This window comes from Lepus europaeus, chromosome 2, assembly GCF_033115175.1.
Source record: "Lepus europaeus isolate LE1 chromosome 2, mLepTim1.pri, whole genome shotgun sequence".
NCBI classification, from domain to species: Eukaryota; Metazoa; Chordata; class Mammalia; order Lagomorpha; family Leporidae; genus Lepus; species Lepus europaeus.
Genome location: NC_084828.1, coordinates 132,328,030 through 132,472,208, shown reverse-complemented (window position 1 = coordinate 132,472,208; position 144,179 = coordinate 132,328,030). Strand labels below are relative to the sequence as shown.

The following is a 144,179-nucleotide window of genomic DNA, read 5'->3' as shown; positions in this document are numbered from 1 at the left end:
AAACTTTTTTTTAAAGTTATTTCTTCTAGGATGATCAATTTTCAAAGATAACTCACCATCTTCCATCTCCTCCTCTTCCTAAATTAGCCTGCTTTTTGAACTCACTGTTTTATTCATTTAATTCATATATTTATTGGGAACTTAAAAGTGCCATGCACTATAATAGGTGCTGAGAATACAGCCATTAAAAAGAGAGGCAAAGTCATGTGTAGACACCATTACATTTTACTAAAAAAATAGAAAATAACAAAACAGATGATTATATAATAAACTGTCAGCTGAGGAAGCATTCTATGAAGAAGAATCAAGCAGGTTAAAGGAAAGTAGAAGCCGGAGTATCCCAAGGCATCTGCTCTGATGAGGGCACATCTGAGCAATCTCTACAGCTTAGGCTCTCTACCCTGTAAATTTGCAAGAACACTGGGAAGAGTCATATTTTAATTTGTAGTGCATTATTTGAGCACTCCAATTTTTTTTTTTTTTTTTTGACAGGCAGAGTGGACAGTGAGAGAGAGAGACAGAGAGAAAGGGCTTCCTTTGCCGTTGGTTCACCCTCCAATGGCCGCTTTGCTGATCCAAAGCCAGGAGCCAGGTGCTTCTCCTGGTCTCCCATGGGGTGCAGGGCCCAAGTACTTGGGCCATCCTCCTCTGCACTCCCTGGCCACAGCAGAGAGCTGTCCTGGAAGAAGGGCAACCGGGACAGAATCCGGAGCCCTGACCGGGACTAGAACCCGGTGTGCCAGCGCCACAAGGCGGAGGATTAGCCTAGTGAGCCGTGGCGCCGGCCTGAGCACTCCAATGTTTAAAAAGGTGACATTGGTTTGGATCAACACAGTTCCAACCATTGTGGCCAATTGGGGAGTGAACCATCAGATGGAAGACCTCTCTCTGCCTCTTCTCTCTCTGTGTAACTTTCAATAAATAAACTTTCAAATAAATAACTTTCAAATAAATAAATAAATCTTTAAAAAAAAAAAAGGTGACATAAATTAATGGAGAGAGCCAGGTGGGACTGCAAGTGAAGGCACAAGACAGGGGGAGAGTGTTCTGAGCAGACTGGCAAGTGCAGAGAACTCGAGGGGCCAGACTTACCTTGCCCAAGGAACAGCAAGGAGACCTGCAAGGCTGGAGAAAAGTGAGCACGTGCAATGAAAGGCAAGGCACAACTCTCAGTTCCTGTTCTCCTCCAGGCTAGAAGCTGCAGGTAAACTACAGTGCCATCTACTCCTCCACTCTTTCCTCATCCAACCACATTCAACTATCTTTCCTAAAGGGCGATTCTCTAAAATCATCCCTTCCCTGCTTTTCTTTCCTCTCCCACCTTAAATTAGGCTCCATTCACTGTCTGCCTGCATTATTCAAGAACCTCCAAGGGCCTGTGTTGTGCCATAGCGTGTTAAGCCACTGCCTACAATGCTGGCATCCCTTATGAGCACAGGTTCACGTCCACTTCCGATCCAGCTACCTGCTAATGCGCCTAGGAAAGCAGTGAAAGATGACCCAAGTACTCGGGACCCCTGCACCCATGTGGGAGACCCAGATGAAGCTCCTGGCTTTGGCCTGACCCAGCCCTGGTCACCGTGGTCATTTGGGGAATGAACCAGAGGATGGAAGATTTCTCTGTTTCTCCCTCTGTAACTCTGCCTTTCAAACAAATAAATAAATTGTTTAAAGAAAGAACCTCCCAATTAGCCTTCCTCCATCTTGTATCTCCCATTGCTCTAATCAGTAAGCTTCCAGATTAATCTTCCTAGAACATTGCTTTCATCACATCCTTCCCACCATTGCATTGAAATATTTCAGCACTAGCTATAGAAAAGAGATGTTCTTTAGTCTTCCCCTGCCTCAGTCTGACCCAAACATCTTTGCCCTGTAACTCCATTTTCACCTTAAAACTCAAATGCCCACAGTCTGCCTAATCCCTCTCAACCCTTGCAGCCCAGCTTAAGACCATATTCACCTAGTCTGAACAGCCCAGCCCAAAACAGAATACCTCCTTTCTTGAACAACTGGAGCACTAAGTCATGCATATAGATAGATCTCCCACTGATTGCTTAATATACAGCACTGAATAAGACCCACTGCATCTGCTGTAGTCCTGCCTCACCAGTTAAATCTGCTGAGAGCAGGAGCCAGGTCTTACTCATCCTGTGTATCATTCAAGTGTCACATACGTTCATGCCATAATATATATGATAGGGAGACGATAAATATTTTCAACAAGGGACTTCCAGGTTGCCAGGCATCGAACTGGCTAAGAAAACAATGAAATAAGAGGATCAATGTATCTGCAGGCAAAGGGGACTGTCCAGTGTGAAGTCCTCTTCCTCATAATAGGAAAGATGGCTAGGTCAGCAGCATGCTCACAAAAATCTTTATTTTGCTCATCCCCTATTTCAGCAAATAGCTAAGAAACCAGCTCTGAGCACTTATGCTAAGCACTGAGCACGTGTACCTGCAAACTCTCCAGGAAAACACCATCAACATGGGAGAATCAAATGTGTGAAACCCAGAGATATGTTTTTTCAGTCTCCCAAACCACTGGCCAAATGTTGGGCAATAGCAACATTTTGCCCACACAGAAAGCTTCCCAAGAGTGCCAATAAAAACTTAGGCAAAGCTTATAAAGCCTGCATTGTCACAGAGAAAATATAGTCTCATTCTCAAATCGAAGTTTCCAAACAAGAGGCTAAAGCAAAAAAAAAAAAAAAATTAGCACTGGATGCCTGATGGCCTTGCACAGAGTTGCCCAATAGAACTGAACTGTCTGGGCAGTTTTATGTGGATTCTTTGAAGTCAGCACCTGCCAGCTTCTTTGTAGTCCTATCTTTCAAAATAATAATCATAATAAAGTTAAAAATAACAGATGCAGGAATTCTGCATTCAATTTCTATTTCACCTACCTCCAGCAGGAAGAAGCCCTTAAAGGGAAGGGGGTGGGTAGAGCTGGGCAGTAATTCACCCTCTTCCAGTTGGCACCCCTGTGTTTCTGTCCCCCAACCCTTACCCTTGGAAGTCCAGGCTGCCCTGTCTGCTATTCTGGTGAGGGCTCAGGACAAGCCTTGCTCCTGGCAAAAGTAGGCACAGGCTTTACTGGACGTGAGGAGCACCTGCTCTGCTCTCCTCCAGGTCCTCTCCCTCGCCGAAGCCTAGAATTCCACTACTGGAGTGTAATCTCTGCACGTGCCTTCCTTCTCTGTGAACCTGTAAGAATTTAAAGGAAGGATAATAACACATACTGTCATTTGTAGCATAGTGCACAAGTCACAACTCCAGTATTTCCAGTGCCAATTTAGGAGGAAAATGGAGCCCAAACCAGATCTAACCAAATTGAGCCACACAATATGGACCTGATGCTACTAAGCCTTTTGACTACTGAATCCAGAAATCCAGAAAACATGTTTGCAACCTTGATAAGTACAGTGCAGAAGGAAGAGCTGAAACCCCCTGGTGGTAAAGGACACTTTACCACCAAGGAGGACATTCAGGGAGAAGGAACACTTCAGAGGGGAGGACACCAGGAGAAGCCAGTGGTCGGAGAGTGAGTTGAGGAGCTTTGTCAAAGATGAGCTCTGATGCAGCCTGCCCCAACTTTAAATCTCATATCAACCAAGAGCAAACGCATTTTTCAAGACATACATTTACCCAGCTTTAATAGTTCCCTTTCCAAAAACTAATCAGCAAAATCTCTTGTGCATTTGCAAAATAATACAAAATTACTAATTCCTCCCAATAGCATTGTTAGCCCGTTTAATAGCCAAGGTGCTAGAGAAAGAGTCATAGTACAGAATTTTATATCCAGCTCTGTTTATTGTGGCATCCAGTGAGCCATGCCACATTCCTAATGTTCAGATAGATGTCCGAATCTTACTTTGGGCCAAAACAAACCGATTGATTGCATCTGAAATAGCTGTTCTGTTAAAAAAGTGGAGTAATTCATAAACATAATGGTTATTTCCTTATAGAAAAAGAACGAAACCCATCCCTAACCTATGCTCACATATGGTGCTCAGCTCTGTAGACCCAAATGCAATTCCTGACCATCAGCCATGTCAGCACTGAGTGCTTAATTCAGGCTAATATATTGGCTCTTTTTAACTGGACTATTAAGTCCATTATCATTTAATGAAACAATTTTAACTTTATCCCCAAAAACACTCCTTATGCCTTCCCCTCTACTCCCTAAAGGCACAGAAACGAAAATTTAAAAGAAAAATAACTATGAAGCTTTTGCTAAGTGCAAATGATAGCCACAGACCAGGTTAAGTCCTGAATTTCTGTCTCAATGCAGGCCACATTTGATTTTTTACTACAAAGATAAACCCAAGCTGGCAATTACCCTTTACTAACCCTACCAAATAATCTCAGCATGAAAACACTGGTATTCTCCTTACAACAACATAACGTATATGGAAATAACGAACATAATTTCAGAGTCTTAATAATCCATTTCACAATTAGGGTGTGAAACGTTATCTTTAAAAATACCATGATAGTTCTTTTTCCTTTTCAGCAGTCTCAAAGTGAAATTATAAAAACCAAAGTCCTTTACAGAGTCTCAGCTGCCCCGTGTCACAGATATGCATATGGAACACCAATGGGCCCAAATGCTCTTCAGGTGTACTTTTCTCTGCTACCTTCAGTGCACACACACACTAGTTTAAGCCTTCACTTGTTCTGAACATAAAGTCTGAATCTTTTATAAATATGTTTTACCCAAGGCCTATTTTGATACTTCCAAGGTAGAGAGAAGTGAAATTGGCCTCTTTATTAAGCTTTGCAAAAATAAGTTAACATATTCTTATTAATGTTTCTTAGAATAATGCCACTTTCTGAACAATTCTTAGGTCTAACCATCCTATATACACCTCTCCCAAAAACAACACCTTTGAAAACAGTGCCCCTCAACAACAACAACAACAAAGGTACAAACATCTGTAACTTACAGTCATGGTTTTGGCAAACTTAGTTAATAATCTAATGATTAAAAAAAGAAGTCCCAGTTTTTTAACACCTGTCTTAAAAGACCTCAAATGGCAGCTTTAGGGATTTGAATACCTTTGAGAAGCCTGCACATCTAAAGGAGTCAGCGGGACTGATGTGGTTGAGGCACTAAGCGTTTGACGTGGCGGTTGTAGGGGCTGCAAAGGCACCACAGTAGGAAGCAGCTTTCCACGGACTTCAAAGCACCCGGCAGTTAATTATCCAGCTTTCAGGAGCAGCATGGACTCACCGTGACAGCTGTTAGGCGAGGACACATGGGCACCTCCACCACTGAACATCAGCCTTCACGTTGTGTCATTGTTCGGCTTGGATCAACCTGGAAAGAAATGCTTACGGTCTCAGCTTGGTTCAATTCAAATGAGCCTAAGAGTTTTCCCAGATGGTTTCTCAGCACAGGCTTCTTTCTCACCCTGGAGCTTGCACTTCGCCATCCCCTGCTAGAGCTGCAGGGCGTGCTGCTTGCATATGCTCCTGCTCCATTTTTTTAATGCCACACAGGGGGCGCATCCACATAGCGGCTCCTCCCTGTCATTACTGAACCCAACCTGGAGGCTTGTGACTTTGGTGAGCAAAGAAAAGCCTCTTCTTTAGGAGCTCTTCCAATCTCTCACCCTCCCTCGTGCCCTCCCTTTTCCCATCCCTCCATTCTTTTAACCGACAGAGAAGATTGACTGTTTGTGCTTAACAGGTGGGCTGTCTTCGGGTGTTCTCCATGGCTGATCAAATATAGTGGGCCCAACAATTACTTGACCAGCATGAATCCAGGCAGGCCCTGCTTGTGCACCGTCTCCCAGAGCATCAGCTACTATCTACAAATCTGGGCAGGAGTAGCGGTGTTCACTCCTGGGCTCCTGACGCCACCTCCGAATCAGACTGTGGTCAGAACTGTGCACTTGGCTGGCACCTTTGTCGCACCAGAACTCATCTTTCTGGTACAACATCAGGTGGTCCAAGTGCATGTGTCCTCAAGGAAAGAAGACACACATAAAAAGCAAAGTATACATTCCTTTGATGGGACTTGCTGAAGACAGGAAAGAATAGACTTTGAAAGGGGCAAAGAAGCGAGGGCTAGGACTGCAGGGATCAGAAAGCTCATTAGGAAAGAGCTAAAAGAAGAAAAACTTTAAAAAGAAAGGAAAAAAATTGACATAATAAACATTTTCCTATGACATAATCATAATAACTTATATGCTCTCACCTAACATCATCCCTTTTAGAAAATTTCTACTTTTAGTACTCTAGGTTTGTAAAGTCTTGCTGCTTAAATTGAAAAAAAAAAAAAAAAACCACTTAAACAAAAATCCCCAGCAATCTCTGACCTCTTACTGACCTGCATTTCTAAGCCCATTCACTTTAATCAGCCACATACTGTTCCTTGACATGTCCAGAGGCCCAGATGAGGCCTTGCTGATTTTGAGCAGTTGGTAACTATGTGCAATAAATGCAGAACCAGATTCTGGGGATTTTAAGAATCCAGAGCTCTCCTTGTCCCTCCACCTCTGGGACACAAATATCAAATGCTTTCATCTTTCTGGCGTGCAAAATGTTTTCAAGCTGCTTGCAAGATGGGTGACGTGAGCAACTGGACAAAAATACCACACATTTATTAATTGTCTTTAAACATGTTTCTCTGTAGTTTTCAGTTCATCTTATATTAGCTGCTGAGCAGAAGTTGGCTTTGTTTCTTGCAGTCAAATTACAAAACAGCATAAATCTCTAATATTCTCGGTTCCCTGTAATGACTTTGCTTTGCTCTGGGAGGGTCTGAATATCTCAAAAAAGCATGCTAGATAAATTCCCAACATGCCAGGCTGCTGGCCAAAATACTCAAAGGTGATAGGCCACAGCTGCTTCTTTCTTCTTGGGAAAAAGGTGCGGGTCACTGGATACTCAGCAAATGTGTGATTCCTAAGTGTTGAGTCTCTGTTTTCTAAGGAGCGCTAAGTTGACTATAGAAAATCAGGCTTCTTTTTTTTTTTAAAAGAAAAAAAAGATTTAATTATTTATTCAAAAGGCAGTTACAGAGAGGCAGAGGCAGAGAGAGGTCTTCCATCCATTGGATCACTCCCCAGATGGCCACAACCTCAGGAGCTGGGCCAATCCCAAACCAGGAGCCAGGAGCTTCCTCTGGGTCTCCTACATGGGTGCAGGGGCCCAAGCACTTGAGCCATCTTCTACCACTTTCCAAGGCCATAGCAGAGAGCTGGATCAGAAGTGGAGCAGCAGGGTCTCAAACTGGTGCCCATATGGGATGCTGGCACTATGCTGTAGCAGGTAAAGCCATTACCTGCTACACCACAGCTCCAGCAGTTTGCATAGTTGACCAGATCTAGATTTTCTGGTATTCAACCAATGAATAAAGCAGTATTCAACCAATGAATCATAAAATCTCAGAATGGTAACTTACTTCAAAAATCATATGGACCAAGGCTAATGTAGTGCAGTGGGCTAAGCCACTGCTTATGACACCAGCATCTCATATCAGAGTGCCAATTCAAGTGTTGGCTGTTCTGTTTCCCATCCAGCTAAGGCATCTGGGAAGGCAATGAAGAATGGCCTCAGTACTTGGGCCCCTGCCACACATGTGGGAGACCCAGGTGGAGTTCTTGACTCCTTAGCCTTCAGCCTGGCCCAGCCCAGGATATTATGGCCATGGGAGTGAACCAGCAGATAGAAGAACTCCCTCTGTGTCTCTACACTTGTCCCTTTCTCTATCATCACTCTGCCTTTCAAATAAATAAAAGAAATATTTAAAAACCAAGTGAAAAAACTATTTTGTCCAAAGATATCCATAAATGACCCCCATAATATCCCTAGCATATAATTTTATGCTTGAACATCACTGGAGAGAAGATTCTACTCTGTGTTAAAATACTCTACATAAATGATAGTAATAATTAATATAAGATAAATAATCTCCATAATATGTAAATAGCTACTATATCTCACTAACAAAAGAATAGTCTAATGGAAAAAATAAAGATAGATTATGAAAAGAAAAATGGATCCCAAACAAATTTATAATGCAAAACAGTAAAACTCCTAGTAGAAAACATAGGAGAAATCTTGATGGCTTTGGGCTTGACAATGATTTTTTAGATGCAACACAAAAGGCCATAATCCATGAAAGGAAGAATTGATAAACTGGACTTCATAAAATTTAAAAATTTCTGCCCTGCAAAAGATATTGTCAAAATAATTAAAACACAAACCACAGACTAGGAATTATTTGTAAAAGACATATCCAGAGGCTGGCACTGTAGCATAGCAGGTTAAGCCACCACTTGTGGAGCCAGCATCCCATATGGGCACCAGTTTGAGTCCCAGCTGCTCCACTTCTTGCTTTTTTTAAAGATTTATTTATTTATTAAAAGGCAGAGTTACAGAGAGGCAGAGGGAGAGAGAGAGAGAGAGAGAGAGAGAGAGAGAGAGAGAGAGAGATTTTCCATCCACTGATTCACTCCCCAAATGACCACAATGGCCAGGGCTGGGCCAATCCAATGCCAAGAGCCAGGAGCTTCTTCCAGGTCTCCCATATGGGCGCAGGGGCTCAAGGACTTAGGCCATCTTCCGTTGCCTTCCCAGGTGCATTAGCAGAGAGTTGGATCAGAAGTGGAGCAGCCTGGACTTGAACTGGTGCCAATGGGATACCAACACTTCAAGTGGCGTCTTTACCTGCTATGCCACAGCACCAGCCCCTCGGCTGCTCCACTTCTAATCCAGCTCCCTGCTAATGCACCTGGGAAAGCAGTGGAAGATGGCCCAAGTGGTTGGGCCCCAGCACCCATATGGGAGACTTGGAAGAATCTCCTGGTTCCTAGTTTCTGGTTCCTGGCTTCTGGCTTCAGATTAGCTCAACTCTGGCTGTTGTGGCCATCTGGGGAGTAAACCAGTGGATGGAAGATATCTCTCTCTCTCCCTCTCAAATAAATTTTTAATAAAAATAAATTTTAATAAAATTATTTCTTTCAAATAAATAAATCTCACAAAAAAAGGAAAATGAAAGACATCTAATAAAGGACTATCTCCAAAATATACAAAGAATTCTAAAAATTCAACAAAAACCAAATAATCCAATTTATTTGTTTAAAGATTTATTTATTTGAAAGGCAGAGTTACACAGTGAAAGGGAGAAACACACACACACAGAGAGAGAGAAAGAGAGGGAGGGGAGAGAGAGAAAGAGAGATCTTCTATCTACTGGCTCACTCCCCAAATGGCCACAATGGCCAGAGCAAGGTCAGATGGAAGCCAGGAGCCAGGAGCTTCATCGGGTCTCCCACATGAGTGCAGGGGCTCAAGGAGTTCTGATTTCCCAGGTGCATTAGCAGGGAGCTGGATTGGAAATGGAACAACTGGGACATGAACCAGCAACCATATGGGATGCTAGCATTACAGGCTGCAGCTTAACCCACTATGCCACAATCCCTGCCCCCAAGCAACCAATTTAAGTATTGGGCCAAAGATCTTAATACATACTTCACCAAAGAAGATATAGACATGGAAACTGATCACAAGAAAAAAATCCACATAATGTGTCATCATAGAAATGCAAATTTAAAGAATGACTAAAATCCAGAACATTGACACCAAATGCTGGTGAGGCTATAGACTAATCAGAACACTCATTCATTGCTGGTGGAAATACAAAATGAAACTGCTACTTTGGAAGACACTTTGGTAGTTTCATAAAAAATTAAACATATTTTTAACATAAGATGCAGCAATTATGCTCCTTGTTTTACCCAAAAAGTTCAAAATTTATGCCCACACAAGCCCCACAAAATGGGTGTTTTTGCTCCCTTTTTCCATTATTGCTAAAACTTGGAAGTAACCAAAGTGTCCTTCAGAAAGTGAATGGCTAACCAAACTGTGGTGCATCCAGTCTATGGAATATTATTTAGTGCCTAAAAGAAATGCACTATTGAGACTGGTGTTGTGGCATAATGGATTAAGCTACTGACTGTGACACGAGCATCCCATATGAGTGCCCATTTGAGTCCTGGCTGCTCCACTTCCCATCCAGCTTCCTGCTAATGTGCCTGGGAAGGCAGAAGAAGTAAGCCCAGGTCCTTGGGCTCCTGCCACAGAAATGGGAGACCCGGAAGAGTCTCCTGGCTCCTGGCTCCTGGCTTCAGTCTGGCCCAGCCCCAGCCATTGTGGCCATTTGGGGAGTGAACCAGTGTATGGAAGATCTATCTTCCCCTTCCCCCTCTGTAACTGCATTTCAAATAAATGAAATAAATTTTAAAAAATAAATAGGTATCAAGCTATGAAAAGACATGAAAGATACTTAAATGCACATTACTAAGTGAAGGAAGCCAGAAAGATAACTTTCTGATCCCAACTAGGCAACATCCTGGAAAAATCAAAACTATGGAGACAGTAGAAAGATCAATGAGGCCAATTTTCCACCTTCCTGAAACCAATAAAAGTTTTTAAAACTTTTAGAGTCTCCAAGAGGAAAACACAAACCCTAAAGTGGTTGTTAAGGATTGAGGAGAGGGCAGGGTGGACAAGAGCATCAAGGTTCTTTGGGCAATGAAATCACTCTGATTCGATAACGGTGGCTGCAGTCATCACACATTTGTCCAAACCCATAAAATGTATAACACTGATGCGAACTACGGTCGCTGGATGACAAGGATGTGTTACTGTCAGTTCATCAATACAAATGTACCACTGTGGTAGGGATATTGAAAATGGGGACACTATGCATGTATGGGGCAGAGGTATACACAAAATCTCTGTACCTCCTGCTCAATTCAGCTGTGAACCTAAAACCACTCTAAAGAAAAACAAAGTCAAAGGAAAGAAGGAAGGGGCTGTGGAGATAGGAGAAATATGAGGGAAACGGAAATGCATATGACTAAGTGAAAGAAGCCAACCTAAAAAGATTATAGACTATAGAACATTCTGGAAAATGTAAAACCATGAGATATCAAAAAGATCCACAGTTACAAGTTACCAGGGGTTGGGGAGAGGAGAAGATGAATAGAGCAGAGAGGACAATTCAGAAAGTGAATCGTCACACTACAGTGGTGAGCACCCCATTATACACTGTCCAAACCCACATCAAAAGGAAACCCTAATGTCAGCTACGGACTTCGGGTGATAATGGCGAGTCAGCATAGGTCCATCCACTGGAACAAACATAGCACTCTGATGCAGGGATGTTGACAGTGGAGAAGGCTGTGTGCTGGGGCTGGGGAGGTGTGTTTGTGTGTTGGGGGGTGGCAGAAGTATAGGATCTCTCTGTACCTTCCATTTAGTTTTTCTGTGAACCTAAAACTACTCTAAAAAAGTTTATTAATTAAATACATTAAAAACCAAGGTACCAAATAACAAGATGTATAGGATGTTACAATTTGCACAAAATTGGGGGAGGAAGAATTACATCTATTTCCAATTTTCATATATGTGCATGAGATGGTTACTTGTGGAGAGTAATACAGGAGTTGGAGAGAGACTTTTCACCATGGACTTATTTATACTTATTCTCTTTTCTTTTAAAATTTATTTCTTTATTTGAAAGTCAGGGCTACAGAGAGAGAGAGAGAGAGAGAGTGAGAGAATCTTCCACCTGCTGGTTCACTCCCCAGATGGCTGCAACAGCCAGCGCTGGGCCAGGCCGAAGCCAGGAGCCAGGAGCTTCTTCCAAGTCTCCCACATGGATGGTAGAGGCCCAAGCTCTTGGGTCATCTTCTTCTGCTTTCCCAGGCCATTACCAAGGAGCTGGATCAGAAGTGCAGCAGCCAGGACTCAAACCAGTGCCCATATGGGATGCTGGCATCACAGGTAGAGGCTTTACCCACTACACCAAAATGCCAGCCCCTATACTTAAACTACTAAAAATTGTTATATATTCCAGAATTAGATAAAAGTGTCTAGGAAGTTGCCTGTTCTATCCCTTTTGCTGTGGTTTGGACATATTTTGTACCCCAGAGATTACGTGCTGATGGCTTGGACCTCAATGTGGCAGCGTGGGGGCCAGGTGCGTTCCTCTAAGAGGTGAGGCCTTATGGACAGGAATTAGGCCATGGAGACCCCACCCTCATGAGTGGATTAATGCTGTCCCCTGAGAGTGGGTCAGGTGTGCTGGGTTGGGATTGGTTCTCCAGAGCATGGGTTGTTGAAATCAAAGCCCAGCTCCCTCTCCACCTCCCTGCCATGTTGTGAGGCGGTAGGTTGGCGGGGAGGGTTGCCAGGATGCCAGCACCCCACTGGTTTGGACCCCCACTCCCACCCCAGACAGCAGAATCATAAGTCAAATAAACTTTTTTACTTATAAGTTACCCAGGGGGCCACAGCTGTGGCTCACTTGGTTAATCCTCCACCTGCAGTGCCGGCATCCCATATGGGTACCGGGTTCTAGTTCCAGTTTCTCCTCTTCCAGTCCAGCTCTCTGCTGTGGCCCAGGAAGGCAGTGGAGGATGGCCCAAGTCCTTGGGCTCTGCACCTGCATGGGAGACCAGAAGGAAGCACCCGGCTCCCGGCTTCGGATCGGCACAACATGCCAGCCATAGCAGCCATTAGGGGAGTGAACCAACGGAAGGAAGACCTTTCTCTCTCTCTCTCTCATTGTCTAACTCTGTCAAAAAAAAAAAAGAAAAAAGAAAGTTAGGATCCACATTTCCATCCTGTTGAAACTCATAAAAGGATGTAGAAAATCTTATAAAATCTCGAAAGAAGAAAAAGTAAATGCTAAAGGGATTTGGATCCCGGTATTAAACTCTGTCTTCGATTTATTTTTTTCCTTATGTAAAACTTCACCCTTACGTAAAACTTCACCTTGTACGCCAGCCATCAGTCTTGAATACACAGCTGCTGTTTAACTGTGAAGACTCCATGCCACAAGAGTCCATAGGCCGGGAACACATCATGCTGTGTGTGTCACAGGCGGCTTGGAGACCACCAGCGCACACCCAGCCGTCCTTACCAGCTGAGCAGCGTGCCTGGGAGTTGCGCGTTGCAGGGGCGCCGGCCTTTGACAGCATTTCTCCCTTACCTCAGAAAGCAGCCAAACATCTTTCTAGATTTCTTTCTAAACCAATTTGCCCACGACACCTGTCGGGCAAACTGTTGGAAGTGATATCTTTGATAAAAGCTGTGTTTTTGTTTTTTCTGGTGTAGTACCTTTCTTAGAGATATCCCCTTGTGAGTTTCATATCTTGGTGAATTCCATTCTAGCCCAACACACAGAATTACTTCAGCGTTGGTGGCTGGGCAGTTCAGGTCTTCATGCTTCCAGAAAGGGCCACCCTTGGCTGACAACAGCAGAACCTGCCAGAGAGTTCACATGCTGATTTTCTGATAGGCCCAGAAAGGTTAGATACTATCACTCCTAAGCTTTCCTCCAAGCCAGAAGCTAGCTTCCTCCTGATGATCACCCACAGCCAAACTGCTTTGGCTACAGCCCCCTGCTTGGCAACAGAATGGTGTGGGATCAAGTTCTGGTGACAGCTTTCAGCTCTGTAGTATTCAAGGGAGATCCTGGGCTGCAGGAGGGGTTTTCCGGACACAAACTGGCAAAGCTCAAGGTCAGTCAATGCTGCATGGAGGCAGTCTATCCAGATCTCTTTAAATTATTGATTGCAAATCTCTTCCAGCAGACAGACCATTAGCAGCGTATGATTCCAAAGATTTGCTGATGGAGGTTAATACAGTAGACACTTTGGTAAGTTTTTTAAGCTGTTCACATCTAAGTTAAAAAATTTTAATTGTTCCATAGAGCAAAGCCCACAATATTTGGGGGAACTGAATATCTTATCTTCACCATAAATTCCAAAAAACAAAGAACCTGAAAGTTCATCAGAAGGAAAAGTTTAAGCCAACAGAAACTACTTGAAGGGACTTCAGTCAGTTCATGGAAGAAGAGAATTAAAGCATAATACAAATTTTCATAAAGTTTTTGAAGTCTCTTCATATTTAAGAGCCTTGTACTATAAAATAGATGTGAGCAAGTACTTTATAACTCAAGGAACATACTGATTTGTGTGGAACAATAAAGTGTAACTTGTTCGCACTTTTAAAAAATTGCCAAAACACATATTTGGAAAAAAAAAAAAACAAACTTAACTACCCTTTAAACAGTTTAAGTATCAGTACTGAGCAAATTTCTACTTCTACATAAACATTTCTTCTGTTCGTGATGACCACCACAGCACTGGGGGTATTCACAGTTCACAGAATTATGTGTTACTCAACAGTCCTCTGTTTCTCAATCCGTAGAGCTTCTGAAAACCGTTGCTTTATTAAGAAGCTTGTTTTCAAAAATCTCCAGTAATAATTTCAGGCAAAAACTATACATTAGAGTATTTACATAGGACAGAAATACCTCTGGACACAAAGTCTATTTACTGGCTCATAAAGGCATATTCACATGGAAAGTAAACAGTTTCTTAGTCTCTTGGTTTCATCATCTTTGTGTACAAAAAATGGAGCTAATAATATCTCCTGCATATGACTGTTGGAAAGATTAAATGAGATCATACATTCAGTGCCTGTTCCTTGCTGTCCCTCATACTAATTAGCTCTCAAAATAAGTGCCTCTTCTTCTCCAACCAGAATTTATTTTTCTCTTTAATTATAGGTGAAGCAGTACTTTGTCTTCTGAGAAAGGAACTCCAGACAGATGGAGATATTTCAAGGGTTCAGACCTTCCAAAACATCACTACGCCTTTGTTCAAATGACCTCTCCCCAGTACCAGGAGTAAGTGGTAGGATCTATTCTAGGAGCTGTTTGGGAATGACTGGGAATGAAGCAACATGTTTCCTTGGAGACCAGCTTTGTCACGACCTGGGAGCCTTTGCTCTGTCTCCCTCCCACCCTCACTCCTTCTCTGCCCTCCCACGATCTACAGCCTCTCTCAGGCTCCCTCTGGCATTGATCCGTCTTCTACTTTCTCTACTTGCCCCCTTTTCTCTTTTTAATTGGGGTTCTGCTTCATATATCCAGTGTCCATTCATTCCCACATTTCCTCTATATCCGAAAAAGCAGACGGTAAAGCTTACTTAAGACTGCTTACATTAGCAATGACTATCTCAGGGCTCCTACAGTTTACGGAATTTCCTGCATCCTACTCAAATTTCACCGAAACAGCAGCATTCAGGAAGACCTCACGCCCCACTCTTCGTAGTAAAATGACCTTGAGCAAATTCCTAACTTCTTGGAGTCTCAGTTACACCATCTGCAATAGAAGGGCAAGAATCTCACATACACTGAGGCTAACATTGTGGCAAAGTAGGCTAGGCCTCCGCCTGCAGCACCAGCATCCCATATGAACCCAGTTCGTGTCCCAGCTGCTCCACTTTTTTTTTTTTTAAAGATTTTATTTATTTATTTGAGAGGTAGAGCTAAAGACAGAGAGAGGAAGAGACAGAGAGAAAGGTCTTCCATCCACTGGTTCACTCCCCAAATGGCCACAATGGCCAGAGCTGAGCCTAGCCAAAGCCAGGAGCCAAGAGCCTCTTCAAGGTCTCCTATGTAAGTGCAGGGGCCCAAGGACTTGGACCATCTTCTACTGCTTCCCAAGCCATAGGTGAGAGCTGGATTGAAAGTGGAGTAGCCAGAACTCAAACTGGCACCCATATGGGATACCAGCGCAATGAGTAGAGGATTAACCTACTGTGCCACAGTGCTGGCCCTGATGCTCCACTTCTTTTTTTTTTTTTTTTTTTTCGACAGGCAGAGTGGACAGTGAGAGAGAGAGAGACAGAGAGAAAGGTCTTCCTTTTGCCGTTGGTTCACCCTCCAATGGCCGCCGCAGTAGCGCACTGCGGCCGGCGCACCGCACTGATCCGATGGCAGGAGCCAGGTGCTTCTCCTGGTCTCCCATGGGGTGCAGGGCCCAAGCACTTGGGCCATCCTCCACTGCACTCCCTGGCCACAGCAGAGAGCTGGCCTGGAAGAGGGGCGACCGGGACAGGATCGGTGCCCCGACCGGGACTAGAACCCGGTGTGCCGGCGCCGCAAGGCAGAGGGTTAGCCTAGTGAGCCGCGGCGCCGGCCCTGATGCTCCACTTCTAATCCAGCTCTCTGCTTATGGCCTGGCAAAGCAGTAGAAGACAACCCAAGCTCTTGGGCCCTTGCACCCACGTATAGGCCCCATAGGAAGCTCCTGGCTCCTGGCTTCAGACTGACCCAGCTCCAGCTGTTGTAGCCATTTGGGGAGAGATCCAGTGGATGAAGACCATTCTCTCTGTCTCTCCTTTCCTCTGTCTATAACTTTTCCTGATAGAACTGATAGAATTCCTAAGACTCTATCCTGTAATGAACCTGAGGTCATCTTTTCCAATCCCTTTCTTTTTAAAAAAAAATATTTATTTATTTATTTGAAAGTCAGAGTCATACAGAGAGAGAAGGAGAGGCAGAGAGAGGGCTTCCATCCACTGGTTCACTCCCCAAATGGCCGCAATAGGCAGAGCTGCACCAATCCGAAGCCAGGAGCCAGGAGCTTCTTCTGGGTCTCCCACACAGGTGCAGGGGTCCAAGGACTTGGGCCTTCTTCTACTGCTTTACCAGGCCATAGCAGAAAGCTGGAACAGAAGTGGAGCAGCCAGGACTCGAACTGGCACCCATATGGGATGCTGGCACTGCAGACGGCAGCCTTACCCACTACGCCACAGCACCAGCCCCTCTAATCCCTTTCAAGGGAGGCCCTGAGAGTACCTGAGCTGTACACAAGCTCAATCGGACAGCACTGGGACACTAACGGAAAATAATTCTCCAGTCACACACTTGTGCTTATGTCCCCTTCTTTCTCAATATACTGTGACTAGATAGGAAACTATCCCAGGCCATAGCCAATTCTACATGAAAACAGTAACTCCCATTCTTAATGATCTCACCCAAATATGGCAATAAATTTTGGAAATTAACTGCCAATCTTACGAAGTTAAATGTACCATACTATGTGACCCAGCAATCTTTGTACTTGAATATTCATGGCAGTATTATATATGAGACTCAAAAGCAGAAGTAACTCAAATGTCCCTCTACTGGCAAATAGATAAATACACTGTGATATGCATGCAAAAAACTTGTTGTTCAGCAGTAAAAAGGAATGAGCCATTGATACACTCAGTGGAATAAATCTCAAAAACATTATGTTAAGTAAGAGAAGCCAGACAGGAAAGACTACATATTCTATGATTGCATTTGTATGACATTATAGGAAAGGCAATCTATATTGGAAAGAAATCAGACTCTGTTTGCCAGAGGCCAGGGGAGGGAGATGGGATTCACCATCAAGACACAAAAGGGAATTTTGGAGGATAATTGTGGTGATGTGATATGACTGTACTAATCTATTCATAGATCACTGAATTGTATGCTTTTTTATTTTAAGGTTCATTTTATTTATTTATTTATTTGAAAGGCAGAGTTAGAGAGAGAGAGAGACAGATGAGAGAAAGAGCTTCCATCCTCTGGTTTACTCCCTAGATGGCCCCAATGGCCAGGGTTGGGCCAGGCCGAAGCCAGGAGCCAGGAGCTTCTTCTAGGTCTCCCACATGGGTGCAGGGGCCCAAGGACTTGGGCCATCCTCCACTGCTTTCCCAGGCTATTAGCAGAGAGCTGAATGGGAAGTGGAGCAGCTAGGACTCACACTGATGCCTGTATGGGACACCAGCACTGCAGGCCACAGCTTTACCAGCTACACCACAACACTGGCCCTGAATTGTATGCTTTTAAAAAGTGAACATTTGCAGGTTCCTGGCACATTGGGTTTAGGCTCTCCTTTGTACACCTGCATCCCATATTGTAGTGCTTGAGTTCGAGTACCACCTCTGTTTCCAAATCAACTTCCTGCTAATGCACACCCCATACATCTTGCAGACCCACACAGAGTTCCTGGCTCCTGATGGTCTGGTCTAGTCCCAGCTTTACAGGCATTTGGGGAGTGAACCATGGATAGAAATCTCTCTCTCTCTCTCTCTCTCTCTCTCTCTCTCTCTCTCTTTTTTCTCTCTCACTGTGGTGGAATGAGAAGGCCATACCAAGATGGCCACTGGCAAGCAAGCATCAGTTACTCAGGAATGGCTTCAAACTCACCTGGCAACAGAGCCTGCCTAGCAACAGGCTGTGCTTGGATGCTTTGGAAACCACATGGCAAACAGAGCCTGCCTGGCAATAGGCTGTGATTGGGTGACTTCGAATACTGCCTGGCAACAGGCTGTGATTGGTTAAGGCATAAACTGCCCCTTGACCAGATTGGCTGCCTTGGCTGTTTAAGCTGCGGTACCAACTGAAATAAATGAGTCTGCGGGCTGCTCGCCTCTGGCCTGCTTTCACCCGACTCCCGGGGTCTGTGTGGTGACTCCGTGCCTCCTGCCCCCACCATGCTCCTCCTCTCAGAACAAATCCACAGCAACATCTGGCACCCAACGTGACTGAGAGAGAGACAGTGTGTCGGACTCAGTGAGGTCCCCCCTTGATTTCGGCAAGTACGCCCCTCCGTGTTTTGTATGCTGTTAGGTTCTGTGAGGGTGAGCACAGAACCTCCTCCTACGTCCCTTTCCTTGTCCTTGTCCTTGGTCTAAGTGACCCCAGGTTAGGCACACACTACCCAGAAGCATAACGCTGCTTCTCGGCTCCTCCTTTTACTTTCGGTTCGCCGGGTGAACCGATCATCCCAGAATTCGGAACCAAGTCATTTTCCCTCACTCAAGAGAGGTGACGCTCTGGAGACACCATGTGGGCATACGGCCTTGACCTAACAAATCAAGGAAGTCCCCCACTAAGCACAGGACATACATATGATCTGATACACCACTGTTCGTCTAACATAGGGAACCCCCTGCATAATGCCATCAGCTGCTGAGGTGCTAGGAATTTGTTTTGTTATGGCAGCAGTGCTGTGCGTGTCTTTCCTTTGGCTAGAGTTGGCATGGCACACGGCTCTTAAACACTCAAACATGGGAAAATACCCCCCCTCTCAGAATCCCACGCAGATTACCAAACATGGTGAATCTGTGAGCGATAAGAGCCTGACACTCCAGGCGTCTGCCTCACAGACAACAGTTGATGACTTATGCAGAGAGAGCTCCAACAGTGAAAATGACATGACAGCAAACAATGTAGCAAACAATGTAGCAATGCCTAGTCAGCCACCCCCCAAATATTCCTGGGATAAACACAGGCGACCTTGAGGCAATAACTCACACAAGGTCATCCCATCCACACCCAGTGAGGATCCCCACATTTGTGGCAGTCCTCAGGCACCCCAGGCTCTCAGGGCAGCTGCTAGACCCCATCCCACCGCATGTTTGCTGTTAATGTAGGAGCGGACGCAGAATTCAGGCCCTGGATTCCAATGCCTGCAGAAAGGCTTCCGCTAACCAAGGGCCGAGGATATGCTTGTGTCTTTCCAGAGAATGTGGAACAGCCCATTTGGGTACCAGCCAGAAGCATCAAGCCTGCAACTGACAGTCAACCAGAGCCAGCTGAACAAGACTGAGAGAGACTGCCTTGTTAGCAGACGCACCTGCCCTATCATCCTACCCTGAGAAACTGCCCATAGCCACATCTGTTACTGTTTTATACCCCACTAGCTCTGGTCAGCCACTCAAACAGCCCATAGCCTGTGTGCAGTCTTGCCATTCCTGATCACCATTGTTCCTCATTCCTACCCCCATCTGAGCAAGCACACCTGTGGGCTCCCATTTTGAGTGCTGGATAATCAAAGATGGGTAAGATCCCCTGGGGTACAACCTAAGACAGGCATAGCCGCATACAGACACTACCTGGAAACGGGGTCAACAATGGTATGGCCAAGAATCATGCCTCCTGTTGCTCAAAAATAAATGAAAAGGGGGAAATGTGGTGGAATGAGAAGGCTATGCCAAGATGGCTGCTGGCAAGCGAGCGTCAGTTACTCAGGAATGGCTTTGAACTCACTGGGCAACAGAGCCTGCCTGGCAACAGGCTGTGATTGGTTAGGGCATAAAACCATCCCTTGACTGGATTGGTTGCCTTGGCTATTTAAGCTGCTGTACCAACTGAAATAAATGAGTCTGCGGGCTGCTCGCCTCTGGCCTGCTTTCACCCGACTCCCGGGGTCTGTGTGGTGACTCCGTGCCTCTTGCCCCCACCATGCTCCTCCTCTCAGAATGAATCAACCGCAACATCTCACCCTGCCTTTCAAATAATTAAAATAATAAATGGTTAAAACTAAGTAATTAATTAAAAGCAAAATTTTAAAAAGTGAATTTCATTGTATGTAAATTTTACTTCAGTAATCTGACTTTAAAAAATAAGCCACTGCTGGGGCTGGCACTGTGGTGCAATGGCTTAAATCCCCAGCCTGCAGCGCTGGCATCCCATGTGGGTGCCAGTTCTAGTCCCAGCTTTTCCACTTCAGATCCAGCTCCCTGCTAATGCACCTGGGAAGCAGTGGAAGATGGCCCAAGTGCTTGGGCCCCTGCACCCAACTGGGAGACCCAGAAGAAACTCCTGGCTCCTTGCTTCAGATCGGCTCAGCTCTGGCCATTGCAGCCATTTGGCAAGTGAACCAGAGGATGGACGACCTCTCACTGTGTGTCTCTACCTCTCTCTGTAATTCTATCAAATAAATAAAAATAAATCTTTAAAAAAAAAAGCATAAGTAACTGCTAAAGACAGTCTCTTAATTCTTACTCTTGTAACTAGCTAATTTAAGTGATTTAACTTACCAACTAAAACATCACAAATATGGTAACTGAAGTTCAAAAGGTGAAATACAGTTAGGCGTTCAGAGTTAGAGACCCTGGACAACTTTATCCTTTTTTGACCACTTTGTTATTACGTTACAGGTAGAATACATAATAAAGATTGAATAGTCAACATAAAGATAGGATTAAGTGTCAAAGGGATCACATAAATAAGACCAGTGTCTGCTAATAATAATTGATAGAATTAAAAGGGAGAGAAGGATCCAACATGGGAAGCGGGATACACAGTAGACTCATAGGATGGCAAATGCCCTAAACAGCACTCTGGCCTCAGAATCAGCCCTTTAGGCATTCAAATCTGGCTTAAAAGCCCATGAGAGTTTCTCAGGCATGAAAAACCAAGGCACTGTGGCAAAAAAAATGACCTGAATGAAAGATCTCTGTGAGTGAGATCCCAGTGAAAAGAATGGGCCATCAAAGAAGGAGGTACCTTTCTATGAAGGGAGGTACCTTTCTCTGATTATGGCCTTGTCTAAATAAGGTTGGAATTTGTGAACGCAAAAGGCTTCCCTAGTCTTGGCAGCTCATGACAAGAGCCTCGGGTGATTACTGACGTCATAAATAAGTGTGTCAATTGTTAAATCAACAATGGTAGTCACTGTGCACTTACTCCCCATGTAAGATCTCTGTCCTTAATGTGTTGTACTATAAGAATTAATGGTAAAACTAGTATTCAAACAGTACTTCATACTATGTGTATCTGTGTGGGTGCAAACTGTTGAAATCTTTACTTAGTATATACTAAGTTGATCTTCTGTATATAAAGACAATTAAAAATGAATCTTAATGAAGAATGGGATGGGAGAGGGAGTAGGAGATGGGATGGTTTTGTGGGTGAGAGAGTGGTTATGGGTGGAAAAATCCACTATAATCCAAAAGTTGTACTTTGGAAATTTATATTTATTAAATAAAAAGTTTTCAAAAAAAAAGATTGAACGATCAAGCAATTACTTTGTTTTTAGGATTTTTTAACTAATTATAGAGGGGTATTCCCATGTCTAAATAAATAATCATGCCACTCTAATTTATGAAATCTTCATTATACTGACAAATCATTACAAAACCTCCAGAGTCACCCAAATTGAGCTGAAATTTCATCTTTGTTCTATGCCCACTTGAAACCCTTTTATCATTTAATTATTTGCTAATTAATTTCCTATTTCTCTTCCACTTCCAGAGGGTCTCAAGCAACCAAGCAACATATAAATAAGTCAGGCAAGGGTAACATGGGGGAAAAGTTAAGGCAGATAAATGCAGGGTGGACAGCCTACATGATAACTACTAGAAATGACTGAACATTTTGCTAAGTTTCTAAATGGCCCAAAAAATGGAGAAACAGATATTGCTATAAGACTCAAATATCTATAAAATGAAAAAAGTAAATATTGAATAAATGCAACATTTATTCTGATACCAGAACAGTGTGAAGATTTTCCCAAGGAGCCTCCAAAAGGGAAAATTGCCTGGCATAGACATTCTTGAAACCACAGAGAAAGCCATGAGCTTAGTGCCTCTCTGGGGAGGAGAACATGGTGACTAGGGAAGCACAGGGTTACTTTTCACTTTGCACATACTCTTTTGTAGCATTTGAGCAGTGCATAACCTACAGTTTACTAAAGGTGCCGGGTTCAAATCTCCACTCTAAAAATTACTAGTTTTAGAATGTTGGGTGAGCCCTGTGTCTCACCCTTGAAGTGGGGATCAGAGAATATCTGCCTCATTAGATTGTTGGGAAGGTTAGATAAAATAGTACATAAAGGAAGTTTGGCATCAGGTAAGTTTAGCTGTTGCCAACGACAATGCCAAAGTGCATTTTGTAAAAGCTGCCTTGGGCAGGGTAAAGACAATGTGGTTTCATGTACAAAGCTCAGTGATAATCAGATTTTAGTCAAGAGTACAAATTCAGAGTAGCTCTCAGAAATTTAAAAAAAAAAAAAAAAGCTGCTATGCCTGAGGGGTTTACGCATGCAGCTAACAGATCCAATGTGTTTGGGTTTTGATATGTGTTTTATAAGGCAATACGTGACAAAGCATTGTTGAAAGAAATTAAAGAATACCCCAGTAAATGAAAAGGCATCCCTTGTTCACAGATTAGAAGACTTAAATTGCTATGCTGGCACTACTCCCCAAACTGACCTACAAATTCAATGCAATCTTTATTAAAAGCCAGGCTTGCTTTATAGCAGAAACTAAACTAACCCTAAAATTCAGATGGAAATGAAAGGTGCCAGAATAGCCTAGCCAGTGTTGAGAACAAGATCACAACTGGAAGACTCCTCCTTTCCAATTTCAAACTTAGCATAGGTTGAGCATCCTAAACAAATCCCACCCCCCTCCAAAAGTCCAAAAATTTTTGAGCACCAACTTGATACCACAAGTTGAAAACATACCTGACCTCATGCGACAGCTAACAGTCAAAACATAGGTGCACAATACACAGTTTTATCCAGCATTTCTAAGGGGGAAAAAAAAATTCCCAGCCCTCTCACACAATGCATCTTTTCTGAATATTCCCAGATTCTCCTCATGCAAGCATACCCACAAACCCAAGTACTCTGATGTGAGATGTGGGCATCTGAACTGCTAGCCTAAATGCCTGCCCCTAAAGATATTGTTGTAAATGTAAAAGAAAAAAAAAAGTCTGCAGAGAGCCTATGGGTTGAGAGGGTTAAGAAAAAGAGAGAGTGTGTATTTGGCCAAGTAGCTAAGATGCTAAGATGCCCCCAAGTCCCATATTAGAGTGCTTAGGTTTGACACTGGGCTCTGGCTCCTAACTCCACCTTCCTGCTAATTAAGACCCTGGGAGGCAGCAGTAGTGGCTCAAGTAATTGGGTTACAGCCACTCAGGTGGGAGAAAATAGGAGAAAGCATTTATGTTTATCTACAGCACAGAAAGTAAAGCTGTTAGAGAAACTAGACAGTGGTGTAGTGCAAAATGTCTTATAGAAGAGCCTGGCATTGGAATGACCACCACATGTGACTTACAGAAACCAAAAGATAAATTGTTGCAGCTCTTTGTTGAAAGTGATGAACAGGAGCTAATGAAAAGCAGAAAAACAATGCCTAGAACTAAAAATGAAGGTCTGAGTTGTGTTTTCAAGAAGCTGATTTGTCAGCTTTGCAGTGAACACCATGCCACTTAATGCTATTCTGGGCATGAAACAACGCAAAGATCTATCATCATGAACCGAAAATCGAAGGGACTTTAATATTCAATAGGCTGGTTGATGGCTCAAGTAGTGGGGTCCCTGTCACTCACGTAGGAGGCAGGGATTGAATTCTCAGCTCCTGGCTCACCCTGGCACTGTTCCAGCTGCTGCAGGCAGTTGGGAGTAAAGTAGTGGGCTGGAAATCTATCTCTTTCTCTCTTCATTTCAGATAAAATTAACTGATTTTTTAAAACACACACCATCATAGGTGAACCCTGAAAGCTTGCTGTTGTTTGTTTGTTGCTGTTTAACAGCTGACAACCGAGGGACTGGTGATGCCACCCTGCTGCTGAGTCATCTTGAACACCTTATTTTTTTCACTGTATGAATGCTATGACATATTTTTTACTATGAAGTACTTATGTATGAATGAGTACAAGAAAATCATTGCTTATCCTTAGCAGATAAATTCAGTCAGGAATGACAGTAATGCCAAACCACCACAGGAGTGGCTGAGATGGCAGTGTCTTTACTTTCTGATGGTTTAGTATATACATACTTTGTTTCATGCGCAAAGATGGCAAAAATAGTGTAGAAATCCTTCAGCCTATCTATGCAAGCGGCATATGAAACATAAACGAATGCTGGGTTTACAATTGGATCTTATCCCCAGCGTATCTCATTATTCCAAAATATTCCAAAATCTGAAAAAAATCCAAAATCCCAAACCCAAAACACTTCTAGCCCCAAGCATTTCAGATAAGAGATACTCAACCAGTACAAAGCTACAGAAATCAGTGTAAAACTAGCATTAGGACAGACATATGGATTAATTAACAGAATTGAGTCCAGAAGTGGAATGTAGTCACATTTATGGCCAATTGATTTTTTTTTTTACAAAGGTGCTAAAACAATTCAATAGGGAAAGAGCATTCATTTTCAAAAATGGGGCTGGACAACTGAAATTCACATGCAAAAGAAGGAAGTTGGATGCCTTCATATCTTACAAAACTTAATAAAAATTAACTCAAAATAGGCAATAAACTTAAACTTAAGAGCTAAAAGTATACAACTCTTAGAAAATATAGTGGTAAATTGATGACTTTTGGTTAGGCAATGATTTCTTAGATTAACATCAAAACTATAAAGAGCAAAAGAAAAATACCAAGACACTTTGAAGTTTGTGAAAAATCCACATTACAAAAAACTATGAAAAATAAAAAATAAGGGAAAAAAACTATGCCCAGATTTCAAGATTGTTTTATACCAAAGTAAACTTATCTTTTAATTCCAGTTTTTGATAAGCTTTTGAAGTGCTCTCACAAACTGGACTATCTCAAAGTTTAAAACTTGTATACTGCAAATGATACCATCAAGAAGGTAAAAAGTCAACACAGAATTGGAAAATATTTTGCAAATCATATATATGATAATGGATTTGTATGTAGATTATATAAAGAACTTTCTCGACTCAGTTATAAAAAGACAATTCAATTTAAAAGATGAGCAAAACATTTGAATAGACATTTCTCCTAAGAAGATACACAAGTAATTATGAAAAGAAGCTCAAAATCACAAGTTATTTACAAAATGCAAATCAAAATTACAGTATCACTTCAAACCCATTAGGATTGCTACAGTCTAACAGACCATAGTAAAGGTTGGCTAAGAAATGAAGAAATTGGAACTCCATACATTGCTGGTGGGAATGAAAGATGATGCAGACATTTGGAAAACAGTCTGGCATTTCCTGAAATGTTAAACAGAGTTACCATATGATATAGCAATTCTACTCTTAGTTTATATCTAGGAGAAAGAAAAACATATGTCCACATAAAAAGTTGTAAACAAATGTTCATAGCAGCATCACTTATCACAGCCTAAAATAAGAAACTACCCAAATGCCCATCAATATGCTTATCTGTGATAGATAAATAAAATATGCCATATCCATAATGAAATATTATTTGGCGACAGAATATCAACAGATGTCAAACATAGGAGAACCCTGAAAATATTATGCCAGGTGAAAGAAGCCAGTCACAAAAGACCATATTTAGGCAAATCTCAGGAAAGAAATGGATACAAACAAAGTAGAGTAGTAGCTGCCTGGGACTAGAATTAAAACTAATTACTCATGGATGTTAAGCTTCTTTTGAGGGTAATGAAAATTTTATAAAATTAGACAGTGGCAATGGTTGTACAACTTTGTGAATATACTAAAAAAACACTTAGTTGTATACTTTGATTCAACAAAAACAGTTGAATTTTACCATACGTGGATTATCTCAATAAGGAGTTTTTTTTTTTAAGGAAGTACAACTAGTCACCAGGCTGCTGCAATTTATGGAATCTGGATTCCAGTTCCTGAGTGAAGAATGCACTACTTTCAGGCTCCAAGGATATTATTTCTGGAAGCTAAAGTTGTGATTGGAATTGGACAGAGTTGTGATCATTACCAACAATCTGAATACAGATTTTATATATCATTAATTAAGGACAACATTTTAAGCAGTTGGTGAACTAGTTAGTCCCTGTGTCTGCCCAGATGTGGCACATCTATTTCCAGGGCTGTCCGTGGGAACTGCTGGGACCTCAGGTCAGCAGGGTATCCCCTGCCCTGGAATGTAGTTCCAGGTCAGTTGTCCCACCATCAATTAGTGCAAGTGCTCAAGGGGAGGCCAACCGATTTCAACATTATCTTAAACAAAACCATAATTAGGAAGGTAAGCATCCTGCCAAAACATTACATAACACATTCCAAAGGCAATTCAAAATGAATTTTGGACCAACCATGCAAATTATACATGTGTAGCACAGCTTTTAAAGGTTAATTGTTATGCATATTGCTGCGTGTACTACTTATGGAGGGTACGACTTTTTTTCTTCACTTCAATTTTCCCATTAAGATTCAGTAATTCTGCAAGTTCAAGCTTCACAAGAAAAAAGGTTCACAAGCCAATCACAAACATTTGTCTATCTGTCCATTGCCTTCAATGCCTTATAATCCAAAACATCCAAATAACACCACTTATAGCTTGGTTACCACCTGGGAGATCCACCCCCTGAAAACTGAGTCAGGATCTGCATTTTAATAAGATTCTCAAGCAACTTGTGTGCACATTAAAGTTTGAGAGGCTTTGCTCTCACATCCAACTGAAACTCCACACACAACAACCTCAGGAGAATTAGGCGGTGGGTCATTATGAGTAACCTTGATTAAGAACATTTAAGAGCAGCTTGTAGTAACCTCAAAATGTCCCTATCTGATTCAGAGTGATAAAAGCTGAAAACTTCCTTTTAAAAAAATTTTTTTTTTTTTTTGACAGGCAGAGTGGATAGTGAGAGAGAGAGAGACAGAGAGAAAGGTCTTCCTTTTTGCTGTTGGTTAACCCTCCAATGGCCGCTGCGGCCAGCGCATCTCGCTGATCCGAAGCCAGGAGCCAGGTGCTTCTCCTGGTCTCCCATGCGGGTGCAGGGCCCAAGGACTTGGGCCATCCTCCACTAACCTCCCCGGACCATAGCAGAGAGCAGACCTGGAAGAGGGGCAACCGGGACAGAATCGGCGCCCCAACCGGGACTAGAGCCCGGTGTGCCAGCGCCGCAAGGCGGAGGATTAGCCTGTTAAGCCACGGCGCCGGCCACCTTTTTAAAATTTTTTAAAATTTTATTTATTTGAAATGCAGAGAGACACAGAGAGGGAAATATATTTTCCATCTACTGGTTCACTCCCCAAATGCTTGCAACAGCCAAGGCTAGGCCAGGCCAAACCAGGAGCCAAGAATTCAGTCTGGTTCTTCCATAAGGGCAAATACTTTAACCATCACCTGTTGCCTCCACAGGTGCACATTAGGTAGAAGCTGGAATTAGAAGTGGAGACAGGACTCAAATCCAGGCACTCTGATACGCAATGTGTGTGTCACAAGCAGTGTCTTAACTACTGCAACTTCAGCCTGCCCCTGTAAAGTTTCTCTTTACATAAATATACATCCATCCCAGGAAAGAAGGCCAAGGGGACCCCTTTTATTTAAATATTGGGGGTGGTAGAGCAGAGAGAGCTTGTTCCCAAGGGAAGTATTCCTATTTTTTTTCCAGTTGTCCCTGGTTCTTCCTTCTCACTTTGCTCTTTTGCCCCCGAGGGAAGCCCAGCCTGACACACTTCAGGTGGAAGTCATTAATGACAGGAGGGTTCCTGAGTGGAATACAGAAGCCTCACTCTGGTGTACCTATTGTAATTGGGAGTTCAGTAGTCTCCAGGCCATGGAGGAGAGAGGGGGTCTGGGAAGGACTCAGAAGAAGCCTCTGCAGGGTGATACCTAACATGATGATTCTGGGTTCTACCCTGAGGTTCTAACTCAGGAGGTCTGGGTTGAGGCCCCGAAAGCTACATTTCAACCAGTGACCCCAAATGATTGTCCTGGAAGAATCCCAGTCCCACACATAAGGAAACAGTGATATGCATCAATTTACCATGGGGTTTCCTGTCTTGATAAAACCATCATAAGTTGAAAATACTGTAAGTCAAACATGCATTTAACACACACCCAACCTACTAACATCCTAGCTTAGCAACACTACCACTGTCAAGTATCAGTTGTTCACTCTCATGAGTGTGTGGCTGACCCGGAGCTGCACTGGCTCCTGCTGTTGTGCATGGTAAGAGAGTTGTAGCCCGGGGCGGGGGGTGGGGTGGGGTTGGTGGATCAAAATTTCAAAAAGTATGGTCTGTACTGAATGCATACCCCTCTTTTACAGTATTGTAAACTCAAATGGGTCTATGAGCAGGACAGAGGGCAGCACCACCTTTGCAAATAAATCACTTGTTCTCAAGCACCTATTTCATTTCTTGAACTGATGTTGTCAACTTCGTGACTGGCTTCCAGGAGCCTGGTAGAATCACCTCGCATTTACTGAGTATCCTTTGCAGGTTTTCTGCTGTGTTTGGTCTGGGAAGTAGCGAAGGGTGTGATCACATTAAGAGAAGTGTTTCTCAACTTCCTAGAAGCATGACAAATGGACCACTTCAAGATTTGTGAAACAGTTTGACCAAATGAACTATATTACCTAACCACAGTTACCATATTTACTAACCTTTTGGAAGCACCAGTGTGCCAAGAACAAGCAAGGCTTTCTCAGTGGGAAGGCTAATTCTGCAGCCCAGCTGCCAGGATTCAGATTCCACCTTCTCCACTCACATCCGGGCTTAGAAAAGCAATTTAACTTTCCTGTGCCTCAGTTTCCTCATCTGTGAAGCGAACGTAGAACAGTTACCTGAGTTATTACAAGGGTTACATGAAGCACTTAAATATCTAACTGATACAGACAGTTCTAAGAATCTAAATAATGCCTACCGAGTGAGTATTTGTCGTATCTTTCCATCAAGGCCACAAAACTATTCTGAGTATACCAAGGGATGATTCCACAGGAGGATTTGCAATTCGAGGTGAAAAGGGGGGGAATTAAAATTCATGTTTAATGACTTAAGCGGAGCGGACGAGCTATGGTAACTGGATAACAGTTGGTTGGAGAGTTAGAGCTCCCTAACCCTTGACTTCTCTGGAAGCCTGAGGCCTCTCAGGCTCAGCGAGGACAGCGAGGCCAGTCAGGAGTGCGGGGAGGCGCGAACCGCCGCCCAGCCCCAAGGCAGGTGCGGGCTGAGGCGCGGGCCCGGGCCGCGGAAGCGCCGGCCGCCGCCCCCCGCCGGCAGCGCCAGCCAGGAGGATGCAGGCAGCAGCGGGGAGCGTGCGCGGCCACGTGACGGCCGCTATAAGAGCGCTCGGGGCGGACGCTGGGCTCCCGCCGCGCCTCCTCCCGGGCCGCGCTCCCCTCCCCGCACCCGGCTTCTCCGAGCCACTAACCCGCGGCTGCAGCGGCCGCCCGCGCCCCGGCAGCACCATGACAGGTACGCGCCGTGCCGCCCCGCGCGCGGCGGGCTCGGCCCCGCCGCCGTCCCCGGCTCCTCGCCCCGCCGCCGCCCCGGGCGAGTTCCCACAGGATCCCGAGTGCCGCAAAGTTGCCGCGGACCGCAGCGGCGCGGCGCGCAGGACTCGGAGCAGTGCGGCGGAGCCGGGGGCCCTGGGCCGAAGCCCTGCTCCGGCTTCCGTCTCCTCGCCCTTCCTCCTGCTCTCGCCGTGAAGGGCGGGCGGCCCAGCAGCTGCAGCGGGGCTGAGTGGGGGTGGGGAGCCGGGGGCGGCAGCCCCGGGGCGCAGAGGGGGCGCGGGGTGCGTCCGCTGCCTCGCCGGCAGGAGCCCCCGGGCAAGGGGCCGCCGAGAGCCGGGACCCCTGCGGCCTCGGCCCGGCTTCTCGGCCGCCCGCCCCGGCCCTGGCCGCCACGCCGAGCCTATTTTTAGGCCTTTGGGGCCGAGCTGCGGGGAGCCGGCAGCCGGGCGAGTGTCCCCGGGGGCGGGCCCCGCGGGTGGGAGGGCGCCGGCCTCAGCTTCACTTGTTGCAGGGCGGCGCGGCCGCTGGCGAATCTGCCCCCGCGAGGACCGGGAAGCTGGGAAGAAACTGGCCCTTCCGTGTGGTTGCGGCTGATTGCCGGGATGGTACGGCAGTTGAACTGCCTGCCAATCTTTGCAGGTGTGACGGAGCTCAGTCGCCTTTGCGGACGTGGAGCTCCTACCCAGCTGTTGTGGGTCTGTCGTTTGCTAGGTGTGGTGTTGTAGCCTGGGTGCTTCAGCGTTTGAGCACTTGTCCCGCCCCTTATTTAATCCAGGAATTCACCCATATCTTTGCTTCCTTGAATCCTGCTGTTAAACTTTCTTCAAGACCTGCGGGACGCTGGACCACCTTTAAGTTACAGCAGGACTCCTAATGCCCAGATTAAGTATTTTGGATGGAGACTGACTGACACGGTACTGCCTTAGGGCAGGTGGAAGATTAGAGCAGCAGGCACAGGCCGAGGTGGGTGGGCCTGACAAGGGGCAGGTGGCACTGCTCCAAGGGGTCCTCAGTGTGATGGGCTTGGAAGCCCGGGACCCACCAGGGTGGGCCATGCCAGTCTTTCTGTAACTTAGAAGTCGGCCTGTCCTGAAAGAGGGCTCAGCGATAAGAGGATGCGGCAGTCCTACGCGAGAAGATGGCTCTCAGGCCCCCGCACCTGCAGGACACACTGGCCCACTCGGCAGCACACGACCTCCTCCCGCTCCTCCACGGAACTGCCCCTGCCGCCAGCCTCCACGTTGGAAAATGGGCAAGGGAGAATGACGAAACCCAAGACGGAGCATCCATGGCAACATGTCCCAACTCCCTGGTTGGGCAACAGTGCCCCCAAGTGACCCCTGCCAGAGCCTGCTCCTCAGTCATCCTATACATTTGGATGCCCACCAGCTTGCTGTTAAAAAAAAAAAAAAAAAATCTCCACCATGGAGCATGCCCAGAATGGTCCCGGAAGAAAGACCAGAGAGAGTTAAAGGTTGGGCTGGTGGTGGGGATTGTTCAGGGAGAGGAATGATCCACGTGTTTGCCTTGGGTTCCAGCAGCAAAGTGATTGCTGAAGACTGCGGGAGCAGGGTGCCCTGGGTGCGGGTAGTAGCTACTCCTTCTCTAAAGTGGAGGCAGACTTGTTAGCGCTTGTGGGTGGTCTCTAAATCCATATGACAGTGATGGGTCACGATTTAGATAGCAGCCTCAAGGAGAGGTGTCTTCTGTGGGCAGTGTATCGGGACAGAGACCCCCGGGGACTCCTCAGAGGTCATGGGCGGGGCACATTTGCTCCAGGTTGAAGAATCGGTATGAAAAGCCGTGGAGCTGGTGTGTTGGGGTGCAGCAGGTTGAGCTGCCTGCCTATGACCACAGCATCCCATATCAGAGTGCCAGTTCGAGTCCCAGCTGCTCCACTGCTGACCCAGCTCCCTGCTCATGTGCCAGGCAAGCTGCAGCAGATGCCCTAAGTGTGCCGCTGTTACCTGTGCAGGAGCTCAGAACTGAAATCCAGGCTCCTGGCTCTGGCCTGGCCCTACCCTGGCTGTTGCAGCCACCTGGGGAGTGAACCAGTGGATGGAAGGTCTGTCTCTCCCTCTCTCCATGTCACTCTTTCAAATAAGTAAATCTTTTTTTTTATTATTTTTTTTGACAGGCAGAGTGGACAGTGAGAGAGACAGAGAGAAAGGTCTTCCTTTTGCCATTGGTTCACCCTCCAATGGCCGCCGCGGTTGGCGCGCTGCGGCCGGCGCACCGCGCTGTTCCGATGGCAGGAGCCAGGTGCTTCTCCTGGTCTCCCATGGGGTGCAGGGCCCAAGGACTTGGGCCATCCTCCACTGCACTCCCTGGCCACAGCAGAGAGCTGGCCTGGAAGAGGGGCAACCGGGACAGGATCGGTGCCCCATAAGTAAATAAATCTTTAAAAGAAAGAAAAAAACGCCTGCAGTGTGGCATGATCCTAAGACCCAGAATGAAGAATGTGGCCTCTACTCTCAGACTCAACTGAGGTTGACAGTTGGGTTTGTGCCTGCCTGAAGACAGACCCTTGCAGAAGAAAAGGGAAATTCGCTCTTGTTCTCTTCTCACCACCGCTGATTGACTGAAGTTCACCCTCTGGGTGATGAGCTGTTTAGTCTGCCAGTTTAGCAGTGTTCATGGCTCCGTAAGCCTCTCAAAGGTTGCCAGACAGTCCTGGGAAGCAAGGGTCTTTAAGCATTCTTGAAGCAGCTGCTGGGGTTTCCCCACCAAAAAAAGCAGTTGCTTCCTTAATAGAGCAAGTGGTCTGAGAGTTGCTGATTTTGCCGAATTGTTGTTTGAACAGGGTCCTGGGGAAAATGCTTTTTCCAAGTTAGATACTGTAATGAGTGTGGTTTTTCTTTTTCTTTGTATTAAGATCAGGCCTTTGTGACACTGACCACAAACGATGCCTACGCCAAGGGTGCCCTGGTCCTGGGCTCATCCCTGAAACAGCACAGGACCTCCCGAAGGCTGGCCGTGCTCACCACCCCACAGGTCTCAGATACCATGAGGTGAGAACCTCGTGGCCCGTGTGTCTATCCACCCACCCCAGGGCTCTGTCATCCTCCTTCCCCATCTCTGGCCTTGGTGGGCATTGAGTCACACCCTGTGCAGGAGTTGAGCAGTGGGTAGAGAAGGACAAGAGCTGCTGAGTGCAGGATTCCTGGGACCGAAACCTCCTCCTAGCTTTTGGGAGGTATCCCAGCCTAGCTCCCTGTGGGAGGCGGTGTTCTAACCCACACCCATCCTGAGTCCAAGGAATAGCAGAAGGAAGACTGCGTTCAACTTGGCCAAGTGCTGTCTAGGCGATGAACACGCACCTTTATGTAGTCACTGCTCACTTGTAGTCCTCTCCCAAAATGCAGCAGGGGTGCCCAGTCCTGTTTGAAGCCAGGAAAACGCTCTAGTGACTTTGAAAGAGAAGCAGTCCTTTCCTTCATTGCCAGTTGACGTTGGAGCCTAAAGATCTTTATTTCAACATAATACAACTAAAATCTTGCCAGAGGCTTTCTGACTTCCTGTTTTGTTAGAGAAGGCATCCTGGGGGGCACAGGCAGCTTGTTGATTGTGTAGTTCACTAACTTTAAAAAAAAATCTGGGCACACTAGCAGCTTTGTGTCATGTTTATTTCTGTGGGCTGCTAGCCCTCTTAGAAATTGAAAACGCCCTTTTTGTGACTTTTTTTTAAAATTTAAGCACAAGCCAAGGGCTTCTGAAAAGTAGGCAGTATGTATCCATATATATATATAGATATATATACATATATATGATATATATATATATATTTATATCTCACACTAACAACCTTGTTCCTAAAACGGTAATTTAGGAAGATGCCAAAAAGGCCATCTTCTAATGCATGTGTCCTGATCTGTAGCCTCTCAGTGAGGATGTGTATGAGAAATCAGAGTGAGTCTTGAATTTCCCCCTCCAGCATGAATTTATTATTTGCCTCTGGCCATTTCTTTCCAAACAGACGAGTTTACAGTTTAACTAGAACCCGCTCTGGGACAGCTCTGGAAGCAGAATATAAAAGATCTGTTCTGCATATCTGACATCGTTATAAACTTCCAGGGATGATGTTTTTAGCGTATGTTTTTCCTTGTGCTCAGTTTAGTGTCTTACCTGAGTCTACCCCTCTGAAGCACCTCAAGAGCTTTCCAAAATAATGCTGCTTAAGTTGTGGCCATGGAGAATTATACCTCACATAGCAAAGTGAGACGCCCATTGTGCCCCAGTAGAGTGCTAAGCACATTATAAATGCACACTAGATTGGAATCTAAAAAAATAGTGCCCTGGTAACCCAGCCCTTTGCCTTTTTTTGGGACACTGAGCGATGGGCAGTTCCCCGTCAATTGTGTTAGCAAACATGTTTGGTTAAAGGCTGCATTGCAAGTACCCTGTGCATACGTTACTCAGCATCATTTGTAAAGAAATGAAGCAGTCTGCAAGAATCAATAAAATGTCATCAAATATATAGGCTGTTCCAAAGATGAAACTCTTTGACCAAATGTCAGTCACATTTTTACAAGCCATCTTTACAACCTGCCCAGTATTCAGTGCCGGGATTTAAAAAAAATAGAAAATGTCTATAATAATTTTTAAGACTAGCACTTCATCCTCACCATAAACATTTATTGGGAAAGTTAGCTGCACATGCAGATGAACAGAATTTGCCCTCGAGTAAATGAAGACAGATTTCAGGGAGTATGCCCAACCAAGGAAACAGGTTGTTCTAAGTGACAGAAAGGGTGGGTCACTTGTTCTGAAAAGACACTGAGTGCCGTTTTCTGGGTTTTGTCTTGACAGAAAGGCTTTAGAGATAGTCTTTGATGAAGTCATCACCGTGGACATCTTGGACAGTGGCGACTCTGCGCATCTCACCTTAATGAAGAGGCCTGAGTTGGGTGTCACACTGACCAAACTGCACTGCTGGTCCCTTACCCAGTATTCAAAATGCGTGTTCATGGATGCAGATACTCTGGTGAGTGGAGCTCGCAGGGCTGCAAGGATGTCCTGGATATACAGGCGGAGACTTGCTAGGCATCTGAGGAATGCTGGCAAGACTTGAGAGTCAAGTTCAGATAAAACCACTACCGTTGTGAAAGGTGTTGGGGGATGACGGACAGTGGGGCCCTGGCTGCCTTAGCTGTCATCATCCTCTGTGCTGGATCACACTGGGAGCACTTCAGAAGGATAGGCCACCCCAAAACATTTCTGTAATGTTTCTCCTCCCGCTTTGAATCAGGTCCTGGCAAATATTGATGATCTTTTTGAGAGAGAAGAGCTGTCGGCTGCACCAGACCCAGGCTGGCCTGATTGCTTCAACTCCGGGGTCTTTGTTTATCAGCCTTCAGTGGAAACCTATAATCAGCTGTTGCACGTTGCTTCCGAGCAAGGCAGTTTTGATGGTATGTATCTGCAGCCTTCACGTCTGATAAGCTGCTCCTCCCTTGTAGGGGCGTCTCTTCCCAGAGCCGTGATTGCTGTGATGTCTTGTGCCTAGAAGACACATGAGATGTAGCACGTTTTAAGTTGTGCTCCTTTTGGAAATCCTTGGTGTGTCTTGGTGTGTCTGCGTGTACCACTTTTCCCCATAGATGCATGAGGTTAAGCAGTTTTATCAGCTTGCCTTTAAATGGGCTTTCTTATTCGAGTATTAGAAATGTACCACAGTTATTCAAAAAGTAAGACAACACTGACAGGTCAACGGCTTTAACATCTGTCCGTAAACCTGAGTGAACTTGAGCTCCAGAGGGCTTGAGAGCCACTGCCCACAGGAGGGTAAAAGTTGTCTCCATGGAAACTTGAAAAGTAAGCCTGATTATTTGGTTTCCATTCATTCTCTAAGGAGACATTAAAAAAAGAAGACGGAAAGTTTCTGTGAATAATCTTTGCTTCTAAACTCTCATTTTCTCTAAAGCTTATGTCTGATAGAATGATATCTACAAATCCAAATATAACATTAACAAAATCATCATCCATTTTCTATTGTGTTTGATGTATCTGTAGCTAAATGTATGTAAAGGTGATATGGACTGTCTATGATATAGGGACTTAGATCCTTTGGAGAATTACATTGTTTTTCATTTATTTTACTTGAAAGACAGAGGGACACAGAGAAACAAGAGAGTTTCCATTCAGTGGTACACTCCCTAAATGCCTGCAATACTCAGCCCAGGCCAGGCTGAAGCCAGGAGCCAGGAACTTAATCCAGGTCTCCCACATGGATGGCAGGAACCCAAGTACGTGAGCCATCACTGCTGTCTCCCAGAGTGCATGTTATCAGGAAGCTGGGAGGAAGCTAAGCCAGGACTTGAACTCCGACACTGTAATCTGGGATTTGGGCATCTTAACCACTGTGCCAAATGCCTATCCTCCTTTGGAGAATTTTGATTGAATGAATTAATAGCTATGTTTCTCTTTTAGGCCAATCTCTGAAATAAGTAATAAACCATTTTTTAAAAGTAACATCAGAAACAAAACACAAGATAAAATCAGTAATGTAAAGGCAGTTCTTTTAAAATATGGTTGATGGGTCTTTTGAATAAAGAAAAGACCCAGGCAGACAGGAAGAGGACCTAGAAGGACTCTAGGGATGACTCACATCAGATACCTGACACTGAGGCAAAGAACAGGCAGGCGAAGTCCAGGGGCTTTCTCCCCCTCCTCCCTCCCCCACCCCTTGTCCAAGAGGAGATGTACACGGAGTAGATCTATTGGAATTAGCAGAAGTATCTTAGTGACCTGAGATTCAGCCCTGGATTCAGATAGGAGGAGTCATTTTCTTACCTAGTTATAAAGTTAAAAATCAGAATATTAAAGTTTTTAAATTAAAAGATTGAAAGTTTGTCAGTAAATTAAGATTGAAATTTAAAACATTTCACATGATACTTAAAACTGAAATTGGGTTTTTGTCGCTGTTTATAGAATTGAATTCTATTTTGTCATTTTGGATTAGCCACTGTTGGAAATGTCACTGAAAGAATAAGGATGCTTAAGTCTGTCTGTCTGTGCTGTTTGGTTAATTTACACTCTAAGCCAAAATCTCAAGGGGGAGTTTTTCCCCTGCAAGGGATATTTGACAACTTCTGAAGACATTTGTCTTAGTTGAGGGGGTGGTGTGCTCCTGGCTTCTGGGGAGTAGCCAGGGATGCTGCTACACCCTGCAATGCACAAAACCAGGAGTTATCCAGCCCCAAATGTCAGTCATGCTGAGGTTGAGAAGCTGCTCCATGGAAAGACATTACTCACTTTAAAACAGCAGGACTACCTGAACCATACTGAATGGCAGTATCTGATTATTTCAGGCAACGTTAAGTGAGAAAATAACATGTTGAATGTTCACTGTGGTCAAGGCCGAATGGAGCTTCTTTGCTCTTCTGACATGTTTTTATATCCTGCTATTTCCTTTCATGTAAGGAATGGAGGCTGCACGGTTTCTCAGTTCTAGTGCTGTACACTCAAACCGCTGGCTTTTCTAAGAGGAAGAGGGGACTGTTCAAGCAGAACTCCACTGTTTGTCGTAACTTTCCCATCGCAGCAGGATCACTGCCTTACTCCTCCTCCTCCTCCTCTCATGTGAAGGAAGGGAGTGTAATCCTGCCAGAAAGTCAGTGTAACTGTTCTCAACTTCAGTAAGCGAATCACATTCTGAAATAGATCTTGTGGGCTTGCCAAGTGCCTGAAATCCAAATGATTTTAATCGTGTAAGGAGAGTCCAGTTTCTAACCGAGAAGCGTATTAGATGCTGTTGCTGTGAGATAAGAGTTTAGTTACCAAACAGTAGTGTGCCATTGTAAATTACCCAAGTTATGGTTTTAGAATATGAAACTTCATTAACTGGTAGGAGTCTGGTCTAGCTACTGCGCTTTAGAATCTAGAGGCAGGAAAGGAGTCGATGGATTTGTGGTGTAGAAGCCTGAACGTGGGCAGAGTGTTCAACTAGAAAGCACGTCCCGCCTTTTCAGTCCGAACCTGAAACCACTGTGAGATTCTCCCTGTGCCTGCTAGCACTTTTCATTATTCAGCACGCTTTCCAGCGCTGCCTTCCGCTGACGGACCAACTCGGGGACTGGCTCGTGGCCGGCAAGGGGTTGAATTTTCTCTGTTAGTAGAAATGCTTAATGAAAAGAGTTTTAAAACGTCGACCATGCAGATGAGCTCACTATGCGAAGATTCAGCGGAATATACTAGCAACTCTTAAGTGAGAGGTTGTTTTCACTTGAAGTAGCTGTCGCCCAGCTTTACCCAGCAAAGGCTCACTCGGTGCCTTGGGGAGCCTGCTCCCCTCTGGAGGGAGTCATACCTGTGCGAATGAGGACATGGGGGACTTACACTAGATATCACTGATTATATTCTGAACATCAAACTCATGGCAGTATCCTTGCTTTTCCTCGTTTTCAATATATTCTATACAAGTTATAAGAATTTTTAAGTGAAAATTATATCAAAAATTGTGTTTAGGTGTCACGCCATAGGCACTGAGGTGCACATTTTCGGGTATTTCTTTCACCATCGCGTCCGCTGACAGCCCCGGGTTTCCCCTCCCCCAGCCCCCCAAATTTAGCATGCAGAGGCGTACTTGTGAGCATTATTACTTTGGTTTTACAGAAGACCAGTTTGGCAGGTGTCTGTATCTCAGTCTGAGTATCTGGAAAACCCTGCTTAATCTCTCGCCTGTCTGTAGTCACGGATGGGGCCTGCTGCTCACTGACAAGCCACACAGGCCGCTGATGGCCGAGCTTTCGCAGCTGCTCCCGCAGCCCTTGTAACAGGAAAGAATGTGGCTGTCATTCTCATCACCAGCCCTGTAATCACCTCCCCCCAGCACCCTGTGCCTCTGGTCAAGAAAGTACCCCTAATAAGGCAAACCATTTTAGGCACCTTGACATCTCTTTCCCTCGCAAATACCTAGAGTATTAGACACTTAGACACGTCCCCAGTTCAATGCTGGAACCTAACTCTCCATCGGGGAGAATTTGAGTTCTGTGCACATCTTCCAGCTTTCTTGTCACTTCATCACAGAAGTGGCAGTTCCTGAAAAGCTGAACAATAGCTGTTGTGAAATAGATATACATTAGCATTTTATAGGCTGTGACAAGATGAGGTTAAATTTAGGGCGTGTTATCAGTAAGAGGGGGAAAAAGAGGCCATGGTATTATTTTAAGTACTAATGAGCAGTTCTTTCTCCTCGCACACTCATGTGAAATGAACTAATGCACTTGGCTCTTGAGTTGAAGAAATCAATCTGGATACACACAGAGGTTTCTTTTTCCCCGTGACTCTAAAGTATCCTAAATTAAGAGTGCTTGTACAGATGAAGAATGTAGTGCTTAACAGTTGCTGTCTTTTAAATTTCATCTGTATGTGTTTCGAAACCCAAGTCAGAGGAACTCAAAGTTTCTAATATTTTAAGGAAAAAAAAAATCTTAGTGCTTGTTTTAGTTACTGTGACTTAAATACCCTAAATGTTTTATTGGTGTACTGGAATTTTGGACAGTGGTTGAATTTTCAGAAAGAAGGAACAAATCGAGAATAAATTGACAGAATATAAAGTGTGGTTTTACTTTAAGCAGAATCCAGGATCTGCTGTGAGATCGGTCTACCCACACGTTTCATGTTCTGTGGTCTCCAAGGCCCTTAAATGGAGTATAGGAGTGCTTTTTAAATGTTTACGAGATAATTGAGTACTAAGTTCTATTGAAGTTTAAGATTGACCCCAGTGCTATCCTCTCTCATATCTGTCTTTAATTAGGCTTCACAAAAGGAGCTGCCCAAAAAAGGAATGAAGGACTGAGGTGTTTCAAGATAGTACTTGTTCAAACCGAATGAGCTCAGAAATCAGGCACTTCCCTTGGCTCCCTGAGTGGAGAGGGTCGGCTTTCACGTTGTCTCCCCGTGATGGGCTTTCCCCAGCTGCCCAACAACTAGGCTGTGTGCTGCCCTAAGAGTATTTGATCAGTTGCTTTCCATATAATTGTTCTCCTGCGTGCTACAATTAATGATTTAGATAGTGAGTATCTTAAATAAGTGCAGAGGAAAAGCAAATGCCATGACGTGTAATGGCAAAATAAATGAGCACATGTAAAGGTTTTTTTCCTTAAGAGCTATTTTGATTTCATTGTGCTCATGAGTATTTTCTTTTTTAATGTAGCCATCTGTTTGTCTCCAGCTATACAACCAGCAGAGACCACAGACCCTGTGAGACGTAGGGAAGGAGGAAGGGACTTTATAAGTGTGCAGGCTCGTATGCTGGTCATTTCACTCCTTGGCATTCCTGTGCGGTTCTCATCATTCATTCATTGGACAGATTTGTGTTGAGGCCCTGCTACCTAACTTGTGCTGGGAACCTGCCATTATTCCAGCTCTCTGAGCTGGTGGCAAAGTCAAGTCTGAGCTACATAGTTTTTCTCACCACTGTGGGTTGGTTATGTGTGTGTGGTTTTCTCTCTGCCAACTCTTGAACATTGCGGCATTATTTAAAATGTATCATGAGAGTGATAGAGGAGGAGCCCTGTTAACCTGGCCTTCTTACAGATGAATGACTGAAAATTCATTGCCCTCAGTGCACAGAGCAACTGGTACTCATTTTACAGAGGACCACACAGAGGCTCAAGTCTTCTATCTCTGCAGCTCGTGTTCTCCCCTCTGTTCCACAAATACTTCTCTCCATTGTCTTTTTTAGACTGATAGCACAATGAATAGTCTCATATTGTTCAGGGTCTGGAAGTATTCTTGGAAGTCTTACTCTCACCTGCATTTCTATAGTAGGCCCTTCATTTGGTATTGCAGAAATCATTTTAGCATCTAATCTGGGCAAGATACTAAGTTTAAAAGTGTCTGGAATAAAATGGTAGATGATACAGATTTTATCTCTGTTCCCATAAAGCTTATATTCTATGACAACTTACAGGCTTTTTTAAAAAGATTTATTTATTTATTTATGTGAAAGGCAGAGTTGCAGAGGGAGAGAGAGGCCTTCCATCTGCTGGTTCACTCCCCAGATGGCCTTGGTTCCAGCTTCCTGTTTTTATTTTCCTTAGTCTAATTTTAAATTTTAATCTTTTTTAGATTACTATTTTATCTATATCCTTATAAGCCTTTTTTGGAATAAGATTGGCATCTAAATAAATAGAATATATCTTAAAAAAAAAAAAAAAAAAAAAGGCCGGAGCTGCGCTGATCCAAAGCCAGGAGCTTCCTCCAGTTCTCCCACACAGTGCAGGGGCTCAAGGACATGGACCATCTTCTGATGCTTTCTCAGGCCACCAGCAGAGAGCTGGATCAGAAGTGGAGCAGCCAGGACTTGAACCTGTGCCCATATGGGATGCTGGCACCGTAGGCAGCGGCATTACCCACTACACCACAGTGCTGGCCTCACCTTATAGACATTTAACAACTACTTGTGTAATTATATAATTTAATCTGGGAAGCTCAGAGTGGTAGGGGAATCTTGACCAGGAGGACCTGCCTTAGATGGAGAAAGTGAAATTTAAGTCAAGAATGAGTATATCCTTGCATTTGTGTAATAATTTCATGGCTTGGTTGTTAAGAATCCTTTTTAAAGAAACAGTGGAAAAAACAAAAGCTATAACATGAAGTGGTAAAACGAATCAGCTGTTATTGCCTTTAAATGGACTGAGGCCAGTGAGATGCAGGATGCTGAGACCAAGTGCCTGGATTTCCATAAGCCACCTGGGGTTGATCCCCTGATCCTCAGTAAACCTCATAGAAAGATCCGCCAAGCTGGGCAGTTCATAAACATGATTTTAGTAATCCTTGGCATTCTCACTATAGACAGCACTAAGGATATCCACCAAGTTTATTATAGGAAGTCTGTTTTAAGGAGTGAGTACATGTTCATTTCAGCACCATCTATAGCTCAATTATTTTATAAGCATATTTTACTATAAATGATAGGCTTGATATCTGGTGTTGTGCTCCATTTTATGTGTTGAGAGCCATTTGAGAGCTGAAGCATGTCTTTCTTATTTTCATGGCTGTTAAGTCTGGACCAAACTCATAGAATTTACGACATTTCCAATAGAAACAACATCTTTAAGAGTAGTATCCTCTGATGTGATAAAATGAAAAAGGAGTTGTTCTTCAAAAAACTAGACCAGTGTAAACAAATCACCCAGTGATTAAAGTTTGGGCTTTGAGTCCGGTAGGCCTAGGATGTGTCTCAACATTGTGTGTTTCTGTCAAGCTCCCAGGTGATATCCACGCTCCCAGAACTTGGGCCACACTTTGAGCAGCACAGCTATAGCAGGAGCATTGCTATGGCTGAGATACTAGGGTGCGCATTTAAAACTGGAATTGACTGGCCCACCCTGCCGTCCGCCTTAGACTGGCCTGTTGCCCACAGACTGGGAGAGCACACAAACCACACACGCATTGAGCAAACAGATTTAAAAGGTCACACTCAAAAACCCCATTTCTATAAAACTAATTAGTTATGCAACTAATAGTCCCAGCTTCTGCTGAGTGCTATGGTGTGTCATGCTTAACAGCTTTATGACCCCACTCAAAAGAACTAGAACATACCACATAGCTATAAGGCTCTCAGTGGAAGGCTGATACAGAATCAGGTATTTGCTTTTGTTTGTGGAACAGATGTCCTGTGCCCATTGTGCCCTGTCTCCATGTCTCTCACCTGTGCTGCCACGCCCAGGCCTGCTGGATTACAGCTGCCCGTGATGCCTCATAATCCTGTTTGTCGGTTCTGAGATGATTCAGATTAAAAGTGTCTTAACCTGTCAGATTAAATAAAGCTGCCCTTGGAAGTCTGACCAGATTATACTGCATGGAAGGTCTAGGGTTTTGTGGTGAGAACTGAGCCATCTTCAGGGCATCTTTCTGCGTCTTATAACTCGGACGTGCTCAGATTTGCATTCTACCTTGAATTATGCTCTCATTTAGAGACCTCTAAGCAGAGGACACGCCCCACATAGATTTCTCTGTAGAAGTTGAAACATTTACCTCACCTTGGAAGTTTGTACTGTGTGCTTTTGAAAAAAAAAATGGCTAGGATCTTGAGACTTGCTGCATTTTAAAATTATTGAAGAGCCCACAAACTACTAGGTGGTATTTAAATTCTGTCTTTAATCCACGATTTTGAGCTCAAAGGTGATCCTTCGTAGTCGTATATTGATGGTCTGTGGTCATGGAAGGTTTGTGATCTGGGTTGTCCCATCTGGAGGCCAGGATCTAGTTCATTGTTTAAGGACTTGCCAGTTTAGTGGGCACCACTGACTCCCCAAGTCTGCCTTGCTGCCTTTTCTTGATGGTTTCCTGCTTGTTCGCTGCCTCCTCTCCCTCCTCTCCCTCCCGCAGCACACAGCTGATGGGCAGCGATGTTTGTAGGGTACCTGAGGGTAAACAGAAACGGCCTTGTGTGGCCAGAGGCAGCCAGCCAGGGGCTCTGAGGGATCAGCAGCTCTGCTGCCTGTTTCCTAGGCTTACATGGGTCGGATTTGGATGTTTTGCTTTGTAACTGTTATTTGGCCTCCCGGGAATTCGATTTCTTCACAGCATTGCATGAGCCAATCATTGTTCTAAGTGGAGTTGCTTTATTTTTTTTTTAACTTTTATTTAATGAATATAAATTTCCAGTGTACAGCTTATGGATTACAATGGCTTCCCCCTCCCATAACTTCCCTCCCACCCGCAACCCTCCCCTCTCCCGCTCCCTCTCCCCTTCCATTTGCATCAAGATTCATTTTCAATTCTCTTTATATACAGAAGATAAAAAGATCTTATAATATGCTGTAGGAAAAACATAGTATGATACCCACATTATAGAGCATTCAAAAACACATGTGTTATCTAGAAATGGGTATTATATGTGGCTAAATAAAGGAAAGCAAGACAGTTAGAACAGAATTCGTGACGGGTAGGTGCCTCTGGTGGGAAGGGCCAGTTGTTCATGTTCAGGTTCAGACACTGGATTTATAGAGTGGTATTACTAATACACTATATGGTCTACACATAGTTTTCTTTCGACAGTAAAGAATAAAAATAACAGTGTTTGGAAAGAAAGGTCTCAGCACAATTCTCATTTTTCGCCCTAATTGTGTTCTATTTTTACATTATGAAAATAATAAGGAAAAGTAGGGAGAAGAACACCCGTAACCAGCAGTCCCCAGCACAGTTGCTGCTGTTTCATTTGTTTTCTTCCAAAGTGGAGGTTTCTTCATGTGTATGCTCTCAATCATCATAGCATGTGCAGCTGGACAGGTTACCCGCTGGACTGCTGTCTTCATAGATATGAGTTTCAGTGGCTGAGTGATGTTCCCATGAGCGATTGGCATCACAGCAAGCCAACCCTTCCTATCTGGTGGAACGTTTAAGACAACTTTGTTACAGAATATTTTCAAGGTTCTTGCATTCATTTCACACATAATTTGCCTCTGTGTGAGGCATTCCACTGCATGCTAGAATTGTATGGTCAGCAAAAGAGCCATAACCTCGGTTCTTGTGGAATCTAGAAGCTAACAACTAGTACTTCCTGGGTGTATTTTGTACTACAACCACATTAATCCTTGGACTTGGCGGGGGGACTGCTTGAGAGCTGGAAAGTCACATACTGTTCTAATAAACAGAAGAGATCCCATATACCCTTCCCTCAATTTCCCCCCTAGAAATAGCTTGCATAACTATAATATCAGCTTGGAAGTTGCTGTTGATATAATCCAGCAGGCTCACTCAGGTGTCACCATCATTCGTGTGTATGGCTGTGGGTGTGTTTTCTGTGCAGCTTTTAGGTGCACAGATTAGAACAACCACCACAGTCACAGTGCAGAGCAGTACTGCCACCCGGGTCCCCTGGGACCCCTCTCATAGCACAGCCACCTCTCCTGCTCCCCGACCCTCACCCCTGGCAGCCACACATGTCTTCTGTCTACTTTGACCACTTGAAGAATGTTAGATAAATGGGGTCACATGGTGTGTAACCCAGGGGATTGGCGTTTCCCACTAAGCATGGCTCCTTGACGAGATCCCAGTTGCTGTGTGGCTCCATAGTTTCTCCTTCCTATGGCAGAGTTCCGGTCTGTTGTGTGAATGTACCACGTTCACACGCCCATTTCCAGGATTGTCCTATTATGAATCGGCTGCTTTGCACATTTCCTGGACCCTTATTTTGATGGTTATGTATCAAAGGGAATTAAAGACTTCATAGCTTGACACCTCAGCCACTAGCACCTATCCTCATATATCTGTGTAGCTTTGTCGAATCCCAAACAAGACTGATGAGTGGTGTGGTGTTTTGGCTTTAATATTTTATGCCTCGAATTATGTCTGTTTGTATTACTCGAATCATCTTTTGTCTGTCTGCGTCCATTTGAGCTGCTGTGCCATCGTACTGTAGACTGGGTGGCTTCTAAACAACAGGAATTTCTCCCTGTCCTGAAGGCTGGGAAGTTCAGGATCAAGGCCCCAGCATCTGTGGTGTGTGGAGAAGGCCTGTTTGCGGGTCCATAAACAGTTGTCTCTGCTGGAACCTCTCGAGCCCCTTTTATGAGGGCCCTGATGCCATTCATGAGGTCTCTACCCTCATGATCCGATCATGGTCTAAAGGCCCCACCTCCTCCTACCATCACCTTGAGGTTAGAATTTCTTTTCCTTTTGTTTTGTAATTTTTATTTCAATTTTATTTGAAAGGCAGGAAGAGGAGAGAGAAATCTTCTATCTACTGGCTTATTCTTCAAGTGCCTGCAATAACCAGAGTTGGACCAAGCCAAAGCCAGAGGCCCAGAACTCAATTCAGGTCTCCCACATGGGTGGCAGGGACCCAGGCACTTAAACCATTGTCTGCTGCCTTCCAGGGTATACAGTAGCAGGAAGCTGGATGAGAAGCAGTGTAGCCAGCTCTTGAATCAGGCACTCTGACATGGTTGTGGGTGACCCGAGCAGCAACTTAACCCTGCCCTGAGGGTTAGGGTTCCAACATGCAGCTTTTGGTGAACGTAAACTATTCAGTCGACATCTTCTTTATCAGAGTGTAGTATATCCTGTTGCGACATTCACTGTCCTTTGGAACTTATGAGGGTGAAGCTTTGATGTTTGTCCCTTGAAGAATGGGGACCTGTCAGACCTGAGAGGTTGCTCCAAGGACATTACCCAGTGAATGCTGATCCTTAGAGTTGGTGGAAGGTATGTGAAAAGGATAGGAAACCAGAGGATGGACAAGATGCATTTGGATTTTGAACCTAAATTCCTCATCTCAGTGCTTACCTCTTTTATTTAACTAAATCTCACTATTTACCTCTTTTAGTTGAATAAATCTTTAGATTTTTGGTTTTGCATCAAAACCAAAACACCTGAGTCTCAGTGACAGGCAGTTGGACTTGCTGTATGTTGAGAAAGGAAACTGGAACTTGGGGCAAAGCTCACCAAGGAGGGCAGTGACTGAGGGATGCCAGGATCACCCTTAGAAGAGCCAGCAGGATTCTCCTGCCTTCCATCCCCTGTGCCCTCACACCGGTGGCCTGCATGAGGGACTCTGGTACTAAACGTGCTTTCTGAAGTCCTGTGAGTCCAAAACAAAGCACAAGGACTCCATGGAATGGGTATGACGTGGCTTAGGGACCTGTTTGGTTACTTACACAATTTAGGTCAGACAGCTGTTTAGATGTGTATTTTCATTTCTTTTGAATGAACAGCCAGGGTCCTCACTGTGTGAAGAATGTGTGTGATCTGGGAGCCCTACGTGTTGAGCCAAGTACTTTGCCGTGTAGTTGTGGTTGACCGTGGCCACAGCAATGATTCACTGGCAACCTGCCCAGAGGCTTGGTCAGTGGCAGGAGAGCACACCACAGGCATGCTGTGGCCTCCTGGGCCTCTGTCCATGAGCCAACAGTTGGAGGTCCCAGAAAACAATTCCTCAATTCCAGTTTGCTTTCTATTGCTTTTTACCTTTTTCTCTCCAATGGCTCTTGGGGAAACGTTTATAACTTCTAATGCTGGTGAGGTCTGGCCTTCCCTACCTCTCTGGAACTCAGCTGGTGTACCCTGTTCCCCTCTCTGCAGTCCACCTGCCAGGTCTTCTTTTCTTAAAAGCTTCACGTTCCTTCTCAGCCCAGGACTGGTGTGCGTGCTGGAACACCATTATCCCTCTTCCAACTCCCTCGGTTTGCCGCAGATGCCCATGCTCCCCTCAGATCTTGGCTCACACACAGCATGCTCCTGGGAGGCTCTGGGAGCCACTTGTGCGTGCACTCACAGCACCCTGTGCGTCCTTCACTGCCCTCATTGCCGTTAGCGGTGTTGGTCGACTCTTGGTTGCAGTATCAACACTCCCACCCCCACAAAGGCCCTTGTGAAGAAGACCCTGAATTGTTCACTGTTGCCTCTGCAGTGCCTGCTCCTTTATCTGGCACGTAGCAGCTTCTCAGTAAATATTTAGTGAGTTAATTAAATCAGAGAAATCACTACCCACTAAAATGTCCTTAAGGGGTGTGATGTGGAATGTGGATCTATTTTAAAGTTCTAGTTATATATTCCTATGAAATTGTTGATCTTTCCTGGAGATTTGTTAACTATAATGCCTTTTTTTTTTCTTCCAGGTGGGGACCAGGGCTTACTGAACACATTTTTTAACAGCTGGGCAACAACAGATATCAGAAAACACCTGCCATTTATTTATAACCTAAGCAGCATTTCTATATACTCCTACCTCCCAGCATTCAAAGTGTAAGTGCAAATTGTTTAACCTGTTGGGGATGGTGAGGGAAGGAGGAGTGGGGCTTAAGATTTTGGAGTTGCCTCTTTGTCATTCTGAGGCAAAAAGGGTGGGGACATTGAGGAAAGTCTTTTTATTAGGAGAAACTTGGCTGCAATTGGGAGATGTTTTGATGCTGTTGATTGCTTTATGTTTAGACTCACCCCATGTAGCTGCCTTAAAGGACAGTTCCTGGTGTCTGGCCTTCTGTTAAATCACCCCTAGTCAGGAACACAGAGTAGGGGACAGGCATTTGACCTAGTAGTTAAGATGCCCAAATCCTGTATCCGACTGCCTGGGTTCAATATTCAGCTTTGCTCCTGACTCCAGCGTGCTGACAGTGCAGACTCTGGGAGCCAAAAGTGAGAGCTCAAGTAGTTGGGTCATTGCCCACCCACATGGGAGATCTGACTGGAGTTCCCAACTCCCTGCTTTGGCCCTAGCCTGGGACTGTTGCAGGCATTTGGAGGAGAGAACCAGCAGATAGAAGCTTATTTCCTTTCTCTCTCTCTTTTGCTCTTGCAAATAAATAAGTAAATAAATGTTAAAAACCCACATAAACTGTACAATTCATGCATTAGGCACAAACCTGGCCTCCACTTTATACTGGCACTGTCACATTCCCTCCTGTACGACTCCATTCCCTTCATGGTTGTCATGGGTAGTGAGATGCAGGCTGCAGTGCGGTGTCCTGGTTGGGAGTTGGGCTCAGTTCACATCTTAGAGTAGCCCCTTGCTGGAAGGGGACCTTAGCCTAGGTCCTGACTTCCCTGATCCAACGTGTCCGTGGGGTTATCGTGAGCCTGGGTTGAGGGAAGTATGCACAGTGGTCTGGCTTACACTTCGTGCTCAGAGAAGGGTAGGTGATGAGTCAGTCTTGTTTGAGAGAAGTATAGCATTGAGAGCAATCCTTGAAGCCAGGAAAGTCCTTTTTCTGCTCCATGATTAGGACTCTACGCTTCAGTTCCCCTGTGTATAAATGAGGAGGAAGAGTGTGTCCCTCATAGGGTTGGAACGAGATGCAGTGAGTTTGTGTGCATGAGTGAGCAGCAGGCGATGGCTGTGGGTGCCGTGACTTGCTGTGATAGGATCGTTTGGTGTGTGCTCTGTACCGGGAGGGCCCGGGTCCCGGTCTTCAGCCTCTGACTCTGTGTGTTGAGCTAAGATGATGATTCAGATCTCTTGAACAGGAGCCTAGCTGTCAGGTTGACGACGAGGCACAGCCGTGAGCAGGGAAGCCCTTCATCAAGTTGGCCTTGTCTTGGCCATCTCTCTCTCTCTGACGGGCATTCCTGGGAGAGCAGGAAACAAAGGGCCTTTCACTCCTCATGTTTCATTATCCAGAGTGCTCCGCACAAGTCTCACACCGCCGTGGCGAGCCTGGCTGGCTTTACGGCAGAAATGTTTCCTTCTCTCTTCTCTAGCTGCTCTGTCAGCATCCCCAGATAAGGATTATAAGCATCTGGTGCCCTTTCCTCCCCACTGTTGTCTTGGCAAATGTATCCAACAGCCTCTCGATTGTCTTCCCTTTCTGAAACAGGCAAACTCAAGTTCACCAATCGTGCTCTGAGCCAAGCACCCAGAACCAGATCCGCTGTTTATAAAGGGAGGAGCAGCAGAAGCGTTGTTTTCACCTCTCAGTTGTTGGCCTTGTAAAATACAAATCTGTCTCGCACAGAGCTGTGGACCTGACTCATTTGCATCCTTTTAGCCTCCTACCTAACCCTGCGTTTTTGAATAGTGTCCTGCGCACCATGATATCTTGACTCCAGAGAGTGGAGTTTGTGTACAATAGGGCAGTTGCTTTTAATTTAATTTACTGAATTCGCCTTAGAAGCAAAAAAGAGTGGGAAAGAGAAATGTTAATAGTGTGACCACTCTGATAAAAATTCTGCGTAGTGAGCAGGTGCCTTGGGGTGAGCACCTTGTGGAGGTAGGAATCTGATATCCGCTACTTGGTCTCAGTTCCCAGATGGTGTGATGTGGCCCTCAGTACCTAGCAACTATTTCCCCGGTGCCTCAGTTTGACTCCCTCTTATCCTTACCGTACTGGCCAATGTTGAACACACTGTGTCTTCCAGGGACAGCCTGATTTGCACACATTGCTTGCATTTATTTTAACATAGCAGAACAAGAAACAGGAGCAGAGTGTTAACTATTTGCTGGGGTGGAGGTTGAGGAGGGTATGGACTTCGTTGCTGGAACCTCGGCCCCCTTCTCTTAAGAACCTAGTTGCGTATAGATCCTCTAAATGGGTTTCCCAGAAAAAAACAGTTGAGATCTAAATTACAATGGTCAAGCTGGTTTTTCCTTCCGGGCTCAATGAAGAAGTGCTAATTTTGGCAATCTCCTTGGTTTATTACCCTTACTATAGAGTATGAGATGCACTGGGGAGGTTGCGAGTGACTCCATCCATTAGCCAGATGTCGGCCGGCCTGCGGGCTGGCGGGAGTCCCTGTTGCTGCTCAGTAGCTCGCCCTTGAGGGTGTCAGCGCTACATTTCTGCGATAAGGCTCTCAAAGCCCTGCCTCGGCTCACCCCACGGCTGCCTGTTTGGCAATGTTGAAACCAGATCAAAGAATTCGTCTTCCCTTGCCACTGCCGGGGAATGTTTTAACTTTTCTTGCAGAGACCCATCTCCAAAGATACATCTGCTTACCTTTCCTTACATTGGGAAGGGTTGAAAAGGTGCAGGGAGTTGCATTTCTTTTTTGTTTCAACTAATGTAAAAAAATGCCAAATCCTTTGCAAACCAAAGTAGCCCGTCATGAACATTTGGGCCACCACAGCTGCTCCTCAAAGAGCCCCTGTGACTTTGAAGCCTCACCCAGGTATTCAGAACATCCTTGGTAGTCTCCAGGACTGAGGAGCACCTAGGTCTTCCCTAGGTTGCATGGGGAATGGTAGTTAGAATAGGAGACTGTGGCCTGGTTTAGAGCCACTTGGGCTCCACAAAGCAAGAAACGAGAGTTTGTGTCCCCAGCTCCAAACATGTGCCATAAGGTCACCAAGGCAATACTTAGAAACCCCAGAATCTCAGCGCCTTGGCTGCCTTGGAACAGTGTGGCCTTTGATGTTCTGTGAAGTTTCAGCAGTATGAATCAGACTTAACATGAACGTGAGCCATGAGATAGCAAAGTGAAGATTTTTTTTTCTGTGTATTATTTGGATAGAACTAAATAAAGAGCTTTAATAGTTTTACCACTTTGAATGCTCAAAAATGTAGCTTCCTAAAGGCAAAATTAGTAATCTTTTTTGTAATAGAAAACCCTCTCAACACAGCATCATTTGAGAATTCAAATGTTTGGTTTAGTGATTTTTAAGTTAATTTTTAGTGTATGCATTGGGAGACAAGTTATAAGTACATTTGTAATGAAATAATATATTTGAAATGGCTCAAATTCATGTTAATTTTGAAAGTACCAAGCATAATGTTTGGGATATAAAAGACTTTTAATGACTATTAGAGGTTTTTCAAAGTTTTTTCCAACTGAAGGACCTATTTCATCCATATAGCATATAGAATTTGGTTTATGTAGAATGCTAGGAAAAAATTTTTTCATTATTTTGTTGTGTCAGTCATTTAATTCCATTTTAGCTTTCTATTATACCCACTGACTAAAAGTTCTTTATATCATAGCATGTTATATGAAACAAACCTAAACCCAAGATACAGAATTCTCTGGTATTGCTCTAAGTTACCACACAAATTAACTGGCCAACTGATTGACTACAAGCCTGATTTGCCAAATAATTTTCATATTAATGTTTTGTTTTGCCCTCTTACTTGAACTGAGATAGGATCTGAGAATTCCCATTTATTTCACTGTCTTAAACTTTTCTGAGGATAGTTGTATGAATCTCTTTTTACAAGACTGTGACTCACTCACTAAGACTCTATCAAACATATTTAAAATCAGTATTTTCCCAAAAAACAAATAGAATCATCAGCGTGGTAAATTCTTTTGTTCTTTGTATTTCTGATCTGATTGTTCAAGATGTCCTTGGCCCCAACTCTCCCCATGACTATTTGTTGAAGCTGTAGCCTTTCTATTTTCATTTCATTTCTTTTTTTCTTTTTTTTTTTTTTTTGCCAGGCAGAGTTAGTGAGAGAGACAGAGAGAGAGTTGTAGACAGTGAGAGACAGAGAGAAAGGTCTTCCTTCCGTTGGTTCACTCCCCTAATGGCTGCTACGACCGGTGCTGCGCCGATCCGAAGCCAGGAGCCGGGTACTTCCTCCCAGTCTCCCATGCGGGTGCAGAGACCCAAGCACTTGGGCCATCCTCTGCTGCCCTCCTGGGCCACAGCAGAGAGCTGGACTGGAAGATGAGCAACCGGGACTAGAACCTGGCGTGCCAGTGCCACAGGCGGAGGATTAGCCAAGTGAGCCATGGGGCCAGCCAGTTTTCATTTCTTTTTTCTCATTCGTACTCCACCTAGAACCCTGAGGCTGTTGTAGTTTGCATCGCTCTTCTTCTCAGGTCATTGGTTGACCTACCCGGCAGTGCTGAAGCACGCGCTGCGTGTCACACATTCAGCACAGCCGAGTCCCGGGGAGGAACAAGGGAGCTCCTCGTCTCCTCCACTGGCAGCTGCTTAGGTGTGCAGAGTTCCTGTCTGTGGCGCGCCATGGTCCCTTAGGGGCTGCATGTTCAAAAAGAATCGAGTGGTGGCTGCACAGACATCTTGCTCCTCTTTTCTGGGTATTAGCGATGCCTGTACAGCCCAGCAACGTGGCCATCTGGTCATTCTGACCTCACCCCTAAGTGTCAATCAGATGATTTGCCTGGTCAGCCGCCCTGCCCCAGTCTTCATCATAAGGGAATAACTTCCATCTCAGACCCACCCCAGCCTTCAGAGGCCCCTCCGACAATAGGCAATGAAGGGCACAAGAAGTGACCTCATGTGGGTTGAGACAGGAGAAATCCTGTCTCAACAGAAGAGGGAGCTCACGGGAGAGGAAAGGCACGGACAGCTTCCTTATAGCTCCCATACCCGTGGGCTTCACACCTGTTATATGGCAGGTCTCCAAAAAAGTTCATGAAAAAATGTGTACTATGACAAAAAATTGTACAAAAATTTCAAAAAAAGTTTGCATCAAAATAAACTTATATTTTAATTCCATTTTTCCCATGAGCATTTTGATGTATCCCCTGAGTCTGTGCCCTAGCAGATTTTATTTCTGCTACCCAGAATTTTTTTTAAAACTCCATTATCATTGTTTATAAAACCCAAGTTTCCAACTTCTTTGGAAAAGTCAGATACTTGGTGGTGTATGTCAAATGTGTCTGGTACAGGCTGGTGGCCTGTGCAGCCAGAATGATAGAGTTGCCATTTCCTGGAATGGGAACAACCAGGAGTGAAGCAGGTTCGTGGGGCTGGTGTGGGTCAGAGCTGTATTGGATGTGCTAGGTTTGGGATGTACGAAGTTTGGGGTGTATATTAACATCCTAGCAAGAGTGTAGAATAGGCAAGTAGACGTAAAAGTCAGGAGGTCAGGAGAGAGGTCAGGGTGAGACATAACCAGGAGTGGTGTCAGCAGAGAAGTGGTATTTATAGCCCACGAGACAAGGTGATGTCACCAAGGGAGTGATTATCTGTAAGAAAGAGTCCCCGAAGACTGAGCCCTGAGGCAGAAAAATAAGGACGAAGAGGGACAAGAGACCAAGGACAGCAAGGTAAGAGGAGACCCCGGGAGGTGCAGTGTTTTAGAAGCTAAGCAAAGAAGTGCTTCACGGAGGAAGGAGGGATCCCTCTGTGTCAGGCGCTGTGATAGGTCAGATGGGAAAGCAGCTGCAGATTGGCACTGGTTGTAGAAGGTGGAGGTCACTGGTGACTTTGCCAAGAGAACTTGGTGGAACCGTGGAGGAGAGAGGCTGGTTGGAGCAGGTCCACGAGGAGGCGGCACATTGGAGGCAGAAAATTCTGAGGCATCTGAGCAAAGGGATGGTGCCGGATGGGAACGTGGGGCCCAGAGAGGGTGGTGCTGATTGTTTTTGTGAAAATGTGAGGTGTTAGAGCATGGGGTTTTTATGGGATTGCTATTAGGGGGAAGAGAACATTAACAGGCAGACAAATTGGGAGTAGAGGGGAACATGATAGAGTTATGTCCTCGAGTAGGTGAAACGGTGTGGGACCCAGCACACAGTGGAGAGATCAGCTTCAGGTAGGAGCCTATACAGTTCATCTTTAGAAACAATGAATGGAGCCAGCTCTGTGACATAGTAGGGTAAGCCTCCGCCTGTGACGCTGGTATCCCATATGGGAGCCAATTCGAGTACCTGCTGCTCCACTTCCGATACCACTCCCTACTAGTGGCCTGAGAGGGCAGTGGAGGATGCCCAAGTGCTTAGGCCTCTGCACCCCCATGGGAGACCTGGAGGAAACTCCTGGCTTCAGATCGGCCCAGCTCTGGCTGTTGTGGCTATTTGGGGAGTGAACCAGTGGATGGAAGACCTCTCTCAGTCTTTCCTTCTTTCTGTCTGTAGCTCTGCCTCTCAAGTAAGTAAATAAGTCTTAAAACAACAACAATGTATGAGGCAGGGTGTGTGGGCCCTGTTGCTGCTGGAGGGTGGATGCATGTTTTGGTTACATGATGAGCACTCAAGTAGTAGAGACGAATGGCATGCTACCCCCAGAACAGCGCCCCCAGTGGCCTGACATGGTGAGTCTTTTCCTGACCTAGTTTGTGAAGAAAGGCCTGCCAGGCTTGGAGTCAGCTAGGCCCCAGTCTAGGTCTGCTCTTGAGAACTGACATTGTTCTGATTTCCAGGCCACTCTTGGGAGTCGTTGCAAGGAAAAATTGAGTAGGCCCCTGGGGGCCGTGGTCCTTGGCTGTTGGGTAGCAGCTGTCTTCTGGCAATGGCACAAGCACTCCTGTGTGCCACAGCCCCAGCCTCACCGTCCACTCCCCACCTACATTGATCGGCTCTACCCCATGGGCACTTGGGTGTGTGACTTGACTTAGAAGGTCAGTGGCTAAGAGAAGGGGATGTTTTGGTGAGAGAGGACAGGTGGCTCATGGGTTGGGGAAGGGCTTGTGTGCAGGTGAGTCGTGAGGCCTTGCTGCCGTATTTCTCAGACAAGTGTTAACAAAGCAAGACCACCGTTCTCCCTCTGAATGCTGCTCTGGAAGGGCAGAGTGAGAATTCAGACTGTTTCCCTGTGCACTGTCTTGGGTTAGCGCCTGTTCTGCTCCATAGTCTCCCCCGCGTGTTACCAGCTGTGTTTCCCAACTACTAAACTAGTCACGAAAATTCTATCTGATCTTTTGGTAGCATCAGGTCACAGGGATTACTTTAACGGCTAACATAAGCAGTATTATTGCTGGCTCGGGTTCAAACCGAGTCTTGTGATCTGGGTGACTCTTTTGAGATTCTATCAAGTTAAAATTAGAACACTTATTTTAAGAGATGTGTGCAAGCTGAGACCAATCCCCCTTAGTGGGTCAGAATGAATGGCTCTCAGTAGTTTAGAGACAATTGTGATGTATACTGAACTTTTTTTTTTTTTTTTTCCTGGCTGGCAGCTTGCTGGATAAATCAGGGAGTGAGTCAGGGAATCTTGCTTACCCTTGTTCTGGGGCGAGGTCAGCTCGGCTTTATCCTCTGACATCAGCATTTCCCTTTCTTATTTACCAGCTAACTATTTTGCCCTCGCCAACCAACTAGATTCTTACTGGTACCTGATTGTTGCCATAAGTGGAAGGGAGATTAAAGACAGAGAAGTATCCTGGGTTACCCTCCTGTAAGATGTGCCCTCAGATTCACATTCAGGCTGAAAGATTCTTTTAAGCATGAAATAATTTCTCTCTTGACTTATGATCTTGCTCTTCCTTCATCTTGATGTGGTTATTTTGGATTTGCATAAGTGACAAGGATAAACTAAGGTGACAGAAAACGATTTTTAGAAGCATTTCTCAAGAAACCTGGTTGAGACATAAAACAATAATCATTTGAAGTTCATGTCTCCATGAGGTGAAACTCGGTAACAAACCAGACTGGAGCCTGAGACCTCCTGCTGTGCTCCTCTGTTCTTTGTCCAGTGTGTCATCAGGAAAGCTAATAGGGCAAGCCCTTCAAGCTCCTTTGCTTGTTACACAGTGAAAGATACACAGATACACAGTTAAAGCAACTCCTAAACCTTTATATAAGACGGTTTACATGATGTTAGGTGCAGATAGTGGCCCTTATACTCAGTGGGAGCTGTAGGTGATTTCCAGGATCACGAAATGGCAAAGTCTCTCTTAGCTTCCCTCCCACCTTCCTAGCTGAGCCCCATTTTTCCCACTTAGCAGTCCTGCTCCCAACTTCAAAGGCCCTTAGGCTGGCCCAAGCCTTGCATGCTCAATGACTCACCCAGGCCTGCTCTTCTCATAAAGAGCATGGCTCTAAAATTGGTTCTCCGACTGTTCCTTACTGCTGTCCATTCCCATAGAAGTTAGGTGTGTGGCAGTTAGACCAGCCACCTACATCTGTCAGCAAGCTCCCCTCCCCTGCTGGCCAGGGAAGTCCCTGTGGGATTGCTGTATGCCCCCAGCATGTTTCTGACTTCCCATCTGGTGCGTCTCTCTGCCTTCACACACCTGAATCCTCATGAGCTGTTTCTGGCCCGCCCCTCAATAGCCTGGCTCCAGCTCATTTTTTAAGAAACCTACGCACAGCTTACATCTGGGAATTTCATTTCTTTTGTTGCAGACATTTGGGTAGCTGTTGGGAGGGTCCATGATCCCTCTGCCATGCTGCCTTCCACAATTCTGCTCTCCTGTCTCATTCCTCCACCCCACCCCTATCTTAGCAGCACTCAAGGAATTCCTGAAGTGCTGGAAGAAACAGCAGTTCCACCCCCATCTCTGACCCTGTAAGATCTCAGTGTCTGCCCCAAACAGGCCTGTCCAGAATTTCTCATGACTGCCAGGAAAGGACTGTGTGATGGATATAGTTTACACCTTGCTTGTGTAGAAGAGGTAAAGGAGGAGGGAGGATCCGTCTGCTGGCCACAGGTAGTAAAAGTAATTGAGCATTAAAAGGCACTCAAGAGCATGGATTCATGGAAGTGGGGCTGAAGACCTGAGCGACAGTGAAATACAGAGTATGGACTTACTCCAGATGGCATTCCTGTTGACATTCAAAAGTGAGGTCATGGGCCACGGAGGGATCTGCTGGCCTGAAGCCAGGACCGAGGGAGGTTGCACCAGGCTGGGACAGGTTAAGGCGTGTGTTCCTGCCTACTGCAAAGGACTGGGCAGTTGCAGTGTGCAGGTGGATGAACCCTTGTGTCCTTCCTCCACTGGAGCACAAAGCCTCAGTCTGTAGAACGAGGTCTTGGAGAGGAACTGGGGGCCCTGAGACACTCCCCAGCACAGTGCCCATGTGGGTCACCTGCTTGTCCTAAGAAGCCCCATCTAGGCCTTGTCCCACTTGTGTCCCTAGGATGCAAACTGCATCCTCTAAGAACAGTCCCTTCAGACAGTGCGAAGCTGCTTGCTGTGTTAACTGTCTTTCCTGCTGGTTGCTTTCTATTGCTCTGCCCTCAACTGCACTGAGGTTATTGCCAGGGATTTCAGCCATACCTTTTCCACTTCCAGAATGATTGTCCATAGGCAGAGAGTTGTTCATGGATTAACAAATGCCACTCGTAGAGAACGCCCTCATCATTGGTAGTGCCTTACAATGCGAGCCTTGTTGTAGTTAAGAGTCTTGGCTCTGGAGCCAGACTGCCTGCATGAAATCCCAGCCTTGTCACTCACCAGCCATACGATGCTTGATAGGTTACCTAACTTCTTCATACCTTGCTTTCCTCACATAGTCATTTTGGAGATTAGTTAAGGAAAACCATGCAGCTACTAACCAGTGCCTAGCACACATGGGTTCCCATATACAAGTACATTTGCTATTACTACTGCTTATTCACTTTTGAACTGCAAGGAGAACAGATCAGAATGGAATAAAGTTTATACTACATATAGGTACTTCAAAAAGTTCAAGGAAAATAGGATTAAAAGATTACTTTGACACAAAACCAATTTAAATTGGGGGCAGCATTGTGGTAAAGCACCTGCAATGTCAGCATTCCATATGGGCACCGGATCATGTCCTGGCTGCTCCGTTTCCTGTCCATCTCCCTGCTATGGCCTGGGGAAAGCAGTGGAAGATGGCCGAAATGCTTGGGCCCCTGCACCCACGTGGGAGACCAGGAAGAAGCTCCTGGGTTAGGCCTGGCCAAGCCCCAGCCTTTGCAGTCGTCCGGGGAATGAGCCAGCAGATAGATGGAAGATTTCTCTGTGTCCCCCCTCTCTCTGTGTGACTCTTGCAAGTAAATACATCTTAAAAAATTTAAATCTAGGCATAGTTTTTTCAAAATGTGCATTTTCCATGAACTGTCAGGAGACCATGTCTTTATTAGAATTACAGTGTTATGACTGTGTACACCATTTATGTGAGGTCTAGGCCAGTCATGGGCTGAGACTTAGTGGTCAGTGAATTCACAAGGAGCAGGTGGGTGCTATGGCTGCGGACAGGGGAGGGGCTCAGGAGGAGTGAACATCTGGGAAGGCGGAGGAGTATGTGCTTCTGCTGAGAGCTTCGTTCTCGTTTTAGGCATGAGGACTGATACTGCTAGGATGAGGCAGCGCCTGCCCACCCCAATCCCCAACACACGCACAGGTGTCAGACCTCTGCCTTGGGTCCCTCCACCACCGTTAGGACATTTGTTGAAGGCAGTTCCCTGAGCACTGCCCATCTTTCCCAGACGTTGCCCGGGCCCCACTGCCTGCACAGAGCTGCCTCTGAACATCCCTCCCGCATTTCTTTCTTTAGAATCCCCTTAGCCCTTCCAGTCGGCACTGGCCTGCTCGCCCTGCCTCGGAGCCTTGCCTGTGCTAGTACACTTACTGCTATGTAGATGGCCCATCCCACTGTTTGGACAGAAGCATTTTGAGCCACACACTGAGCATAGTGCCTGATGCACGGCAGTTGCTCATTTGATTGCCCTATCTGTGCACAAATTTGGTCATTACCATTTCTGTCCTTTAAAGGATTAAAATTGAGTGAGAGAGAGAGTGTGTGTGTGTGTGAAGTCTATGTGTATAAAGAGAAAGCTTGAGGTGTCGGGTATCCCCTTCATTTTCAGAGGAAACACTCTGGAATAATCAGTCACCCTTAAAAAGCAGGAACTTCACAAGTAGAGCCTGTTTTTCTCGCATATTTTTGGAGTGGCAGCATCGCTGGAGTGGGAGCCCAGCCTGAGAGGCAGGCAAAACTGTGCCAAATCCCATCTCTGACACTTAATAGTGGTGTGGCTTTGGATGGCTCAGTCTCAGCACCTCAATTAACACACCAGTGAAACCTACTTTGTAGGAATATCATTACTCCCAATCATGTACTTAAAGAATTTAGGCTCCAAATATAGGAAACGCTCAGCTAATGACAGCTGTTTATCAAGTCCATAACATTTTTTACAAAATAAACTTTAGCATACGAAAGATTACATGAATTTCGATTGGCGTATCATACTTCAATTCTTTGGTTGCCTTTAGGATAATCCACTAACATCTAATGCTGAGCTGGGTACTCAGGGATCTGTCCCTGTTTTCCTTTCTTTCCCTCCTCAAAGCTTCCTCTCTGGCTCTGAGGATACTTGGTTAATCTCACAGATGCTCACCCTGTACCTGCCACTCCCTGTCTGGAATTCCCTTTATTTTCACCAACTCCCCATCTGCTATGCAAGCTTAAAGTCAACCCCACCATCTCGGCTCCTGTCCTGCCACTCTGCCGCTGAATTCCTAAGTAAATAACATCTATTGCTATTTGTTTTTATAGGCATAGATTTTTTTTCCTCCTAGCCAGAGTAGGACCAGCTTAACTCTTACTCTTTTAAAGATATTATTTATTTTGAAATATAGTGAGAGTGGGTATTGTGGCACAACGGGTTAAGCCACCTCTTGGTACCTCTGCATCCTATATTGGAGTGCCTGGTTCATACCCCAGCTACTCCACTTCTGATCCAGCTTCTTCCTGATGCACCTGGGAGGCAGCAAATAATGCTCCATGTGAAACCAAGATGGATTTCCAGGCTACTGACTTTGGCCTGGCCCAGCCCTAGCTGTTGTAGACATTTGGAAAGTAAACCAGCAGATGGGAGATCGCGATCTCTCCCTCCCTCCCACTCCCTCTTTTCCCCTTTCTCTGTGTCACTCTGCCTTTCAAATCGATCTTAAATATACTACGTGTATACAGAAGAGTATAAGTGAAACACATGTGCAGTTTTATAACCCAACATTCAAGTTAGGAAGTGGGCCAGCAGTACCTTCCTAGCTTCCATTTGTCCCTTCCAATCACAGCTTCCCCTTCCCCTAGAGGCAACCTGAATCATGAAATTTATATTGATTATTTTTTTATTTTTTATTACAATTTGACAGGTAGAGTTATAGACAGAGAGAAAGGTCTTCCTTCTGTTGGTTCACCCCCCAAATAGCTGTTATGGCCAGTGCACTGCGCTGATCTGAAGCCAGGAGCCAGGCTTCTTCCTGGTCTCCCATGCGGGTGCAGGGCCCAAGGACTTGGGCCATCCTTCACTGCACTCCTGGGCCACAGCAGAGAGCTGGACTGGAAGAGGAGCAACTGGGACTAGAACCCGGCGCCCATATGGGATGCCGGCACCACAGGCAGAGGATTAATCAAGTGAGCCATGCACCAGCTCCTATATTGATTATTTTCTAATCCTTAAATAGTACCTTCTGTTGTGTTTCATTTTGCCTTTTTGGAAGTGGAATCAAATGTATTTGATTCTATTTGGCTTATTTTTTGTCAACGTAAGTATGTTGAGAACTCATCTGTTTGCTGCCTGATAGGTACACCTGTAGTTCATCCATTCATACTGCTGTATTCTTTGTATTCCATTATATGAATATACCACAAGTGTCTTTTTTTAACAAGTAGAATGGATATATGAGGGGTGTCTTCAAAAAAATTCATAAAAAATGCACCTTTTGAAAAAGCTATATAGCCGGCACTGTGGCTCAACAGGCTAATCCTCCGCCTAGCGGCGCCGGCACACTGGGTTCTAGTCCCGGTCGGGGCGCCAGATTCTGTCCCGGTTGCCCCTCTTCCAGTCCAGCTCTCTGCTGTGGCCCGGGGAAGGCAGTGGAGGGTGGCCCAAGTGCTTGGGCCCTGCACCCGCATGGGAGACCAGGAGAAGCACCTGGCTCCTGCCATTGGATCAGCACGGTGCGCAGGCCGCAGCGGCCATTGGAGGGTGAACCAACGGAAAGAGGAAGACCTTTCTCTCTGTCTCTCTCTCTCACTGTCCATTCTGCCCTGTCAAAAATTAAAAAATTTAAAAAAAGCTATACATAGATTTCAAAACTTTTTTGCACTGAAACATCTTTAATTGTATTTTTTTAAAAGATTCATTTATTTACTTGAAAGTCACAATTAGAGGCAGTGGCAGAGAGAAGTCATCATACACTGGTTCACTCCCCAAATGGCCACAACGGCCGGAGCTGAGCCAATCCGGAGCCAGGAGCCAGGAGCTTCTTCCAGGTCCCCCACATGGGTGCAGGGGCCCAAACATTTGGGCCATCTTCTGCCGCTTTCCCAGGCCATAGCAGAGAGCTGGATCAGAAGTAGAGCAGCCTGGACCCAAACGGTGCCCATATGAGATACCGGCACTACAGGCATTGGCTTTACCCAATATGCCACAGTGCCGGCCTCTTTAATTGTATTTTTCTTTGAATTTTTTGAAGTATCTCTCATATAACTCTAAAATCTGCATGCTATTTGACAGTCAGCAAGTATTTCGTTATGTGTTGGTGAGTTGGCTAGGATAGCTGTGATCTCTCAGCCAAGTTTGGAGCCAGGCCACAGATTTGAACCAGCTGTTCCAGGTTTCTCTCTCTCCTGGAACCAGCAGGCTGCCCAGAACATGCTCTTCTGCTGGTAGGAATTGTAATTTCTCAGAGAAGGTGGACAGAAATACCCAATGCCTCTGCAAGGTGCATTGTCACTTCTGCCCCCATTCCATTGGCCAGATGAAGCCGTTATGACCTTGTGCACCAGAGTGTACTCCCCTGTGGAGGCTAAGAGGCATGTACCAAGGCTTAGCAATAAGCTAGTGTAGCATATGGACACTGGGTTGTTTCTAGTTTATGACGACTCGAACTGTGTTGCTGCTGTGAGCATTTTTATTCTCTCCTCTGCTGCACATGCGGTTTCTAGAGTATACATTCAGAAGCTCAGCTCTGCTGGGTTGTAGCGCGTGAACGCCTCAACTTCACTAGGTAATACCAAGTGTTTTCTTGGTGCTTGTGCCTTTCCTGTCCATGATAGATTCGTGTTTGGTTGTGTGTATTTAACACAAATTGAAGAATTTTAAAAGCAACCGTCTCTCGGTTTTCTTTCCCAACTGCAGGATGGGTGCTATGGAACAAAATGTTGCCTATCTTTTTTTTTTTTTTTTCTTTTTTTTTTGTCAGTGCTCAGAATCCACTAATCGTTTCAACTTTTGTGTTCACTTGGCAGGTTTGGTGCAAATGCCAAAGTTGTGCATTTCCTGGGGCAAACCAAACCATGGAACTATACTTACGATACCAAAACAAAAAGTGTCAAAAGTGAGGGCCATGATCCCACCATGACTCATCCACAGTTCCTCAACGTGTGGTGGGACATCTTCACCACCAGTGTTGTACCTCTGCTTCAACAATTTGGCCTTGTCCAAGACACCTGCTCATACCAACATGTGGTAGGTTCTGGGTTTTCTCTCTCTCTGATAACTGTGCATTTTTAAAAACTCAGTATATTAATACAGATGAGAAGTTTTTAGTGCTATTTTAAGCAGAGATAAGTAAGATTTTGTGGAAAGAAAACAATGACCATATTAGAGGGAAGAAATATTACCACCAAAAAAAGTAGTAGGATAGTAGGAATAGACTGTGTGGCAAATTTCAGTAGACCTGAGAGCATTAGAAAAGCTTTTAGAGTTTCTTATATGCTTCCATACGTTGTACCTAAAAACTCCTTATTCCACTGTCCTAAGGTTATTCCTAAAGCACATGTCTATAGAAACAGACTGCCACATTACACCTTTTAGAATCTACGGTTTTATGGTTGTCATCCTCTTAGAAAGTATGTTTTCGGTTACAATCACAATAACATACAGTAAGTACTTTTCTAGGGCTATTTTGATTTTCTCTTTGTTTTGCTATGACTATAGTATTGCAAATCAAATTTTGCAGGAGAGGTACAGGTTACCATATAGAGAACCTGTTTAACATCTTTTCTGACTTTAAAGGTTCTCCCCTGAGATTTGTTTTTAGAAGAATTGGAAGAGGATGAGGAATTAAGTTGCTATGGAGCACATTAAGATATAAAAGAATATAACTGAGTGGGTGGATTATAATTCTTCGCTTTTCTATGATACTGATTTGAGCCCTTTTACTTATCAGCATTTGTATCAAAATATACAAAGGAGAAAGGGAGAAATAACTAACACTTCCATTTTTCCTACCCTAAGTGCTTTGTATGGATCATGAAATAATACTTGTACAGTATTTGAAACAGCGCCTGGCACATAGTAAGTGCTTAGTGAAACTTAGCTCTGACCTTTATTGCTAACAGCCTTATAGATAAGCTGAGGCTTACAGAGTAGTGAGTAGTGGAATTGGGGCTTAAGTTCAGGTCTGAAAGACTGCTATCCTTATGAAAATGTGACATGGACATTGCACAGCCTTGATTGAAGTGTAGCACTTTGAATGGCAGAGGGAGTTAGACCTCAAATGCTGAACTGTTTTCAGCTAGATCTACTAAGCTTGGCTTAACCTTTAGGAAAGTTCATGATAAATGCACAGCCCTACATTGTAAGCAGATGAATCTCGAAGAGCCTTTGTTTATCCTTCCTGTTGCAAGTAGAAGACAGAGGCAGGACTGAGCCAATGAGAGAACTTCCTCTTGTTTCCTTGGCTATAAAACACCCCTATACCAAATCCCTTGCAGTTCAGTGTATTTAAATACATATGCACACACCTATGCTTAAATACATATGGCTACACAGGTCATCAAAAATTGTTCACCTTCTTCTGTGACAGTCTATACCTATTTGTATTCATTCACCTTTCTTTTTCTCTGCAAAGATTCCCAGTATCTTCTCACCTTAGAGCTTTTTGGAGAGTAACATTGCTATTCATTTACTGTGCATTGGAAACTGACTACGTCTTCACACAATGAGCATCAGATTTAAGATAGCATAGGTTTGCTCTGTTGGCTGCACATATATCCTCCTCCTTCCCTAACACAAAGGCTGAGAATCAGGAACCCAGGAAGCACCCTGGAATTAAAACAAAACTAAGCAAATTAACAGAAGCTACTAGATGCTACTTGGTAACCCAGATGAAAGCTTCAGCAGGCAGAAAATTTTGGTGCATAGTTTCAAACCATGTAGCTTTCCTCTTTATAATGTGACAACTTGTGTATGTGTTGCGGCTCTCTGGTTAGGTTCTTTCCGAAGCATAGCATCAGAAATATCATTTTGTTTAAGTTCTCAACCTTTCCAAGCCCACACAGATTTGAGAATTTACCGTGAGACTTATCTTCCTTTGTCCATTCACCTTACACTTTCTAATGAACTGTTTGCAGCTCTCAGACTTGGTCTATACACTGGCTTTCTCTTGTGGCTACTGTAGAAAGGTATGCAGAGCTTAAACATTAACCCTAATTACTTTGTTCTCCCAATGTTTTCACTGAGTCCAGAAGTCCTCATTTTGTTAGGAAAAAAAAAAAAAAAAACCCATATATCTTTGTATTTTTGTGCTTTTTGTTTATTTCATGTGATGCTTTTCAGTTTTTGCTATTTTGCATGATAATTCATCCTGGCTTTCCTCACCTTGCATTGATCACTGTAAAATGGTCTGATGTTCAGCTCTCAAGACCTTCTGATTATGTTCTGCTTTCCAGGAAGATGTCTCAGGAGCCGTATCACACTTGTCCCTTGGGGAGACCCCGGCCACCACACAACCATTTGTGTCCTCAGAAGAACGGAAAGAGCGGTGGGAACAGGGCCAGGCTGATTACATGGGAGCAGATTCCTTTGACAACATCAAGAAGAAACTTGACACTTACCTCCAGTAGCACTGGACACACCCACTTCACAGGCACTTGTTTCTGATACTTAGCATCTAGAGCTGGGTTGAGAAAAGTCTGTTACAGCTGCTAGAGGCTTTCACTAAAACTCATCAGATGAAGGGTTTCTGTAGAGCGAGAACTGGGCAAAAGTTGTGAGGTAGCAGTTCTGTTGTAGGGACAGTGTTCTGCTTTTCAACACTAGACTTACTTAGCTGTTTCACGAACTTTCACTTGGGCAGATTGCCAATTATACATGGTAAAGGCAATATATATTGATATAAATATATATTGATATATCAAACTATTAAGATGGCTGTATCAATTCTTTGGGGGAAAAGTATAGAGCCAGGTTCCCGGTCAGTTTCCCTTCCAGGCAGCACGTGGCATCCGGTCCCCTGCTTTCTTGCTTGCTTGCTTGCTTGCTTGCACCCTTCACTAGACCTGCATTGTAGAATTGCCCAGAGGCTGTCAGAGTAAAGACAGCCTATAATAACACTGCTGAGTGACTCATAGCAACAATGGCATCAGCAGCTGGCGCGAACCCATTTCACTGCCTAGCCTGTGTCTGAAGATGTTCACCAGTGTTCTGTGTACAGTGAGGAGGCAGCATGCTGAAAAGCTTCTGTTCAGTTCTGTATATTTGAAAATAGTGTGTTCTCTGATGGTTACCTGCAACGGCACCCTGTATGAAAAATAAAGACTCACTGCCATATCCTGATTGTTTAATTAGATTAAGAACACACACACACACTCGGCAAAAATCTAATAGGAAATGTATGTATGAATTTTGTCATATTTCTAAACAGTATAAAGCTGGACACTGGGATATATGCTTGAACATTATCTGAAAGATTTAAATCTAATGTTCTCCAGTGATAAATATGGATTTGACAGAAAGGAGAAAGTGAAATCAAATTAATCTATTACCCACACTCCATTTCCTTATTCAGTGGGATTTCAGATATTTATAAATTCATCAAAGGTTCATTGTCAGTCTTGGAACATACTCAAAAACCTTTCAGTGAAAGTACTAGACTTCTAGAACTTCTTTCTGTGATTCAAAGTGATAAAATGATAAAGTACTATTAAATTTACAGATGATTCTAGATTGCAAGAGATGGTAAACTGGAGCAGGGTAGGATGCAAACTGTTGTTCTGAAACTAAAGTGAGTACTCAGATATTCTGTTAAAGGACTCAGGAGGAAAGACTACAAGTAGTTTTGCTTGGGCATCTGCCATGGCTTTTATAACCCAGCCTTCAGTCACCCTTCGTAGTGTCTACAGTAATATTCTGCTGGTCATCTCTATTTAATATGGGTGTCAGTGAATACAAAGGGATACGGAGACTTGGAGACAAGACTGGCTGGAGGCTACGTTAAAGGCTGGCTGTCGGAGTTCAAGAAGAACCTGAAGACCTACCCAAAATTATGAAATATTAAATAAGTGATTTCTGAAGATAAAAGTGATTTGCACTGGTAGAGGATGAGTTAGTGTGCCTTCATGTAGGTGAAGCATTTACCAAAGATTTAAACACATCCATGTGTCAGCTGCTGTTGCACAAAGACCTCCCAAGATTATTTGAGCTAATCAGAAACCTGGCTTCTGGATCACTGGTTGAGAGGAACAGAAACCCAGTCTTTAAAGTACATGACCTTACTTTTGTACCCATGGAATATACAATCCAAATAAAGTATATTAGAAGAGATAAGGTTCAAAGCTTTTTTTCTTTAACTGAGAAACTATTTAAAAGCATCAAATTTTGGGAGGAAATCAAACTCTGAATTTTTAATATTTACTACACTTTGTTCCATTTTTTTAAACAGCATAACGTGCTAACATGAAAATATTAAAAGCTATCTTTTCATTGAAAATAAAGCATATAATATGCATAAAGATGTCAAGTTATATGGCTAGAAAGTCACTGAACTGTGTTAATTTATTTTCCTTCTTTTAAAGGCTATGTCTTCATTAAGGTGAAATTACTAACTTTTCCAGGCAAAGCTGCACAATTACCCTGTAAAATCTTTTCCAGGGAGCCCAAAGTAAGAGTTACTTAGTAAGAAATAAAAAGGCAGCAACTCAAATTATAGGATATGAATGGGAGGTAACTAACCTGACCTAATCCCTTGTGAACAATGGTAGGTATAATAGCCTTTGACCTAAGATACATTTGCCTCTACAGAGGTCAAATCTATGTCTTCAGAGTTAGTTCCATGCTTAATTGAGGTATAGGATTATGATCTAGGTGTTTAGTTTTCCTTGCATCTATAGTTCCCTGTTAGGTTATACCTTTTGGTTTTTTAAATTTTATTTTATTTATTTGACAGAGTTAGAAAGAGAGAGACAGAGACAGAGTGAAAGGTCTCCCTTCCATTGTTTCACCCCCCAAATGGCTGCTACAGCCGGAGCTATGCTGATATGAAGCCTGGAGCCAGGTGCTTCCTCCTGGTTTCCCATGCGGGTACAGGGCCCAAGGACTTGGGCCATCCTCCACTGCCCTCCTGGGCCACAGCAGAGAGCTGGACTGGAAGAGGAGCAACCGGGACTAGAACCCTGTGCCCATATGGGATGCCGGCACCATAGGCAGAGGATTAACCAAGTGAGCCATGGTGCCAGCCCCCAGGTTATACCTTTTGTAAACATTTTGTTTTTGTTGTTCTTGTTTCTTAAATTTGTATTAATTTTCTTGAAAAGGAGAGTGATTGATTCTTTTAAATTTTTTTCCCCAGAAACCTTTTACTTAAGGAATGTAAGCTTCACACATTTCATATTTACAACTTTAGGAATATGGTGATTCCTCCCACAGTACCCGTCCTCCCACCCACTCTCCCACCCCTCCTCTTCCTCCTCCTCCTATTCCCACTCATATTTTTAACTAAGATCTATTCTCAATTAACTTTATATACATGATTGACTATGTTAAGTGAAGAGTTCAACAAACAGTATGGAGAAAAACTTAACAGTCAAGTTGAGGGCTGTTCAAAGTCATTGCTTCTCCAAGTGTCAATTTCACTTACACAGATTGCCCTTTAGGTGCTGTATTAGTTATTAAAAGTCAGGGAGAATATATGGTATTTGTCCCCTGAAAATATTCTTAATGTATTAAAAATGTGCTAAACATTTGAGTTCTTGTTCTGAACCAAATATCACATCTGTCCTCATGTTTATGAATCTCATCCAAATTATAAGGAATTTTATCAAGAATTATAAATGAGAAAAAAACACACCAATGTCCAGCATATATGGCTGCAGCATAAATTTTATTGAATCTGGTAATAAGTTATGGAGGATAATTTTCTCAATATTTCCAATCACTAGAATTGTGATTTTTTTAAATATGTATTTGAAAAATTTAGAGAGGGAAGGAGAGACCGATCTTCCATCCACTGGTTCACTCCCCAAGTGGCCACAATGGCCAGGCCAAAGCCAAGAGCTTCATTTGATTCTGTGTGGGTGGCAGGGGCCTAAACACTTGGGCCATCTTCCACTGTTTTTCCCAGGCCATTAGCAGGGAGCTGGATGAGAAGTGGAGCAGCCAGGACTCCAACTGGCACCCATATGGAGTGTCAGCATAACAGGCAGCAGCATTACCCACACTACACCTGAACACCAGTCACAGAGTTTTGATTTTTTTTTTATTTTTATTATTTTTTTATTTTTGACAGGTAGAGTGGACAGTGAGAGAGAGAGACAGAGAGAAAGGTCTTCCTTTGCCGTTGGTTCACCCTCCAATGGCCGCCACGGTCAGCGCGCTGCAGCCGGCGCACCGCGCTGATCCGAAGGCAGGAGCCAGGTGCTTCTCCTGGTCTCCCATGCAGGTGCAGGGCCCAAGCACTTGGGTCATCCTCCACTGCACTCCCAGGCTATAGCAGAGAGCTGGCCTGGAAGAGGGGCAACCGGGACTAGAACCCAGTGTGCCGGCGCCGCTAGGCGGAGGATTAGCCTGTTCAGCCACGGCGCCGGCCAGAGTTTTGATTTTTAAGGGCAAGTTTAAACAATCCAGAATACTATCTGTATATAGGGACACTATCATAATGCCTATTTTTCTTGCTGATGAGGAAATTAATTGGATCAAGGCATTTTAAATAAACAAGTATATACTCTTAATTTTTCAAAAAATGTTTGGGAGGCAGGCAGACATAAATTTCTCATTCCATTGATCACTCCCTAGATGTCCCCAACAGCCAGGTCTGGGTCAGGCTGAAGTTGGGAGCTTGAACTCAACCAGTTCTTTCTTGTGAGTGGCAAGGACCTAACTACTTGAGCCATCTACAGGATGTACATAAGCAAGAAGCTGGAATCAGGAGCAGAGCAAGGACTCAAACCCAGGCACTGCCATATGGAACGTGGGCATTCATAACTTATACCAAATGCCCACTCCTACTCTGCTTTTTGAACAAGAAATTTAACCAGTTAAATTGAGCAAAATAACGATAGGAACATGATTAATAACAGTAATTTTTACATTCTGTCAATAGAAATGATGTATAAACGTCTTAATTAAAATGGGAGATTTAATGAAAGATTTTCTTTAGAGATAATACCAAAGAAGCTAGTAAGTTTTTGAAATTTTTATTGATTTTTAAAAGAAAATCCAGTTGAACCACTGAACCACAATATTCAGTTTGAATCACAAGTGGAATTATAATGTCATAAGTATATTTCTAAGGCTATTATTCTACATAATAACAGAATTAACAGCATAGCTTAATGTAAAGTTTTCATTCCAGTGGTTTATATATTTTCTTAGGATGAATTAAATTTTTGTATTTAACATCATTGTAACGACTATACAAAAACAAAGATATATGACTTGCCAGACTTTCCAAGAATATGTCTATAAACACAACTCAGAATTCTAGGGTAAAGAAATAAACCATCTTCCTTTTTACAGTGAGTTTGTAAGGCGCTGCCTTGGTGAGCAAGAGTACTGTTTTGTCTTTTGTTTAATCTCACTGGAGCACTGGTATATAGAGGATTCATACACCATGTTTCATGAGATTCTGGTCAACCTACTTTTTTTGTAATGCTAGATCTACAAGGTAAAGAACTTCCCTACTGCTCCTAATGCTAGCACACTAACCCAAATGGTTATTCCACTCATCCCTCAGAAAGGTCTTAGTTTGGAAGAACATCAGCCGTCTGCTTCATCTGCTACCACAGAGACTGGTAAGATTCTTGCTGCCTCACGCAAGTTCCTGTGGAGCAACAGACGGCATAGCTACAGGAGGCCTTGGTGGGTGAGGATTTGACACATGCGCCAGATGTGTGCCCCCTGACACAACACTGCCTTCGAGCTGAGCTTCCAGTCAAAAGTCACTTCTAACACGAGTAAAATCCAAGGTGTTCATAAGTCTGTATCATTAAACCTGAAGCTTCTCTTGTTACAGTAATCAATATCTTCATTCTTTGGGTTAAAAAAAGTTTCCCTTAAGGAAATAAAACCACTGACTGCCTAACCTGATTTCTAGCTTCTTTGTTTGAAATATGACGTCATTCTAGAATTCTGTGGCAACTACTATGAGTTTGCTTAATAACCCAAAAAACTGACTTAATTCTATAGATAAATGTATGGATGAACTACTGAGGTTCCAAGATCAAATTCTGATTCTATGCACAGATAACAAATTTTTACATTCAAGATCAAGTTATCTTTAAGAGTTGAAACAACTTTGGAGGTTATCCAGGCCAACTTCTATCCACATATTATGCTTCTCACATATAGTAGTCTTCTGAATTATAAAACTTTATAAAGTTATTTCCAAAAAAAGCTACATAAATAAAAAATCTATTTATAGAAATATCTATTTAGCAATTCCATAATTTAAATATTCAAATCAAATTGAGTAGAACTGGTTCCCTCTTATCTCCAAAGACTGTATCCACAACCTGTGTGTACATCAAGTTTATCATTTAAACAATGAATGTAGTACCACTTGACTACAATGGAGAAAACAGTGCTCTAACACAGTCCCTACTTTTTTCATGAACAGAAAACAAGTCACATAATGTGAATTATCCAATGAAGCCGTAAAACAACAACAAAGTTCAAGTACCTGGACTTTGGTCTCTCATTTAAGGTTTGGTTTTGGAATGAATGCAAATATGGTTTTTGAAAACCCAACAAAATCAGTCTCTTATATGGTCTGTATGTATACTGTCTACAAGGACTGTGAACCCACTGCTTCACAAATCGGAGGCTTTGGTGAATAACCAAATGTGTCCAACATAGAAAATAACTCTTTATTGGTCAAAAGTATAAAAGGGTTGACCTTACTTGAAATATGAAAAAGCTGAGTACTTGAAAGATATATGAAAATACTCAGCATAAGATACTATGAAAAGTTGAATATCAAAGTAAATTTTTTCTCAAAAAATTATTTTAGGCCACAGTATTTAACGGAACTTATTGCTATTTTAAGTATCATTAAAAATAGGTTCATATATTGAAGAGATTATCAGTAATACCGCTTCATTAATATAAAACAATATTTTAGGACACATACTCTCTAGATCTAATTTCTAAAACGTATTTTCCTCTTTTCCAAAATTTATGTCACTGATCAGATTCACTAAAATCTCACAAATCATAAATCAATCAAAGTTCTGATTTCATTAATTTTAGCTTGTTTCATTTCATTCGCATTTTTTTTAGTTCCAAAGGCTCCAGCTGCAAGTTCCCTCTTTGTGTTTTGTATTTTCAGCATATTTTCTTCAACAGAGTCCTTCACAATGAACTTTAAAAAGGAAAAAAATGAAGTTGAATTGGTGGATTATTTTTTAGGCCACAATACTTAAAATCTTTAATGTTAAAAAAAAACCCTAAGAAACCTAAATTAACGGAGAAGTATACAGGAATAAATATGCTAACAATGCCCACAAAAAAACAAAGTTTTGAAACCTGATGAGAATGCTGGTCTATAAAAGAATTTATATTCTAATGTGTGTTATACAGCCTTCAAAAATGTCAGTAATTACTAGCACCTTTAGCTTTCTTCCATCAATTTACAGTGAAAATATTTAGAATATGATGTAGCTAGAGCTGAACACTGATTTTTCATTTTTTTAATATATAGTATATGACTGTAAGGACAGAAGTTACACATAAAGATTAATAGATAATAGGCACAAAAAAGCAAACTATATAAGCAAGTCTAACTAAAAAATTAGCAAAATGATTCTGGCATTAAATTTAAAAAAAAAGCCAAATGAGAAATTCACAGAAATGTAACAAATGAGTTTTGACCTAGTGTAATTCATAACTAAACTAAATGTGATCATTTCAACAGATGCTTAAGAAACATTCGACAAAATTCAGTATTTATTCTTGATAAAAATTTTGGTTAAAAAAATTAACACAGCAATAAATGTCCTCATCTTTATCAAGGATATCTATTAGAAACCTGTAAGAACAAGATATTTAATGAGAAATAAAATTATTCACAACAAAAACAGGAAAGAAGTCATAAATGATTACTATCACCACTACTCAACACTGAATAAGAAGCCCAGTTACCAAGGTACCATTTACTGAAATACATGAAAGAGTTCAATAAATGAGAGAGCTACTGTCTATGTTCCTATATGGAAACATTTTAAAAGAAGACAGTTCTCAAGGTAAAAATTCAGTAAATCCAAAACAAGAGTTCTTAAATGGGACTTGACAACCTAAACCCAAAGTTCAATTCAAGATTAATGATAACAGCAATCATTTTCAAAACAAAGTGTAATGAAAGCAATTTACCCTATCAGATATCTGTTTAAAAACAAACTTTATGGGGCCAGGATTGTGGCAGGATTGAGCTGCTGCCCACAATGCAGCAATCCTAAATGGGCACCGGTTGTGTCCTAGCTAATCCACTTTCAATCCAGCTTCCTGCTAATGCACCTGGGAGGGCAGCAGAAAATGGTCCAGGTACTTGGACTTTGCTACCCATGTGGGAGACCTGAATGGAGTTCCAGAGCTCCTGGCTTCGGCCTGGCCCAGCCCTGGCTGTTGAAGTCATTTGCGGAGTGAACCAGCAGATGGAAAATCTCTCTCTCTCTCTCTCCAACTCTGCCTTATAAATAAATAAATCTTTTATTAAAAAATGAAATTTTTAAAACCACAGTTGTTGTAAGAGTAATACTAACCTGAAAATAGGCACACAAATCAATGGAACTATTAGTCTAGAAAGAGACCCATTTAATATATATGAATTACAGTTTATGATAAAAGTGACATTTCATATTAGGAAAACCAGGAATTTTTTAATTATTTATTTTTTAAAAGATTTTATTTATTTGAGAGGTAGAGATAGGGAGAAAGGTCTTCTATCCACTGGGTCACTCCCCAAATGGCTTCAATGGCTGAAGCTAGGCCGAGCCAAAGCCAGGAGCCGGGAGCTTCTACAGGTCTCTCATGTGGGTACAGGGGCCCAAGCCCTTGGGCCACCTTCCACTGCTTTCGCGGGCCATATGCAGAAAGCTGAATCAGAAGAGGAGCAGCCAGGATGTGAACCGGTGCCCTATGGGATGCCGGCACTGCAGGTGGAGGCTTAGCCTATTACATCTCAGTGCCGGCCCTCAGGAATTTTCTTTTTTTAAAAATGACAGAACAAATAATTGGTTCATCATTAGGAAAAAAACTAAACTCAGACCCATATCACAAGTCTTTAAGCATAAAATCTTCCAAGAGAACCTGAAGTATTGGAGAATAGTTTTTAAAAAGTAAAGATTAGTCTCCCGTGGTAAGACTTTATAACCTAGAAGTTATGAAAATGGCTGGTAAGTTTTAAGTTATAAAATCTTTAAAATTTTTTTCATGACAAAAAGCTCAAAAAGTTTAAAAACAAGCAACAGCCTGATAAGCTATTTCTAACTTTCATAATAAAAGATTTAAAATCAGATTCCTTTATACTATGAAACTACATTTGTAGTTTATGAAAATAGGCAAAAGATAAAAACAAGCAAATCACAGAAAAATATTAATGAACAACAGATGTGGAATTTGCTCAATATCTTAGGTAAAAGCAAATCTGGAGGGCAGTATTTTTAAAAAAAAAATGTTTATTCATTTAGTTTCTTCTACTTGAAAGGCAGACTGCAAGAGAGAAAGAGAAAAAAAAAAATCTTCCATTTGTTGGTTTACTCCCCACGTGACCATATCAGCCACAGCTGGGCCAGGCTGAAGCCAGCAGCCTGGCACCCAGGATGTATCAGTAGGAAGTTGGATGGGAAGCAGAGGAACTTGGACTTGTAGCAGCACTCTAATAAGGGATGTGGGCATCTTAAGTGCCAGTTTAACTGCTGCACTGAAACACCCATAGAAGGGCACTTTTTTGATCATCCAATAAGCATCAATTTATATAAAGCCTATTTTGAAAGCAATTTGACAATTTAATACAAAATTTGAATCCAGTATTTTTGTTTTCTTATCCTGAAGAAATACTAAATATATATTACACAAAGATGTATATTCAATAATGCTCATCATGCAGTGTTTATTAGCAAAAAAAAAAATTCTACTAGTTAAGTAAATTATGATGTACATGTATCTATACACAGGTATTAAAAAGAATGAGCTTGTACAGTAGTCAAATTCACAGACACCAGAAGCAGAGTGGTGGCTGAAAGGGACAGGGGAGGAAGGAATGGAGTTCCAGGTACAGACTTTCAGTCTGAGATAACAGAAAAGTTCTATGGGTAGATGGTGGTGACAGTTGCACACCAATGTGAATGTACTTACTGCAACTAAACGGTAACACATTACAATGACTACCATGGTAAATTCTGCTATGTACATTCTGTTATGTATATTTTACCATAATGAAAATAAATTTATTGTGTTGAATGTAGCTATATAGTAGCCTTCAACATTATACTTTGAAGGAAAAAGAGTGTTTCAGAGTAATAAAGTGTGATCCCATTTATCTTCAAAATAACTTTTTTTTAATGGATATATACATCTTGAACAGTATATGTTAAACTACTGTGGAGGAGAAAAAAGGTGGCTTTTAAATTTGCTCCCCATAATTCTTCCCTTATTAGTTTTAAAAACTATCAATTTAATCTTAGAATATGGTTTAAAAACTCACTTTTGTGATGATAACTTCCTGCTTCTGGCCAAGTCTGTGGCATCTGTCAAAGCACTGGTCTTCAGCAGCAGGATTCCAGGCCTAACAAGAACACCAGTCACATTATCATCACCCTCACTTTTCTGTATCAGTCCTTTGACTTATTATTCACCTTTTTCTGACTGTTTTCAGATGCCAATATTACAGGCATCTGATACCAAGTACCAAGTACAGGATACCAAGTACCTCACTAATCACTATGTCACAGTCTCCCCTAGTCATTACATTCCACTGCTTCTGGTCAGCACCTAACGTAAGTACTTGTTGATTAATCAGTTTCTCCCCAGTCCTTCCCCTCATCTTAAAGTGAATCTATGTATGTTTAACACAGAAAAGGTCTACACATCTAAGAAGATGTCTCTAATTTTACATTAGAAAAGATAGCAATTCTTGGGCCCATTTATGAAATAGTTTTTTCCTCTTGCTAAGTTTTGGTTTATCTTCTTTCCTCCATTGAAATAAAAGTACAAAAAGTTTCAAATCAGTAGTAGTCCCATGTCTTCAACATTGTTTAAGACTTTGTTGATACAATTTTCTGTTTTTTTTTTTTTTTTTTGGACAGGCAGAGTGGATAGAGAGAGAGAGAGACAGAGAGAAAGGTCTTCCTTTTCGCCGTTGGTTCACCCTCCAATGGCTGCTGCGGCCGGCACATCGCGCTGATCCGAAGCCAGGAGCCAGGTGCTTCTCCTGGTCTCCCATGGGGTGCAGGGCCCAAGCACTTGGGCCATCCTCCACTGCCTTCCCGGGCCATAGCAGAGAGCTGGCCTGGAAGAGGGGCAACCGGGATAGAATCCGGTGCCCCAACCGGGAGTAGAACCCGGTGTGCCAGCGCTGCAAGGTGGAGGATTAGCCTGTTGAGCCACGGCGCCAGCCGTTGATACAATTTTCTATATCTAGTTTTGAAATCAGCTTTACTTTAAAACTGAGCAAAAAAGTTACAATAACTAATATATATATTATTGTGAGGACTGCCTTAAACTGAAAAATAAGATGAAGCAATGAATGAAAAAGGAGGAATAACCAAAAAGAGTTTAGTCTAGAAAAATAGTAGTCATGTGGTTTTTAAACAATATAATAAAGTTTCAGAAAAGGGGGTCATGAAAAATTGTAAATGCAAGCTAAGAGATGACTCTTGAAGCTGAAAACATGATATTTTGGGGAAAAGGAACATTTGCACAGCAAAAAACTACCTGAAGTAGAAATAAAATACTAAATATATATGTAGATGACAGGTTTATAATATTGTAAAGTATCCTTGGGATCTAGAGCAAAAAGTTTTCCTAGTGCTATAATTTGAATTTTAGGTTCTTTTCCAATATAAAAGTTAGGTATAAAGAAAATTTAGCTAATGATTTTCTAAAACTAACAGAAAATCACGTTTTGTGAATATTTTTATTTCACAAATTAGACAAGAGGCCAGGTGAAGTTTTTCTTTCTGTTGCCTGTATTTTATCCAGAAACCTAACTCACAAGCTTACTGTATCTACTAATCCATCTTATCTCATGATAGCTCTCTTTCTCACATGATTAAGGAAGCAACTAGATCCATCAGAAGAAGCTCATTATGGACATTAAAATATCAACCTGTTACACGATGCCCCATGAAAAGAGATATTCATGAGCAATTTTTTAAAAATTCTCATTTATCGAGAATTGAAAATGAATCTTGATGTGAATGGAAGGGGAGAGGGAGCGGGAAAGGGGAGGGTTGCGGGTGGGAGGGAAGTTATGGGGGGAAAGCCATTGTAATCCATAAGCTGTACTTTGGAAATTTATATTCATTAAATAAAAGTTTAAAAAAATGCTAAAAAATTTTTTTTTAAAAATTCTCAATTTATCTGAAAGACAGCGACAGAGAGATCTTCCATCTACTAGTTCATTCTCCAAGTGCCCATGTGCGGTCAACAAATAATGAAATCCTGTTTTGTGTCCAAGTGTTTTAATAGCACTGGAAAAAATCTGACTATAAACTTAAAAGGACTACTCTCTCTGAGTATTTGCCTCAAGCTTCAATGCATGAAGGAACCAGGTAAAATACAATTCTAACTTGTATCCTTAGAGATGTAGGAGTTACTAGATAAGACTCAGGAAGCTGCATGATACAGATGCAAGTGTCCAGGAGCACAGTTTGAGGAACACAAAGCATTAACAGAATGTTCTGGATAAATTTTAGTGCCTAATATCACACAGTCACTTGTGATTGTACAATACAGACCTGGAGGTAGAATGGAAGCTAAAATTCACTCTGAACTTTATTCACCAAGCTGTGTGACATAAAGCTGCATCTGCATAGGGACATGTTTTTTCTAAATAAGGGGCTATCTGGCAGGAAGGACCCTGGACTAGTTTTTGTTTTTTTGTTTTTTAATTTAAAGATTTATTTATTTGACAGGTAAAGTTAGGGGAGGGAGCAGAGAGAGAGAGAGGTCTTCCATCCACTAGTTCACTCACCAAATGGCTGTAACTGCTGGAGCTGGGCCGATGCAGAGCCAGAGCCAGGCACTTCTTCCTGGTCTCCCATTTGGGTACAGGGACCCAAGTACTTGGGCCAGCTTTTGTTGCTTTCCCAGGTGTATTGGCAGGGAGCTGGATCAGAAGTGGAGCAGTCAGGACTTGAACCGGCACCCATATGGGATTGCCAGCACTGCAGATGGCAGCTTTACCTTTACCTGCTATGCTACAGTGCCAGTCCCTGAACTAGTTCTATTTCTAACATGCTCTGGGTACTCTGTGGACTAAAGCAACTCCGTGCTATCTCTGTGCATCTACGTATTTAAGATTTGTTGTTGGGGGCTGGTGCTGTGGCATAGCGGGTAAAGCTACCACCTGCAGTACCAGCATCTCATAAGGGCGCCGGTTTGAGTCCTGGCTGCTCCACTTCCAATCCAGCTCTCTGCTATGGCCTGGGAAAGCAGTGGAAGATGGCCCAAGTCCTTGGGCCTCTGCACCTGCATGGGAGACCCGGAAGAAGCTCCTGGCTCCTGGCTCCTGATCAGCACAGCTCCAGTCATTGCGGTCATCTAGGGAGTGAGTCAGTGGATGGAAGACCTCACTCTCTCTGCCTCATCTTCTCTCTCTGTGTAACTTTGACTTTCAAATAAATAAATAAATCTTTAAAATAAAATAAAGATTTATGGTCTTAGCTTTTTACCTGAAACTCAAGAGATTCATAACATGCAGAAGTCTTCCTGTGAATGAAATTTTAAATCTTTGATACAGTTTCAGTATTTCATGGTTATTATAAAAAATTATGTAACCATGGATGGTTTCAAATTAACTCAATGATAAAACAGAACCTGATTTTTTAACAAGTTCCCAAATTATTTCAGTTTTATAATCTTAGGAAAACGTTATCAGTATCACAATTGAATAATTAGTATGATAAAATTTATCAGAGACTAAACTCTTTAGCAGCTATAGATGAAATAAACTTGGAGACTATGTTAGCAGTTTTATAGTAAAGTTGATTTTTTTTAATCTGTCAAGCTTCCCAATGTTGTTTCTAACTCTAAAACAAAAATCAAGGGAAGTAACTGCCCTAAGGGCTAAGATACTGGTTAGAATGCCTGTATCCCATATCCAGGTAATTACATTTGTTCTCTGGCTCTCTTGACTCGTTTCCTTCCTAATGTGGAAAGTAGGAAGGTAGCATCAGTGGCTCAAATAGTTGGTTTTTGCCACATACATGGGAGATCTGGATTGAGTTCCCACATTTTCCTACCTTCAGTTCCCTAACTGGTGAAGGCACTGGGAAGTGGACTAGAGCATAAGAGCTCGCTTTCTCTCTCCTTCTCTGTGTCAAATAAATAAAACTATAGAAAAATAAAAACTCTGATTCAATCAATACAAATTTACTAGGCTGGGCATTTTGCACAGTGGTTAAGATGCTGCTTGGGACACCTTCATCCTATCTCAGAGTGCCTGGGTTTGAGTCCTGGCTCCACTTCCAATTCCAGCTTCCTTCTAATTTGTACCCTGGGAGGCAGAAGGAGATGGCTTAAGTACTTGGGCCCCTGCCACCCATGTGAGAGACCCAGATTGAGTTCCTTGCTACTGGCTTTGGCCTGGCCCATCCCCACCATTGTGGCCATTAGGGGAGTGAATCAGAGGATGGAATATCTATTTCCTATAACCCTTTCAAATAGATTACATTAAAAAAAATAAGTAACAGATTTAAGAGTACTTAAAACAGATAGAATCTAGAAGTTTGACTTATTACTAGCTGTGTAATGTTGGAAAAATTACTTTTCTTGTGTTTCAGTTCCCTTATCTGTAAAATAGGAACCTACCTCATCAGTATGTTGTAAAGATTTCAGTTCACATATGTAAGAAGAAGCCCTCAATACATTCACCAAGCTGTTATTACCTATTTTTAAAAATTTTGTCTGGGGCCGGCGCCATGGCACAGTAGGTTAATCTTCCACCTGAGGCGCCAACCTCCCATATGGGCACTGGTTCTAATCCCAGCTGCTCCACTTCCAGTCCAGCTCTCTGCTATGGCCTGGGAAAGCGGTAGAAGATGGCCCAAATCCTTGGGCCTCTGCACCCACATGGGAGACCAGGAAAGAGTACCTGGCTCCTAGCATTGGATTGGCACAGCTCCAGCCGTTGCGGCCATCCGGGGAGTGAACCAATGGAAGGAAGACCTTTCTCTCTGTCTCTCCCTCTTACTGTCTATAATTCTAACTCTCAAATAAAATAAATAAAATCTTTTAAAAAAAAAGTTTGTCTAAGAATTTTGACAATCAGTTCTAACTATGAAGGCATTTACCAAATACTTTTTCTCATTTTTGTTTTTTAAAGAAAGTACTAACATTCTGAAAAGTTTACAGAAGTACTTACGGGATCCATTAAAAACACTCTAGAAGCTGCACAAAGATTCAAACCAACTCCACCTGCTTTTAAAGACAGAAGCATTATAGTTGGAGATCCAGCTTCAGTGTTTTGAAAACATTGAATTGATTCAACTCTTTTCTTTTGGGCCATGGAACCATCCAAACGAGTAAACAGAAATCCAGAGGCTCTACACAGGTGAAGAAAAAAGACAAGTAACATTTATTATACTCTGCAACAAATGTTCATTACAAATTTCTTCATTTAATTCTTCCATTCATTTAAAATAAACTTTTTTATTAGAGACATAAAAAAGGGGAAATACATGGAGAACTCCCATCCATTGGTCCATTGACCAAATGCCCTCAAGAGGCCAAGTGGGCCGGCGCCGTGGCTTAACAGGCTAATCCTCCACCTTGCGGCGCCGGCACACCGGGTTCTACTCCCGGTTGGGGCGCCGGATTCTATCCCGGTTGCCCCTCTTCCAGGCCAGCTCTCTGCTATGGCCCGGGAAGGCAGTGCAGGATGGCCCAAGTGCTTGGGCCCTGCACCCGCATGGGAGACCAGGAGAAGCACCTGGCTCCTGGCTTCGGATCAGCGAGATGCGCCGGCCGCAGTGGCCATTGGAGGGTGAACCAACGGCAAAAAGGAAGACCTTTCTCTCTGTCTCTCTCTCTCTCACTATCCACTCTGCCTGTCAAAAAAAAAAAAAAAAAAAGAGGCCAAGTGCCAAGGCGGGGAGCCAGGAGCTAGGAATGTAATACAGGCCTCCCCTGTGGGAGGCAAGAACCCAGTTAGTTAGCTAGCACTGCTGTCTCCCAAGGTCTGCACTGGCAGGAAGCTGGAATTAGCAGCAAGAATGGAAAGCAAACCCAGGCACTCTAATTAATATGGGACGCTGGCATCTCAACCACTTGGCTAAAGGTCCACTCCTTCCCTAATTTATTTTAACAACTATTCACTTAGTGCTAACCAGAATGCTAGTAGGCACTGCAGTTAATATTTTTTTTTCCAATAAATTTTTCCAATAAATTCAGAGCTTAATTGAAAATTCAACACTGCCAGGAAATATTCTCTATTGTGATATTGAGTATTAATTTTAGACAGATGAACAAATTAAAACTGGGTGACAGTGTTGTGGCTCAGTGGGTAAAGCCACCACCTACAATGCTGGCATCCCATCTGGGTGCTGGTTTGAGTACTGGCTGTTCCACTTCCACATTTCCCTTCTAATGCACCAGGAGAAAGCAGCAGAAGATGGCCCAAGTACTTGGGCCCCTGTACCCATGTAGGAAACCCAGAAAAGGCTCCTGGCTCCTGGCTTCGGCCTGGGCCACCCCAGTTGTTGCAGCATTATTTGGGGAGTTAACCAGTGAACAGAAGACCTCTCTGTCTCTCCCTATCTCTAAATAAAATAAATCTTTATAAAAACTAAAAAAACTGGCAAAATAGTGGGGTTTTTTTGCTATACAAATCGATACATTTCTATAAAAATCCTTTGATTCAAAATGAAAATTACTGTTAAACTTACTTAAGCGGTGTTTCTATTAAAGACAGGAATGTTGTAAACTGAGAAACAACTAAACTTTTTATATTGGGATTCTTCGTTCTTAAGTCAATCAATGCATGCATTAGAGCATTAATCTGAAAAAAGAAAAGATACACATCAGATTTCATTTTTCAATTGGCAAGGTAATTCCAAAACTTTTTAAGATGAAGAAAAATGTTCTGTCAAGTTATTTACCTAAAATGTAAAAGGCTATTAATTTAAAAAAACTAAGATTGAGGCTTCCAAGATGGCGGAGTACAGAAGGAGCTTATTGCTCTAGTCTATGAGAAGATAGTTTAAAAGAAGTGGAAAGAGTACAGTCTCAGGGAGAAAATGGCAAAGGAAACCAAACAAATTAGAGGGAAACAGTAGACCTACATGATGGGCATAGACACCCACAACTCAGGACCCCAGCAGCCAAGAGCTTCCGCATCAGAGTTGGAGAGTGAGGAGACCAGACTGCAGCAACCCAAGCCACTGGCAATAAATCTGCAGGAAGAGCCTAGAGGGAACGTGACTTGGAGCCCCATTGGGGATAGTGTACCTGCCAAACCAGAGGAAAAAAAGAATGACGGACACATTTCTCTCCCCAATCACACAGAAATGGCATCCTGTAACAAACCGACAGAGTGGGTGCCATTTTGGACATACGTTAACAGCTGTGCCAGCTCGTGTCTGCACCCACCAACCAGCCAAGTAGAGACTCCTGACTCTGGTGGGGAGAATTAACAGGTGGCTGGGTGCTTGTGACTGTGGGAGGCTTGTGTGCCAGGACTGTGAAAAAACCAAGGCTGTGTGGGAAGGCTCACTGTGTGGCTGGGACTTTGGGCAGTCACTGTGGGAGACTCCACACGCTCAGGGCTCCCTTGTCACCAGGTGAGGGACACTGCTGGGGAATCTGAGCTTATAATGAAGACTGTACAGATCCTTTGTGTGGGCCGGCGCCGCGGCTCACTAGGCTAATCCTCCGCCTTGTGGCGCCGGCATACCGGGTTCTAGTCCCGGTCGGGGCACCGGATTCTGTCCTGGTTGCCCCTCTTCCAGGCCAGCTCTCTGCTGTGGCCCGGGAGTGCAGTGGAGGATGGCCCAAGTGCTTGGGTCCTGCACCCCATGGGAGACCAGGATAAGTACCTGGCTCCTGCCATCGGATCAGCGCGGTGCGCTGGCCGCAGCGCGCCAACCGCGGCGGCCATTGGAGGATGAACCAACGGCAAAAGGAAGACCTTTCTCTCTGTCTCTCTCTCTCTCTCTCACTGTCCACTCTGCCTGTCAAAAAAAAAAAAAAAAAAAACAGATCCTTTGTGTGGTCCTTGTGGCACAGCAGATGAATATTATATCCACTGGGGCTAGCACTCAGACACTGGTCTCTTTTGAGGAGAGGAGCTCAGCTGAATAGAATAAACCTCCCCTCTGATTTAAAAAAAAAAAGGACAAACCTGAGTGTGTCACCTCATAAATGTCCTTCACCCTGGAGAACTGAACAGAACTCCCTGGCCATACCCACCAGATACCTCTAGATATTCACTGAAAGCAGACACTCCACTAATCTACAGAGGAATAGTACAAAGATAAAAGCTGTCACAATGAAAAAAACAAACAAATCAGTATCTCCACAAATGCTGAATAACAAATGCACCAATTCAAGAAATAAGGATAAGGAAGACAACATGACGCCCCCAAAAGAGCACACTTCAATACTAGATTGTGAAGATGATGAGATGGAAGAAATACATGCAATGGAATTCAAAAAACTGATTACATAGAAGTAATCTAAAAAGCAAATGCACAAACTACTGAAATCTGACCATGACATGAAAGAAAATTTCTCCCATGAAATTGAGATCTTAAATCAAAATGAAGAATTTAGTAGAAAAATTAAAAATGCAGTGAATAGCTTTAACAACAGAATCAGTGAAGCAGAAGAAAGAATATCCAACATAGAAAACAAAGCACAAGAAATTATACAGACCAAAAACAAGATGAGGAAATTAGAAAACTAAAAAACTTTGCCAATCTACAGGATACCATCAAACGACCCAACAAATGGGTTCTAGGAATTCCTGAAGGCATGGAAAGAGAGAAATGATTAGAAGATCTTTTTAGTGAAATAATAACAGAAAACTTTGCAACTTTGAAGAAAGAAAGGAACATCCAAACACAGGAAGCACATAGAACTCCTAATACCAGAAAAGATCCAACCATGACACATTGTAATCAAACTCACCACAGTAAAACAGAAAGAAGATTCTAAAATGTATACAAGAGAAACACCATATTACTTTCAAATAATCCCCAATTAAACTCACAGCAGACTTCTCATCAGAAACCCTACAGGCTAGGAGAGGATGGAGAGATATAGTGCAAGTCTTTTTTTTTTTTTTCTTTTTTTTTTGACAGGCAGAGTGGACAGTGAGAGAAAGAGAGACAGAGAGAAAGGTCTTCCTTTGCTGTTGGTTCACCCTCCAATGGCCACCGTGGCCGGTGCGCTGCGGCTGGCACACTGCGCTGATCTGAAGGCAGGAGCCAGATGCTTCTCCTGGTCTCCCATGGGGTGCAGGGCCCAAGCACTTGGGCCATCCTCCACTGCACTCCCAGGCCATAGCAGAGAGCTGGCCTGGAAGAGGGGTAACCGGGACAGAATCCAGCGCCCCGACCGGGACTAGAACCCAGTGTGCCGGCGCTGCTAGGCAGAAGATTAGCCTGTTGAGCCATGGTGCCGGCCTTGTCCAAGTCTTAAGAGAAAAAAACTGTCAACCCAGAATACTACACCCTGCAGAGCTTTCATTTATGAATGAAGGTGAAACAAAGACCATCCACAACAAACAGAAATTGAATTTGTCACCACCCATCCAGGCTTGTAAAAGATGCCTAAGGATGTGCTGCACACAAAACACAGAAATAAGGTCATCACTGTGAAATAAAGGGAGAAAATCTCCCAGTAAAAGCACAAAGGAAATACACAGTAAAAAATAGGATTATTTTTGGGAAAATTGCAGGGCAAAGTTGTTATTTATCATTCAAGTCACTTTGAATGTAAATAGCCTTAACTATGCAGTTAAAAGATACAGACTGGCTGAGTGTATTAAAAAACAAAACCTATCTATTTGCTGTTTATAAGAAACACATCTCACTAACAAAGATGCATGAAGGCTGAAAGTGAAAGGATGGAAAAAGATATTCCATGCTAACAGAAACCAAAATAGAGCTGGTATAGCCATCCTAACATCAGATAAAAGAGACTTTAACACAAAAACTGTTGAAAGAGACCAAGAGGGGCACTATGTATGATTAAAGGATCAACTCAACAGGAAGATGTCACTATTATAAACGTATATGTACCTAATTATGGGGCACCTGGCTATTTAAAAGAAATGGTACAGGATCTAAAGAGAGGCATAGACTCAAATACAATAGTAATGGGGGACTTCAATACCCCATTTTCAGAAACAGACAGATCAAGATGACAGAAAATCAGCAAGGAAACAGCACAGTTAATCAACACTGCTGACCAAATATCCCTAACAGATATCTACAGAACTTTTCTTCCTACACTTGAAGAATACACATTCTTCTCACCAGTGAATGGAACTTTCTCTAGGACTGACCACAAACTAGGCCATAAAGCAAGACTCAACAAATTAAAAAAATCAAGATCATACCATGCATCTTTTCGGACCACAATGCAATGAAGCTGGAAATCAGCAACTCAGGAATCTCTAGAACATATGAAGACTGAAAAACATGCTCCTGAATGAACAGTGAGTCAAAGAAGAAATCAAAAGGGAAATCAAAAAGTTTCTGGAAACAAATGAAGATGACAATACAACATATAAAAACTTATGAGATACAACAAAAGCAGTGTTAAAAGGAAAGTTTATAGCAATTGGTGCCTACATCAAGAAATTGGAAAGGAACCAAATAAATGAGCTATCAATGTATCCCAAGGATCTAGAAAAACAACAGCAAACCAAACCCAAAACTAGTAGGAGAAAGAAAATAATTAAAATCTGAAAATAAATCAACAAAATTGAATAAAAAAATGCAAAAGGCCAGCAAAATGAAGAGCTGGTTTTTTGAAAAAATAAACAAAATTGACACACCATTGGCCCAACGAACCAAAAAAGGAGAAAGAAGATCCAAATCAATAAAATTAGAGATAAAAAAGGGAATTTAATACCAGACATCACAGAAATAAAAAAAAAAAATCATCAGAAACTACTACAAAGAGCTGTATGCCAACAAACTGGACATATACAACCTACCTAAACTGAGCCATGAAGACATAGAAAACCTAAACAGACCTATAACCAAGTCAGAAACTGAATCAATAATAAAAAATTTCCCAAGAAAGAAAAGCCCAGGACTGGATGGCTTCAGGGCTGAATCCTAGCAGACATTTTAAGAGCTAACTTCAATTCTGCTCAAATTATTCAAAACAATTGAAAGAGAGGGAATCGCCCTAAATTCTTTCTATGAAGCCAACATCATGTTAATCCCTAAAGCAGAAAAAGATGCAACAAGGAAAGGGAACTACAGAACAATTACCATGATGAACATAGATGCAAAAATCCTCAATAAAATTCTGGCCAATAGAATGCAACAAAACATCAGAAAGATCATCCACCCAGACCAATTGGGATTTATCCCTGGTATGCAGGGATGGTTCAATGTTCGCAGATCAATCAATGTGATACACCACATTAACAGACTGCAGAAGAAAAACCATATGATTATCTCAATAGATGATGCAGAGAAAGCATTCGATAAAATACAACACCCTTTCATGATGAAAACTCCAAGCAAAGTTGGTGTAGAAGAAACATTCCTCAACACAATCAAGGCAATTCATGACAAACCTACAGCCAGCATCCTGTTGAATGGGGAAAAGTTGGAAGCATTCCCACTGAGATCTAGAACCACATGCCTACTCTCACCACTGCTATTCAATATACTTCCTGCAAGTTTTAGCCAGAGCAATTAGGCAAGAAAAAGAAATCAAAAGGATATAAATTGGGAAGGAGGAGGTCAAATTATTCCTATTTGCAGATGACATGATTCTACATATAGGGAATCCAAAGACTCCACCAAGAGACTACTGGAACTCCTTTAAGAGTTTAGTACAGGCCGGTGCTGTGGCTTAACAGGCTAATCCTCCACCTTGCGGCGCCGGCACACCGGGTTCCAGTCCCAGTTGGGGCGCCGGATTCTATCCCGGTTGCCCCTCTTCCAGGCCAGCTCTCTGCTATGGCCTGGGAAGGCAATGGAGGATGGCCCAAGTGCTTGGGCCCTGCACCCCATGGGAGACCAGGAGAAGCAACTGGCTCCTGGCTTCAGATCAGCGAGATGCGCCGGCCGCAGCCATTGGAGGGTGAACCAATGGCAAAAAGGAAGACCTTTCTCTCTGTCTCTCTCTCTCTCACTATCCACTCTGCCTGTCAAAAAAAAAAAAAAAGAGTTTAGTACAGTAGCAGGATATAAAATCAATACACAAAAAACAGCCTTTGTATACACAAACAATGCCAAGGCTGAGAATGAACTTCTACAATCAATCCCATTCATATTGGTACCAAAAAAATCAAATACTTTGGAATAAATCTAACCAAGGATGTCAAAGATCTCTATGATGAGAATTATAAAACTTTAAAGAAAGAAATATAAGAAGATACAAAAAACAATGGAAAAATCTTCCATGTTCATGGATTGGAAGAATCAATATCATCAAAATGTCCATTCTTTCGAAAGCAATTTACAGATTCAATTCGATACCAATCAAAATAACAAAGACATTCTTCTCAGATATAGAACAAATGATGCTGGAATTCATATGGAAACACAGGAGACCTCAAAAAGCTAAAGCATTCTTATACAACAAAAACAAAGCCAGAGGCATCACAATAGCAGATTTCAAGACATACTACAAGGCAGTTATAATCATAACAACCTGGTACTAGTATAAAAACAGGTGGATAGACGAATGGAATAGAATAGAAACGCCAGAAATCAATCCAAGCATCTACAACCAACTTCTATTTGACCAAGGAGCTAAAATCAATCCCTGGAGCAAGGACAGTCTCTTCAACAAACAGTGCTGGAAAAACTGGATTTCCACATGGAGAAATATTAAGCAAGAACCCTACCTTACACCTTACACAAAAATCCACTTAACATGGATTAAAGATCTAAATCTATGATGTGGCACCATCAAATTATTAGAGAATATTGGGGAAACTCTGCAAGACACTGGCACAGGAAAAGAGTTCTTGGAAAAGACCCCAGAGGCACAGGCAATCAAAGCCAAAATGAACAAATGGGATTACATCAAATTGATAAGTTTCTGTACTGCAAAAGAAACACTCAGAAAAGTAAAGAGCCAACTGACAGAATTGGAGAAATTATTTGCAAACTACGCAACTGATAAAGGATTAACAACCAGAATATACAAAGAGATCAAGAAACTCTACAACAATAAAACAACCCAGTTATAGACCAAGGACTTAAACAGACATTTTTCACAGAGGAAATCTAAATGGCCAACAGACACATGAAAAAATGTTCAGGATTACTAGCCGTCAGGGAAATGCAAATCAAAACCTAAATGAGGTTTCACCTCACCCCAGTTAGAGTGGCCCTCATACAGAAATCAACAAACAACAAATGCTGGAGAGGATGTGGGGAAAAGGGCACCCTAATCCACTGTTGGTGGGAACTGGTAAAGCCTCTATGGAAGACAGTATGGAGACAGCTCAAAAATCTGAAAATAGACCTTCCATATAACCCAGTCATCCCACTCCTGGGAATTTACCCAAGGGGAATGAAGTCAGTAAACAAAAGAGCTGTCTGCAACTCCATGTTTACTGCAGCTCAATTCACAACAGCTAAGACATGGAATCAACCTAAATGCCCATCAACCGAAAACTGGATAAAGAAATTATGAGAAATTATGTGATATGTATACTATGGGATGCTATACAGTGGTTAAAAAAAAAAAAAAAGAAAGAAAGAAAAACATGAAATCCAGTTTGTTTCCTCAAAATGGATGAATCTGGAAAACATCATACTTAGTGAAATAAGCCAGTCCAAAAGGGACAAATACCTATGTTCTTCCTGATTTGAGAGAAATAATAAAGCACCTAAAACGAAATCTGGAGAAGTGAAATTGACACTTGGAGAAGGGATGACTTGAGCTGCCCTTATCTGTCAAGGAACAGTTTCGTTTTCTTCGTTTTTTTCATCTTTTTTTTTTTTCCCTCATACTATTTTGTTTAACTTTTTACTTAACATAGAGGTAATCATACATATATAAAGTCAATTGAGAATGGACCTCATTAAAAAATAAGAGTAGGAATAGAGAGGGAGGAGGAAGTTTGTAACTGTAAAGCTGTATAGTACTGCATAGATTCCTATGGACTTAACTTCTAAGGGTACAGTTTAAAAACTTGTCATGGGACTCCAAATCCCATTAAGCTGGGTGGTAATAATGCCACCTTAAGTGTTAAAGTGATTATATTAAGTGTTAAAGTGAACATATAGATAGGATCAAGTATCAAAGTGATCATATAAATTGGATTAAGTATCTGTTAATAATAATAGAATTAGGCCGGCGCCACGGCTCAATAGGCTAATACTCCGCCTTGCAACGCTGGCACACCGGGTTCTAGGCCCGGTCAGGGAGCCGGATTCTGTCCCGGTTGCCCCTCTTCCAGGCCAGCTCTCTGCTGTGGCCCGGGAGTGCAGTGGAGGATGGCCCAGGTCCTTGGGCCCTGCACTCGCATGGGAGACAGAGGAAGCACCTGGCTCCTGGCTTCTGGCCGTAGCGAGCCTGCCACAGCAGCCATTGGAGAGTGAACGAACAGTAAAGGAAGACCCTTCTCTCTGTCTCTCTCTCTCTCTCACTGTCCACTCTGTCAAAAAAAATAATAATAATAATAATAACAGAATTAAAGAAGAGAGAATGTTCCAACATGGGAAGCGGTCCACATAGCAGACTCATAAGAATGACAATCGCTTTAAGTAGCACTCTGACCTCAGAATAAGCCCTAAAGCCATTCTGGTCTGGCTGAAATGCCCATGAGAGCATTTCAGGCAGGGAAAGCCAAGACACTGTGGCAAAATAAATAAATAAATAAATAAATCCTACATGAAGGATTTCTGTGATAAAGACCCCAGTGGAAAGAAGGGGCCATCAAAGAAGGATGTACTTTTCTCTGAAGAGAGGAGAGAACTTCCACTATGCTTATGGCCTTGTATAAATACTGAGAGTTTATGGATTCAAAAGGCTTCTATAGCCTAGGCAGCTCATTTCAAGAGCCTTGGGTGGTCACTGACATCATACACAAGACTGTTAATTGTTAAATTAACAACAGGAGTCACTGGTCACTAACTTCCTACACAGGACCTCTGTCCTTAATGAGTTGATTTATGAGAGTTAAGCATAAAACTGGTTCTCAAACAGTGTTTGTGTGTGTGTGTGTACGTGTGCAAATTGTTGAAGTCTTTACTTAGTATATGAGTTGATCTTCTGTGTACACTTAATTGAAAATGAATCTTAATGGAGAATGGGACTGGGAAGGGAGAGGGAAGAGGAGGGAGGGTTGAGGAGGTGAGAATGTTGGGAAGAATAACTATATTCCTGAAGTTGTACTTATGAAATTTGTATTCATGAAATAAAAGATTTCTTTGGGAAAAAAAAAAAAAGACTGAAATAACTGCAATACTCTGAACCTGTTCTCTTACCTCTCAATTTCAGCATTGAAAAGAAATAAAAAGCCAACATCCTTCCAAAGAATATAAGCCAACATCCATTAAAAAAATATAACAATCAACTGACAGGACTAAAAGCAGAATTGTAACTTTGATGCATGATGTATATTTCCTTATATAAATGTAAGACAAAAACTCAAATGTTTGCATATATTATTTTACCTTTGAACTGGATGTCCATTCCATATTAGACTTTTTCTCACTATCACATGACAATTCTTCTGGAGGACATTCCAATAAATTATCTCCATGTATATCATTTCTGCATAAAGGGCACTTTGCATGTGGCTATATAAAAACAAAGTATGAGCAACACTTACAAGATGAACAAAAATATCAATTCTATTATCTCTCATAACAAAATTTTATTAAACTTGTTACATTCATTATTTGAGAAAAATTTGCTGAAATCCAGACAGATACAGTGAGTAAATAAATCATTAGGAGGGGACACACAATTCACAATCATGATAATCCATTTTTCTACATGTATGTTATACATCAATTTAAAAACCATAAAAAAATTCTACTCTAGCTCAAGGATTTCAGGGTTTTTTCAAAAAATTCTATACAAATGAATCTAGACCTACCTTATCCAAAACAACAGCAATTAAGCCCCAGAAATTTGACTAAGCCAAATTAAGCTGATATAAGTGTGCAATACCACCAAAGTTTGAAGACTTCGCTTAAAAAAAAAGAGGCATGTAGTATATCACATGAATGCTTTTCACATTTCAGATATATTAAATTAAAATGTACTAATAAGATTAAATTATATTTTTAAGACAACTATGAGGAAATTTTAAATTACCTATGTCTCTCACAAATTATCAATATATTATTAGACAGCAGAACTAGGAAACTGTGAAACAATGCCTCCAAAATAATATCTTTTTGTTTTAAAGAGCTTCACTATTGAGAAGTATATTACCAATTAAAGATTAGAATAATTAGCTACAAAAGTTGTACTATTAAATCCAAGTACAAAACTTCTTATACTCTCTTGAACTTGGGTTTTATTATGCTACAGACAGGTACACCACTAGAGAACACTGGACCTGTACTAAACAAAACACTAACCTGCTCATTCTGAATGACTTGGCAAATACAAGGTTTACAAAATACATGTGCACAATGTGTTATCACAGGAACTGTTAAAGAATCCAAGCATATAGCACATTCTTCATCTGAACCTGAGCTCAGAATTAACTTCATCTTCTTTATTAACTTCTTTCGCAGTTCTTCAGGTGTATCATTCCCTAGAGAGAAGGCTGAAAAATTAATTTCAAAGCAAGATTTGTATATGACTTGACAAATTAATCTACTGAAGAGGAGGGAAACTTTTGCTTGCCATTGCATCTTTTTCTGTCCTAGGCAAAAAGCTTGATTTAAATTTGAAATTTTGTGAAATATTCAGAAGTAAGTATAGAAACCAAATCAATTTACCTTATAGAGAATTACCAATACACTATGATTTACACACACCAGCACAGACTAAAAGGCAATTCCAATGTGATTCTTTCTTTTAAGGGTATCTGTCACTGAAAATCCTGGAAAGACTTCATTATAATCCCATTTCATTGGTAAAAAATTCTTGGATATATTCCCAAATTTCCTATACCAAAAGCAATGTCCATCTGATAGCACAAAATGACCAACCAAATTCAGGCTATGTAAAAAATTTCTGATTCTGATTTAAGTATTTCCAAAAAATATAATGGCATGAACTAATCATATTTTCTTACCTGAGGGACCACTGGAAGACACTGTATTTGTAAGAAGATGAGTATGACAACAAATCTGTCGCAATCTAAGTAAAAGACCCAAGACATCTGCATAGTGTGCAAGGACAGTCCCTTCATTAAAATACCTAGAAATAAAAATGTTAAATATTATATATCCTCTAAACAACATCTCCTCTGAAAATCATTCTAAAATAAAAATGAAAAACAGAAATTTGCAACAATAAAGCCCAATTTATGCAAAACGGCTATCAACTGCAGTAAAAGAAGGATAGGAAAACAGAACTGCAAATCTGGAACAGACGTGCTGGTCTTTTTCTTCAAAATGGAATGGAAAAATTACCTCTCATGTACGAAAACAGAAACAGGGCACATGCCTGTTGACATGAAATTCTCTGGACAATTTTACACGAAGAACAGAGAAGGCAAACTGAGTGAAGAAACACATAGATGCCCTGTGCTTTTAGAAACAAGACTAAGGGCAGGAGCTTCTTACCTCACCTGAAAAAAACTCTACTCCCCCCATAGACCCATCTCTGTGAATGGCATTTCCATCCTTCCATTCACATGAAAAACTTTGTGGAGTATCTATGACTCTTGTCTCACACACACCATATCCCACCAATCAGCAAGTTCTGTTGGCTCTGAACAGTCCAAACATTTCTCATCCATTTCATCACCATTACCATGGAAAACCCAAACATCAACCCTTTGATTACTGGCAGTGCTCTCCCTACTGATGACCTTTTTTTTTTTTTTTATTCCAACAATCTAAATCTGAACACAAAAGCCAGAATGATCCATTTAAAAGGTAAATCATGGAGCTGGCATTGTGGCACATCAGGGTAGCCTGCCACCTGTGACACCGGCATCCTGCACAGGCTCCAGTTCAAATTCCGGCTGCTCCACTTCCTACCCAGCTCCCTGCTAATATGCCTGGGGAAGTAGCAGAAGATGGCCCAAGTGCTTGGGCCCCTGCACCCACATTGGGGACCTGGATGAAGCTCATGGTTCCTGGCTTCAGCCCAGCCCAGCTCCAGCTGCTGAGGAATGAACCACTGGATGGAAGATCTCTCTTGCTTTCTGTTTCTCTCTCTCTCTTTCTGCCTTTCAAATAAATACATAAATCTTCTTAAACAAAATCAAATTATGCCACTCTCCTGGCTAAAACCCCCCAAAGAAAATAGAAAGTAAAGTCAAAATTCTAGAAATATACCACCATGCCTCACACTATCACCATCCAACCCTCGCTCCAATAACTCTTCCATATGATGACTATTTTCCTGCTTACTCATTATTACTTTGCCACACCTACCTTTTTGTTCTTTTTCAAACTCATCAGGCATGCTCCCAATTTCAGGCTTTTACAGTTTGGGGCTGTTCTCTCTGCTTGAAACATTCCTCAACTTCAATATCCTTCAAGCTTTGTTCAACATATCATTTTCCGAGAGGTTTTCCCTAAATACCTTAATAAAATTCAGCATTTTCTATTCATGTTCTTTGCTTTTTTTCCCCCATAAATTTAATCATGTTTTTAATCTGCCTATTTCTTCCCATTAAAATATTAATTTTTTGATGGTAGGAATTTTTGTCTTTTATTATGCTGTATCTAAATGTGCAGGAATGCCTAGCACACCAAAGGCACTTAAGAGATTTCAGCAGAAAGAATAAATATGAAATTTCAATACCAGTATAAGATTTTAGACTCTATAATCTGCTTGGAACCATCTTTTCAAATCTAATTCCTATGAAACTCTGTTTTATACCTACAGTTCACTGAATTTTGAATTTTGTTTTGAAGACACTATATTTTCTCAGTTCTGTTTGCCTTCATTTTCTCCTATCCTTTCTGGTACCATAGTCATTCACATCAGATATGCTTTCCCTTAGAATTTCTCACCTTCTACCATCACAAATCCCTTTTAATCTACTTAACTCCTATTCCCAGAATTCTAAACACTGTTGCGAAATCATATTAACTAATTTCACTACATGTATCTAATAGTACCTACAGCATGTCTGCCACTCTAGAAATCTTTTGAAGACAGTTGCAAATCCAGTCACCTTCTTCAGCTTATTACCTTACTTTGTAGATACACTTGCTTCACAGTTCAATGACTGTACTCTTGATATTATTTTCTCCCATGTTAGGCTGCATTTTCCTCTACCAACCACTATAATTTCTTTTCTATCTATAATCTCTTCCGCTTAAAGGCACTCACTCAAATAACTATGAAAAAGCTGGTCTGACAATTAAGTATTGATTCTACCAGTCTCATGTACTTTTTAAAGCCAAACTTACATAAAAAAGTGGCCTGCAGTTTAGTTTGTTCAATGATTTGCCCTTATATTCATCACTCTTGTGAAACTATTCTGAGAGTTTATACCAGTAGCTGTTGAAGGACCAAATTAAACAGTCCTTTCTAAGTCTCTGTACATGTGACACTACTGGCCATTTTCTCTTTTTTGATTGTGCTATCTTTCCTGGGATTCTGTAATGAATTTTGCTACTTTCTTCACACTTCTCCCTTTGACAGAATCTCATAGTAGCTTGTTTTTATCTTATTTCTTAAATGCAGACATTCCCTCAAATTTTGATTCCTTATTAAGATATATCCTATAGTTGATAGATAGATACAGATAGACAGACAGACATAGAAAGATAAATATTTTCTATTTTCAATATTTCTTATCTACTCAATATGACACAAGGTCAAAAATAGAAGCAAAGTCTTCCACCTAGCAATCAACTTTCTCTTTAAATATTTTTCTAACTTAAGGAATTACTTCCCTGATGAATTATACTATTCATTCATGTCAACTATTCATTTGTTTAAAAAAGTATAAACCATGGAGATAAATTAACTTTCCATACACTTCAGACTTTATTGCCAACATGTCTAAAAAATGCTATTAGGTTAATGGGAAAAAAAGAAAAAACATAAAAATTACTTTCTAATGTGACTTTTTTTCTCCATACCTTCCAATAGTAGCTTTGCCTTCATTTTTCACAGATTGATAAATCTTTCTCTCTTCATCTGAAAGTGTAATGTGCTGGATAAATACTTTACGTTCTGGTAACTCCAAAACAGGTTTTCCTTTAATTTTGCTTGTCTTTGTTCTTCTAAGCGTAATATTTTTAATTAAGGACTGTAAACGCCTAGTCAAAAAAAAATAATAATTACATAACTTTTTACGCCCAATAAAAACAAAAAAGAGTAAGTTTACATTATTGGTGTTTAATAAACTTACTAAGGCCGGCGCCGTGGCTTAACAGGCTAATCCTCCGCCTTGCGGCGCCCGCACACCAGGTTCCAGTCCTGGTTGGGGCGCTGCATTCTATCCCGGTTGCCCCTCTTCCAGGCCAGCTCTCTGCTATGGCCCGGGAAGGCAGTGCAGGATGGCCCAAATCCTTGGGCCCTGCACCCGCATGGGAGACCAGGAGAAGCACCTGGCTCCTGGCTTCGGATCAGCGAGATGCGCCAGCCGCAGCGGCCATTGGAGGGTGAACCAATGGCAAAAAGGAAGACCTTTCTCTCTCTCTCTCTCACTATCCACTCTGCCTGTCAAAAAAAAAAATAAACTTACTAGAGGCTTTTTAAAAATTCCTTATTTGAGGTTTTATCTAGTCTGATAACCATACAATTATTGTACAAATAATAAATTATAGCAAAAAATGAACTGGAATTTCCCCTCAACTCAATACTTGTCACAATCTTCCTACATCCTATCTTTAATTTTCTTAAGCTCTTCTCCCCACTTCTGCTCTAATCATTAACCTTTATTTCTCAATCATCTCGTCAACTGCATTACCCAAAAATTAACATTAAAATTCGTACTAAGCACTCACTGAGTACAAAGCACTGAAGTAAATGTTCTAAGGATAAAATGAGTACAATCCTTCTTTCTGTAATATGAAAAATCAAAGGTACATAACTAATTTTAAAGTAACAAGTATCCAAAAATGGAAACACGAGACTTAAGAAGAAGGAGAAATGCCTTCCTAGGTTCCAAGATCTTTACATTTCCTCCTAATTATCAGAAGAAAATAAAGGAGCATATGAATTCTTTAATAAAAGGTTTTCCCTAACATTGAAATCTAAGTACAATTTCTTAACTTGAAAGTTTAAGTGTTTGGTTCTGAGGCAATCAAATGGACGACACTAACAACCAGGTCAATGGCTTTTAAACATTTTCACTATAACCACAAAAAGATACACATTTTAAATTCCATCCAGCAAACATAAACACAGACATATAAAACAGAAATAAAATAATCTTTATTATGCAAGAAGCACTCTGATATTTTCTTATTTCCTCTACTCTATTTTCTCTTTAATGCTAGCTACCACCTTTACAAGGATTTCACAACTTACTAAGGTATCGCATATGCTCAGTTTAAAAGCCTCTGCCAAGTTGGGCTTTTAGCCCAATGGTTAAGACATTATAAGTAGGACTCCCATGCCTCATACTGGAGTAAATATATTCAATACCTGGGTCTGGCTCCTCACGTGCGCTTCTGCTAATGCAGAGACTGGGAAGCAGTGATAATGGCTGAAATGACTGGGTTTCTGTCACCCACGTGGGAGACCTGGATTGAGTCCCTGGATCCTAACTATGGTCCTGGCTGTTGCAGGTATTAGGACAGTGAGTCAGCGGTAAATCAGCAGATACAACCTCTCTATCTGCTACTCTGCCTCTACTTCTCAAATCAATAAAACTTAATTTAAAAAAAGTGCTCTAGACAGAAAAACTTGCACATTACCCTAGAACTTAAAAAAGAGCTAAAACCACGGTGAGTTTTAATTTATGTCCTCAATTTTTATGTCTCCACCAGATACAATAATGTAAAACCTCACGCCTAAGAAGTCACTGTACACCACATCAATCACCACTTTATAAAGCTATGTATGTAAGGTGTGAAAGCTAAAGGCATACTGGATCCTCAACAGATATAGACGTCCCTGTCACTGCTGATTCTGTTAATAGTGGCTTTGGAGATCACAAAGTTGTGCCCTTTCAGAATGCCTAAAATCAGGAGAAGGGTAGTAAGTTACTGGAAATCTTTCTCTTCCCAAACAAGAATCACTAGGTTCTAAAAGTCAAAGACATTTAGACATAAACACTTTATGGAGAGAGAAACCAAAAGTCAAATTAAATAACAATGAAAGTGGCAACTGGTTCAAATCACTAAGTTATCTGTAGCACAATCATCAGTTACCATGAAATTACTTACCTAAGTCCTCCTTCATCTCCCATTGTGACAGGACGCTGTACTGTTCTGTGCCACCATTCTCTATCAACAAATGGCTTCAGTTTTAAAAAGGAAAGAAGAGACCACAAATCCTTTAAAGAATTCTGGATTGGAGTACCTAAAAAAAATCAAAAAAACCTTTTAATCAGAGTATCCAACAAGAATATTCATTTGGCCCATCAGAGAAGATAACAGTTGAGAATGGGAATTCTATACCAAGCTGTGAATATAATGCTTTCTTAGACAGATACACACCTCAAAACACAGTTTCATTCTAACCTTTAGCTCTCATTTGCCACACTAACAAAGAAAAAGACCAAAGATCCAATGAATTCAACTTTCCCTTTATCAAGTACATTTGCTTATTTGGTTTTTAAAACAGTCGCATTAGTAAGAAGGAAAAAACAATTAATTTAGGTTTATACTCTCTTCTCTACCTTTTACTAAAGGTATCATGTGTAGCAAACAAGTTCCAAGATGGTCAATGAAAAATCACAATTCTGATTAGAGGATTAGAGTATCTACTTTATCCCTGGGATTCAAGAGTAAATCCTGTGATTTAACTATAATTCACTATGATAAAGTAAGCAGTTACAAAAAACAAGCCAAAACATTTTAATTTCTATCATTAGTTTTGTGACAGACTTTATATCCACTTGAAGTTTACAAAGTTAACTAACTTATTAAATAATATACTTTGAAGAATTAACTTTTTAAAAAGTTTAATACTATGATTACCTGTCAATACCCATCTCCTTTCTGCTTCTAAATCAAGTACAGCTTTTGTCTGCTGAGCGTTTGGATTTCGAATGGCATGTCCTTCATCCAAGATCACTCTTAGCCACCTTATGCTATGTAATGGACTATCACCTTTAGTCTGAAATGAAGGTTTCATAAAAATTAAAAAACACAGAAAAATAAAATAGCATTGAGTATAACTTGCTATATAATAACAGTACATTAAATTACCAAATACTCAAAAAAGCTTATGATTATTACTACTGATATTTTACATATAGAAAATCAGGGGCCGGCGCTGTGGCATAGCAGGTTAAAGCCCCTGCCTGAAGTGCCAGCATTCCATAAGGGGCACCCTTTCGTGTCCCAGATGCTCCACTGCCAATCCAGCTCTCTGCTATGGCCTGGGAAAACAGCAGAAGATGGCCCAAGCCTTTGGGCCCCTGTACCCACGTGGGAGACCCAGAAAAATCTCCTGGCTCCCGACTCTGGATCAGCAAAGCTCTGGCCGTTGCAGCCATATTGGGAGTGAAGCAGCGCATGGAAGACCTCTCTCTCTGCCTCTCCTCTGTGTAAGTCTGACTTTCAAATAAATAAATCTTTAAAAAAAAAAATCAAAGTACAAGGTACTAAATATGTTGCTGAAAATATCATAGCTGGAAAGTGGCAAAATCAGCATTCAAACCCTGGTCTAACACTCTGCTGAGTCCCTGAGCAATATAATGAAATATTCTGCTTCAGACTAAAATACAGTGGTGATACAAAAATTGCCAATTTTAAAATTATTTGCATATAACAATACTGCCTTCTTTTATATGAAAGGTAACATTCATAGAAGACTAAAATTTTAACAATAACATATTTACAAAACATTTAAACAATTTAAACTATACAATTGTATAATAATTAGATTCCTAAAAGAATTAGAAAACTCATGAAATGCAGCTATAAAAAAGCTTTTTTGTTAAGATTTATTTATTTTTATTTGAAAGTCAGTTACACAGAGAGAAGAAAGGCAGAGAGAGAGAAGGAGAGAGGTCTTCCATCGGATAGTTCACTCCCCAATTGGCTGCAATGGCCGGAGCTGCGCCAATCCGAAGCCAGGAACCAGGAGCTTCTTCCGGGTCTCCCACGCAGGTGCAGGGGCCCAAGCACTTGGGCCATCTTCTACTGCTTCCCCAGGCCATAGCAGAGAGCTGGATCGGAAGTAGAACAGCCGGGTCTCGAACTGGCACCCATATGCGATGCCAGCACTTCAGGCCAGGGTGTTAAACCACTGTGCCACAGCGCCAGCCCCTAAAAAAGCTTATTTTCAAACTAAGGTATTAACTAGTCAAATCATTAAGACAGAAAATAATTTTCCAGACTATTTAAGAAATAAAACTTAGACTTGGTTATAATTCAAATTTAAAATTTTACCTCAAAATGTCCTAAATAGAAAACATTCCTAACATTCCTAAGTTAGTATCTAAAGAAGGTAAGGGGCCAGCAATGGGGCATAATAGGTTAAGCATCTGCCTGCAACAATGGCATCCCATATGGGCAATGGTTCGAGTCCCAGCTGCTCCACTTCCAATCCAGTTACCTGTTGATAAGCTGTAGAAGACAGCCAAAGCCTGTGAAAGCAGTAGAAGATGGCCCACGTATGTGGGCCTCTGTCACCCACATGGGAAAGACCTGGATGGAGTTCCAGGTTCCTGGCCCAGCCCCGGACCTCAAGGCTACTGGGTGAGTGAACCAGTGAATGGAAGATCTCTCACACTCTATATCTCCTTCTCTCTATATAACTCTTTAAATAAATAAATACATCTTTATTTTTAAAAATCCTATTTATTTCCTATGTATCTTGAGTATCTAGAATGAAAAAAGTACAGAAAGCCGAACTTTTAAAGCACTTAAGAAATTTGAAGTGTAGTTAACTTCAACCTTTATAAATATCAACATACTTACTCCATAGTCATGAGTTAAAATATTATATGTAGTCAAAACAATATCCTGTTTTGAAAGCAAGGCTGGGTCTCTAATACGATCAGGACCATAATAAACATAGAAATTCAAGTGCACATCTGATTTTATATGTTGTCCAAACTGGTCCTAAAAGAAAATTAGACATATTTTTAATAACAATCAGATTAATATGAAGCTTAAAAAGTATATGAAAGTATGTCCTGGTAAAAGTATCACAAAATCAAAGTATTACAACTGCATGAAATTAAGCTTCCTACAATTAAAATAACAACAAAGATAATAATATTAATTATTATATTGTCAGGAAAAGCATCAAATACACATAATCATAATAATACATTATATGAATTGTGCTTGGCTCTACCAACTACTTTATTTTTTAGGATAAAAAACAAACTTTTCTAAAATAGTAATTCATTTTTAAAAACTTAATATTTTAATAAAGGGTTTCTATAATGTTCCTAACTAGATATAATAATATCAAGATTGGGCATGGATGGGCATCTGGCCTGTGGGTTAATCTCAGTCCCAAGCTCCACCCCAGATCCTACTAATGCACTCCTGCTCCTGCTAAAGCAGTAGTGATGGCTCAAGTTGTATCCCTGCCACCCACCTGGGAGACCTGGATTGAATTCAGGCCCCAGCACCAGCCACTGTAGGCATTTGAGAGAGCCTTTCTTTCTCTGCCTCTCAAATATTTAAATTTTTAAAAAATATAATATCTGGGCCAGCGCCGTGGCTCGCTAGGCTAATCCTCTGCCTGTGGCCCCGGCACCCAGGGTTCTAGTCCGGTTGGGGTGCCAGATTCTGTCCCGGTTGCTCCTCTTCCAGTCCAGCTCTCTGCTGTGGCCCTGGAAGGCAGTGGAGGATTGCCCAGGTTTTGGGCCCTGCACCCACGTAGGAGACCAGGAGGAAGCACCTGGCTCCTGGCTTTTCAGATCGGCGCAGCGCGCTGGCCACAACACACCAGCCATAGCGGCCACTTGGGGGGTGAACCAATGGAAAAAGGAAGACCTTTCTCTCTGTCTCTCTCTGTCTAACTCTGCCTGTCGAAAATAATAATAATAATAATATCTAGACTAATAAGTAAAAGAACAGCAGCTGAAGGCAGAGATTTAAGCACAGAACTCACTTTAATTCATTTACTGTAGGCCTACTACCTGCCAGGCATCAGCCTTGAGGACACGATCAGTATTGAAGCTTAAAGTTTTGTTTTGTTTCTTTTAATCATGAAAACAATACTTCTGGAAGATGCTGAGCAGGAAAAAATGCCATGACTAGGTAGCTAGGAGAGCAAACATACCAGGGAAATACAGTTGGCAAAGTATTAGGTGCGAGACAATAAAATTCTAAACCTGAACAGCAGAAGTAGGAAAAGAATGTAATGGATAGGCATGAAATAAAAGATATTAAGGAGGACTGATGGTACTTGGAGACTAATTAAATATAGAATACAAAGAAACAAAAAAAGACAAACACCCACTCATATTTCAAATACCTGTATAGAAGAACTATGAAATAAAGTTACAGGAAGTTTAAAAATGGAGGGAGAAAGTAGACATAAAAATGAGAGATATGATTGTTTTAGACATTTATTACTTTTAGTTACTACAGAATACCTCTGACTAGAGAAGTATACTAAGAAAATGTAAAGACAAACTGTAGGTACAAGTGAGAGGTATAGATAAAGATTGTAAAGATATGAGCAGAAAGTATGTAAAGTCAAAGGAATGAATGAAATTTCCTAAGAGCATGTACTAGTAACAATGAGAAAAGAAAGTATTCAGAAACAGAGCCTACAGAATACCAGTATTTAAGGAACTTTATTTGGGAAAAATCACATGATGTCTAGGATATAATTAAAAATATTTTAGGGGCCGGCACTGTGGCATAGTGGGTAAAGCCACCACCTGCAGTGCCGGCATCCCACATGGGTGCTGGTTCAAGTCCCGGCTGCTCCACTTCTGATCCAGCTCTCTATTATGGCCTGGAAAAGCAGTGGAAGATGGTCCAAGTCCTTGGGTTCCTGCACCCACATGGGAGACATGGAAGAAGCTCCTGGCTCCTGGCTTCAGATCGATGCAGCTCCAGCCATTGCGGCCAACTGGGGAGTCAACCAGCAGATGGAAGACCTCTCTCTCTGTCTCTCCTTCTCTCTCTGTGTAACTCTGACTTTAAAGTAAATAAATAAATCTTTAAAAAAAAATATTTTAGTGGGGCTGGTGCTGTGGTGTAGTAGGTTAAGCCTCTGCCTGCACTCCAGCATCCCATAAAGGTACCAGTTCAAATCCCAGCTCTCCACTTCCAATCCAGCTCCCTGCTAATGGCCTGGGAAAACAGCAGAGGATGGTTCAAGTGCCTGGGGCCCTGCCCCCATGTGGAAGATCTAGAATATGCTCCTGGCTCCTGGCTCCTGATAAGCCTAACTCTGGCCATTGTGGCCATTTGGGGAGTGAACCAGTGGATGGAAGATATCTCTGTCTCTCCCTCTCTGTAACTCTGCTTCTCAAATAAATAAATACATCATTTTTAAAAATACAGAGAAAATAAAAAATGAAATGGTAAAAGTGAAAACACAGATTTTTTCCTACAAAATTTCAGAAAAGGATAGAATCCAACAGGAGAAGAATCCAGGGCTAGCGTCTGTGGCAAAGCAGGTTAAGCTGCTGCCTGTGATGCTGGAACTCATATGAGCAGTAGTTCAAGTCCTGGATGCTCTGCTCCTGATCCAGCTTCCTGATAAGGCACCTGGGAAAGAAGCAAAAGATGACCCAAGAACCTGGGCTCCTGCCACCCACGTGGGAGACCCAGACAGAGTTCTTTGCTCCTAGCTTCAGCCTGGCAAGGCCCTGTCTTTCCCCCTCTCTCTCTAACTCTTCCAAATCAATAAATAAATCTTTTTTAAAGAGTTACAGAGAGAGGGAGGGACAGTGAGAGAGAAAGGTCTTCCATATGCTGCTTCACTCCCCAAATAGCCACATTGGCTGGGACTAAGCCAGGCTGAAGCCAGGAACAAGGAGTTTCTTCTGGGTCTTCCATGTGGGTGCAGCAGCCCAAGCATTTGGGTCATCATCTGCAGCTTTCTCAGGCACATTAGCAGGGAACTGGATCAGATGCAGACTGACTGGAACTCAAATTGGCATCCACTCAACCTGCTATGCCACTCTGAAGGTCCCATAAGTAAATCTTCAAAAAAAAGAATTGATCCCAATGACAAACCTAAATCAATGAGTGGTCTTGAAATGAAACAGAGAAAAAAAAAAAAAAAAAGGGTGCATATCAGTAGAAGGAGTAGACAGAGAATAAAATCAACTTCCTGGAAAAAGCAGAGAACTACCTATTTATTGTATTTCTAGACACTGTTCTAGGTCATATACAAGGATGCTTCATAAAGTTCATAGAAAAATAGAATTAAAGGATAAGTTTATGCTGCTGTCAAAAATTTTCAAATTCATCAGTTTTTCCATAATACACATGAACTTTTTGAAGATATCTCACGTATTGATTTCAAATTTTTTGCACTAAAGTAAGCTTACCTTTTAACTCTAGTTTCTGTAAACTTTTTAAAGTACTCTCATATATTTCTTTTCAAATGAAAATGAAATAGGTGATTTCATGAGAGATTAAGTAACTTGTCTAAATATCCAGAACTGGTATATGGTGGACTTGGGGTTGGCCTTACCCCTTTGATTTGATTCTTTCCCTTATTTGAAGACCAAAAAGGAAAGATAAATTAGCTCCAGCCCGACTTTAAGAATGTGAAGTTATTTACTTTCCAGCTAGGAACAGAGTAGCCTATTGAGATATTTTGAAATTCTAATTCTTGACTATAAATCCCTATGGGCCCAACTATCCATAGTTCCTTTACATTTCTGCATAGTCTCCCAACAGGCAAGAATTTATCAAGATTTCCTTTTTGAAGTTTATATAACCCCAAATTTTTACTGTTTTCCAGAGACAAAATTATAATACAAAATTGATTACTTATTTTTGAAATATGTCTCGACACCCTAAGCCCCTGAAACAATCACAATATTATTATTTATAGCTCCATAATATTTCTAAACCTCACCCTGAAACTGCCATTCAAGACACTCAAGCACCCATGTACTGCCCTTCTCATGAAAAACTACACATCAAAAGAAAGGGCATAGTTTTGCTGGAATAAAAAGAACAAAACATCACTAAAATTCATTCTGTTTCTAAGAGAAAAAATGATACACTAATCAAAAGGTATAGCTTCATTAAAACAAACAAAAAACCCAAAAACTTATCTAAAGATAAGTCATGTCATGGAAGACAAAGTTATATAAAGTCAAGAAGAAAAGGATATGTAAAGTCAAGAAGAGGCCACTGAATTTGAGAGTTGGCCCTTCACTAGTCTTTTCCAATGCAATTTAGAGAACTGGTAACTGAAGCCAGATTACAATGAGTTCAGGAGTTAGCTAGTGAAAGCATATACTGGAAATTAACCCCTAAGTGGTATGACAGAAGGAAAGAGAAATGGCAGCAATTTAAGAGGTAAGATATAATCAAGAGAAAATACTTTAAAATGCAAAAAGACCTGAGTGTATTTTATGAAAGAAACAGAATAACCAGGTAAAAGGAAAATAAGAGATAGAAAGCAAAGATAAGAAAAGATGGGATACAAAGTACAGAGTAAGGTACACGTCTTACAAAGAGCAGGACTTTCTTACATAATAAGAGGAAAAGGGGCCAGTGTTGTGCAGTGGGTTAAGCCGCTGCCTTCAACACTGGCGTCCCACATAAATACCGGTTTAAGCCAGAGCTGCTCCACTTCCAGTTCAGCTCCCTGAATTAAGTGCCTGAGAAAGCAGCAGAAGATGGCCCAAGTGTTGGGTCCCTACCACCCAAATGGGAGACCTGAATGAAGCTCCTGCTTCAGTCTGGCCCAGCTCTGGCTACTGCAACCATTTAGGGAGTGAACCAGTGGATGGAAGATCCTCCTCTTCTTTCCTTTTTTCTCTCTGCAAGTCTGCTTGTCAAATAAATAAATAAATCTTATAAAAAAAAAAAAAAAAAGAAGAAGAAGAGGAAAAGGAGGAAAGGCCAGAAGAAGTATAGAAAGTATAGATAACCTTGGAGTGGGGCAAGAATGGAAGAGTTCACATCTAGTGGTTCTTATGCTTACAACATTCCAAGAGAGTCATTATCTCATTATAACATGAAGCCTAAAGCTAGAACTAGAAAGGAGACACAGAACTAGGCTACTCCATACATACAACACAGAAGAGGTTCCATTCCAATGTAATGTTTTAGAACAGAAAAACAATCAGGAAAAACAGAAAAACAAAATTTTCTAGTCTGTAATACTAAAAGTATTGGTCACAGGAGCTGGCACTGTGGCGTAGCAGGTGAGGCCCCTGCCTGTAGTGCCAGGCAGCCCATATGGGCACCGGTTTGAGACCAGGCTGCTCCACTTCCAATCCAGCTCTCTATTATGGCCTGGGAAAGCAGTGGAAGATGGCCCAAGTCCTTGGGCCCCTGCACCTGCATGGGAGACCCAGAAGAAGCTCCTGGCTCCTGGCTTCAGATCGGCACAGCTCCAGCAGTTGCAGCCATTTGGGGAGGGAACCAGCGGATGAAGACCTCTCTCTCTCTCTCTCTCTCTCTCTCTCTGCCTCATCTTCTCTCTCTGTGTAACTCTGACTTTCAAGTAAATAAATAAACCTTTAACAAAAAAAGTATAGGTTACAGAATAAAAATATTTTAGACTATCTACCTGCTCCATCACATATTAGCGGGATGATCTTTGGACAAGTTAAATAACCTCTCTGTGTTTCTATTTGGTCATTTGGAAACTAAGAATAAAAACTGAGGATAATAGTCATATGGAAAATGTATGAAAAAAGTTCAAGAACAAGTACACAGAAGTTCACTAAATGTTAACACTGTTATAAAAATAAGTCTTGCTAATAGTCAGTTTACAAATATGGTAGAGATTGGGCTGGCGTTGTGGCACAGCAGGTTAAGTATCCACTTGCAATGCCATCATCCCATATGGATGCCAGTTCAAGACCTGGCTGATCCACTTCCTATCCAGCTGCCTGCTAATGTGCCTGGAAAAGCAACAGCAGATGGCCCAGGTGCTTAGGCCCCTGCACTCACATGAGATCCGGAAGAAGCTCCAGGATCCAGGATTCAGGTTGGCCTAGCCCTGGCCATTTGGCCATTTGGCCATTTGGCCATTTGGGGTGTGAATCAGCAGATGAAAAATCTCTTTTCCTGTCTCCTCTCCTCTCTCTCTAACTCTACCTTTTAAATAAATAAAAAATGAATTTTATTTTTTAAAGGTGGTAGAAATTTATATACCTTTCACACTTTGGAAGACAAGAGTGGCAAGGGCAGAAACAAAAACCAAATTTCATGTGAGCAACTGATACTTCTTCACTTTTTTCTACTATAAATCATCAAAATAATTGCTTAAATTCAGTAAATATAACTCCAATTCACATTAATAAAATCATTTTAACTTAATATAATGATCAAGCATAACACTTTTTATCTTACTAAAAAATCTATATCCCATTACATTTATGAAGGGCTTTGAAGACTTACAATCCAGTTGCTTAACACAGAAAGTGGACAGATAATCAGTGTTGTTCTTGGTCGCTCTTCAACATCAGTTTTCTTTGAACCCTCTGCCGTAGATGCTCCTAAAAGAATGAATCATTGGAATAGCTTTTAGCTATTTTTTTATTCTTAATATACGTTATCACTAAGAAGACAATAACGTGCCTCCTTGAAAAGACAAATTGGGAAGCAGATGAACTAAAAAGGGGATGGATTTTTACCTTCTTCCTTTAAAAAAAACTAAAAGTCCAGATTGTAATTATTTATGGGACAAGCCAGAGGACTGAATGGGAAGGGGTACAAAGTAGTCTGAAATATCTCCTGATATTCAATCATTCATTAAGATCAACTTTTTTTTTTTTTTACAATGCAGTTTTCTGAACTTGTATTACACTTAATGTGGTAGCCAAACTCTAAGATGGACCACAATGATCTCTATTTTCTGACACAACCTTGTACTCCTTTCATACACGGCACTAGGGTTGGTGTGTATCAGCAAGAGGATATAACAGAAATAACAGTAAATGACTTCTGTAATTAGGTTACAAAGATGAAACTCTCCCATTTGGTGTGATTTCCTTGTCCCTGTTCACTAGATCTCAGAGAAGTCAGCAGCCATATTATGAAGACCCTTGCGCAGCTCATGGAAGGGCAAGGACTACTTAACAAACAGGAATTAGGTAGGCTGAAAACCACATGAGTAACCCTGTTCTAGGATCCTCCCCTAAGTCTAGTATTCAGATGCCTGTACCCTGAAGGATAGTTTCACAGAAACCTCTTAGATCATTAGTTATAACCAGCCAGCTAAGCCACACACTAAGGATGGAAGTGGTTGTTTTTTGTTTTGTTTTTTTTTACTTTTTTGTATTTTTTGAAGACTTTTCAGTAGAACATAGACTACTAATATTGTAGTATTTATTTATTTTTTAAGATTTATTTTAGGGCTGGTGTTGTGATGTACCAAGTTAAGTCTCCACCTGCAATGCAAGCATCCCACATGGGCAATGGTTTAAATCCTAGCTGCTCCATTTCTGATCCAGCTCCCTGGTAATGGCGTGGGAAAAGCAGCAGAAGATGGTCCACATACACCCATGTAGGAGACGTGGATGAAGCTCATGGCTCCTAGTTTTGGCCTGCCTTAGCCTTGGCCATTGCAGCCATCTGGGGAGTGAACCAGCAGAAGGAAGAGACCTCTGTGTCTTTCCTCCTCTCTAACTCTGCCTTTCAAATGAATGAAAAGTAAATCTTAAAAAATTGTAACAGATGTATTTATTTGAAATGAAGAGTTACAGAGAGGGAGAGAGAGATTTTCTGTCTGCTGGTTCACTCCCAAATAACTACAACACCTGGGCTGGGCCAGGCTAAACCAGGAGCCCAGAAATCCATCCAGGTTTCCCACATGGATATCAGGGGCCCAAGCACCTGGATCATCTTCTGCTGCCTTTCCAGATGCATTAGCAGGGAACTGGATCGGAAGTGGAGCAGCCAGGACTTGAACCAGCACTCATATGGGATGCTGGCATTGCAGGCAGCCACTTAACCCACTGTGCCACAATGCTGGCCCCAAGAAATATTATAATATTTGATTTATCTATGTGCTTGTTAAAGTCAGGGAAATATTTATCTCTGGGCAAGGCTTTATTTTTATTCTTAAAAAAAATTTAACTGAAATTTCAACATACTCCTCTCTGGGGTGACAACTGATCCAAACCCTAAATGGATTTATAGATCAAATCAATCAAATATACAGGGAAAGGAAGCTGGACACAGCAGTCCTACAATAGAGTTGCATGGTGGGCACTGTGGTACAAAGATTAAGCCACCACTTGCAAACCTGTACCCCATAATGGAGTGCAGGTTTGAGTCCCAGCTGCTCTGCTCAGGATCCAGCTCTCTGCTAATGCACCTGGGAAGCAACAGTACTTCAGTCCCTGCACCCAGCGAAGTTACTGACTCCTACCTTCAGACTGGCCAAGCCCCAGCTGCTGTGGCCATTTGAGGAGTGAACCAGCAGATGGAAGACATGCTTTCCTAGCTCTGTGTGTCCCTCTGCCTTTCAAATAAATAATTTTTAAAAGCAGTTTTAAAATCTTGAAAATTCTTATTTTCAACTGTTTTCAGCACCAAAACATAATAATTTTTTTCTATAGATCACCATCTACCTTTAGTTTGATAAAACAGCGTGGCACACAAATTCTGTTGCTTAACAGAGGCTAATTTTTTTTATTTCTTATTTTCATTTTTGTTTGAAAGGCAGAGAAAAGAGACACAATGAGACAGAGAGAGAGAGAGAAAGACAGGCAGAGATCTTCCATCCACTAGTGCATTCCTCAAATACCCACCTGGGCCATGTTGAAACCAGGAGCCAGGAATTCAATTCAGGTCTTCAACATGGTTGGCAGGGAACCAACTACTTGAGCCATTAGCTGCTACCTCCAGGGTACACAAAGCAGAAATTTGAATCCAAAGCCAGTTCTGGAACCATGCATTCCAGTATGAGATGTGGGTATCCCAAGATGCAACTTAAGTCTCTCTGCCACATGCCCACTCTATAGAGGCTGATTTTAGCAGTGTTTAGCAACACTTTTTTTTTTTTTAAGATTTTGTCTGTTTATTTGAGAGGTAGAATTAGACAAAAGGAGAGACAGAGAGAAATGTCTTCCATCTGCTGGTTCATTCCCCAAATGGCCAAAACAAATGGCTGGAGCTGATCCGAAGCCAGGAGCCAGGAGCTTCTTCTGCATCTCCCATGCGGGTACAGGGGCCCAATGACTTAAGCCATCTTCTACTGCTTTCCCTGGCCATAAGCAGAGAGCTGGATTGGAAAAGGAGCAGCTGGGACACAAACCACCCACAGGCAGAGGCTCAGCCACAGTGCAGGCCCCAAGACACACATTATTATATATTCACCACAAACTGGGACCCTATGCTTATGCTAGTTTTCTAACAATCTAACAGTTTATTTACTCAGTAGAGAACTAATTTCCTCAGATTTGGCCATACACCAAATGGAAACAGTAAAAGACTCCAGCATAGCATGAGATCCTTTAAGCTACATAAATTTATTTTTAAAGATTTATTTATTTATTTGAAAATCAGTTACACAGAGAGAGAAGGAGAGGGAGAGAGAGAGAGGTCTTCCATCCAATGGTTCACTCCCCAGTTGGCTGCAACAGCCGGAGCTGCACTGATCCAAAGCCAGGAACCAGGAGCTTCCTCCAGGTCTCCCATATGGGTGCAGGGGCCCATGGGCTTGAGCCATCCTCCACTGCTTTCCCAGGCCATAGCAGAAAGATGGATCGGAATTGAAGCAGCTGGGTTTCGAACCTGCACCCATGTGGGATGCTAGCACTGCAGGCAGCGGCTTTACCCACTACACCACAGCACCAGCCACTAAGCTACATAAATTCAGTAGAACTCGGCTCCTCAGCCATAAATATAATTTTACTCCCTCATTACTGGTTTTTCTTCTATAGCCTAAGATGCTTCCAACTGATGTTATCTCTTTCATCAGCCCAAAGCAGAAGAGGTACAATGGTGTGTGTTACTTAAATTATAAGAGTAACAACAATAAAAATCCAATGGTGGGACTATGTTTGTGGTGCAGCAGGTTAACCCACCACCTGCAATGCCAGCATCCCATCTGAGCACTGCTTTGAGTCCCCATTGCTTCATTTGTGTTCCAGCTCCCTGCTAAGGTGCCTGGGAAAGCAGTGAAAGAAGGTCCTAGTGCTTGGGCACTTGCCACTCATGTAGGAGACTCAGATGGAGTTCTTGGCTCCTGGCTTCAACCTGGCCCGGCCTTGGTTATCGCCAATTGTGGAATAAACCAGTGGATGGAAGATCTCTCTGTCTTGCGCCCTCGCTTTATAACTCTGCCTTTCAAATAAATAGATAAACAAATAAAATTCAATGGAACAACTGGCTATAACTTTTCTGAAAACATAACTGTGATTATGATAAAGCGCAAACTTTGTTTTTATTTTTTTAATTATTTATTTGAAAGGCAGAGGTACAGAGAGGCAGAGGCAGAGAGAGAGAGAGAGAGAGAGAGAGAGAGAAACAGAGAGAGAGGTCTTCCATTCGCTGGTTCACTCCCCAAATGGCCGCAACGGCCAGAGCTGGCCAATCCAAAGCCAGGAGCCAGGCGCTTCTTCTGGGTCTCCCACGCAAGGGCAGGGGCCCAAGCACTTGGGCCATATTCCACTACTTTCCTAGGACATTAGCAGGGAGCTGGATTGAAAGTGGAGCAGCCAGGATACAAACTGGCGCCCATATGGGATGCTGGCACTGCAGGTGGTGGCTTTACCCACTACACCACAGCACAGGCCCCCAAACTTCCAGTTTATAATAAACTATGTCAAACAAAATATTGGATTACAATTAAAATCCAAACACAAGCAATAAATATATAGAAACATTTTTCTAGGATTGCTCCAGTTTTCTTTTTTAAATTTGAGAAGCAGAGACAGAAAAATAAAGCTCCTATCTGCTTGGTTTACTTCCCAAATGCCAACAATGGCCAGGCCTAACAGAAGGGCCAAGAATTCAACTGAAGCCTCCCACATGGGTGGCAGGGACCCCAACTACTTGAGCCATCACTGCTGCATACCAGGGGCCTGCATTAACAGGTACTCTTGACAAAGGAGGCAGACTTCCTCACCGGCATCCTAATTACTAAGCCAATGCCCAGGCCTTCTTTTCATATTTAAAGAGAACATTCTAGTAAGGTGAAACAGTATATCCTATTCCTTTGCATATTTTTATAGATCATCTATGGTACTCATATTTAACATATATACTTGTTATTTTAAACTACACATTTTACACTTTTGTGTCATTCTGCAATATGCTTTTTTTCTCTCAATGTTATATTTTTGAGATTTATCCTAATTAATATTTGAAGCTGGGGCTGGTGCTGTGGTGTACTGGTCTAGGTCCACCTATAGTGCCAGCATCCCACACAGGAACCAGTTATGTCCCAGCTGCTCTCTTCCAATCCAGCTCTCTGCTTGTGGCCTGGGAAAGCAGTAGAAGATGGCCCAAGTGCTTGGGCCCCTGCACCTGTGTGGGGGATCCAGAGGAAGCTCCTGGCTCCTGGCTTCAGATTGGCCCAGCTCCAGCTGTTGAGGCCATTTGGGGAGTGAACCAGTGGATGGAAGACCTCTCTCTCTCTCTCTCCCTCTCTCTCCGCCTCTGCCATTTAAGGAGTGAACCAGCAGATACAAGATGCTTCTCTCTGTCTCTCCCTCTCTCTGTCTGTAACTCTACCTTGCAAATAAATAAATAAATTCTTTAAAAAAAATTGTAGCTGTAGTATATTCATTTTAACCAATATCTAACACTATATTGCAAAAGCAGTCTATAATTTGTTCTTTGTTTCCCTACTGGACAGTGTTTCCAATATTTCTAATAGTTCACTAAAATAATTCTCCAATTAAAACCATTTATTCAGGGCTGGCATTGTGGCACAGCAGGTTAAGCCTCCACCTGCAACATTGGCATCTCATATCGGTGCTGATTCAAGGCCCAGTTGCCCCATTTCTGATCCTGCTCCCGGCTAATGTGCCTGAGAAAACAGCAGAGGATAGTCCAAGCTCTTGGGCCCCTGCATTCCCATGGGAGACGTGGAAGAAGCCCTGGACTACTGGCTTGGGTAAGCCCAGCTCTGGCCATTGTGGCCATTTAGGGAGTGAACCAGTGGATGGACAATCTCTCTCTCTTTCTCTCTTTCTCTCTTTCTCTCTCTGTAACTCTCTCAAATAAACCTTTTAAAAATTTTAAATTAAAAAATAAAATCATTTCTCTGTCTCCTGTACACATCAACTGAGGTCTAGATGGTTTGTGTTCAGTTTCATTGTATTTTTGACTAGTTGCTCTCCGTAATAACTGACACTCCCAACTCCAGTATATCAGAGTTCCTACTGGGGCATAATCTTGCCTAGGCCATAATCTTGCCATTGTGAAATTTGAAATGCCTGAAAACATGATGAGAGAGAGGTTATCTCACTGTTCCTTTAATTTGCATTTCCCTAGTGATTAATGAGTGCTGTCTTATGTTTATTGGTTATTAATATTTTTTTCCAATGGCTGCATAACTTTACCCTTTGACTATTCTTTTGAGTTGTCTTTTTCTAACAATTTCTAAGGAATTCTTACATAGTCTAGATTCCAATTCTTATCACGCTAATCTACTACAGCCTGTCATTTTTCACTGTTTATGGTGACTTTTGATGCACCAAAAATACAATGCAGAACTTAATCTTTCCTCATGACTTTTTAGGTCTTACTGAAGAAATCACTAATACAAGGCTCAGCAAGACCATAGCTTCTGTCTCTACTCACTGATATGTTTCAATTCTACATCAATTCTAGAGGTATGCATATTTTGGTTTTATAGCCCAGCTATAATTTTATTTGCTCTCTTTTATAATTACTATGTGTCTGCTAAAGAAAACGGTTCTATGCTTCCATGTGGGAACAATTCTATCTCAACTGGAGGTACCAGATTTCTTTGAACTTCTAAAATTAGAGTCGAGAGGATTCCGTCTGAAACGCCTATATTTTCAGTTCTTGATTCCTACAGCAAAAGTTGATTCTCATAATTCTGCATTAGCTCAAATATCACCTCTTAAAAAAGGATCCTTTTAAGTCACTATTTTATTATCCCTTATCTTCTCTACACTATCATTATTTAAAAGTATGCAGTCACTTGTTTATTTTCTATTTCTCCAATCATTAAATTACAAGTTCCACAAAAATGGACTGTGTGCTGTATCTCCAACATATGAAACAGGAGATCAATGTGCAGAGATATAAATTATACCAGATCTCCTTAACCATAGTTCAATTTCTTTCCATCTCAAATATTTAACTCTTATGCAGGGTTGTTCTATGAATTAAAAAACAAAATTTTAATAAAGATCACTAACATTTTTAACTGAAAAAACAATTTCTAATCATACCAAAAATCAAATCTTTATTACAATAATTAATCTAAATTAAATTAAGCTTGAATGAAGCCAAAATTGTTTTGTGCTTTGTTCCTCTTCTGCTTATTTAGAGTAAGGACACTCCCTCTCTCATCATATTTTGGTCTAATTATAACAAATACAATAGAAAGGTGCATCAGAAGGAAAACAAGACATAACTTTGTTTCTATTCTCTAAACTTCTTACAATATGGTTTTATAACTTTGTTACTCAATTATTTTTTAACTAAAAAAAAAATAGGGGGCCAGCGCTGTGGCATAGCCGGTAAAGCTGCCACCTGCAGTGCCGGCATCCCATATGGACGCCGGTTCAAGTCTCAGATGCTCCACTTCCAATCCAGCTCTCTGCTACGGCCTAGAAAAGCAGTGGAGGATGGCCCAAGTCCTTGAGCCCCTGCACCTGCATGGGAGACCCTGAAGAAGCTCCTGGCTCCTGGCTTCAGACCGGCACAGCTCCGGTCATTGCGGCCATCTGGAGAGTAAACCAGCGGATGGAAGACCTCTCTCTCTCTCTCTCTCTACCTCTCTGTGTAACTCTGACTTTCAAATAAGTAAATAAATCTTTAAAAAAAAAAAAGAAAAATAAAGGCTAGGAAATCAGCAGATTGGGGCCAGTGTTGTAGTATAGTGGGTAAAGCCATCAACTGCAATGCCAGCACCCATATGGGCACTGGATCATGTCTCGGATGTTCCACTTCCAATCCATCTCCATGCTAACAGCCTGGGAAAACCAACAGAAGATGGCCCAACTGTTTGGGCCCCTGCCATCCATCCACACGGGAGACACAGATGAAGCTCCTGGCTGACCTGGCCCAGTGCTGGCTGCTGCAGCCATGTGGGAACTGAACCAGCGACAGAAGATCTATTTTTGCCTCTCCCTCCCTCTTTCTTTCTAACTCTTTTAAAATAAATAAATAAATCTTTAAGAAAAGAAAAGAAAACCAGATTTCCTGACCTTTTTTCAGGATTTTTTTTTTTGTTGTAGAAGCAGACGAAGTAAGTGCACATGCAAATGCTGTATCTTCTTTAACCTTAGAAGGTCCTACTGAAAAAAAGCTTATATTATTTAAAATGATAATAGTTTGTCATGAGCAAGAGAAGTCAAAGTGAGACAAGCCAAATGCAAAGTGAATCAACTCTCACATGTGAGCATTTTTTTCAAAGAAACAGATATTTGACTCCTAATGATAAAAAGTCTGCCAAATTTTCGATCCAGTCAAATGATTATAAGTTGCTATCCAAATTCAACACAATTTCCCAACTAATTAACAATTCAACATGATCTGAATTAAAAAGAAAATAAAGCATGTTTTACAGAAAAAAATATAGTCATTGATTTCCTCTGTATAATAAACTAAGAATAATGCCAAAAGGGCCCTCCAAACTAATTCTGGAATTACTATTTACACATATGCATAGGGTATCAGTCATTTTACAATTGGTAGAATATTAATTTGTTTTGTTTAAAGTTGATTTAGATATTATACCTTAGAATTTTAACTTGAAATTATTTATCCAGTTTGCCTCATTCATTTAACACCCATGGTAAGCTTTATGAAGAGCTCAAATGCAAACATCAGTCAAGTTCAAGACCTATTACTAAAGAATTCCGAGAGAGAGATACAAATCTATGAAGCTTTAATCATCTTTAAGTATAAATATGGTTATCGAGGAAGTATAGTACACACATACCTTTTACCCTTTTAGTTTCTGACTGTACATTTTTCAATTTACCTAAAAACAAAACAAAAAACATAAAAATGAGCACAACAGATTAGAACATAAAACACTATCAAATCTATTGCACATTACCTTTCATTTTCTGTGGCAATTCGCTTATTTCAATTTCCTCTGAATCACTGCTTTCAATGTACTGGACAGCAATTTTTTTTCTACGATTAAATATACACAATAAAATTTTTTACCAACCCAAAACAAAATGGTAAAAACATGTCTAATAAATACAATTAAAATGCTTTTAGCTTCCCTTGTTTATCTTCTGGAAAGTTTTGAAGTGAAAATTTTTGACAAACGGTAAGTCATAGCTGCTGTAGTAGTCTGCTTTCATAACTAGCTGCATGTTTCAAAATGCAGTATCACTACTGTTAAAATCAATGTCAAAAATTAAGTCATTAAAAAATCATTTCGATACTGAATTCAATATTGGGTAGCTCAATTAAAACATTTATATAAAATTAGAACAAAAAGTAGCTTTTATCAAAGAATATATATCTAGTATAATGAATTAAGCAGCCAAAAGCAAAAAAAAATAATTCTTTCACAATGAAAACTTTAATGAATTTTGTGTAGAAATAGTATAACACATCACACTTAAGTGGCTAAGAACAATAGATTCTGGAGTCGGACTGCCTAGATTTAAATCCTCATTCTGCCACTGATGCGCTATGTGACTATAGGCAACTCACCTAATACTCTTCTGTACATCTATTTCCTCATCTGGAAAATCTAAATAAAAATATAACCCACCTCACAGAATAAAATATTACTACATGCAAAAGTCCCTAAAATACTACCTTGTGCACTGTAAGCATATCTGTTTTAGCTATAGAATATATGTTGGTGGTAGCTGTTCTTGTTGGTTTTTTCCCATGTTCTCATCATTATTATTTCCATGTCCTTTAACTCTGTCTACCTGATAGCGCTCTGTTACCCAGGTTTATATCAGTTCAGAGCTATCAGATTTGAGATTTAGGTAAGAAGAAAAGTGATGAATGACAGTGTGATGCTTGGTTCAGATGAGTATCAATTACAGAAGAATTAACAAAGCCAAAATTTTGAGGTCTCTGTTGATGAAAAGATGACAAAGACTCAGATATGAGTTCCTATCTGTAGACAAATAAGGCAGACAATTCAGTGTAACAAAAATCCAGTATTTAGACCTACTCCAGAGAGCAAATGAAGTCTGCAAAGAGACTGAAAGAAACACCAGAGGGAAATCAGTTTTACTCAAATTTTCCCTCTAGTTTATGTTAATATAATTAACATTGTTCATATAATTAATACTTGTTTATGGCAAACATGTCTTATTTCCACCACAGGTGAAGGGAGAATGAACTAAGATGAGCAAAGAATCCTTCTGTCAAGTGATCAGTCACGTCAAGTCATTCAGTTTTCACCCCTTCAAATCTACAAAGAAAATTCTTTGGCCGGCGCCATGGCTCACTTGGTTAATCCTCCACCTGCGGCACCGGCACCCCGGGTTCTAGTCCTGGTTGCTCCTCTTCCAGTCCAGCTCTCTGCTGTGGCCCGGGAGGGCAGCGGAGGATGGCCCAAGTGCTTGGGTCCCTGCACCCGCATGGGAGACCGGGAGGAAGTACCCAGCTCCTGGCTTTGGATCGGCGCAGCGCCGGCCATGGCAGCCATTAGGGGAGTGAACCAACAGAAGGAAGACCTTTCTGTCTCTCTCTCACTGTCTATAACTACCTGTCAAAAAAAAAAAAAAAAAAAATTCTTCTAAAGTCTCAACAGAAATTAAAAACCCAGGAAACAGATCTTAATTTCTAGATGAATAAAACAGGAAGAGGGCAGGCATTTGGCCTTGCACTTGAGATGCAGCCAGTTCAAATGCTTGCATCCCACGCTGGAGTGCCTGGGTCTGATGCTGGCTCGACTCCAGCTTCCTGCCAATGCCGACCCTAGGAGGCCATGATGATGGTTTAGTGATTGGGTTCCTGCCACCCATGAGAGACACGGACTGAGTTTGGGGTTTTGTGATCCAGGCCTGGGGGTGTTGCAGAATGAAGCAACAGATGGGACTTTCTCTCTTTCCCCTTCTCAAATTAAAAAGAAAAAAAGGTATAAAAAATAATGATAATTAAAAATTACCAATTTAGGGGCTGATATTGTGATACAGTGATTTAAGTTGCCACTGGCTATACTGACATCCCATATCTGAGTGCCAGTGTCAGTCTTAGCTTCTCCACTTCTAATCCAGCTTCCTGCTAATATGCCTGGGAAAGGAACAGAAGATGGCAAGTTCTTAGGCCCTTGTTGGCCACATGGGAAACCAGGATGGAGTTCCTGGCCCCTGGCTTCAGTCTGGCCCAGCCTTAGCTGTTGCTGCTATTTTGGGTAATAAACTAGAGGAGGGAAGATTTCTCTCTCTTTCTCTGTCACTGTGTCTTTCAAATAATTTTTTTAAAAAATTACTAATTCAGTTCTTTTATAGGTAAATATTACTTTTCTTCACCTATAAAATGAAAACACTCTACCTACATAAGTCAATGATTTTTACAATTTGAAATAAAAGAAAGTATCTGAAAGAACCATGTAACTGAGATATAGCAGTCATACCCCTATCCTGTATATAAGAAAACAGAAAAAGTTTAAACAGATTACATGTAATCAAACCAAAACAGAGTTTACCTTTTGGGTCGAGAGCTAGACAATTCTGACATGGGACACTTATTCTTCTTGACATCTGAAATACTGGGTTCTTCACTATACCTAGATCCTTCTATTTCAAATTGAAATCAAATATACAGAATATTAGTAAATTCCCTTAACTTAGCAATATCACTTTTAAAACTCTGATTTTCCAATTGCTGTCCTCATCTTTCTTAACATCTTCATTCAAATACCCTGTTCTCTCAGTGAAACTACCAGCTTCTCTACTTTTTTCCTTCATCTAATATTTTCTTATTTTATCATTCAATTTTTTTGACAAGTCTTTCCCCTGCAGTTAGCTAGCCAACCCCTCCCCCCTTACCTCACAATGTTCATATCAAGACAGCTAAGAGCTGCTGGGAAGAACAACAACAATAAAAAGAACAACAAACTGATGCTATTTATTGGAAACTAATTTTCGAATCTCCAGCCCTTACCTTATGTCACCTAGCAACTCCTAACTATATCACTGTTCAGCTCCCCTACCCATTCACCACAAAAATCCATACTACACTGAACCCTCTCCTTAGATTCTAACTCCTTCTACTCTCAGATGACCTAGGTCTCTTTATAAGGAATCTTTCTATCCCCTTATCTAAATTTTCTCTCAACCTTCCTTCTTTTCTTTTAATACTAACTCATCTACCTTGATTCTCTTGATTTCATTTCCATTCACAAGCCAAATTAGTCTCTCCACTATATCCAAAATCTCTTCCTAATTATGTCTTTCTTATAACAGAAAGCCCACCTTCTACTCTACCTCCCTCTCAAATTATTTTCTTTTTCCCCTATCTCCAATTTAACAACAACAACAAAAAAAACAGCACACAGCTATTATGTCCAACTCTTTAATCTTATTTTAAAATATTCCAGTTGCTGCTGTAACTTACCTTCAGAAATCAATTTTGTGAAAGTCATATATAACTGCTAAACCACAGATCTCTTTCCATTTTTCTTTTGACTTCAGAATTTGGCTCTAACGTACCTTTCTAATTTTATCTTCTGTTTTCCAAGCACATTACATTATAAATACCATAAGATCACTAAAGTACCATAATAAAACATGCTCTGTTGGCCGGCGCCGAGGCTCACTGGGCTAATCCTCCGCCTAGCGGCGCTGGCACACCGGGTTCTAGTCCCAGTCGGGGCGCCGGATTCTGTCCCGGTTGCCCCTCTTCCAGGCCAGCTCTCTGCTGTGGCCCGGGAGTGCAGTGGATGATGGCCCAAGTGCTTGGGTCCTGCACCCCATGGGAGACCAGGAGAAGCACCTGGCTCCTGTCATCGGATTAGCGCAGTGCGCCGGCCGCAGCGCGCCAGCCGCAGCGGCCATTGGAGGGTGAACCAATGGCAAAGGAAGACCTTCCTCTCTGTCTCTCTCTCTCACTGTCCACTCTGCCTGTCAAAAAAACAACAACAACGACAAAAAGAAAAAAAAAAAAAAAAAAAAAAACATGCTCTATTGCTTTTTAACTACCCATTCATAGGTAGTTTTTTTCTTAACCAAAAATGTGCCCCAAGTTTTTCTGACTGGTAAACCAGCACCCTGCAATCACCATTTTGATGATTTAACACTCCTGACTACCAATCCTCATGACGTTCTTAGAAAAAGAGATTTTAAATTTTTGTACAGTATAAAACCAAAACTATAATTATATGACTGAGAAAAATATCAATCAAATATTGGTTCATATTCAAAATTAAGTTTACCTTTACTTAACCCATCAGTCTTTTTGCTGGTATCCTTTCTTCTGGGTTTGTCAGATTCACTGCTATTACATTCCTAGGTGAAAAGAAATTATTTCTTAAATGTTACTTCTATCAACTTTAAATAAATTGAAAATATATCTTACTGTATATTGCTTTATTTGACATAAAGAAGAATACTTAAATTGCATTCCAATTCTGGAACAAAGGGGATCGGGGGTGTGATGAAAAGTAAAGAGGACAAATATACAAATTGATTACAAATTTCTTCACAGGTATCTTAAAAAAAAATTAGCTGGTCTTTATTATTCCAAAAAGAATTTTTTAAAAAGCAAGCCTCAGAGCCAGCGCCGTGGCTTAACAGGCTAATCCTCCGCCTTGCGGCGCCGGCACACCGGGTTCTAGTCCTGGTCGGGGCACCGATCCTGTCCCGGTTGCCCCTCTTCCAGGCCAGCTCTCTGCTGTGGCCAGGGAGTGCAGTGGAGGATGGCCCAAGTGCTTGGGCCCTGCACCCCATGGGAGACCAGGATAAGCACCTGGCTCCTGCCATCGGAACAGCACGGTGCGCTGGCTGCAGCGCGCCTACCGCGGCAGCCATTGGAGGGTGAACCAATGGCAAAAAGGAAGACCTTTCTCTCTATCTCCCTCTACTGTCCACTCTGCCTGTCAAAAATTTAAAAAAAAAAAAAAAAAAAAAAAAAAAAGCAAGCCTCAATTATAAATGGCATATTAGCTACTGTGAGAAAAATCCATGACATGGAATCTACTTCAGAAAAACTCCCGGGGGTCAGCACTGTGGCTCAGTAGGCTAAGCTTCTGCCTGCAAGGCCAGCATCCCATATGGGCGCCAGTTCATATCCTGGCTGCTCCTCCTCTGATCCGGCTCTCTGCTATGGCCTGGGAAAGTGGTGGAAGATGGACCAAGTTCTTGGGGCCCTGCACCAGCGTGGGAGACCCAGAAGAAGCTTCTGGCTCCTGGAATCAAATCAGCTCCCACCATCATGGCCTACAGGGGAGTGAACCAGAGGATGGAAGACATTTCTCTCCATCTCTCCCTCCCTGCCTCTCAAATAAACAAAAGTTTTTTTTAAAAAAAGAAAAATTCCTCAGATTATCATATAAACCATAAGTCTCTATTCAGTAAATAATACATCTTTAAAAAGGTTGTCATTCCTATTCTTATTTCTCCTGGAATTCCCAGGGTAGATGGATGCAACAGTACAGGTGGCAGAGTAACCGCCTCTTAACCTACTGAGGATTTACCCGCCAGTCCTGAGTTTTCCTTTTTCTCTTCACAAGTACCTCTATTCCAATATGCATCAATGTAGACACAGGTCCAAAAAAATTCTACTCTATAAAATCTCATTAAAGTTTTACTAAAATTATGGTTGAAAAGATCCATTCCACTCAAATAGTACCAGTCCAAATAATTTTTAATAAAATATAATTCTAGACAGTGATTAAGCTATTAAGCTATTTTAAGTAACAAGCTCCCAGAAATAATGCTTAGAATGCTTCTCACAAATCTATCAAGTCTTCAACTAATATAACCATTAATATTGAGCAACATGCAAAAAAACCAAAAGTTTACCCACATATAAAAGATGTACTTTATTCTTTATTAAATGATTCTGTCCAGCAAATCATTTCTTCATAGAGTTTAAAGGCAAACTTTCTACCAAGTCAAACCTAGACCAAATCATACTTTCTATTCTAAAGGACTTTCTATTCTAAAGGACTTTAAAGCATTTTAAGTTTGGAATTATCTAAGTCGATTTGAAATAATAAAAATTTTTCTTGCAATAAATCAATTCTTGGCTGCTATCTCCCTAATCCCATCAAACGGTGAGGGTAGGGGGCTGGGTCCCAGATTAGGGGTGAGAGAGTAGGTAGGTGTACAGACCATTTCATACAGTTTGAGAACTTCAGACTAAGGAGACACTTTTTTTTTTTTTTTTTTGCAATCTCTTCCCTTTTCCTCCAGAATGACTGGAGTTAAGGAAGGCATGCCATGTGTAGGGGGACACTGGTGACCACATCTTTATGACAATCCGCTGCTATCCCCTCTCTTCCCCCATCCTCCAGGACTCTGGCCTGTCCTGCTAGCACTTATGATGCCCTCCAACCCAACCCAACCCCCCAGCTCTCATGGTGTGTTTTCTTTACAGTCCTCCAGTAGAGCAGCTGTCTTGGATGGGGGCAGGGTTCCCTGCTTAGGGAGTATGGAAGGAAGGGAGCAGTCTTGTTTGTCACTGTATTGTTTTGCACTGTCTCAGTTGGGCATACATGGAATGCAAAAGGGGCGTGTCTGCTCTCCTCCAGAACCCTCTTTCCCCAACCCCTCAACTGCACATTTAGGCCTACTCTGTCCTCACAGAGGGGAATGTACTGCAGAGGATGTCCCAACTCTAAGCCCACCAGCAAGAAATAGGCCTCCGCCCATACCAACACCACCTCCCCCCCAAAGCTGAGGCAGAAGGTCTTTATCTCCCAAAATCCCCTTCCTCTCCTTCCTCAGAGAAGGAAGGGGGAGGCAGTTAGGATCCTCTGCTCCTGTCACAGTTAGGTATGTGGAGGCTCAGGCCTGGGGAAAGACCCAGACAGGGTGGGCACAATGAAGCCGAGCCGCTCTGGTTTTGCGGCCTTTTCCTGTGGCCAATCTCAGGAAGCATGAGCACCACCTCTTTCCCTCTCTTCCCTCTGGAGTGTGGACTCTTCCACACCAGGTTTCCTCCACTCTGGTTGCTTTTGGAAGGGTGTCATGTCAGGAGCTGAGGGAGGGGGTGAGGAAGGTGGATATGCACCCTAACTGTAATGCTTGGGGGTTGGAGGGCAATTGACTCAGCCATGTTTGGTACTGATCAATAAAATTTTTTTTCATTTGAAAAATAAATAATGAATTCTTGGCTGGAAACTACAATGTTAAGCTTCCATTTCAATTAACTTAGCCAACTAAATATCCTAAAACTTTCCTACTATATAACACCTTAAATAAGTATTACTGATAACTGATAATCCAGACCAAAACCCTAAGTAGACTCACACACTTTACCAAATTCTGACAACCCTATAACATCAGTTTTAATATTCAAATATAGAAAAAACAAGTCATAAATCATTATTCAGTGCTAATATTCAACAGACTAAACTCTTAAAGTAGAAAGAAGGAAATGAAACTAAGTGCAGACGTTAGGAAAATACAACCTCAATAAACAGCTGGCAGGAAACGGATGTGCAGCCTCTCTAAAAACTAAAAAAATAGGAATAGCAGTTCAGAAGAGCTCAAGAGATATTTTGCACATATCCTTCTGCTACCTCTACTTTAAATACTTTGAATTTTCTGTTAAAAATAATGAATTGTTGGCAGACGCCGCGGCTCAATAGGCTAATCCTCCGCCTGCGGCGCCAGTACACCAGCTTCTAGTCCCGGTCAGGGCGCTAGATTCTGTTCCGGTTGCTCCTCTTCTAGTCCAGCTCTCTGCTGTGGCCCGGGAGTGCAGTGGAGAATGGCCCAAGTCCCCTTGGGCCCTGCACCCGCATGGGAGACCAGGAGAAGCACCTGGCTCCTGGCTGCGCAGCGCGCCGGCGCAGCAGCCATTGGAGGGGGTGAATCAACAAAAAAGGAAGACCTTTCTGTCTCTCTCTCTCACTGTCCACTCTGCCTGTCAAAAAAAAAAAAAAAAGAATTGTGGGGCCAGCACTGTGGCTTAGTGGGTGGAGCCACCACCTGCAGTGCCAGCATCCCATATGGTTACCAGTTCAAGGCCCAGCTACTCCACTTCCAATCTAGCTCTCTGTTATGGCCTGGGATAGTAGAGGGTAGCCCAGGTGCTTGGGCCCCCGCACCCTCATGGGGGACCCAGAGCAAGCTCCTGGCTCCTGGCTTCAGATCAGTCTGGCTCCAGCCACTGCAGCCATTTGGGAAGTTAACCAGTGGATGGAAGATCTCTCTCTCTCTGTCTCTGTCTGCCTCTCTGTAACCCTGCCTTTCAAGTAAATAAATACATATTTTAAAAATGTTTAAAATAAAAATTAATGAATTGTTCCTTTCCAATAACTTTTTTTTTATTAAACTGATGTTTTTTAAAATTTTTATTTATTTGTTTGAAAGGCAAACAGGGGTCAGGGCTTGTAGCACCAGCACCCACATGGGCCCCAGTTCACATCTTAGCTGCTCCACTTCTGATTCAGCTCCCTGCTAACGTGCCTGGGAAAACAGCAAAAGATGGCCCAAGTCCCTGGGACCCTGTACCCACATAGGAGACCCAGATGAAGCTCCTGGCTCCTGGCTTCAGCTCTGGCCATTGCAAGTGAACCAGCAGATGAAACATCTCTCTGTCTCTCTGTAAACTCCACCTTTCAAATAAATAAATAAAGCTTAAAAAAAAAAAAAAAAAAAGGCACAGAGAGAGATATCCTATTCAATGATACATTCCCCAAAAGCTTGGAACAAACATGGCTGGGCTAGCCCAAAGCCAACAGCCAGAAATTCAATCCAGGTCTCCCACAAGGAGAGCAGAGCCAGGACTTGAATCCAGGCACTCTAGATAAAGGCTGTGGGCATCCTAAGCAGTGCCTTAACCACTTGCTGCACCAAATGACTGCCCCAAAACTAACTTTTATTAGAAACTGAATATAAGTATAGTTGTATATTATATATAAATTTATATATTACATACTTATATACATAAACATAGACATTAGGACATAAATTATCATTAACATTCTGGTACCATTCTGGTATGTGAATACACTTAAAACATACATAAATTGTATTTACAAAATGAGGATTCAAATTCCACTATTTTTACTAAGAAGTATCAGGAAAGTGAGTATTCTTAAGTGCTAAGATTTGTTTGATTGTATAACATTAAATTTTATGGCTGTATCATAATTTAACTGTTCCCTTACTGAAAAATGTTTCAAATTGTCAACATTTAAAATCATTTTAAGGGAAAAAACTTATTATCTGTAGAAAAATAGATTCCTGGTTACTTATTATCACTATCTCAAAGACTCTCAATGCATATTACTGACTGCCTCAAGAATGTAATACAAGGCCAGTGCTATGGCTTGGCGGGTAAGGCCACTGCCTGCAGTGCTGACATTCTGTATGGGCTCCAGTTCGAGACTCAGCTGCTCCATTTCCAATCCAGCTGTCTGATATGGCCTGAGAAAGCAGTAGAAGATGGCCCAATTCCTTGGGCCCCTGTACCCGCATGGGAGACCTGGAAGAAACTCCTGCCTCCTGGTTCCTGGCTTCAGATTAGCACAGCTCCAGCCATTGTGGCCAACTGGAGAGTAAACCAGCAGATGGAAGATCTCTCTCTGCGTAACTCTGACTTTCGAATAAATAAATCCTAAAAAAAAAAAAATGTAACACAGGGGCCGGCACTGTGGTACAACGGTTAAGCCACTACCTCCTATGCCAGCTTCCCATATGGCGAAGGTTAAAGTTCCAACTCCTTCCTTCCAATCCAGGTCCCTGCTAATACACCTGGGAGAGCAGCAGCAGATGGCCCAAGTTCTTTGTCCCTGGCACCCATGTGGGAGAACTAGATTCGATTTTGGGCCCCTCACTTCAGCCCAATCCCCAAGTTGATGTGGTTATTTAGAGATTGAGCCAATAGTTGGAAGATAACACTCTCTTTTCTCCTTCTCTCCCTCTGCCTTTCAAATAAATAAATCTTTAAAGAAAAAAAAAAAAAAAAGTGATACCAGGATCTCAGCAGTTCCAAGGCTGATTGAGACACCACATTCCATGTCAGACTACTTGATTTGAATTTCCTTTGCTTACAATCCAGCTTCCTGCTGATGCATACCCTGGGAGGCAGCAGGTGATAGTTAAAGTTCTTGGGTCTACCACCAATGTGAGAGACGCAAAGTGAGCTCTAGGCTTCTGGCTTCAGCCTGGCTCAGCCCCGGCTGTCACAGGCATTTGAGACAGAAGATCTATTTCTCTCTTTCTGCCTTTCAAACAAATTTTTTTAAAAAATTGAAAGATTGTGATTTTTCAATATTATCAGCAACGAGAAAGTTGTTTAACCACATCTCTGAAAACACCAGATATCAATTTCTTGGTGGTTATCTTTTTTTAAAGATTGTCATTCATTTATTTATTTTTCAAAAGGCCGAAAAACAGAGACAGACACAGAGAGATCATTTATCCATGAGTTCACTCCCCAAATGCATACAACAGCTGGGGCTGGGCCAGGCCAAAGTCAGAAGCACAGAACTCAATCTGGGTCTCCCACATGGGTGGTACATCCTTGAGCCATCACCTGTTGCTTCCCACGGTGTGCATTAGGAGAAGCTGAAATCAGAAGCACAGCCAAGATCTGAGTCCAGGCACTCCAATTTGGGATGCAGGTGCCCCAAGCAGTGTCTTTACTGCTGTGCCAAACAACCATCCCAACAATTATCTTTAAACGATGTAATACAAAGATTTCATAGTAAACTATAGTCTTCACAAAAAGTACACTTACTAACACTTTACCTTCTTCACTTGATTCTTTTTTATTCTTTCAACAGGAAGAGGCTTCCCATCATGGAAGTTGGTAAGAATTACTGCAATAGCTGTAAGAGTTTTACCCTTTAAAATGTTTTAAAAAGACAAATGGTCAGGATGCTGAAATCAAGTTGACTAGAAAACATTCCAAAACCGATTTCAAAATCAAGTAATCAAATACCAAATATCATTCAAGGCCACACAAGTACAGTGATTATTAAATTATATAAAACATGTTAATAAAAAATGAGCATTTCATTTAGTCAGGAAACACCTGCCCCTACTGCATTAGCAATTATTAAATAACTGTCTACAGCTTTACCACCCTGAAGTCTCCTGCTCTTGTCTGACATTAGAAGCTAAGCAGCATCAGCGCTGGTTATTATTGGATGTAAGAAATTATTAACTGATTAACGATTGTAAGCCTCTCTAAGAAAAGTCACTTTATTGAATAACTGCTCACTTTATTGAATAACTGCTGTCCTAAGATTCTACATTTAACCTATTAAACTATTAGTCTTCTCTTAAAACTACTTATAATTGCTTGCTTTCTATGAAGCTCAGAGCCAATTTAAAATGAGTAGTAATTCTAATATGCATATAAAGAGGTAATCATTGTACTAAATTTGACTTAAAGGGGCTGGTGCTGTGGCATAGAGGGTTAAGCTGTAGCCTACAATGCCAGCATCCCATACAGGCACTGATTGAGTTCTGAATGCTCCACTTCCAATCCAGCTCCCTGCTAAGCCTGGGAAAGCAGCTGAGGATAGTCCAAGTGCTAGGGCCCCTGCATCCATGTGGGAGACCTGGAAGAAGCTCCTGACTCCTAGCTTCAGCCTGGCCCAGACCAGACCCAGCTGTTGCAATTATCTGGAGAGTGAACCAACAGATGGAAGATCTCTCTCTCTCTCTCTGCTTCTCTCTCTCTCTCTTCTAACTCTGCCTTTCAAATAAATAAAAATAAACCTTTAAATCTGATTTAAATACGAAAACTTGAAAGTCAAAACATATCAACAAAATGTAAAGGGAACGACATATATTTTCCCTAAGTGGAAACTGCAACTTTTCAACATTTTTGCAGCTGAATGTATAGGCATTAATACAGAAATTAATCTTTGGCAATTTTAAAGCAGTAAGCAGCAGTTTTCAAAAAATGTGATCCACTGACTCCTGAGGAGACCTCAGTACCCTTGCAGGAGAATGTGAGGTCAAAACTTTTATAACATTTATAACATTAGTAAGATCTTGTTTGAGCTGATATCTGCACTAATGCAGAAATGATGGAAAAAGTACTAGTGCCTTAGTATGAAACAAAGTTGTAGTGCCACTTACACAGTACCAGTGGTTATCATATTTTTAACCACCACACGTTCATAGGAAAAAAGAAAAAGCCAGTTTCTTTTAAGAATGTGCTTGATGAAGTACATATTAGTTTTATTAAATCACACATCTTTTTAATATTCTGTATAACAAAATGAGATGTACACATAAAGTACTTCTTGTCACACAACAAAATATAAGAGTTAGCTGTCTACAGAAAAATCACTTGGAACTGAGTTGTAACCTCAACTAGGCATTTTTTTTCATGCAGCAAATTTCTTTGAATGTCTGGAAGGTATTTTCTTGCAAATGAACAAAATAAAGCTATCAAGCTATCATCTTCAATAAAACTAAGAATACTATCAATGAGAAAATGAGTTTTCAATAAAAAGAATTTAAAAAGGCTGGAAAAGCTGTACCTGACACAATCAACATAGCAGCATCCCAAAAATGGAACGGCTTTTCTAATAAAATCTGTGATGATATTAGTGAATATAAATTTTTATATTATATAATGAAATCCCTCAACACCTGATGTCATAAAACTATGAGTAAAACGTCCATTCAACATGCAAGATACACAAATTAATTTCAATGGAACATGGCATAAAAAGTTCACAGATACTTGTTTCATTTTGGTAGTATCAAAGAAGAAATCTACAATTATCAAAAAAGCTAATAAAATACTTCTCCCTTTACAACCACAAATCTGTGTAAGGGCAACTTTTATATATATTTTATACATATGTCAAAATATAAATATTTTTGATATATTTAAATCCAAACAACATATCACAATGGATAAAAAAGATATGAAAATTAAACTACTATCTATTATATTTATTTTATCTATTATATTTATGTTATCTGGCCTAAAAATAAGAGAGATTTGCAAAATCTTGTAAAATAATACCAGTCTTCTCACCAAAATTTGTTTGGGAATAGTTGCTTTTCATTTTAACAAAAACAAAAGCTCTTTGTAATCCTCAATAATTTTTTAAGACTAGAAATGGTTATTGAAACCAAAAACTATAAAAACAGCTGGTATAATGAATCATAAATACTTAATACTCTGCATGTTACAGTATTTGTGATAGACTATAAGGTCACATAGCATTTGTTTAATTTTTAAAAGAAAATCCATGAAAGACAAATTACCCTGAATTTCAAAAAGCAAAGAAAATGAAGAAATACATTTTTATACCATTACTGTTATCTTTGTAATTATACTTCAGCCAAACGGTTTAACATTATTATAAGTGAACACATTAAAAATTTTATTCTACACTGAAAGTAAAATCCATTCGCAAACTGATTCCTACATTCCTACCTTTGTACTTGAAAATCATAACCATGAGATAAGATTTTTATTAACCATAAGAAAAAAAACACAATTACCAAACCCATATCATCAGCTAAAATTCCTCCATGGACGTTTTCTGGTCGGTCTTTCTCTGAAAAATTGGTTATTGTGTTGTAGTACAAGTCATTCCGCAGTTCCCAGAATGGTGGAAGCTCTTTACTATTTTCTCGTGAAACCATCCAAGCTAGAGCTTGTTTTTGATGAGGAAGTAATGGCGTTTCAACAGCCTATAAATAAAATGTCGTAAAGAGAAACATCATAAGCCCTTTCTTTTTTGCACATGCAGAATCTGAAAAAGAGGTAGTCTATCTTTTTTTTTAATCACAAGATTAACAAATTTTTTAAATTCTGAGTAGTTTACATAGGAAATATATTGGTTCTATACCTCAGCAGGTTCCATTTCCTGAGTTTTATCATCTTCTTTTAAATCTTCAAACAATTTGTCAAATTCTGTTTTAAGCTATGATAAACAGCAACAAGAAACATCATGAAGCAAATGAACCAAAATGATAACTGCACTTAATTCAGAGACACAAATCATATAATTAAGAGAATCAATTGCCAAAAGGCTCAAAAAATAAATTTATTCTTTGAAATACTGTACTGCTTGGTGAAGGTAGAATGACAAGATTGCTTTAGGTGTAAGAGGTAAATGTATTACACCCAAAAGAAAACAAAAATGAATTATTAAGACCTGGCTTTCAGTCATAGTTCTCCCATAAATAAACCTATATATAATTTGGGCAAGGCATCTAGTTTTCAAACTCTGTATCTTATTCCTATGAACCAAAAGGAATGAACTAAATTTAGATTGTCTCTAATGCCCTCTGCCACTGAAATTCTCCGATTCTATTATAGTTTTATTCAGACTACTTTGGCAGACCTAACCAATGCATCTGACTTTTTTCACGTCAATGACATTTAATTTATTACTGCATAAGGAACTTGGTATATGCAACACCGTATCAGGATGGTTTCATTAGTATGCTAATATAGTTGGCTATTTAAACTGATTTAGTCCAATTTAATAGAAACATATTATATATATAACATATGATATATATGATATATAATATATATCATATATTATATATATATATCATTACTTCTGCAAATTAATAAATGACTACATAGCAGCAATAGCCCAGAAAAAAATCAGGCCAAGTCCAGAAAGTTAGGAGAGGTAGCCTGGGGTTTGCCCACCAGACACAGGTTCAAGCGCTTCAAACAACAGGCAGGGAAAACATGGTATCTTACAATAAGAAGAGAAAAGCTATAACTGGTAGGTAGAGACATTAAAAGAAAACAACAGCAACAACAACAACAAAAAAAACCACACACTTGGATATTACTTTTTAGCAATCTGCATTTTTATAAATTTGCTTTTCAAACTAACTCAGCATAACAGGATCCTAGGTTACAAATCAGACAAAGAAATAAAGGGTAGGGGGCCGGCCCTGTGTTGCAGTGGGTTAAAGCCCTGGGCTGAAGCGCTGGCATCCCATATGGGCGCCGGTTCTAGTCCCAGCTGTTCCTCTTCCGATTTAGCTCTTTGCTCTGGCCTGGGAAGGCAGTAGAAGATGGCCCAAGTTCTTGGGCCCCAGTGCCCACGTGGGAGACCCGGAAGAAGCTCCTGGCTTTGGATCCACACAGCTCCAGTTTTGGCCAGTGAGCCAGCGGATGGAAGACCTCTCTCTGCCTCTATCTCTCTCTATAACTCGTCTTCCAAATAAATAAAATAAATATTTAGTAAAAAAAAAAAAGAGAGAATTAAAGGGTAATGCTAATTTGGAGTTAACTTTTAGTACTGTATTTGCAATCTCCCTCAAAGGAGGAATAAATTTTCAACTTTCAATGTTTCTTAAATTATTACTTGGACAATTATAAAATTTCAAATACAAAAACAACCTATGCACATACAGTCATGTGCAGGTTTTTATGTAAGTATAAATGTTTATGTATGGATATATAGTCAGCAGTCATTACATTAGATCCAAACAACAGCAGGCTAATTGGTTTTGTCTGTACTGAGCATGTACAGACTTTTCGTCATTATCCCCTAAACAACATCCCCTAACAACTACTTGCAATGTATTAGGTACTATGAGTAATCTAGAGACAATTTATAGCATACAGGAGGATGTACACAGGTTATATGCAAACAACACACCATTTTACACTCCTAATAAGGGACACAGGGACCCTGGACCCAATCTCCAGATATGAAAGGACATATTTCTTTTAACTGTTAAATATTGCAAACAAATACACTTATTTCATAATGTTTCAATGTAACTTAACAATGTATCTGAATATCATTAATACCAGCACAAATACATTCTGCACATTTATTCTATTCTTTGAAACACCAACCTTCAACATTTAAAATCCACTTTCAGATTACATTACATTAAAAAAGAGAAGCAAGGCAGGCATTTGGCTTAACAGTTCAGCTGCTGGCTGGATGCCTACATGGCCTATGGGTTAATTTCCTGGATCCACTTCCAACTCCAGCCTCCTATAAATGCACACCCTGACAGGCAGCAGCAGTGATGGTTCAAGTGGTTGGCTCCTTGACACCCACACAGGAGACATGGATTAAATTCCTGGCTCTCAATTTGGTGGGTGAACCAGCAGATGAGAGCTTGCTTTTGTATTTGCACTCATTTGTGTGCTCTCCCCGTCTCTGCCTCTCAAATAAATAATAAATGAAAAATAACAAAAAAAATAGAGAAGCATACCTGTTCAGTTGTCATCTGTATGGCAGCATGAACCGGCATACTATAGCTTGGCCCAGCTCTTCCAGAGCCCCAACCACTTTCCAAACTGAATCCTAAAGCTATAATACACAAAATTTTAAAAATAATCAAATAAAGTAGGTATTTATCTCTTAATAAGTAGCTCTTACAAATTTGTGTAATAAACTAAATATTTCCTTAGTTTAGTAATTTTTTAAAGCTACATCTTAAATCATTCAAAAGATATATTAAAATAATTCCACATTATTTGAATAAACTCGTAATTAAAAATAATCTTTATCATTCCCTATTTGGAGGTTTTCTTTTCTAAAATTTACCAAAAAAAATTTTTTAAATCAGAGGATTTCCAGATGTTATCACCAGGGAATGTTAGGGGAGGGCACAGAGAACTGGGGACCTCCCAGTATATTTGAATGTAGTTATAGTCATGTGTCATATGTCAATGTTCGGGTTAACAATGACAGATATAACAGTGGTCACAGAAAACTGAACCACCTGTGATGTCACAGTCACCTTAATTTGTATAGTTATACTCTATGATGTCTGACAAAAACAAATGGCCTAACAATGAATTTCTTACAACATATCTACTTTATTGACACAGCACTGTACTTCAAAAAAAAGAGAAAAAAACAGAAATTTCTTCAAAAAGACTCCAGGAAAAGAGCTGCAACTGGAATTTCCCTTACAAATTAGGTTAAAAACTCAAAGAGAAAAAAAAAAATGTTTTACAATTCCTATATCTTGACATATCAAGATAAAATTAAGTTAACCCCTAAACTTACTTTTTGGTGCAGGACCCAATTTAAATCCATGTTTCTTCAACTGATCTAAAACTGCTTTTCTATTTTCTTCTTTTCCCCAAAAAGTCATTTGCAGAGGCATGGTAAAAGCATTGTTTGCACCAAAGGGAACAACCCTATTATATTCAGTGAGGGAAAAAAAATAAGAAATTAGAAGGCTTTTTTTTAACCCCCATTAAGAATGTGATAAAAATTCTAAGCATGCCTTTTAAATTTTGCATGGGGATAAAATAAGAAAGAACTAGTTGGGCAGGCTTGAAAGAGTGAAAACCATGGGGAATAGAATAAAAAAACAGTCAATAGAAAATGGTTATTTCTAGAAACAAATGCCAAAAGAAACTAAAGATACACAGTTTCAAACACAAAATACATAAAATGGTTTAATTGAGAGGGGAGAGCTTTGGTTAATAGAACCACTGAGGATAGTAACTCATTCTGCTGGGAGAACGGGGAATGATTTCCAAGAACTACTTCAAATGCAGGATTCACTACAAATTTATTCTCAATATCTGAAAAACTTGAGGAATTGAAAAAGGAGAAAATAAAGTAAGATATTGCTGAGCATTTATTTTATCTTCCAAACTCACCTAGGATTAGGATATGAATCTCCTAAACATTCCAAATACTTAAACTGAGATCACAAACACAAATGCCTAAAAGAGAAGAGGTAATTGGGAAGAGAGTGAGAGTTTAAAAAAATAAAATAGTGGTAGCACTGGGGCAGAGTATGCCCTAGCTAAAGGTACAGCTACTGGGGGCAGCACTGTGCCACAGCGGGTTAAACTGCTGCTTCAGTGCCAGCATCTCATATGGACGCCAGTTTGAGTCCCAGCTGCTTCACTTCCAATCTGGCTCCTTGCTAATGTGTCTGGGAAAGCAGTGGAAGATGGCCAAAGACCTTGGGCTCTGGCAGCCACATGGGAGATGAGGATGAAGCTTCTGCCCCTGGCTTCAGCCTGGCCCAGCCCTAGCTGATACAGCCATTTGGGGAGTGGAGAAGCAGATGAAGATTCATTCTCATTCTCTCTCTCTCTCTCTTTCTCCCTCTCTCTCTCTCTGCAACTCTGCCTTTCAAATAAATAAATAAACCTTAAAAAAAAAAAAAAAAGGTACAGCTACTACTTAGTTCCTGTCAATTGATAGCATGTCAAAAAAAGGGTCTAGCATTGTCAGATTTTCCATTTGTCAAGAAAAAAAATCTTAGTAAGTTTTACATTTAAGAAAAAATATGTATAAAATGTACAATACCTAGATATTTCAATACTGGAAATAAGTGAAAGAAACTTCTAAAACACTCTGCAAGCAAAATTAAACTCACCTACAAACCACCAGTTTACAATCTGATTTAACACTTCCAAACTCCTAAACCTATGCACCAAAAGGCTTGGAGAGAGAGTGTACTTCCTAATATACAGTGAAAGTCTGTTTTCCTCCGTGGTAATAATTCAGTAGGAAATAGGGCAGACAGTTGTTTGACGGCTAGGGTAGTGGAAGCAGGCAGGAAGAGAATTTAAACATTTATTGAACACATACTAATGGTAAAATGATACAAATTGCCAACATACCCTTATATGCTCTAATAAGGAGCCCTAGCAAGTTCAAAGATAACTACAACTCACAATTATTAAAACCAAATGTTAAAGTACGTTACCCTTCTATTTGCGCCAATTTATTGTCCATGATATAGGCCAAAGCAGCGGCAAGCTCTTTCTTTAAATAGCCAACCTGATTTCCATTCACATTGTTTACTTTAATTGCATTCTTATCATAGGGGTTATTAGGCTCTCGTTGTAATGCAACCATCTCATTATTATTAACCTAATAAAAATAGTTAACAGTTAATATTATAAATAATGAAGGCAATAACAGTTTGACTTTACCATATTTTATCTGAGATTTCCATTTCATTTTTAATGCTATTGCTAAACACTGCATATAAGAAAAACATTTTAACTCAAATTAGAAATATTAAAGAATGCATTTTTTTCATGATTCTTTTACAGTTATCTTCTAATTTATACTCATTGGGAAGTTAACAAATTCTTGATGTTTAAAAGACACAGTCAAATCTAAATTAGATCAGACTGCATAGACTGATTTACTACACCCTCACCACAGGTGAAGAAATTGAAGCACAGAACAGTCAGGTAACTTGCCCAAGCCAAAAAGTTAAGAATTAAGAAGTAGGTAGGTTAGTTCTGAGCCTGAATTCTCCAGAATCTAAAAGAAGGAAAAAGGTATTTGTAAGTCAGAATGGAACTGGAATAATAAAAATATAAGCAGCCTTCAACTCATGCCCTTCTCTGATTCCACTTGATTGGTAAGTGAGGATGACATACATCATCAGAAATGGCAGAATAAGGAGTTGTAAAAATTGTCTTCATAAACACAACAGAAAACCCAGCAAGGGGCCAGCACTAGGATGCAGTGGGTTAAGCCACTGTCTACAGTGCTGGCATCCCATATGGGTGCCAGTTCGAGTCCCCGCTACTCCTGATCCAGCTAGCTCTGATTCAGCTCCCTGCTAATGCACTTGGGAAAGTGGTGGAAAAAGGCTCAAGTTCTTGGGCCCTGGCACCCACGTTGGAGACCTGGCTCCTTATTCCAGCCTAGCCTAGTCCTGGCTGTTGCAGCCATTTGGGAAGAAAACCAGCAGATGGAAGATCTCTTTCTCTGTCTCTCCTTCTCTCTCCTGTAACTCTGCCTTTCAAATAAACAAATAAATCTTAAAAAGATTCCACCTGGCCCAGCTCTGGATGTTGCAGTTATCCGTATCTATCAACCTCTACCTACCTCACTCTCTAGCCCTGCCTGTGAAGTAGATGAAATGAACATTTTTTTGAAGGGAAAAGAAATCCTATCAAAATTAATCTCTCAGAAGTCTAGAAACTAATTAAAGGATTGTAGAAACCCAGGCAGTGTTTATTCAAGAAAAACAGCTGAGTATCAATGCCTCATTCTCATACTCATCTCTCTAGCAAGCACATTGGTGGCCTCGAAAATTAACAGCTTCCTAGAATTCTTGGTGCAGCATGGAGGTCACCAGATGGAGCAAAATGGAGTTGCTACAAGCCTCGAAGATATTCATTCTCAAAGAACTATCATTATTTGACCTATCTGGTGGTTCCCTAGAAAATCCTACTTGCAAGTCAAGCTTTATTTGATCTCTAAGCTTACCCACTACAAAAAAAAGTGTTTTCCCATGGGCAAATGCCTGTCAAAAACAATTTTACAGGCAAGTGTTTTAACTCTGTAACTGCCTAAGGCAGTGGGTAACACTTGGGAGCAAACAATAAAATAACTAAAAGGCTTAAAAGGAACAGTTCAGGAATGAGACGTCAATAGAGGCTTTGAAAAGCCTCAACATATTTCTGGAAACCCAGGAGGCCATAAGCAAGCACAGGGCTACATACGTGACCAGGCTGTGCACATTCACAAGACTGAGAAGGCACTAAGCCCTCACCTCTGACTGAACCTGAGGCGGAAAGTGAAGGCCGAGACAGAGTTGTTAACCGCTTTAGAATGCTACAGGGTGTCCCAACACAAACAGAGCCTCTCAGCAAAATCTCGAAGATTTACTGGCTCTGGTACAATCATTAGCTGATCATTATACTAACCAAGTACAGTGTTCATGACAACATAAAGAGCAGATATTACAGAATTAATTCAGAAAAGTCACTGAATTAACAAACACCAATGGGAGGAAGCATTTAGCCTAGCAGTCAAGATGTCCACGCCTCCCATGAGAGTGCCTGGATCTGATTTGAAGCTCCAGCTCCTGATTCCAGCTTCCTGCCAATGCAGATCCTTGGAGGCAGCAGAGATGGCTCAAGTAACTGGATTCCTGCCACCTACATGCAAGACCTGGTCTGAGTTCTCAGCTCCTGGCTCTGATCCCTGCCCAGCCCTGGCCCTGTCAAGATCTGGGGAACAAATCAGCAGATGGGAATTCACTCTCTCCATGTGTCTTACAGAAAAAAGGAAAAAAAATACAAATTACCAAAATCAGCAAAAACAACCCATGGAAGGCAGAGGAGAGATCTGATTTCCAGAAAAGCCACATTTCAAGGGGCTGCTGAATACCAGGTTCTTTGTTTTTATAGAGTTAGAGAGACACACACACAGAGGTTTTTTTTTTTATTATTATTTATTTATTTTGACAGGCAGAGTGGACAGTGAGAGAGAGACAGAGAGAAAGGTCTTCCTCTTTCCGTTGGTTCACCCTGCAATGGCCGCTGCGGCCGGCGCACCTCGCTGATCTGAAGCCAGGAGCCAGGTGCTTCTCCCGGTCTCCCATGCGGGTGCAGGGCCCAAGCACTTGGGCCATCCTCCACTGCACTCCCGGGCCACAGCAGAGAGCTGGCCTGGAAGAGAGGCAACCGGGACAGAATCTGGTGCCCCAACTGGGACTAGAACCCAGTGTGCCGGCGCCGCAGGCGGAGGATTAGCCTATTGAGCCGTGGCGCCGGCCAAATACCAGGTTCTGAAGAGAATCCAATGTAAACAGCTACACACAGACCAAGTCACCTTCACAAGTGCTAAAGTCAGATGAGAGACCACAATGTCTCATCCTGTTACAATCATAAGAAGAGTTACACTAAAGAAAGCAAGAAACAAGGAGTTGCCCACATCTTCCTCCCCTAGCTCCAAGAGCACAGCACTTTGGGAAAGGGAGAGCAAACTGAATCCTAGTGGAGGCACATAGCAAAAAAATTCATTTGAACTAAACTTCCTTCCCCAGACTCTACGCCCAAACCTGTGGAGTAAATATTTGGAGATTCCACAGCCCAGAGGCTTCTGCCCTCCCCTCCTCAACTCCCAACACAGAGATAAACTTAGGACAGCATCATGGAGCTCAGAGTTAGGCCTACCACACCAAAGTTCAAAGGCCTCTAGCCCTGTCTAGTGCTTATAGACTGAGCCTCCAGATATATTCAACATCTGATCTAAAATAAGTTACAAATGTAGGGGCCAGCACTGTGGCATAGCAGGTTAAGCCTCTGCCTGCAGCACCGGCATCTCCTATGGGCACTGGTTCAAGGTCTTGTTGCTCCACTTCTGATCCAGCTCCCTGTTGATGGCCTGGGAAAGCAGCAGAAGGTGGCCCAAATCCTTGGGCCCCTGCACCCATGTGGGAGACCCAGAAGAAACTCCTGGCTCCAGGTTTCGTATTGGCCCAGCTCCAGCCATTGCAGCCATTTGGGGAGTGAACTGGGGGATGGAGGAACTCTCTCTTTGTCTCTCCCTCTCTCTGTCTGTAACTCTGCCTCTCACATAAATAAATAAATCTTTTAAAAGTTACAAATGTGGCCGGCGCCGCAGCTCACTAGGCTAATCCTCCGCCTTGCGGCGCCGGCACACTGGGTTCTAGTCCCGGTCAGGGCGCCGGATTCTGTCCCGGTTGCCCCTCTTCCAGGCCAGCTCTCTGCTGTGGCCCGGGAGTGCAGTGGAGGATGGCCCAAGTGCTTGGGCTCTGCACCCCGTGGGAGACCAGGAGAAGCACCTGGCTCCTGCCATCGGATCAGCGTGGTGCGCCGGTCGCAGCGCACCGGCTGCGACGGCCATTGGAGGGTGAACCAACGGCAAAAAGGAAGACCTTTCTCTCTGTCTCTCTCTCACTATCCACTCTGCCTGTCAAAAAAATTTTTTTAAAGTTAAAAATGTAATAGTAGTTACCGGAGGCTAGTAACAGAAATAGGGAGGATGGCATGGGGGAAGGGTTGTAAAGGTACTAAGTTATAGCTAGATAGAACTAAAGAGGTTCTGGGGTTCTATCAAAAAGTGGGGTAATTATAGAAAACATTAATGTACTATATGTTTCTCTATCCATAAAAACCCCAAAACAAGAGTTTTAGATAAAGAAATGTTAAATACTTGAAAGGATAAATTTATTTGCTCTGACTGGCTAGTACATTATATGTGTGTGTGTTACATTATATACATGTAACAAAACATCACTTATGCACAATTATAAAAAATAAAATAGGGGCAGGCATTGTGGCCTATCAGTTTAAGCCTCCACTTAGAATGCCCACATCCCACATTGGAGTACTGGTTTCAGTGGACTTCTGGTTCAGCTGCCTGCTAAATGTGCCCGGAAACACAGTGAATCAAAGCCCAAGTACCTGGGTTCCTGCCACCCAAATGCAAAACCAGGATGAAATAAACAAGTAGAATGTCCAATCTTAAGGAAATAAAAGCACAAAACATGCAGTGAAACAAGATAAGTATATCTATTCTTAGGAAAATAAGCAAACAATATCAACTGTTCCTAAGGAAGCACAGATAATTGACACAGTAGAAAAATAATTTAAATCAGCCAATTTAAAATGTTCAAAGAGCTAAAGCAATCCATTTCTTTAGATATGAGAATGCATGTCCAAAAGCATAAGAACAAGGCCTCCCCAAACAGAAATTCTGTGGATGAAAAGTACATTAACTGAAGTGAAAAGTCACTAGAGTCTCAACAGATTTGAGTAGGAAAAAGAACAAGAACCTAGGTCAACTGGGCTTCCACAATCTGAGCACCAGAAAGGAAATAAGTATTAAAAAACCTAAGTGCCTCAGAAACCTGTGGGTTAACATAAAGCAACCCAACTCACATTTAAACACCAGGAGAGAAAACAGGGAAGAAAAATAATTGACAAAATAATGGCCCAAAGCTCCCCAAAATGAAGAAAAACATTAATTCCCACATGGAAGCATATTTCAAAAAGTTCGAGGAAAATGGTATGAAAACATAAGTTTATTTTGTTGCACAGAAATTTTTACATCCATGTGTAAGAAGAGTCTTCAAAGTCTCTGGGAAATGCATATTATGAAATAACTATGCAAGAATTTGAAAGAATTTTTTAGAAGACTTATTTAATTTCAAAATCAGAGCAACAGAAAGAGACAGAGAAAGATCTGCCATCCACTGGTTCACTCTCCAATTGGCTACAACAACCAAGGCTGATCGTGCCCAAAGCCAGGAGCCCAGGGATCTTTCCAAGACTACCCATATGGGCTACAGGGGCCCAAGCAGTTGGGCCACCTTCATTGCTTTCCCAGGTGCATTAGCAGGTAGCTGGACTGTAAATGGAGTGGCCACAACTGCAACCAGAGGTCCGATACGAGACACCACTGCAGGCAGCACCTTAATTTATTGCACCACAACACTGGCCCCAGTGTTGCCAATTATGAAAATTACATGCAAGAAAATGAATTTTTTTACAAATATATACTAAATGATTTCTATGTAAAATGACACATTTGGGATTGCTTTAGCACAAAGAACAAAAAAAGAGACAAAGCAAATGTGGAAAAAAACCTGTTAATCTGGAACCAGGGTATATCCAAGCTTATTGTATTATTCTCTACTTTTATGCATGCTTGAAATTTTTTAATTAATTTTTATTAATAATTAAAATAATTTTATTAACTTTGATAGCTCATTTTTAAATCATATTTAATAAAATTAGAGGTTTATTATCCAAATATCACACAAGCAGACTAGATGGCCACAGTAAACTACTGACCAAATAAAGTTACACAGTCGGGGCCAGTGCTGTGGCGCAGCAGGTTAAGCTGCTGCCTGCAGTGCCGGCATCCCATGTAAGTCCTGGCTGCTGATCCAGCTCTCTACTATTGCCTGAGAAAGCAGTAAATGACCCAAGTCTTGGGCCCCTGTATCCACATAGGAGATATGGAAGAAGCTCCTGGCTTCGGATCGGCTCAGCTCCGGCCATTACAGCCAACTGGGGAGTGAACCAGAGGATGGAAGACCAACCTCTCTCTCTCTCTCTCTCTCTCTGCTGCTCCTTCTCTCTCTGTGTAACTCTGACTTTCAAATAAATAAATCTTTAAAAACAAAAGTTACATAGTCAAATCTGTCTCTTCCTCTTTTTTCTTCCTGCACCCTCTAATATATACACACACACAGAGTAAAAATACAGATTTAGAGTGACAGACAAAGGAAGAAAAAAGTCATCACAGGTGGCCAGCGTTATGGCGTGCAGGTAAAGCCACCACCTGTGATGCCAGTATTTCATATGGGAACCAGTTTCACATTCTGGCTGCTCCACTTCCAATCCAGCTCCCTTCTAATGGCCTGGGAAAAGCAGCGGGAGATGGTCCAAAAGTATCTGGGCCCCTGCCACTCACACAAGAGACCCAGATGAAGCTACTGGCTCTGGCCTGGCACAGGGCTGGCTATTGTGGCTATCTGGAGAGTGACCCAGCAGAAGAAAGATCTCTCTGTCTCTCCTTCTGTCTAACTCTTTAACCTGTTGCCTCCCAGAATCATAATTGGAACTGGGATTTGAATTTAGGCACTCTGATATGAGATATGGGCATTCCAAAACATGTCTTGTTCACTGTGTCAAACTTTTCGAAGTATCTTTGTGTAGTATTCCTGCTGTCTTCACACGGCTTTAACCTTCCAGAGCTGCAGTTATAGGAAGGGGATAATAAAAGTGCTGCATATATCATAAGTGTAACACAAAAATAAAATATTAAAGAAGTTCAGGTATTTGGTATCTCTTGCCTATGTATATTACAATTATTTATAATAACTGCACGCATCACCTTCTAAATTTCTCACTTTCTGGGTTAACACCATAAACATATCACTATTTAACTTAGTATCTACTGTTATACTCACTACTCCAGTATAATAGCGTAGTCCAACCACATGACCTCTCAAAGTTCCAAATAAAACTGAATCCAGCTCTTCATCACTAGTCAGGAAGTCATCTGGAGGGATAATATCTTGGAATTCAAAACGTGGGAAAAACGTTGGATATGAGAGGCGTGAAAAATTCCCATGGACTCCATATTGGACAGTCTGCAAGTACTTCCAAACGGGATCCCTATGAAAAAAGGAGGGGAGGAGGCACAGAAAAACAATACGCTACTTAACCAAGTACTTCTCAAAGACTTACCCTTATTTATAGGCCAATAGTTTTTAATATTCTATTTTAGCAAATAAAATCTAATGTGGGAATCACTGTACACAAATTAACAGTCACTCTGGTTAAAGCAGAGACTGCAATAGGCGAAGCTCCCAGAAAACCCACCTGTTTAATTGGCTCTTCCATGCCTCTCCCATACAAAATGAAAAATCCTGTAAAGGGTCACAAATCTCTTTCCCAGTGAAAATCACTTATTTAAATTTAAACGTATATGATATCTGTAACTCCAATTTTATGCCAAAATTTAAATAAGGACTTAGCCAGAAAAAACTTGCAAAAATGGAACCATTATTATGCATGCATACATTAAATTGTTTATATTTTTTCAGATAATATATCCAGCATCCATTACTTTAATTCCCTAGGAACCGACTGCATTTTAATCTGGTATTCAAGCCATGTCATCTCCTGCTCCCCAATTCGTTGGTTTAAGGGTAACCCCAATCCTTGAATGAATAATGATTTTGGGCATAGACATGAAAAGCAATCTGGACGAAGGAAAATGAGAGGAAGTCTGGTGGAGGCTTCCGGAAAGTTTCTATTCTCTTAAGAGACAGTCGCTATTTGCCTGCGTCTTCCTGCCGCATCACGCACACCTCGTCTAGCTTCTCTGCAACCGTTTGCAACCGTCGGTGCATATACACAAATTACGAACCATCTGGGGACAAGGCCTGTATTGCTTGACCCTCTAGTCCGAGCACAATGCGTAGCGGCACAGCGGAGCTGAATATTTTTTGTTGCATGAAGCAAGGGCTAGGAAGCCTTGAGTCCCAGGCCCCCCACAGTCCGTGACATAAATTCCCCAAGGGTCTGGCACGAGACTCGCCTGCACAGTCTCTCCTCGCCAAGAAGACAATACATGTATTTCCCCCCTAGCCACGGGAGTGAAAAGTAGAACAAACACAAGCTGCACGAATCGCACAGGGGAGGCGGAGGAAACGCGGGGAAGGTCAGGTTCATTTGGGGACGCCGCCAGGCCGTTAGCTCCAGTGCCCCACCCCCTTCACCTCTTAAACATCCAGGACATGGCGCTGTGCGGGGTGACGAGGAAGACGCTGGGCGCCCTGGAAGGCTCTGATGCCGCCTGGTACGCGTCCTTCCTGGCCCTACAGCCGGCAAGCCGCGGGCAGGTTCTGAGCGCAAGATGGAAAGCTCCCACCGACGGGGAAAGACGCCGCGGGTCTAATCAGACGTCGTCGCCGTCTCCTTCCAGCAACAATACGAGAGACCAGCGACGCTCTGACTGGCGTTGGGACCACCCAATCACGAGAAGGAGCCTGCGGAAATGACCCAATCAGGACACGGAAGGGAGGGCAACTCCGCCCCGCGCTGCGATTCAAAGACGGTGGGGGGTCCCGGTCGCGAAGGGCTGTTCCATCCGGGTTCTTCCCCGCCCCCAAGCCGGGCGCGCGGGAAAGCCTCGTGGCCGTCGGAGTGCGACTACCGTGTGGTGGTGCTGCGTTTTCTGGTTGATTCCCTGCTTCGGAAGAAGACGACTCTCCTTTCTGCTGTTTCCCCGCCACATTCTAAGGCCCAGCCGCATTTTCAAGGCTCTGCGTCGTTCTGCTGCTCATTTTTCTCATTTTCATTTCTTCCTCTGAATGAGCTCTGCTACAGGACCCGGGCTACCCGCGAAATAACTGTTGCAACCGTGGAGACTTAGTCTTTCTTTCTTTTCTTTTTTCTTTTCCATTTTAAGCCTCGTTGACTTAATCTATGATACACCGAGTTTGGAAAATCTTCGTCGGATCTTCTGGAGCGAGTGCTTCTCCCAATTGTTTGTGTGTGTGTGTGTGTTAAAGGAAAATTGTCATTTCTTAGCGCGAGAAGACCGTAACGTATGATGGTACAACTGACTTGGTTGGCGATTGCCGGAAATGGACGGCACCAGCTTCCCCGTGGGCCCATGGCTGCCCCTGCCAAGGCCGGAAGAAGCTGGTTAAAGTGGGGTTGGGACGATGGACCTGAGGCCTCGGGGCTGCCAGGGACGCGGTTTATCTGCTTGACTCATCCCTCCAATGCCCACTTTGAGGGAGCCAGGATCTCTTTAGTGTAAGAACCAAGTGCAGTTTGTCCTGATTTTGAGATGAAACAAGTACAAATCCAGAACGATCACAGTAGATAATGGTTTGTGAAAAAAGAACGGTTGTAACAGGAACAAGAACTGTAGGTTGCTTGTGTGGACCAAGGAGGAGGAGAAGCTGACACGAAGTGGATCATCAGGAAGATAAGGGGCAGCCTTTAATGCATGGACCCTCCTAAAGTTTGGATTTTACTTTAATGGCAATAGGAAGCCAGTGAATGTTTTTAAAGTAGGAGAATGAGGACTGATTTAGGCTTCAAAAAATTCACTTGTGGCAGTTCTGTGGAGAATGAATTTTAGGAGGCAAGAATAGAAGCAACTGATAGAAAATTATCGTGTCCAGGTAAGACAGAATGGTGGCTTGGAATGGGGAGCTGACAAAGCTCAGAGAGCTAGCAGGATTCACCCATTGATTTGAGTATGGCTGGTGAGGAAGAGGAAGGAATCCAAAACTGCTCCAGCCTCCTGTCTCCCAGTCACAAACACTTTCTCATCTGTCCCCCTGCCCTTTATGGAAATCAATCATGTCACTACCCCAATTTGACTTGGTAAACAGGAAATCCAAGAATGGCATGTGTGGCTCTTTCTTCCTTTTTTTTTTTTTTTTTTTTTTGAAAGGTAAAGAGAGGGGGCCAGTGCTGTGCCTAGCAGGTAAAGCCGCTGCCGGCAGTGCTGACATCCCATATGGGTACCAGTTGAGTCTCGGCTGCTCCACTTCCAATCCAGCCTCTGCTATGGCCTGGGAAAGGAGATGGCCCAAGTCCTTGGACCCCTGCACCCACATGGGAGACCCGGAAGAAGCTCCTGGATTGGCGCAGCTCCAACCATTGCGGCCATTTGGGGAATGAACCAGCGGATGGAAGACCTCTCTCTCTCTCTCTCTCTCTCTGCCTCTTCTTCTCTCTGTGTAACTCTGACTTTCAAATAAATAACAATCTTTTAAAAAGAGAGAGAAAGAAAAGAAAAAGAAAAGAAAGAAAGCAAGCTCAATCTGGGTTTCTCACATGGGTATAGGGATCCAGGTACTACTGGAGAATATGAACAGGAAGCTGGGAACAGAAGTAGAGCTGGAACTCAAACCCAGGCAATCTGGT

The 144,179-nt window shown here is 41.9% G+C and overlaps 2 protein-coding genes across 8 annotated transcripts; one reads left to right on the top strand and one right to left on the bottom strand.

Annotated features, from left to right (window-relative positions):
* Positions 1–29,665: 29,665 nt before the first annotated feature.
* Positions 29,666–66,368, top strand: GYG1 (glycogenin 1). Its single transcript, XM_062213370.1, has 7 exons — positions 29,666–29,766; positions 32,680–32,815; positions 34,614–34,788; positions 35,053–35,215; positions 47,375–47,501; positions 62,049–62,268; positions 64,476–66,368. The coding sequence occupies exons 1-7, from the start codon at positions 29,760–29,762 to the stop codon at positions 64,647–64,649; spliced, it is 1,002 nt and encodes a 333-aa protein (XP_062069354.1). The 5' UTR covers positions 29,666–29,759; the 3' UTR covers positions 64,650–66,368.
* Positions 66,369–69,203: 2,835 nt separating this feature from the next.
* HLTF (helicase like transcription factor) lies at positions 69,204–142,238 on the bottom strand. Of its 7 annotated transcripts, none has more exons than XM_062213303.1 (25): positions 142,010–142,238; positions 140,693–140,900; positions 133,703–133,869; positions 132,034–132,167; positions 131,231–131,328; positions 128,875–128,949; positions 128,525–128,716; positions 125,795–125,890; positions 119,302–119,374; positions 117,574–117,664; positions 115,000–115,079; positions 114,880–114,921; positions 114,143–114,232; positions 106,182–106,279; positions 99,585–99,728; positions 97,635–97,773; positions 96,879–97,014; positions 94,623–94,802; positions 91,646–91,770; positions 90,981–91,171; positions 90,063–90,188; positions 81,123–81,235; positions 79,601–79,781; positions 74,720–74,800; positions 69,204–71,380 (listed from the first exon to the last, which is right to left on the bottom strand). In XM_062213303.1, the coding sequence occupies exons 1-25, from the start codon at positions 142,027–142,029 to the stop codon at positions 71,231–71,233; spliced, it is 3,030 nt and encodes a 1,009-aa protein (XP_062069287.1). In that variant the 5' UTR covers positions 142,030–142,238; the 3' UTR covers positions 69,204–71,230. The 7 variants fall into 7 exon arrangements, with proteins under 7 accessions (XP_062069287.1, XP_062069304.1, XP_062069293.1 ...); XM_062213320.1 differs by having other exon boundaries at positions 90,981–91,159; XM_062213309.1 differs by having other exon boundaries at positions 114,143–114,229.
* Between the last annotated feature and the right edge of the window lie 1,941 nt (positions 142,239–144,179).

What these genes read in the sequence shown, in the direction of transcription:
- GYG1 (XM_062213370.1), top strand. An exon ending in CGAGCAAGGCAGTTTTGATG is followed by an intron (nt 35,216 to 47,374) that starts GTATGTATCTGC and finishes TTTTTCTTCCAG; the next exon opens with GTGGGGACCAGGGCTTACTG. An exon ending in TACCTCCCAGCATTCAAAGT is followed by an intron (nt 47,502 to 62,048) that starts GTAAGTGCAAAT and finishes TTCACTTGGCAG; the next exon opens with GTTTGGTGCAAATGCCAAAG.
- HLTF (XM_062213303.1), bottom strand. Translation starts at nt 142,029, where the DNA reads ATGTCCTGGATGTTTAAGAG. An exon ending in AGGAAATGGAACCTGCTGAG is followed by an intron (nt 128,717 to 128,874) that starts GTATAGAACCAA and finishes TTTTATTTATAG; the next exon opens with GCTGTTGAAACGCCATTACT. An exon ending in AGAAACTAAAAGGGTAAAAG is followed by an intron (nt 114,233 to 114,879) that starts GTATGTGTGTAC and finishes GCTTTTTTTCAG; the next exon opens with TAGGACCTTCTAAGGTTAAA.